Source organism: Prionailurus bengalensis, chromosome E1 (genome assembly GCF_016509475.1).
Source record: "Prionailurus bengalensis isolate Pbe53 chromosome E1, Fcat_Pben_1.1_paternal_pri, whole genome shotgun sequence".
Classification (NCBI taxonomy): domain Eukaryota; kingdom Metazoa; phylum Chordata; class Mammalia; order Carnivora; family Felidae; genus Prionailurus; species Prionailurus bengalensis.
The window spans coordinates 10,498,347-10,640,596 of NC_057347.1; the positions used below are offsets into that span (position 1 = coordinate 10,498,347).

Here is a 142,250-nt window from a genome sequence, read left to right on the forward strand (position 1 = left end):
ATTTTTTTCTACACAGGCAGCCTCTCTTTTCCTGTGCCGGGCAGAGCTGCCTCTGGGAACCCTCACCCCTTTCTTTCCCACCCCGTAAACCAGATAATAAGGCCCTCTCTCTTCTAGCTCCAAACAAATAAAGAGACAAAAACCAGAGAGAAAACTTGAGTGGTCAGATGGAGGTTTCTTGCCCACTTTTGGGAAAATCATCCCGGGGAAGGAAAAGAGGGTCTAATGTTTGCCTAGACCTGGACCATGCGCTCAGGCCTGTCTCCAAAGGGTTGGGCTCTGTGATTGGTAATAGTCTCTCCAGAATTACATGCAGGAAAGTGGAGAAGGAGGTGAGGGTCCCAATAGACAAAAACCCTAGGATATACGCTGACTCTCCAATCACGGTCGTTCTTTACTAGTATTCCGGAGTCTTGGCCAATATAACCAGACGTGGAACGGAAGTGTGATATATATGTGTGTGTATATAGATTTATATATATGCAGAGAGAGAGAGAGGCCAAAGCATTACAATTGTAGTTACAATTACACACGATCCAAATTAAGCAAATGGGAAAGAAAGCTAATAGACTTCATAAGGGGATTTAACACAGTTGCTACGGACAAGTTCTTCAACAGATAATTCCAGTCCTTTACATTGGTAATACCATATATGAATATACTGGAGGCAGAAATCGCTTTCACAACAGCAACAAAGCCTCCTTGTGATGGGAAGCATCATTTCTCACTCCCTAAGGGGGCTGTGCACAGTGACTTCCTTCCAAAGGGCACAGTCTGCAACAGTGGGGGCGCGGTGGGGGATTCGTCACTTTAAAGTGGAGAAAACTGGCAACGCTCCCTCAACCAGATGATCAAGGTCACTATCAAAATCATACGGATAGCATGCACCTGTCTGAGTTCCCTATGGCTGCTGTGACAAGTTACCACAACCTTGATGGCTTGAAACCACAGAAGGTCATTCTTTCATGGTTCTGGAGGCAGGATGTCTCCAATCAAGGACTTAGCAGGATTGGTTCCCTCTTGGAGGCTCAGAGGGGGAATCTGTTCCATGCTTCTCTCCTAGCTCCTGGTGGCTGCCTGCAGTCCGTGATATTCCTTCTTTTGTGGCCACATGATCCCAATCTCTGTCTCTGCCACCACTTGGCATTCTCCCTGGGCATCTACCTCCCTGGGCACCACTCAGTCTTTTTTTTTTTTTAACTGTTTAATTTTTATTTTTTTTATTGTTTATTTTTGAGAGAGACAGACAGACAGCGTGAGTGGGGGAGGGGCAGAGAGAGAGAGGGAGACACAGAATCCGAAGCAGGCTCCAGGCTCTGAGCTGTCAGCACAGAGCCCGACGCAGGGCTCGAACCCACGAACCGTGAGATCGTGACCAGAGCCGAAGTCAGATGCCTACCCAACTGAGCCACCCAGGCACCCCTATTTTATTTCTTTTTTAATGTTCATTTATTTTGTGTGTGAGAGAGGTGGGGGGAGGGGAAGAGAGAGGGAGAGAGAGAGAGAATCCCAAGTAGGCTCAGTACTGTCAGCCCAGAGCCCTGCGTGGGGCTCTGGCTCACAAACCGTGAGATAGTGACCTGAGCCAAAATCAAGAGTCAGATGCTTAACCGACTGAGCCAACCAGCTGCCCCCCCGAAACAAATACCTTTCTGAAAAAGGAAAGCAATGGGGAAGAAAAGTAGACCTTGTCAATTGATAATTAGTTTAAAACAAGACACAGTTACGTTAAGACTAGATAACTTGATCGAGGAAACGGTGGTCAGCCAAGACATGGACCTCATCCATAGGCATTCTCTTACACTAGAAAGTCCCATTTGGCCATTGGAGTCAATACATAAGCAAAGGATTACTTCAAGAATGGTTGTGGGAAAGCATGCTTGACTTGGACAGTGCTGGGATCTTGACTGACATGCCATGATATCCGCAGATTTATTCAGAAAGATTGTGTCTCGTTAAGATACTGGGACTTCCCGGTCAATCATATCCCTACTTCAATTCATGTCTGATTCCCCCTAGATGAGTAATGCATTGACTTTGCTGATGATGTGTGGAAAATTGTCATTACTATGTTCCTCTGTGGCTCCCGCTAAGAGATTTTTAGAAGGCACATATTGAAGTTACTTTTGTCTGCTTTTTTCCCCCCAGTGTTCACTGAAGTAATCACATTTTCTTTTCTTTGAGGATTTCTTAAACTTTTTTTTTTTTCAACGTTTATTTACTTTTGGGACAGAGAGAAACAGAGCATGAACGGGGGAGGGGCAGAGAGAGAGGGAGACACAGAATGGGAAACAGGCTCCAGGCTCTGAGCCATCAGCCCAGAGCCCGACGCGGGGCTCGAACTCCCGGACCGCGAGATCGTGACCTGGCTGAAGTCGGACGCTTAACCGACTGCGCCACCCAGGCGCCCCTCTTTGAGGATTTCAATGTGAAGTTCATCATAGCTTCCCTGATGTGTAACCATCACTGATTCCTGGAATCAATTCCCCTTGATTATGGTCAGTATCAGTGGTCTATGGTGGTGAATTTATTACTAGTGTTTCATTCAGGATTTTTATATCTGTGCACTCTTTTGTATATGTTTTCCCTGTCTTTGTCCAAGTTAGTTATCACACCATTTATAACCTCGTAGAATCAATTGTGAAGCTTTCTGTTTTTACGCTTTGTGATTATTAGAATAGCATCAGAATTACCTGTTCTTTGGGGGCGCCTGAGTGGCTCAGTCAGTTAAGCATCCGACTCTTGGTTTGGGCTCAGGTCATGATTTCACGGTTTTCGAGTTCAAGCCCCGCATCGGGCTCTGCGCTGACAGCATGGAGCCTGCTCGGCATTCTCTGCCTCCCTCTCTCTCTTCCCCTCTCCTCCGCCACACGTGTAAATAAACTTAAAAAAAGAAGAAAGAATTATCGGTTCTTTGAAGGTTTGACGGCATTCATCTAGAAGACTGGCTGATGCCCTTTTTTTTTTTTTTTTAGGAGCTATATTTAGTTTGAAAATAAGAAGAAAAAAAGGGGAAAGTTTCTGTTTCTTCCGAGGTTGCTGGTCTATTCAGATTTTCTACCTCTTCTTGAATCGATTTTGGCCAATGATAAACGTTTATAGGTTGTGGTTGTAACACATGACCACAGATTTACTTGGCTTGAAACAAGAAAATGTAGCCAGGGCCCAAGGGCGATGAGCACCTGACTCCAGGGGGGTCACAACCAGACCCCATTCGGCCACGCACCACTGACAAAATCCAAAGGCAGAGATGAGTGGAGGAGACACGAGAAAGGGATTTACTTCCCTGAAGCCAACACCAGGAAGACAGCAAAGTAGCTTCTCAAAGACGTCGCCAAAGTGCCAGAAAAAAACCTTCCAGGGTTACACAAGGAAAGTGTGGGGCAAAGGTTGGCAGGTACTGGTGGGTGGGCAGTTATGATCGGGTCCATCAGTGTCTTGGAGCCAGCCCCCACCCTCCCCCCAGGGTCTCACTGGCTCAGGGCTGTCACTTAGCACTCGCTCGAGGGGGGGTAGTTTCGGTTTTCATCACCGGATGCTTTGCCCGAAGGGTCTTTGGCCCGAGCTAAGAGATAAGCCGGAAGAGAAGAACTTAAATCAGTCAGAAAATTTGAGCTCAAAATGGAGGTAGTTGGAGTCTTTCAAAAACTTTAGTATTTTACCGAGGTCACAAGTCTGAAATGGGTTTTGTGGGGATAAGATCACGATGTGAGCAGGGCTGCGATCCTGCTGGGGGTTCTGGGGGGGGGGGAATCCATTTTCTCGCCTTTTCCAGCATCTAAAGGCTGCCTTGGCTCGTGGCTCTTTCCTCCATCTTCGACGTCCATGGCTCTAACCTCTGCTTCATCGTATCTCCTTGTTCTGACCTTGACCCGCTTGCTCTCCTCTTGTAGGGACCTTGGAGGTTATACTGGGCCTACTTGATAATATTTGCATGCACGATCCTTAAATGAATCACATCTGCAAAGTCCCTTTGCCACGCAAAAGGGAACGCTCAGAGGTTCCGGGGGTTAGAGTATAGACGTCGTTGGGGGGCCATTATTCTGCATACCACACTCGCTGGGTTCTCAGCATGTGCCTGGCTTTCCGGTATTCTTTATTCTGAAGAACTCTTCATTATAGAGTGGGTGATTTCTCAAGTAGCCGCTTTTTAGAAAAGCTATGCAATATATATTTTATGGAGCCTTGCATGCCACCTTATTTGTCTTCTGTTCACACATTAGAGATACCCCATTGCTTCTAGCAATAGTGTGTTACAGGCGAAAGTCCGAAGCCACTCTGATTCTTCTTATTATGGGGAACACTGCGGTGGTCGTTGTGGCTAATTTTCCAACATTCTTTTCACTCCAAATGACTCATCTTAGCCAGTCCTGCTAATCTCATTTCCCTTGTCAGGGCTCTGTGTCGGAATGGAGACACATACCCCAGTTCTACCCGTGCCCCGTGACAGAATCTGATGGAATTTCCGGGAAAGACCTCCTTGTCTCTAAGAAAGAGTCATAGAAGGAAGAGGCCCTTGTTTTCCCCTTCAAGTCTTGCTATATCTACGCGTGATGCCTAGAAGTCCAGCCACCGGCCCAGGGATGAAGCCAATGCTGGGAAAGAGTACAGCCAAAAGAGTCGCAGATGTGAAAGACTCCGAGAGAGAGAGAGAGAGAGAGAGAGAGAGAGAGAGAGAATGAGCTACAGAGAGATTATAAATAAACCACTGTGAAAGGTAAGTTACCATCATTCACAAGACAGGGAAAAGCTTTCTTAAAATTGCAATGTTGTGGGGCGCCTGGGTGGCTCAGTCGGTTAAGCATCCGACTTCAGCTCAGGTTGTGATCTTGCGGTCCGTGAGTTCGAGCCCCGCTTCGGGCTCTGTGCTGACAGCTCGGAGCCTGCTTCCGATTCTGAGTCTCCCTCTCTCTCTGCCCTCCCCCACTCATGCTCTGTCTCTCTCTGTCTCAAAAATAAATAAACGTTAAAAAAATTTTTTTTAATTGCGATGTTGTGCTTTATAATAAGAAATATATACTGTTTTGGTGTTCATCCCGTTTCTGGCCCAGAGCCCCTAAAACCATTGGAATTCCCTAAGTGATAGGAGAAATCGAGAAGTCTTTTTTTGGTGACTTTTGGACCTCACCTAAGGGTGAGAGCTGTTTGCCACTTGAGCCAACTATGTGGTTAGAGGCTTTTGGTTTTACCCCCAACCTACAAGGAGGGGAGAGGGGGTTGGAGGTCGAGTTCGACTGCCAATGGCTAATGATTTAATCAATTGTGCCTATTTAATGAAGCCTCCATCAAGACCCCAAAGGGGATGGGGTTCAGAGAGCTGCTGGGTCGGTGACCAGGTGGCTATTCAGAGACAGTGGCCCTTGGAGAACATGGAGGCTCCCCGCTCTTTCCCACACCCCTTGCCCTGTGTGTCTCCTCCATCTGGCTGTTCCTGAGTTATATCCCTTCATCCTAATAAACCGGTAATCTAAGTAAGTAAACTGTTTCTCTGAGTTCTGTGAGCTGCTCTAGCAAATTAATTTTTTAGGGTAGGGGTCACGGGAATTGGATGGTATTGGAATTGGAATTGGAATTGGCATTGGAATTTACTTGAACTGGAGGATGAGGGACACCCTGCCAGTGTCCGAGAATTGTTTGGTGGGTGGGGAACCACCCCCAACCAACACACACACACACACACACACACATTGGAATTGGGTGCAGAATGCTTCTTATAAACGTACACACAGAGAAAGAGAACAAACCACCTGTTTTAGTCACCCACAGGTCAACAAATAAAACACAGAACCTCAACACTAACCAGCTGGTTGAGCTGCAGCTGCTATAGGGCTCCTCTCCGTTCCAGGGAGGGAAAATAACCACTTTTCCTCTTAAGTGATTTGAGCTCGTGCTGGTGTGTGCCCACAAAAACATAACGGGGCTTCCCGGGAGGTATCGGAATCCGCAAGATAAATGAAGAAATAACCTAAAGATCCGAATTCCTGTAGGCTCCCATCTGACGAGGCTCTGCAAATGGTCCGACCGTGTATCTCCCCCACTCCCTGCCATGGAGGCGTAAGTAGCTGTATGCAGGTCAGAACCAGACCCAAACCAGACTTGGCCAAGAATCAGACATAACCCGGGACAGAAACAGAGCCAGAAGACACATAGAAGACACGGGGTCAGGGACGCCTGGGTAGCTCAGTCGGTTAAGCTTCTGACTTCAGCTCAGGTCATGATCTCGCGGTTCGTGAGTTCAAGCCCCGTGTCGGGCTCTGTGCTGACAGCTCAGAGCCTGGAGCCTGCTTCGGATTCTGTGTCTCCCTCTCTCTCTGCCCCTCCCCCACTCGCCCTCTGTCTCAAAAATAAATAAACATTAAAAATTTTTTTAAAATAAATAAGACACAGGGTCAGTGAGAGCCAAGCTTTATTGCTTCGTGAGACTCTTGCTGGGCTGGGCTGGGCTGGCACCAGCCATTCTTCGTGTAGAAGCAACAGGCTAGAGCAACGGAACCTTGAACAAGGCAGAAGGGCCCGTAAGGACCCCCGAGCTGAACGCAAACAGGCTCATTAAGTGACCCACTTCGAAAGAGCCACAGGCCCTCACTGACCAATCACAACCGGGCAGTGGGTAAGATTAACCGAAAAGGGAAAATTCGATGTTCCCATGCTCCCTCACCCCACCCTGTAACTATAGCCCCTCACTACCACGTTGTGGCAGGTGGTCTCTCCTTTGCTGTCCTGCCACTGCTCGCTTGCAGTGTATTCAGTAAACTCCCATCTCTCTTGTTCTGCCTTGGGTGAATTCTTCCACTGCGGGCACCACAGGCCCCCACCCAATCGGGACACTCCACGCTCCAAAGGGCAGTTTTCTTGGGTCTGGTGGTAAGCACTCCCAGTGTTTCAGTGGTGACCAGAAGACCCAGAAACACACGCATTTTCAAGTTTATCTATTTATTTACCGAGAGAGAAAAAAACACAAGCAGGGGAGGGGCAGAGAGAGAGAGAGAGAGAGAATCCCAAGCCCGATGCGGGGCTCAAACTCACAAACTGCGATACCGTGTCCCGAGGCGAAAGTCTGACGCTTAACCGGCCGAGCCACCCAGGTGGCCCGGAAACCGATGCATTTCAGACAAGAGAAGGAGGTTAAACTGCAGAACTGCTCCCACGTCAGACTTCAGAGATGGATTGTCAAATAAGGAAACACTACAGGTATTCAAAGAGGAAACAAATAAAGTCAAGATCTCCAAGGTTACCAAGTCTGTCCGTGACGCTAAGTCAATGAATAAATACATTTCACATGAAAATCATATCCATAAAGTTGGTGACACGTCTTCAGACGTCGGCATTACAAAAGTCGAGGGGCAGGATTTTAGGTCAGGACGTATACAACTTAGAGGACTCAGGTCTCACTGATCTGGGGAATCCAAGTGTTTGGTTTCTGATTTGCTCCTGCCTACAAGATGTCCCGGATGCACTTGCCATGTTAGCAAAGTACCAGCCTTGCTTCCCTCAGGAACGTGAATCTGGGAGTCCTGATGGATATGCCTGAGCCCTCCCTCCCTCGGGCTCCTCCCTAGCCATCCCTGGTCCAGTTTGGATGACGCTGCCTCTCACACTGAGGAAAACAGTCTAACGGATCTGATGCAGACAGCTTTCTTCTTCTTCTTGCTTATATGGCCGATCTTGCCTTCGTCCTTGGAAGTCAGATGTTTCAGGAGAATCTGTCTGAGAGCAGATCTTCCTTCAAGTTCTCCTGACCCTGCTGGGCCCTTTATTCACATGCGTCCTCAGCTCAGCAAAACTGGCTTCACTTGATGAGGAAGCCACCACCCACAGAGTCACTGGCCCCCAGTTCTCACAAACTCTGATGCCCCTGACTCCAAGGTTCCTTGTGTTTTTCACCATATCCCCTTACTGTCTTCTCGTGGGGTTTGTGAAGGTGAACAGGCTCTTTAGCTAACTGGGGTGCTGTTTTTGGAACGTAGGTACACAGTGTTTTAAGCATCTATGATGCTTCGAGAGGCTTTGAGTGTATTTTACGCCATGGTGGTGGCCCTGTGTCTCAGCACTTACAGAAGAAGGGAAAGTGGATTTTGATCTTAAATCAAGAGTCGGACTCTCAACCAGCTGAGCCATCCAGGCACCCCCACCCTATCATCTTAAAAGTAAAATTTAAATGGAACCTCATCTCACCTACAGTGGGAAAGCCAGCATCCTTCCCGATACTATCTTCAAAAAGGCCTTCATGGTAGGTTGGAGAACCTGGTTGGAGAACCAACCAGGGTTGATGATTGATTCAGGCTAACCGGGGGCCACCCCTTGAAACAGGATGGAGTACAGGCTGTGGCGGAGAAAGAGGTGTGGGCAACAATCCATTAAAAAGCACTGTGGTTGAGCCAGCTCTCCGAGGGCCACCAGCACCAAGATCTCCCCTGTGACGATGTCTTCCATTAAGATTAAGTGCATTTTGGGGGCACCTGGGTGGCTCAGTCGGTGGAGCGTCCGACTTCGGCTCAGGTCATGATCTCACAGTTTGTGGGTTCGAGCCCCGCCTCAGGCTCTGTGCTGACCGCTTGCTGGGAGCCTGGAACCTGCTTCAGATTCTGTGTCTCCTTCTGTCTCTGCCCCTCCCCCTGCTCACGCTTCATCTCACTCTGTTTCTCAAAAATAAATAAATGTAAAAAAAAATTAAAAAAAAAAAAGATTAAGTGTGTTTTGCCCGGGTACGGCCAGTACGACCAATCTCCAGGGTGGGAGGAGGCGTCCAACGCTCTGGTCTTTGTAGAGATTTCTGCAAAAGAGTTTTGCCGGTGGGACTCGCTCAGCAAGCAAGCACAGCAAGTGATCGTGGATGTCCTGTCAGCTCTGTGGCCCTTCGCCAGTCGGGGGGCTATATGGCCACAGTCGGAACAAAGTTCTGTGCTTTGAACTGGGAAGATCAGTCAGCAGTTGTCCTGATCACAGTAAAGACAAGAACAGCAAGGTGGATCCTGATGGGAGAGATTTAGCTGGCACCGTGGCTGAGGAAACAACCCCAGAAGTTCTGGATGGCACCAGGGGCCCCTGTAGCCCCTCCTTCCTGACCGTGGGAAAGTCCTTGGGCCACGTGGACATCTCCAACGGATTGGATGGATCCCTGGACCATACAATCTTCTATCACATTGGCAGCCTGTCCTCCGTGGATGCCTTTGACTGTGACCTGCAGACAGGAAAGATCTCCAACCGCAGAAGCGTTTACAAGCTGGAAGAAGAACAAAGTCCAGATGGGATGTGTATGGATGCTGAGAGGGACCTCTGGGTGGCCTGTTAACATTGGAGGAAGAGTGATCCGCATAGATCCTGAGACAGGGGAAAGACTCCAAATCCTGAAGTTGGCCTGTTGATAAAACAACTTGCTGCTCCGGAAGGAGGGACTAGTCTGAAATGTAGGCGACCTGTGCCGGGATGGAATGGACCCCGAGGGTCTATTGCAGCAGCCGGAAGCTGGTGGAATTTTCAAGATAACTGGCCTGGGGGGTCAGAGGAACTCCTCCCTATCCCTAGGCAGGCTTTCTTTCTTACTGGAGGAAATTTCTCTCTCTTTTTTTTTTTCTTTTTAATGTTTCTTTTTGAGAGAGCAGGGGAGGGGCAGAGAGAAAAGGGAGACAGAAGATCTGAAGCAGGCTCTGTGCTAACAGCAGCGAGCCGGGTACGGGGCTCGAACCCACAAACCATGCGAGCGTGACCTGAAACAAAGTCGGAGGCTTAACCCACTGAGCCACGCAGGCACCCTGAACTAGAGGAACTTTTGAAGATATGTAGAAAAGTCTACAGCCGAGGGCGCCTGGGTGGCTCAGTCCGTTGAGGGTCTGACTTCGGCTCGGGTCTGACCTCACCATTTGTCAAACCTTTGACACGTGTGCTCAGCGGAAGCCCGTGTTCCTGTCCAAGAGAGCAGGGGACTACTTGTTGCCACCTTGGGCTGGGAGCACTGCCCCCTCAGGTGCAGCCACACATACCTCGACGGGTAATTCCTCCCTGCCCCGCTCACCGTGGCCTGACGCAGCACCCTGAGATTTTAGGCCCAGTTGGCCGTCGCACAAACGTGTGGCCACAATCCCTTATGACCGCGACCAGCAAACTCCAGGCAAGGCCAGAGGCTGACACCTGGGCCGGCTGCTGCCACGACATGAGCTCAGGGCGTTGGTCACTCATAGAGCCGCGCCTTGCTCAGCCACAAAGGAGCTCAAGCCCCCCAACCTGGCCAGGAGCTCCGACTCCGGGCTCCCCGGGGGTGCAGGGCACAGCTGGTCTGGGGCTGGATTTGGAGGCTAAAAGGAGACACCCTAGGTTCCGGTTTGGGACAGCCTAAGCCAAGCTGACTCAGTTCCCCGCGAAAGGAGACCTTTGGCCTCTGAAAGAGGCAACATCGCCGAGGGGAAGGGGCCCCCAGTCTGTAAATCGGAAGACCTGGGTTCTAGCCTTGCCATTGCCATTTCCTGGCTGCGTGACCACAGACCAGCCACCTCACCTTGAATTTTAATGTTCTTGCACTCAACGATGAGAATTAATCCTGAGCGGGTCTATTTCCATAAACGTATCGAGAGGGTCAAAGGGAAAAATGTGTGTAAAAGCACAGCGTGAACTCTATCGAAGGAGGCCACCGTGAGCCATTTGCCTCCTTAGAGATGATCTAGAATGCTCTGTGCACCCTTTATGACTATCAGGGTAAACGGTCCTCTCTTTTCTTTCTTGAACATCTTCAGTGGTGGGGACCTCATGATTTGTATCGGTTTCCCGGGCTGCTGTAACCAGTTGCCACATCTTAGCGGTTTAAACAACACAAATGTTCAGGTGCTTGAGTGGCTCAGTCGGTTAAGCATCAGACTTTGGCTCAGCTCATGATCTCCCCAGTCCATGGGTTTGAGCCCTGCATCTGGCTCTTTTGCTGATAGCCCAGAGCCTGAGTCTGCTTTGGATTCTGTGTCTCCCTCTCTGTCTGATCTTCTGCTCATGCTCGCTCTCTCTCTCTCTCTCTCTCTCAAAAATAAATAAACGTTAAAAAATTATAAACAACACAAATGTACTGGGGCGCCTGGGTGGCTCAGTCGGTTGAGCATCTGGGCTCAGGTCATGATCTCGCGGTTTGTGGGTTCGAGCCCCACAGTTGGGCTCTGTGCTGACAGCTCAGAGCCTGCAGCCTGCTTCGGATTCTGTATCTCCCTCTCTCTCTGCCCCTGCACTGCTCACACACTGATTTTCTCTCTCTCAAAAATAAAAGTCGACATTAAAAAAAGAAGAAGTGGGGCGCCTGGGTGGCGCAGTCGGTTAAGCATCCGGCTTCAGCCAGGTCACGATCTCGCAGTCCGGGAGTTCAAGCCCCGCGTCGGGCTCTGGGCTGATGATGGCTCAGAGCCTGGAGCCTGTTTCTGATTCTGTGTCTCCCTCTCTCTCTGCCCCTCCCCTGTTCATGCTCTGTCTCTGTCCCAAAAATAAATAAACATTGAAAAAAAAAATAAAATAAATAAAAAAAATTAAAAAAAAAAAAAAGAAGAAGAAGAAGAGAGAGGTTCTTCACTATACTGAGACATGATATAAAATCACACACCACAGTCCTAATTCTGCTGACTTCTCTGTTTGCCACGTGATAGCTCTGGAATAATCTGAGGTAAGCACATCTTTTCTGTCCCCACCAAAATTCACAGGTTGAAGCTCTGTGACTGTATTTGGAGGTAGGGCCCTTAGGAAGTCATTAAAGTGGGGTGCCTCAGTGGCTCAGTCGTTCAAGCGTCCAAGTCTGGATTTCGGCTCAGGTCAGGTTCGTGAGATTGAGCCCTGTGTTGGCTCATGGAGCCTGCTTGAGATTCTCTCTCTTCCTCTCTCTCTTCCCCTCCCCCACTCTCTCTCTCTCTCTCTCTCTCTCTCAAATAAATAAATTTTTCTTTAAAGAAAAGGAAGTAGTTAAAGTTAAATGAGTTCATAAAGGTGGGGTCCTTTATTTTATTTTATTATTTTTTTTTTAATCTTTTGATTTATTTTTGAGACAGAGAGAGACAGAGCATGAGCGGGGAAGGTGAGATCGTGACCTGAGCTGAAGTCGGACGCTTAACCAACTGAGCCACCCAGGTGCCCCTAAAGGTGGGGTCCTAATCTGACTGGGGCCCTTATAAGAAGGTCACATGCATCAGAGGAAAGGCCGTGTGAGGACACAGCAAGATGGCCACCATCTAAAAGCCACAAAGAGGGGGGCACCTGGGTGGCGCAGTCGGTTAAGCGTCCGACTTCAGCCAGGTCACGATCTCTTGGTCCGTGAGTTCGAGCCCCGCGTCAGGCTCTGGGCTGATGGCTCAGAGCCTGGAGCCTGTTTCCGATTCTGTGTCTCCCTCTCTCTCTGCCCCTCCCCCATTCATGCTCTGTCTCTCTCTGTCCCAAAAAATAAATAAACATTAAAAAAAATTTTAAAGGGGCGCCTGGGTGGCGCAGTCGGTTAAGCGTCCGACTTCAGCTCAGGTCACGATCTCACGGTTCGTGAGTTCGAGCCCCGTGTCAGGCTCTGGGCTGATGGCTCAGAGCCTGGAGCCTGCTTCCGATTCTGTGTCTCCCTCTCTCTCTGCCCCTCACCCATTCATGCTCTGTCTCTCTCTGTCCCAAAAAATAAATAAACATTAAAAAAAATTTTAAAGGGGCGCCTGTGTGGCGCAGTCGGTTAAGCGTCCGACTTCAGCCAGGTCACGATCTCGCGGTCCGGGAGTTCGAGCCCCGCGTCGGGCTCTGGGCTGATGGCTCAGAGCCTGGAGCCTGTTTCCGATTCTGTGTCTCCCTCTCTCTCTGCCCCTCCCCCGTTCATGCTCTGTCTCTCTCTGTCCCAAAAATAAATAAACGTTGAAAAAAAAATTAAAAAAAATATAAAAGCCACGAAGAGGGTCCTCACCAGGAAATGAGTCAGCCGACACCAGATCTGGGGCTTCCAGCATCCAGGACTGAGAGAAAATAAATTTCTGGTTTTAAGACTCCCAGTCTATGGTGTTTTGTTATGGCAGCCCGAGCTGACTAATACAACCACCGTAAAAATGTCACATCATTACCCATAAGTTGATAGGATGGCATTTTCTGTTTTGTAATAGCATTAGCCACTGCCGTATTCCGGAGCACGGCTAAGTGCTTTCATCCATAGCCTCGTCATCCTCACAGCAATCCTAGAGGGGTTATGAGTTTCCTTAGACGGGGTAATCTAGGTTCGATGGCTAAGTAACTTGTCCAAGGGTAAGCGGCCACTAAGGGGGCAGAAAGGGACTGCAAACGATTTCTGCCTGACTCCAGGGACAGCGGGGAAAATAAAAGGTCATAATTTAATACCAGATCATTAAGAGACAGGAGTACCCAGCAAACGCATTGTTTGACCCCAGGAACAAAACACGATAAACGCACAAGTTCCGTACCTTTCAGATGTGGGGGCTCAGAAAGGGCGGCTATCATCTCCAAGTTGTCAGGAGCACCCTCGATCCAAGAGTTTGTGAAATTTCTACATTTATAGTGATTCCGGTACTTTCGTTTTCTAAGATGCCTCAAATCTATTTAATCTAGGATGCTAGGGCTGACGGGCCTGCCAGTCACCTGGAGATCGAAATGCAGACCGGGGCGGGTCTGAGGCCGCATTTGGACTTGTCGAAAAGACTGGGCTGCAGAGGACCACGAGGGGGTAACAAGGTCGGAGAGACCTAAGTGCCGAGAGTGTTAATGCCGGGTGGGTTGTGATGAGTAGCCACTGAAATCCTTGCGTTCAACAGCCCGGATAACTAGGTCTCAGAGGGTGACGAACTAGCCCAAGATCCTAGGGAATTTAGAGCGAGAGCTGGAAAGTCAGGATCCTTAGACTAATCGGAATATAAAAAGAGCATTGTCCAATATCACCCAAACCAGACCAAACCAAAAAAACAAAAACAAAACAACAAAAAAACACAAACAGAAACAAAAAAACCCACAAAGAACCCCCGCCAAAAAACCCAACCACACAAAAACGCAATATGGACCTTATTATTCCTTATTATCATTCACAGGTAAGAAAACTGAGGCCAATGTAAAAGCAATTGGCCAAACTAGGATTTGAGTATAATACGTCTAACTTCAAAGCTTATTTCTTCCACTAAGACACACACATTTTGTCTATTTCAAAGCATCTGAGACCAGACATCATGCATGATCTTCCAAACGCAAAGGACTCAAGCCTCAATCAACCAAACACTATCCCTGTTTTTCAAAATTAAAAAAACAACTAGGTGTGTTTCAAATATTTGCATTTTTCTCACCTTCAAATTCTATTTATAGAACTTGCTAAACATGGAATTTGAAGAGGTACAAAGTATCTCAGTGAGAAAAGGGAGACAATTAAATAGAATATGGAGGCATGTGATGCTTATAATATGTAATATAAACAACTAAAAATAATACAAAGCATATAAAACAGAAATACTACCTGCTCTCTGTGCTGCTATCCTAGCTGTGTAGTAATGAAGTCATTTGGGAAAATTTCTTTTCATCCATTTGCATAGATGCCATCTGTGAGTTGGTCTGGAGGCTTCCGTTGGGTTGGCTTGGATCAGTGATTTCTGGCCCAGCTCTCCCAGGGAGGGGAGAGAGAGAGAGGGAGACACAGAACCCGAAGCAGGCTCCAGGCTCTGAGCCATCAGCGCAGAGGCCGACGTGGGACTTGAACCCACAAACCGTGAGATCATGACCTGAGCTGAAGTCAGCAGCTTAACCGACTGAGCCAACCAGTTGGGTGTAACAGCTTCTGAAGTGCCAAATAAAGAAGCAATCTGACCATTGCAAGCTCTGTTATCAGAACTTGTAATGCAGGGGTGCCTGTGGACTCCTGATTTCAGCTCACAGTTTGTGGGATCGAGCCCCACATCTGGCTCTGCGCCGACAGTGTGGAACCTGCTTGGGATCCTCTCTCCCTCTCTCTTTCTTTAAAAAAAAAAATTTTTTTTTAAACATTTGTTTACTTCTTTGAGAGAGGTGAGACAGAGTGCAAGCGGAGGAAGGGCAGAGAGAGAGGGAGACACAGAATCCGAATCTGAAGCAGGCTCCAGGCTCTGAGCTGTCAGCACAGAGCCCGATGTGGGGCTCGAACGTGTGAACTGTGAGATCATGACCTGAGCCCAAGTCTTAACCCACGGAGCCACGCAGGCGCCCTCTCCTCTCCCCCCGCCCCACCTCGCATGGGCACAAGCACGCCTGGGTGTCCTCTATCTCAAAATAAATAAACATTAAAACACACACACAACTTGTAATACATCTGTGTTGTTTGCATCAGCGCCGCGCATTAATATGAATCATAGTGATAAATTAATCCCCAAGAAAAATTAACCAGACCCCTAAGGTCTCAGGAATTAAGCCGTTTTCATTTTCAACGTACATTTGCGTTTTCGTGGGGAGCAGTATGACAGGGTCGTAAATAAAAGACTTTCAGCACGAGAGTATATCACATTATCCTACATCTGCAGGGAGAACAATGGAAATGCAAAGAGAAAAAGGGAAACGTGCAAAATTTCTAACTGGTGAGCAAGAACCCGTTCTTGCATTTTTAAAATGCACCATAGTACCGAATCAGAGCGGTGTTTACGCTTCACGGGCTATATTTAAAAATGATGTACCTGCTTAATTTAACACGGTACTATTTATAACATGCCCGCTCTGGCAACGACTTTACATGATAATAAAAGCGTTAGATGCCCAGCTGAAAATGTGCAAGGGGTACCTCGCTTCCCAGAAAAAAAAAATGTAAGGGTGTTCAAACAAAAAAAGCTTAGTACTCCCCACGTTAGAGGGAAAAAAGGAGTTCCAAGTTCACCGCCCAGTTTTTCCTTGGGCTTGCCACTTGCGCCCTCTGCTGGTGAGCTATGTCCCTAAGAAGGCGGCCGGTCTCTGTGGTCTCTGCGTTCCCAGCGATGGTGAAAATCTCCCGCCCTGGGGGCCCTGACAAGAGCCAGGCTGCCTGCGGTTGCCACCGCGGCCCAAGGGGTGAGGATTTGCACGATCTGTTCACAGCACACAGAACACGAAATCACAGGGTCCGATAGGCAGCAGAATGTTCTCGCGTCCAAGTGCTGAACTTATGGGACCTTTCCTTTTACTAATCGATCTAATGAGGAATATCTGGCCTTGGGTATAGTAATAACGTTGTGATAATAATATTCATATAAATAAATACCCAACACCACTGTCTATAGTGTTTACTATGTGCCAGTCGCCGTTTGAAGCACTCTCCATAAATTCACTCACTGAACCTTCTCGTTTCCCCTACGAGGTAGGAACCGTTATGGGTCCCGTTTTCCAGATGAGGGTGTTGGGCAGTGAGCGGGGAAACAGACCGTTCAAGTCACACAACTGATCAGAGACGGAGCCAGGATTTAGACCCAAGCTTCCCCCCCCCCGCCCCCACCCCCAGCCCCATTTGGTACACTTGCCACGGTGCATTGTGGGAAAATGAGAAACACAGGCACAAAGACAAAACAGAAACCTGTCATCTTGCCGCCCAGAGACGATCACTGCGAATGTTTCAGCACGTTCCTTTCCAGTCCTGTGCGTGAGTGTGCGTGGGTCTGCCACTCTGTTTGGTACAGGTGAGACCTTCTAGTTCTGCGATGTGCTTAGGACACTCAAAAATATAGCCGGGTTCGTCGCCGTCACTTTTGTCCCTGTTCTTCGCCACTGTCAGTTTTGTGTATCCCCTGCAGATGAAGTAAGCACACGTCGCTCTGTTGCTTTCCGACATTCAGCTTCTAGAGTTCTCCCCACTAAGGGCAGCTCAGGGGAATGAGGGTGTAGGGACCTCTTCACACCTTGCAGCGTGTCCCTGGGCTGAGGTCACCTAGTGAGGAAGCATCAAGTTCAGATGCTTGGGGAGGAAACAGAATGCAGTCTCCCTGCTGAATTCACAAAGCTTTGGCCACTCGTGCTCTGTTTCCCGAAGGAGCAGACTCTGTTGCCCCAGGAATATTCCATCTCTCTGGAGCCAAGGACGATGGGATGCAGTCATGAGTCCTCTGGAGAGTCCTGCCAGGGTGTCTGAGCCTGGGGCCTGCAGACCTGGGGGTGGGGGGGGGCAATGCTTACCAGCATTTGGGACAGAGAGGGTCACCTGGTGGGGGCTGTGAACTTCCACTGAGGCCACAGGTGGGAGTGGCCCTGCAGGGAGGCAGCTGGGGGATAAACGGCCTTTGAGAGACTGAATATACAAATGGACCAAGGCCAGGCCATATATAAAAGTAGAACTCTAGGGGCACCTGGCTGGCTCAGTTGGTAGAGCATGCAACTCTTGACCTCCGGGTCCTGAGTTCGAGCCCCATGTGGGGCACAGGGATTACTTAAGAAAACAAAAACAAAAGCGAAAACAAAAAACAAAAAACCCCAGTAGAACTGTAACTCCCAATCTGCAGCAGCCCGCCCAGGAAACCAACCCCTCGTGACGGTAACCAGCCCGGGAAGACAGCCTGCTGTAAGTGGGACTTGTAGAAAGTCAGGCTGCTATCTCCGGTAACGATCCAGTAAGTCAAACAATAACCTCTATGGCAAATAGCCCCAAATGCCCAGGACTTGATTAACAACTGACAGCCTCCCTGATTTGTGTCCTTGCCTCCAACTTAGGACCAGCCAGGGAAAAGCAAATGTTCACCCCTGACCAATCACACGGGATGCCCCAGTTCTAGGTAGCTTCCCCAGCCAAAGCTCTCCCGGCCACCACCCGCCCGCCTCTGGGTCTCGGCCAGAGGGTCCTATGCCGGGTCAGACTCACAGGTGGGCTATAAATGGGCACATAATAAATGGGACACCCATGGGAGAAGTCATGTTAGGACAAGGTCCGGGACAGTGGGTCATACACACGACATACAGAAGTGCACATGCACTTGGAATGTGCACATGCACATGCACGCATGGAATCACATGGGGGGCCTCCAGGGGACCCCTGTGTCTCCAACCATCCCCATACAAGCCACCGCCAGGGGCATCCCATCCCAGAGGTCTTGGATATTGATGTCAGAGATTTTGTTCTAGAAACCTGTTCTTTGCTTGACCCGGGTCCTTCAGTCTGTGAGGCTATTTATTGAGTCCTGCCTGCCCAACACCAGGCCCTTATCAACTTTCTGTCCACACGCTTTCTGTATCCTCAAGGAGTACACCATTCATCGATACTAAGAACTTTTTTTTGGCCAGATAATATACTCATATGGTGGCCAAAAAAATCTAAACAACATAAAAGTGAATGTGAAATGTTTTGGTTCCTATGTCTACCTTTTGCACCTTATTCCTTCTAACTGGTCGTTGGTTGATTTTGTTGGTTTCCGTACATTAATTTTGCACCTCACTATCTTACTGACTTCTCGTTTTGTCTTTCGTAGTTTCCCAGCTGAGGCCTTTAGGTTTTCTGTCACGCAATCATATCATCTGCAAACAGTGGCCATTTTATCTCCTTCTTTGCAGTGTCCGTAACTCCAATTTTTTTTCCGATTGCCTAAGTGTCTGGTTTTTGTCTTTGCTCTATGATGTAATTTACAAGTGGTTTTCTTTTAAGTTTATTTAAATTTTTTTTTTTAATTTATTTTTGGGACAGAGAGAGACAGAGCATGAACGGGGGAGGGGCAGAGAGAGAGGGAGACACAGAATTGGAAACAGGCTCCAGGCTCCGAGCCATCAGCCCAGAGCCCGACGCGGGGCTCGAACTCCCAGACCGCAAGATCGTGACCTGGCTGAAGTCGGACGCTTAACCGACTGCGCCACCCAGGCGCCCCATCTTTTAAGTTTATTTATATTGAGAGAGAGACAGAGCTCAAGCAGGGAAGGGGAAGAGAGACAGGGAGACACAGAATCAGAAGCAGGCTCCAGGCTCCGAGCTGTCAGCACAGAGCCCGACGCGGGGCTCGAACTCACAGACCGCGAGATCGTGACCTGAGCCAAAATCAAGAGTCAGGTGTTAACTGATTGATCCACCCAGACACCCCACAAGTATTTTTAAATATCCTAATTTTAGTGTGCTTTTCCTTGTTGGTTTCTAAATTCATCGTAATTCGGTCAGAGAAAGTGACTTGAATGATACGTATGCTTTGGAGTTTGTGGAGATTGACTTCATGGTCGAGAAAGCGATCCCATTTATATGAAATGTTTCATGTGAACTCAAGAACATTGTTCTCCATTTGTTGTATGCAGAGTTCTCTCTCTATCCCTTTGACCAAACTTGCTTATTATTCAGATCTCGATATCTTTAGCTGATTTTTTTGGACTGCATAATCAATCAATTACCTCTACTCTCTTAGTGATTACCCTACACTTTAATATAACGTGGTTTCCGATTAATAAGTATCCTTCCTTTCGAAAAATAGAAACTTTAACGGCTTTACTCCCAGACTAAATTTACTCTGGCTTGCATGTCATTCTTGCCCAGTATTGTGCTTCTATTCTGCAAGTCCACACATTTTTTATTTAAAAAAAAATATATTTATTTTTAGGAGAGTGCAAGCAAAGGAGGGGCAGAGAGAGGGACAGAGGATCTGAAGCAGGCTGTGCACTGATAGGCTGACAGCAGTGAGCCCGAGGTGGGGCTCGAACTCACAACCAGCGAGATCATGACCTGAACTGAAACCAGCTGCTTGACCAACGGAGCCACCCAGGCACTCTATTCCTTGTGCTATTTTTAGTGTTTCCACACGGTCACGGTTTGCTGGCTATACCCATGTGTTTACCATTTCCTTTGCTCACTGGGTCCTCGTTGCATCTCAGACCTTGTGTCTGGGATTGCTTTCCTTCTCCCTGAAGTACCCCCTTCAGAGAGTCCTTTGGGGAGGGATGCTGGTGCTTTCATTTGCTTGAAAATGTCTCTATTCTTTTTTTTTTTTTTGTAAGATTTTATTTTTAATTTTTTTAACGTTTATTTATTTTTGGGACAGAGAGAGACAGAGCATGAACGGGGGAGGGGCAGAGAGAGAGGGAGACACAGAATCGGAAACAGGCTCCAGGCTCCGAGCCATCAGCCCAGAGCCCGACGCGGGGCTCGAACTCCCGGACCGCGAGATCGTGACCTGGCTGAAGTCGGACGCTTAACCGACTGCGCCACCCAGGCGCCCCATGGCTCCAGGCTCTGAGCTGTCAGCGCAGAGCCCGACGCGGGGCTCAGACTCACGGACTGCGAGATCATGACCTGAGCTGATGATGCTTAACCGACTGAGCCACCCAGGCGCCCCTAAGTAATCTCTCTACCCCACGTGGGGCTTGAGGTTACAACCCCAAGATCAAGAGTTGGCTTCACCAACAGGGCCAGCCAGGTGCCCGAAAATGTCTCTATTCTTGAAAGATAACTTCCCAATCATGTAATTCTAGGCTGGCAACTGTTTTTATTTTAGTGCTTTGGAATTAATAGTGCACTTCTTCTGGCTTTCATGGTCGCTGCTAAGAATTCAGCTTCAGTCCAGCTCTTACTTTTTTCTTGTAGGTAATTGGGTTTTTTTAATCCCCTGGTTGTTTTTACAAAAATCTTTCCTCTCGATATTGGGCAGTTTCCTTATTTTGTCTGCAGGCATGGATTTTTTTCCTTATCATGCTTAGGAGGCATAGTGCTTCTTGAGAGTGAGGACTCATGTCTCGTATCAATTCTGAAAAGTTAGTAGCTACCATTTCTCCAAATACTACCGCTCCCCTACCGTCTCTTTATGTCCCTCAGGGAACTCCATTTAGGCTGAGATTAGACATTTTCATTCTATCCTCAATATCGCTTTATTCCCCCCCCCCATCTTTTGTATCTTTTTCTGTTTGCCTTCGGTGTAATTTGTTTAATTCTGCCTTTGTAGTCGTTATCCATTGCTATACGGGAAATTAACCCCAAGACTTGGCATCTTAACATTTATTATCTCACATAGGTTTTTTATTTTTTTATTTTTTTAAACGTTTTCATTTATTTCTGAGACAGAGAGAGACAGAGCATGAGCAGGGGAGGGGCAGAGAGAGAGGGAGACACAGAATTCTCAGCAGGCTCCAGGCTCTGAGCCATCAGCACAGAGCCTGACGCGGGGCCGAACCCACAAGCTGTGAGATCATGACCTGAGCTGAAGTCGGGCCCTCAATCGACTGAGCCACCCAGGCGCCCCTATCTCACATAGTTTTTGAGGGTCAGAAATTCGAGTGTGGCTTAGCTGCTTGGTTCTGATTCAGGGTCTCGCGTAAAAGTAGACTTGAAATGCTGGCTGGGCGCACTCATCGAGAACTTGACTGGGGATTACTCATGAGGCTATTGGCTGGAGACTTCAACTCTTCATCAAGTGAGCCTCTCTGTAGCACATCATGAGGGTTCTTGCAACCTGGCAACTGGCCAACTGGCTTTCCCAGAGCAAGGGATCCAGAGAGAGGCAAGAAACCACAGTTCTTTTATGACCAAGTGCCCAAACTCACACACCGTAACGTCTACTTTTTTCCTACTTGTTAGATGAAGGGCATTAAGTTCAGCCCATACTCAAGGGGAAGAGAATTAGGCATCACCTTTTGAAGGGAATGTCAAGATTTACAAACGTATTTTGAACCGCCAAAATATTTTATGTCATTCTTATTTTTTAGCTCTGTCTAATCTGCTAGATAACACACCCATGTATTTCTAAAATCGAATATTCATTCACTCTTTCATTTCTGGAATTTTCTTTTTGGTATTTGAAACATATCAAGTCGTTTTTATTGTCTCTTGTTAATTTCTTAGGCCACTCTTTTGCTTTACTTGTTTGTTTGTTTATATGTTAGAGAGAGAGCATATTAGTGCGGGAGAGGGGCAGAGCGAGAGAGACTGAACCTCAAGCAGGCTCCACACTCAGCACAGAGCCCAACACGGGTCTCGATCCCTCGACCCTGGGATCATAACCTGAACTGAAATCAAGAGTTGGACACTCAACCAACCGAGCCACCCAGGCGCCCTAGTCCTTTCGTTTTCAAAAGATTAAACCCACCCATCGTGCATTCTGTATCTGAGAATCCCCATATCCGAAGTCTGTGGATCTGATTTTGCTGGTTCTTACGCAGAAGGACTTCTCTTTTGATTTATTTAAAACAAAATGCGAGTGTATTTGCACTGGCACTTTACGTGTGCGAAAAGTTGAAGGCCTGGTTAGAGAATGCATTTCTTTCAGAGAGAATATACCTCTGCCAGCTTGCTGTGGGTCCTAATAACCCAGGAAATTATAAACTAATGTTTTGACTTGCACGTTTGGGTCTCTGCAGGCAGAGTGAATTCCGACCGGAACCCAGGTTTCCTATTAGACTCCATGTACTCTCTAACCAGATTTAATTAATGTTAACGTTTGGGTATGCTTGTTAAAAAAGAAAAAAGAAGAAAGAAAAGTAAGACTCTGTCCTCCATCCCTTCTACCTCCTCATTCCCCAGAAGTAACCACTCTCCTCCAGTCGGTGTGAATAATTCCCATCCACATTCTAATAAGGATCCATAGTATCATTAACATATACAGTATGTGTTGAAATATTTAGGCAACTGCTTTTTTTTTTTTCCTCTATGCATCCCTTTACTGGTGGACAGGTAGCACTCTTTTGTTTTTGTTTTGTTTGTAACTATTGACAAACGTATCGAGGTGAATACCCAGGCCTTACGGCTATAGCCAAATACACCGAGCTTCTGAGCGTGGGGAACATTTGCGGCGGAAAGAGCCGGTCAGGGCACGCAAGGAGACACCTGCAGAAGGCACCAGACCTTGGGACAAGGGCCCCCTTTCTGGACGAGAGGCCCCTGCAGGTGTGAATTCAATCTTCCGGCAGGTGGCGTTCCCAGGGGGCCCAAGTGCGTTGGGGAGGGGGAGGGGGAGGAGACGCGGCTTTGCAGAGGCGAGGGTGGGGGTGGGTGGAGGATGGGGGTTGGTAACCCCGGGGGCCCGCGATCAACGCAGGCGGGGGTGGCAGGGCGGCCGCCAGGGCGCAGGGGGGTCACTCGGAGCTTGTCGCCGCGCCTCCTGTCGGCCGCCGCAAGGAACCTCTGCCTCTCGCAGTCGCATTTATAAACCCCGTATTCGCGATGCGAGGAAAAAGAGCGGGGTTTTCCGCCCGTTGGCAGTGTGACAGCGCTCGCCGGAGGCCGGATTTCTCCCCTAACGGCCTTTGCGGCGCTTCCTGCGGCCCTCCGTGGTTGGCGAGGGAAAAAAGGCGACCGTGACCCCGACGTGACTTGAACACGCAACCTTCTGATCTGGAGTCAGACGCGCTACCATTGCGCCACGAGGTCACAGCGAGCAGACGACTCTGCGTCGCTAAAGACCTCGCCGCGCCGGCACGGTCCCGCGGCTGGGAATACCTAGGCTCCGAGACGCGGTCCCCCCCGCGCGCGTCCGAGGGGAGGAGCTCGAGCGGCCCGCTCCTCGGCTTCCGGGAAACCGGCGCTCGGCGGCTTCCGAGCCCGGGCCGGGCGCCGCGGCCGCGGGGCCCGGGCGGGTGGCGACGGGGCGGTGGGGGGTGTGGAGGGGGAGATCGGAGGCGGCCGGGGTGGGGGCGGGAGCGGCTCCCGAATTCCGCGGGGCGGACTCGCCAGGCCCTCCGGCCGCCACGCGGAAAATGGCGGCGGCCGCCGCGGCGCGGGTTCGAGGACGCTGCTCCCGGTGGCCGCGACCCGGCGGGGCCGGGGCGGGGGAAGGAAGACGGGGCGCCCCCCCGCCCCCAGCCGGGACTGTGCTGTGAACTGTAAAAGGAAACATCTTCTTTGAGGAGGGTCAGCACAGTATCTGGAAGAGAGCATCAGAGCCGCTGAAAACGCCGCCATCCAGAGACCGCCACTGCTGACGCTCGTGTGCATTTCTTTTTGCAGAGTTTTACCGGCTGTGTGTGATCCCCAGTATGTTTTTGACCTTTGACTCGATGAATGGAACGCGGAGCGAAAAGTAGCCGCACGTTTGCACGCAGTGTAAATCCTTGCATGTCTGGCTCCCGGATCGGGACAGGGAACATCAGCGTCCCCCTTCCGGTCACTTCAGATTCATTTTTGAGATGGGATTTTATGGCACATTACAGTTTGTCAGTTTCCTCGCTTGTCGTCATCTTGTCCGCGTATTTTAGTTAATGTTTTCTCCTAGCATGATTTTAAGGGGCTCATGGTCCACCTCTTGGGAGTCTTAAGTCCCTGCTTTTGGACAGTACTTTTTATTAAGTACTTTATTAAGTACCTTTATTAAGAAAAATAAGACTATGAAGTGAGTAAGCTCTTGAAATTAAAAAAAAAAAAAGCCATTAGTAATATACACCGCTATCCTTGTCTAGGAACATGAAACATCAATCAATTCTAAATACAACCCCCACAGGGCCTGGTGTTTTTCAGAGAAGGAACGACCTGGAATGGGCCTCACTATAGGAGGGAAAGAGGAACGGTGTCTGGGGCTCTCAGTGAAGCCAGTGGGGGTGAAGGGCATCTCACCATCCTGGTTATTCTGGGAGCTAAGACCTCCCCCCCGCCCCCAGAGGTTCTCCATGTCAAACGGGATAGGAGTCTTGGCATGTGCTTGTGGCCAGGTGTGAGCATAGCGGGCATTTTAACAGTGAGTCCTGAGGCGGCCTGCCAAGGGTGTCAGAGAAGCAGAGACCAGAAGGTTCTATCGATGTCCCCAGGGCCAGGCACGAGTCAGCTAGCCCCAGGTTACTGATTACATCTACAGATATCCAGACGGGAGTCACTTCCTTATTGCTTTTGATGGCCTGGGGGTGAATTGTAACTGGGAAGGAATGTCAGCTAGGGAGTGGTGGAAACAGCTTGGCCTTGGCCACAAGGCAAAGTCACTGAGAGGAGAAGCCAGTGCCTTTTCCACCAAGGCCAAGAGTCCAGAATCTACTGGAAGAAATGCTTCACACCCAAGGCAAGACCGGAGACACTCTGGAATCCCCCTGCTCAGATTTTTGGATACACCTGTCATGTCCCCGCCCTCCTGGGGACCAGGATGTGGAACCAACGGCCAGTTTTTCTAAACTACAGTGTGGTAATGCAATCAGACGAAGGGACTAAAGAGATTTGGGCAGATATAATTAAAGGGTCCTTTTAAAAGTTAGACGCCTGCTTGCCAGGGCCAACTAAAGTGACGGGAGTGAGGCAGTTATGCTGATGTGCAGGGCTGAAGCCTCTTGTGTACAATTTTGATACTTTGTGTATCTTGTGTTTTTTGCATTGATATATATATATATATTTTTTAATATATATTGCATTATTCTTAAATTTATCTTGACTACTGAGTTTTTTTGGAGCCACCCACACTTGTATTTTGCATGGGCAGGGTTGGGGGGGGTGGGGAATGCCTCACTTGCCTCACCATCATCCCAGCCTGCGGCTCACTGAAATTCTGTGACTGCCCAGAAATCACACAGAACTGTTTTGGTTTTTTTTTTTTACCTTAGAACCAAACCCTATTAAAAACACACACACACACACACACACACACAACTTCTGTTTAAAAATACAGAAAATTTCAAAATTACGCAACAGTCATTGTCCAGTTAAACACAAAAAGAAGGTAATCGCCAACGTTAGCAAGATGTGGGGAAAACGGTGAATATTTAGAATTCACGAAATACTGGAACAGAATGTAAACTGATACTAGCTATTTGGGTTGTAATGTAGCAAATGCTTCTGTCCAGGCATTTCCTCTTCTAGAGAATATGCACTAAAAGAAACAGTAGTCAGTAAAGTGTCTGACTTTTGATTTTGGCTCAGGTCATGGTCTCTTGGTTCCTGACATCGAGCCTCACATCCGGCTCTGTGCTGACAGTGCAGAGCCTGCTTAGGATTCTCTGTCCCTCTCTCTCTGCCCCTCCCCTGCTCTCTCTCAAAAAATAAATGAACATTAAAAAAAAAAAATAATAAAGTTAAGGGTGAATGCAATGATGGACCTTCAAGATTGTTCTCATCAGAACTGTGTTTGTAATAATGAAGCACCAGGAGCCATCTTGACTGTTCTCTTGTTCAAGTTCAGCCTGGATTTACAAAGGAGCCAGGGAAGCTGGCCCTGGAGTGAGTGAATACACAGGGACACTTGACTAAAAGGATGTGGCAGCGAGAACTCCAGAAATACCTGCTATGGAGAAGGAAGGCTGCAGAAATTATAGCAAGGGCTGCCTCACCCCTGAGAAAAACATGTTAACTTTGGCTTCTCCGTCTCTGCTTCGTGTGGCATCATCTCAGACCCAGGCAATTGCTCTCTTAGAAAAACTTTTTACTTGGCTTCTATTTTCCAAGGGGCTGAAAACGTTCCAACTCTCCAAAGCCCGTCAAAGGCGTCCTAGATCTTTCTGATCTACACATTTCTTTTCCAGCAAATGCCAACCGGGACCTGAACACTGAGAGAAGGGTAATACTCTGTGGAGTGGGTGTCCTCTCTGTAACGCAGCTCTGGGGAACAGCCTCATCGCAGGCTGGGTTCTTGGGGGTGACACCTGTGAAAGGAAACGGGAGGAAGCCGACCCGGAGGAGGGTGGGGGGAGCTGTCAGGTGGCGATATAGACCTGCCAACCTGTGGGGTGGCTCAGGACAAAGACTGCCTGGCGGAGGAACCCCGGGTCACGGGTCAGGGCCACTCCGGGAGGAGTGCAAACTGTAGCGGCCAAAAGCTAACAGCTGGAGGCTGTCTGCTTGCTTCTCCACTCTTCCGAAGGAAAAACACCCTGGAAACTGGTAGAACATTTACATTTTCATTGGGAGCCAGGGTGGCATAATCCAGGACCTTAGCCTCCTGATTAACTGACAGTAAAGGCCACTCCTAAATCAGTGACGGGAGATGGAACTTGAGTCCGATGGCTGCAGAGAGGCAAAAACACTGCAGATTTGGGGCAGGGGGATGGAGAGGGGAACTTTAGGCTTTTTTTTTTTTTTTTACTTTAGGCATTTTTTTAAGGCATTTCGATTTTCGTGGTAATTTTCTTTTATGCCAGATTTTCATTCTCTCTCTTTTTTTTTTCTTTTGAGAGAGAGAAAACGAGCGGGGGAGGAGCAGAGAGGGAGACAGAATCCCAAGCAGGGTCCACAGTATGAGCCCAGAGCTGGACGAAGAGCTCAAACTCGTGAACCCGTGAGATCACGACCTGAGTCAAAATCGAGTCGGACGAGGAGGTGGTTCAGGTGACACCAGGGAAATTTGGCTCACTTGTCAGGTCTTGATTTTTTTTTTTTTTAATTTTTAAATAAGCTCTGTGCCCTTCATGGGACTTGAACTCACGACCTGAGATCAAGGTTGCATGCTGTGCTGTCCGAGCCAGCCAGGCGCCCCTGGGATTGAATATTTTTCAATGGTTTCATTAAAAGTTTGCCACATTTTTTCATGGCCAGAGGGGACTGGGGCAGCATGGATACCCTTTACATGGGAGAAATGGAATTCTGGAAGCTGGAAGGTTTATGTCTGTTGGCATATCAGCTGTGGGTGCTGTCTAGCTAGTCCCTGTGTGACAATAAATGTGACTTTCTCAGTTTGTCTTTGCCCTGTGTGACCACGTGGGCTGCACTTGTCTCTGGAGATGTTTTCCAGCCTCATTTTACTAAACCCAAAGGCTCTGCTTACTGATGCTCACCAGGCGCACCTGAGTGGCTCAGTCGGTTGCGTGTCTGACTTTGGTTCAGGCCATGATCTCACAGTTTGTAAGTTCAAGCCCCACACCTGGCTCGCTATTGTCTATGCAGAGCCCGCTCCAGATCCCGTCCCCCCCTCTCTGCCCCTCTCCCGCGTGTGCTCTCTCAAAAATAAATAAAATGTTAACAAAAAAAAAATGCTGACCAAATGCATCTGATGGAAACTGAGGCTTAGTGAGTAGGGGCTACACGCACAGATCGGCCTCACTGGCAGGCACGGCCCTGTCATTCCGTCAACGGCAAGATGAAGACACTGTCTTTTTCGGACTACGACAGAGCTCTTCTAATATGGGGTATAGTTTGTGACTGTAAAAAGGAGAGACTTGTTCCTATTATCAGAATTTAATGGTGGAGTTGAAATGTCTTCAGCGACACAGACAAAGACCAGGGTCACTGTGAGGAGATCCACTCGACCAAGGAGTGAGCAAGTATACGAAGGTGGCTGGGGGTCAGGACAGAGGTTCCAGTCCTGCTGTCCTTGCCACCTGCCAACTGTGTGACGTCGGACAGGTCACCCAACTTTGCTTTGCCATAGAGACCTCAGTTCTAAACTGGGAGCAGTAGAACTCATCTCAAAGGGGTTGTTGTTAAGGATTCAGCAAAGCAATGCTCTACCAAGAGATTCCAGACAGAAGTGTTTGGTTCTTAATATTAAGCGTGACTACTAGGCTTCCACAGACGTGTCAGAATGGAGAACTTGGGTTGCATACAGAGCTGACCAGCATGGAAGGAGATGTAATTTAACTTAGCTCTGGCTTCTCTGTAAGCATGAGTAGGAACTGAGCTTGCTGTTAATACTTACTGTGGCATCATCTAAGCCAGAAGACAGCTATGGTCCTGGCCCCTTTTCCCACTTTACATTCTCAGATTGGTTTTCTCTAATACATATTGTTCTCGTTCTCTGAGTAGGCTCTAACGGACTCCGGTCAAGTCACTTCAATTGCAGGCTCCGAATATCCACAGTGTAAACTTCCTGTGTTATTGGATGGATAGGTCACCACATATTGGGGAATCGTCACCACAAAATGTTTCATAAATCTACTCTGAGTGTTCTGGAAACTCACCTCGTATGTTATCAATTACTTTTCCTGAGGGCCTACTATGTCTCTGGTGCCATAGTAGCTATTTGATATTTTACTTGGCTTCACCTTTACAGCGAATCTGCTCTTGAATTCTTCTATTGTACAACTTTACCTTCTTTGGTGGTCTTTATTCATTTTTTCTTGTTTTGTCGTATATGCAACAACTTCCTTTAAAGAGCCTTCTGCTGGTCCCCTTCTGTTCCCCCCTAAGAGGTTTTCTGCTTTGGGCTTCCATTCATATTTTGACAGTATTATAAAGCCTCTTGCATTTAAAAAAAAGTTTTTTTAACGTTTATTTTTGAGACAGAGACAGAGCACGAACGGGGGAGGGTCAGAGAGAGGGAGACACAGAATCTGAAACAGGCTCCAGGCTCTGAGCAGTCAGCACAGAGCCTAACGCGGGGCTCGAACCCACATACCGCGAGACCGTGACCTGAGCCGAAGTCGGACGCTTAACCGACTGAGCCACCCAGGTGCCCCAAGCCGCTTGCATTTTTATGGAGATGGTTTTGAACATTTAATCCGTTGTCCGGTCCATTGAGATCTTCTCTTTCTGAAGGGACATTTTCCCGAGAATAATATAGTAATAGAGACTCCCAAAACATTTCAAGAAATTCTGGCCCAGGACTTAGGTTCCCCATCTCCCCCAGGATAACAATTAGCCAAGCAATCCACGGGTTCCTTAAGAGACGGACCTGTACTCTCCACACCTTTCTAAGCACTGCTTTGAGGTTCTGATGTTTCTTAGCCAGCACGGGCTCAAAAAGGCAACCTGTCTGCTCTATGAACACTTGTAGCCACTCTCAAGACCTAGTTCCTTGTTCCCTATTTTGATTTTCCTCTATAGGGCATGACCCTTATTTTCGTTCTTATACCCTCAACTCAGTTTCTTCGATAGATGTTTCCAAAGATTAAATGGGTTTCAGACCAAATTTGTTCTAGAGGCTCTAGAGTTGTCCAGCTGGCCAGTGGCCTGCACCGAGGACTTCTGTGACTTCGCCCGAAGACATCGTGTGGCACGGGGGCATGGCCACGAGGGAGGGAAGCAACAGGTGCTGCACCAGCGAGGCTGGGGGCTTGGAGCGGAGGCAGTGGTGGGCCCGGGAGTCGAGTCCGGATGGGCGACGGCCGAGGATGGGGCAAAGAAATCCGAGGTCTGAGGTTGGGCGCGAGTCCCGGAAGCGCGACAGACCAACGCTGCCAGCTCAACAGAGCGGGTGCGGAGGGCCTAGAGAGCTGGGTCCTACCGTCGGAAGCCGAGACACCGACCGCCTCTCTGCCCGCCCCCTTAAGCCCAGGGTTGGACCTGCGCCTGGGCTTTTAGCCCCATCCCGCGCCCGCCGAGCCAATAGGCGGCTGAGGTTCCACGCGCGTCACAATGGGCGTCTGTGACGTCGAGGGGTCACCTCGCCACGTGACCCCACCCCCGGAAGTCCTTCACGAAATTCCCCCTCCTGACTGCCGGTACTTTTCAGCTGCCGCCTTCCTCTCATCCCATCCCACACGTCCTCCATCCGTTCAGAATCCGATGTCGGTCCCCGGCCCGTCTTTACGCCACCGCGGGAAGAGGAAAACTCCTCGAACCCGCTATACCAGCGCCAAGCTGCCTGTCCCGGGGCTGCTTCCCCGACGCCCAGGGCGCGGGACGCCGGCTAGAATTCCCGACTCCGAAGGAGCCTCCGCCTCTGCCTCGCTGGGCTCTGACCACGCCCCTTCCTAAGCCCCGCCCAGGGCTTGCGGGGAGGTTTCCGTGGCGACAGTAAACAACACTCAAGAGCTGCGGGAGCCACCGCAGCCCTGCTCCCCCAACCCACGCTCCTGCAAATAAGGTGATCGAGAATGACAGCGAAGTTGTTATGAACTGAAACCGGGACACATGGGGGCCCAGGTGGGGGCCAGGCCTGGGAGGGCCCGCCTGGGGGTCCAGGACATGTGGGCTGTGGTGCCAGGGTCTGCAACCCCCGGAAGAGGCAGCAGCAACTGGAGAACCAGGGATTGAGATCTAAGGGAGCAGACGTGCAGGTGGAGCCGGATGTTGCGTGGGCCCAGGCAGCAGAGGTGGGATAAGACACCGGGAGCAAGAGGGACTCGTTCAAGCAAGACCTTGTGGTGTTTTCCTAGGAAGGAGCAGGCAACCTGCCCGGCCGGGGGCTCTCCCAGGCTAGGAGTATGAGCGGCGGACAAGTAAGCATTGCGTGCTGGAGGGGGCAGGGGTGGGGAAGGGGATAGATTTGTTTTTACATCCACAGAGTTTAAATTAAAGGCTAAATAGTTCTAGAATCCTGTATTAAAACAGCACCCCAGACCCCCCAGTCCATTTCTTTCTCTCGCGGGAAGCCATTTTCAGAGTTTTGTGCTTCTTTCTTTGTTTCTGTGCACCCCACGTTTATTTCACCTTCTGTTGTCTTGCCTTCTGCCTGAGCTGTGGGATCTGTGCGTGTGCCTCCTATTTACAAAGGGGATGGCTCCGTTAAGTTAAATATTTTGATGACAAGTTTTGATCATAGTTTTCATTCCCTCTGACACCTTGTTTTCGTGAGCTAGACAAACTTTGCTTTTACTCATAGTTTCTTTGTGTAGATCTTGTGCTGGTTACTTTCTTTAACTTTTGTTTTTTTAAGTTTATTTTGAGAGAGAGAGTGTATGTGAGCGGGGGAGGGGCAGAGAGAGAGAGAGAGAGAGAGAGAGAACCCCAGAAAGCAGTGCTGAGCTCCTTGGAAGCGAGGGGGCGGGGGTCGATCCCATCAACCAGGAGATCATTACCTGAGAGGAAATTCAGAGTCCGTGGCTTGACCACTGAGTCACCAAGGCGCCCCTGGTTTCTTTTAAATAATATTTTTGTATTAGGTAAATTCTCCTGAAAGGGCTTCTTTGCCAGGGATTGTTTTCCTTCTCATGAAAAAAAAGAGACACGATATATTACAGCTATGTGTCTTATATGGTAGTCTCTGGCTACTATATTGTGGTATTTAAATATAAATGTATTCACACCTCGACGATATTGTTTTTCAATTCATGAACATGAGTTATCTTTCCATTCTTGTACGTCTGCTTTCATTTCTTTCAGCAATGTTCTGTAGTTTTCAGTGTACAAATCTTTTTGCCTTCTTGGTTAAGTTTATACCTAAATATTGTATTCTTTTTGATGCTGTTGTAAATGGAATTGTCTTCTTAATTTCCTTTGGGGATTGTGCATTGTTAGTATATAGAAATGCAATAGATTTTTGTGTGTTGATTTTGTATCTTATTACTTTGCTGAATTCGTGTATTCTAAGTTTGTATGTGTATTCTTAAGGATTTTCAACATATAAGATCATGTCATCTGTGGTTTTACTTCTTCCTTTCCCATTTGAGTGCTCTTATTTCTTTTTCATGCCCAATTTCTCTGGCTAGTATTACGTTGAATAGAAGTGGAGAGAGTGGGCATCCTTGCCTTGTTCCTGATGTTGGAGGAAAAGCTTTCAGTCTTTCGCCATTGAGTATGTTCACTGTGGGTTTTTATATATGACTCTTATTGTGTTGAAAGGGGATTGAATTGGTCAGATGTTTACTCTGCATCCATTGAGATGATCATGTGTTTTTAGTCCTTTATTCTGGTAATGTGCCATATTACACAGAGTGATTTTCGAATGTTGAACCATTCTTGCATTCCAGGAATAAACTCCATTTGGGCATGCTGTATAATACTTTAAATATACTGCTGAATTCAGTTTGCTAGTATTTTGTTGAGGATTTTTACATCAATGTTTATTAGAGATATTTTGGTCTGTAGTTTTTTTTTTTTTCCTTACAGTATCTTTGTCTGGCTTTGGTATTAGGACAACGCTGGCCTCGTAGAATGAGTTAGGATGTGTTCCCTCCTCTTCAGTTCTTTAAGAGTTTGAGCAGGATGGTGCAAGTTTTTCTTTAAAGCTTTTTAAAAAAATTATTATTTTCAGTAGGGTCTATGCCCAACAGGAGACTTGAACTCACAACCCTGAGATCAAGAGTTGCATGCTCTACAGACTGAGCCGGCCAGGTACCCCGGTATAAGTTGTCCTTTAAATGTTTGGTGGAATTCACCAGTGAGACCATCAGGTTCTTTGTTGGGAGGTTTTTTTGTTTTTGTTTTTGTTTTTTGATTGATTTAATCTTCTTACTAGTTATCATCTATGGATTTTCTAATTTTTTCTATTTTTAGTGTTATTAGCAATCGGTCCATCTCATCTAGCCTATCCAATTTGTGGGCATACAGATGTTCACAGTACTCTTATACGTAGTCACGTCCCCACTTTCATTCTGAATGTTATTTATTTTAAGTAATTCCAGCTAATGGTTTGTCAACTTTGTTGGTCTTTTCAAAGAACGAGCTTTTGATTTCATTAATTTCTCTATGGTCTATTCTGTCTGTTCGAATCTTCACCATTTCCCTCCTGACAGGTTTATGTTTGCTTTACTCTTTTTCTGGTTCCTTAAGCTATAAATTTAAGGTTGTCACTTCAAGATTTGTCTTTATTGAGGAAAAGACTTTTGTATTTAAAAAAAAATTTTAATGCTTGTTTTTGAGGGAGAGGCACAGCGTGAATGGGGGAGGGGCAGAGAGACAGGGAGACGCAGAATCCGAAGCAGCTCCAGGCTCTGCGAGCTGTCAGCACAGGGCACGACGCGGGGCCCGAACTCACCAACTGCGAGATCATGACCTGAGCCGAAGCCGGATGCTTACCTGACTGAGCCAGCCAGGTGCCCCTCTACACCACTCATCTTAAGACATGGAACAGAATCAGGATCTTTGATGCTTTCTATGTGCCCCCCCTATTGCATCTCCTTCCTTTACCTCCTCGCATAATCACTAACAGGCAATTGATAATTACAAAATTAAGGACACTCATCCTTCAGAGGTAGTGATTGAAGGAACTCCCCAAACTGCTGGGTCATAGGGCATGGCCACATGCAGATACCAAGTCACGTCTAAATGCATTCCAACATGCAACAACACATGCCTTCACCTCTGTGTAAGAGAACCCCGCCTTAATTCCTTGCAGACTTCCTGTTTAAATGTTTCTTTTTAGGCTTTGCTTCTCACCCAGACAATAGTAAAGAACAATCACTCCTTTCATCTGAATTATAGTTCCCTGCATATGTGTCTTCTATCTCCGGATTGACAGTGTGAGTCACGTTTGTCCCTGCTTCCCTTTGTTCCCTGCTCAGGTGCAGAGTCCAGAGGGAGTCCTGCCCCAGCCTGTGCAACTTGTTGCCTTTCTTTTAAGGGAGGAGTTTGGGTCGTGCTTTCAGGATGCCACTCTCCTCTTGGAAATACGCACTCAGATGCTTCCCTTTGCATCTTCTCTCCCACTTTACCCACACATATGTTCAGTCTTTACTGTTCATTTTGTAGATCTGAATTTGTAGCTGTTTCCCCTGCATTTTTGGAGAAAAGAAGTGGAATAGGACCATCTTAAACCCAAAACAGCCTGGGAAGCATTTAAAAGAAAAGAAAAAAAAAAAAAAGATAACTCAGTCCAATCCCAGGCTTAACAAGGCAGCATTTCCGAATGGAGCTCCCAAGCCTCTGTATATTTTTTTTAATGCTTATTTATTTTGAGAGAGAGAGTGCGTGTGTGTGAGCAGGGGAGGGGCAGAGAGAGGGGGAGAGAGAATCCCAAGCAGGCTCTGTGCTGCCAGCACCATGCCCGACTTGGGGCTCGAACTCACGAAACCACAAGATCACAACCTGAGCCTAAATCAATCGGATACATAAGAAGCATCTGTATTTTTAAACAAGCATAAAGCCAAGTTTAACAACCACTCAACTAAAATGCCTGTGTTCGATTTGAGTCATTTTCTCTTTTATTCTTTCACGGGCAAACATTTCCTTTCATCCTTCGAGAAAAGACTATTATTCCTAAATACTTCCTGTGTACATTAGTTTTTCTTGTTGCTATTATCACATATTAACACAAATTTATCATCATCCTTCTCTGGAGGTCTGAAGTCCAAAATCAAGGCGTTACCAGGGCTGCATTCCTCTTGGAGCTTCCAGGAGAGAATCGGTGTCCCTGTCTTTTCCAGATGCAAGAGGCCTCTGCATTGCATGGTTTGGGGCCCCTTCCTCACGTCACTGCAGTCTCCTTGCTTGGGTGATGGTATCTCCTACCGGTGATGTGTCTCCATCCAGATACTCCAGCATAATCTCCCCTTCTCAAGATTCTTAATCGTACCTACAAAGTCCCTTTTGCCATGTAGGGTGACGTATTCATGTTCTAATGTCCTGACGATTAGATGTGGATGTATTTGTGTTTTTTAAAATTTTAATAATATATTTTATTCAACCCAATATTCTAAAATACTACCATTTTGATATGTCATCAATAGAAAACATTATCAATGACATCTTTCTAGTATTTTTCCCCTACTAAGTCTTTGAAATATGATACATATTTTACACTTAGAGCACATCTCAATTTGGACTAGCCAAATTTCAAACTACATGTGGCTGGCGAATAGTATATTAGTGTGATTCAATACCATGCCAATCTTACTCAGTAACCAACACTTTGATTAAAGTAGATTCTTTTAAGATTTTTTTGGTTTTCATTTTTGTTTTTTGTTTGTTTCTTTATTTATTTACATCCAAGTTAGTTAGCATATAGTGCAATAGTGATTTCAGGAGTAGATTCCTTAGTGCCCCTTATCCATTGAGCCCATCCCCCCTCCCACCACCCCTCCCGTAACCCTCAGTTTGTTCTCCATATTTATGAGTCTCTTCTGTTTTGTCCCCCTCTGTTTTTATGTTATTTTTGTTTCCCTTCCCTTATGTTCATCTGTTCTGTGTCTTAAAGTCCTCATATGAGTGAAGTCCTATGATTTTTGTCTTTTTCTAATTTCACTTAGCTTAATACCCTCCAGTTCCATCCACGTAGTTGTAAATGGCAAGATTGCATTCTTTTTGATTGCCGAGTAATCCTCCATTGTATATATATACCACATCTTCTTTATCCATTCATCCGTCGATGGACATGTGGGCTCTTTCCATACTTTGGCTACTGTCAATAGTGCTGCTATAAACTTTGGGGTGCATGTGCCCCTATGAATCAGCACTCCCCTAAACTCTTAGTCGTGCAATTGCTGGGTCATAAGGTAGTTCTATTTTTAATTTTTTGAGGAACCTCCATACTGTCTTCCAGAGTAGCTGCACCAGTTTGCATTCCCAAGATGTGGATATATTTGGATGGCCATTGTTCACCTTACCACATGAGTTAGAAAATTTATTTATATTCTCAAGGTCTACTCCAAGCATTTTTTTTTTTTGTCTGTGAATCTTGCTACTCCTTTCTTCAGAGGTTGTATTTCTGTATTCAAACTCAGATAATTGTGCTCAGATTTTAAACTATCCTATTATAGATTCAGTATATTTTCTTGAGTAATATTATGATCAGTGATGATAGGAATTCATCTTACTTGTTTCTTTTTTCAGTGAGGGTGATGGGGAGTGGGGCGGGGTGGGGGGAGAGGCTAGGAAAACATTTCTCTTCCCTATTCTAGTGCATTTTTCACTATTTTTTAAAGATTTTTAAAAAATGTTTATTCATTTTTGAGAGAGAAAGAGACAGAGCATGAGCAGGGCAGGGAGAGGCAGGGGGAGAGAGACAGAATCCCAAACAGGCTCCAGGCTCCGAGCTGTCAGCACAGAGCCCGACGCGGGGCTCAAACCCACAAACCGTGCAATCATGACCTGAGCTGAAGTTGGAAGCTTAACAAACTGAGGCACCCAGGCACCCCCATCTGTCACCAATTTTGATACAGTTCTGGTTTTCTAGCAATGAATTCTGTGGTCGAAGGATGCTGCTGACCTGGCGAAATGTGGGCATTTGCAAGTTGTGCATTTATATTTGTTGAATTCTTACCACATGTTGGATACAGTATTAGGTGCCTAACTTAAAGCATCTCATTTAATGTATTTAATTTATCCTTTACAAAAGCCCTATCAGATGATAGTTGAATATGTAGTGTATCAATTTTCTAGGGCTGCCATGACAAAGTGCCACAGACTAGGTGGCTTGAACAACAGAAATGCATTTCCTTGCCATTCCCGAAGGTAGAAGTCCAAGATCAAGGTGTCAGCATGGTTGGGCTCTTGTGGGGCCTCTCTCCTTGGCTTGTAGATGGCCACCTTCTCCTGTGTCTTTACATCCTCTGTATATGCTATTAAATATCCTCCTCTTATAAGAACACCAGTCATATTGGATTAGAACCCACCCATACGATTCATTTTAACTTAATTATTTCTTTAAAGGCCCCATCTCCAAATAGAGCTGGTTAGGACTCCAACAAATGAATTTTAAGAGGGTCACGATTCAGCCAATAACATAGAGTAAAATGTCTTTTAGCAACTGGATAGCAGGGGTGGGATTTAAACGCCAGTCCATCTGTCTATAACTCAAGAGCTGTGCTTAAGTCTTTTACTTCATTCTGCTTTGGATTATTCATCCTTTTTCGTTAAGTTCCTATTTCTTGTGCAAAGGGATCCCTATTATTTGGGCACTCTTCTGTAAGAGTTAACTTAAACAACGGACACCATGCCTAAAATGGATTATTTCTTAAGTTTGATGCTAGTGTGTGCGTGTTTTTTGTTTTAATGTAAATTTTTTTTTAATTAAAAAAAAAGGAAGGGGTACCTGGGTGACTCAGCTGGTCAAGCGTCCGACTTCGGCTCGGGTCATGATCTCACGGTTCGTGGGTTCGAGCCTGGTGTCAGGCTCTGTGCTGACTGCTTGGAGCCTGGAACCTGCTTTGGATTCTGTGTCTCCCTCTCTCTCTGCTCCTCCCCCACTCACACTCTGTCTCTCTCTGAAAAATAAACATTAAAAATTTTTGAATTAAAAATTGTTAATTTTAATGTCAATTTTAGATATTTTTAAAACTCTTTTTGGGGCGCCTGGGTGGCTCAGTCGGTTAAGCGTCTGACTTCAGCTCAGGTCATGATCTCGCGGTCTGTGAGTTCGAGCCCCGTGTCTGGCTCTGGGCTGACTGCTCAGAGCCTGGAGCCTGCTTCGGATTCTGTGTCTCCCTCTCTCTCTGTCCCTCCCCCATTCATGCTCTGCCTCTCTCTGTCTCAAAAATAAATAAACGTTAAAAAAAAATAAAAAAACCCTCTTTTTAAAAATATATGTATATATATTTTTTTATTTTAGGGGAGAGGAGCAGAGGGAGAGAGAGAATTCCATGCAGTCTCCACACTCAGCGTGGAGCCTGACACAGGGGTCAGTCCGATGACCCTGAGATCGTGACCTGAGCCGAAATCAAGAGTTGGACACTCAACTGACTGAGCTACCCACTGCCCTTTAAATTTTAGTTAACGTATACTGCAATATTGGTTTCAGGAGTAGAATTCAGTGATTGATCACTTACATACAACACCCACTGTTCATCACAGCAAGTGCCCTCCTTAATACCCATCGGCCATCTGGCCCCTCCCCCACCCCACTTCCCTCCATCAATCCTCAGTTTGTTCTGTCATTATGAGTCTCCTATGGTTTGTTTCCCTCTCTACTTTTCCCCCCTTCCCGTATGTTCATCTGTTTTGTTTCTGAAATTCCACAAATCAGTGAAATCATACGGTATTTGTCTTTCTCTGCTGACTTATTTTCCTTTGCAGAATACAGTCTAGCTCCATCCAGGTCATTGCAAATGGCAAGATTTCTTTCCTTTTTTTTGTTTTTTTTTTTGTATTAGAGAGCATTTTCTGAATTTATTAAGAACGGCCCCGTGCTTTCCTAAAAGGTTATCAGTTCACATCCAAATGATGAGCTCTCGTGCAGTTATGAAGGCGCACTTGTACAGAATTTTGCTGAGCTCAGACGGTATGAAAGGTTTTGCATCCTGACCTTTTCTTTCTGTGTTCCATCACAAGCACTTTCCCACGCAATTAAAATTCTTCACACATAGTTGGCAAACACATGGCAAGCATGAATACGCATATACATAGTCTGTTTGTAAATGCTTTTCAGTGTCTTTCGGTTATTTTTTTCAACAAGTGCTTTTTAAATGCTTTGCTGGCACTTACTAATTGAGGAGAAAAAGGGACCTCAGGAAAAAGATAAATAACAATGATAGGCTGATGGGGATCCAAGAATAGGCCAGGTCACGGAGATTTCAGTTGTTTAGAAGAGGCAGTAATGAAATGAAGAATAAGGATACTTGGCGGGAATTTCTGTAGGAGAGGAAATTGAAATTCATCACAAAGGGGTGGGACTCAGAGAAGATAATGAAAAGAAATTTTCATGCCGGGGAATGGAATAGGTTAAGATTTGAAGTTAGAGATCTGTCCATCCTGCTCAGGAAATGATAGGAGATGTGTAAGGAGAAAAGTCTGGATTCCCAGGTAGCGGTGAGATGGTCCATTTTGCTTTAATTTTCATTTTGTTTGCGTTTCATAAATATGAAAGATTTCAAACTTATGAAAAAGTGTAGAACATTACATAGCAGACATCCAGTGTTTGCTTGTTGGGCATTTTTTTTAAACTTGTTTTATTTTTTATTTTTTTAAATTTACATCCACATTAGCATATAGTGGAACAATGATTTCAGGACTGGATTCCTTAGCGCCCCTCCCCCATTGAGCCCATCCCCCCTCCCACCACCCCTCCCGTAACCCTCCGTTTGTTCTCCATATTTATGAGTCTCTTCTGTTTTGTCCCCCTTCCTGTTTTTGTATTATTTTTGCTTCCCTTCTCTTACGTTCATCTGTTTTGTCTCTTAAAGTCCTCATATGAGTGAAGTCGTATGATTTTTGTCTTTCTCTGACTGACTAATTTCACTTAGCATAATACCCTCCAGTTCCACCCACGTAGTTGCAAATGGCAAGATTTCATTCTTTTTGATTGCCGAGTAATACTCCATTGTATATATAGACCACATCTTCTTTATCCATTCATCCACCGATGGACATGTGGGCTCTTTCCATACTTTGCCTGTTGTCGATAGTGCTGCTAGAAACACGGGGGTGCATGTGTCCCTTCGAAACAGCACACCTGTATCCCGTGGAGAAATGCCTAGTAGTGCAGTTGCTGGGTCGTAGGGTAGTTCTAGTTTTAGCTTCTGGAGGAACCTCCATACTGTCTTCCAGAGCGGCACCAGCTTGCCTTCCCACCAACAAGATTTCATTCTTTTTGATGGCTGAGTAATTGGTTTCGGTATATACAGCAAATACTAAGAGTATCGTATTTTTCTTCCCTAATAGGTCAACTTTATTTCCGGTGATTTTCCCCGTTTCACATTGTTAATAGCCCCTCGTCTGCTTTAGCACCCTCGTTTCGTAGTCTCGATCCATCGTTTCTCAGGCTTCTTTGCCCCACGCCATACGCCGTCCAGTGATTGTTCCTCTTCTGGGGAAGTCATGCTGCTCTTTGCCCTGAGTTCATCTTTCTGCCCTCGCTCTGAGGGGTGACTTCCTCTGGCAGAGTATTGAGGGGAGATGGTGGCCAGACCCCGCTCTACGTCCGGCAACGGAGAGTTTGAGGAATAGGAGCTCTGGCGCTGAGAGCACATAGCATACCCCGTGGCCACTGACGTTGGGAGCCTTAGACTCCAAGAAACCCTTCAGGTCAGGGCTTCACCTTCAAGCATCCAAAAAGGGGCAGCATTGGGATTACACTGGAGTCCGCTGGGCCTGGAGGCCCGGAGAGAAAGAGGGAAGTCACGATTCCCTGGGAATGTTGGTTCCTATCCGCTGTCCCCATTTCCTCATCTCGTGTTACTTGGATGTCACCTCTGATAACACCCATCTCAGCAGACTTGACCTTTGCTACTGATTCCTGCTGTGAGGGTGCGGGACAAACGGTGACTGTCAACAGGCAATGGTTGAGGAAAGCCCAGAACAGAGCTGAAATCATTACTGTTTTCCTCTCATAGCTGGAGTCTCCCTGTGCCCCAGGCTGCAGACACACCCCACTTAGCCCCCAACTCCCTCCCCACACAGACATGCACACACCACAGGCCAACCTTCCCTCCTTCCAGAGGTTTCTCATAATGTGGATCTGCTGGTTCCTGGCTCCGTGTTTTCCGCCACAGGTCTTGTCAGGGGCAGATTTTTATGGACAGAGCCAGCAGCCTCGGCTATTGCCTCATTGTGGCAGGAACCAAACCTCCTGTTTGTGTTTTCAGTTCTATTTAAAATGCACATAGGGGCGCCTGGGTGGCTCAGTCGGTTGAGCACCCGACTTCGGCTCAGGTCGTGATCTCACGGTTCAGGAGTTAGAGCCTCATATCAGGCTTGCTGCGATCAGCACAGAGCCCACTTCAGATCCTCTTTCTCTGCCCTTCCCCTGCTTGTGCTCTCTCTCTCTCTAACAAAAATAAATAAACATTAAAAAAGTAAAATGCACATATTTTCTACAACTCTGATGAGTGCTGGGAACTCTGTGGCCTTTTCTTTCTTTCTTTCTTTTTTAATGTTTTTATTTATTTTTGAAAGAGAGAGAGACAGAGCATGAGCAGGGGAGGGGCAGAGAGAGAGGGAGACACAGAATGCGAAGCAGGCTCCAGGCTCTGAGCTGTCAGCACAGAGCCTGATGTGGGGCTCGAACCCACGAACTGTGAGATCATGACCTGAGCCGAAGTCGGACGCTTAACTGACTCAGCCACCCAGGTGCCCCCTCTGTGGCCTTTTCTTTACTCCAAACCTCAGCCTTCAGTCCTCCTGATGACCAGTGACTGGGACTGCCCCCAGAAGCCACATTCTCCACCCACCTCTGATGGCACTCCTCCCAGGTTCAAGCAGCTTCCAAGGCCCCATTGATTCCCGCCCAATGCTCAAAATCCTTTGAAAGCCTTGATTTCTCTGCTTGGTTTTCGTGGTCACTGCCTGGTCTCTCCTTCCCAACCCAGCTTTACCTCCACTGCTCCCCAATATTTGCGTGTGCCCTTGCCATGCTGGTCTCCATGCACCTCGTCTAAAACTCCCTCACCTGGCCCTCTAGCCTCAACTGAAGTCCTGCCGTCCTCCAGCTTTTGACTTTCAATCTGTCCTTCACCCAAACCCATATTAGGGGAGTTTTCCTTGACTAACTCCATACCATTAAAATAATTTTATGATTTTATGGGGATGGAGCCAGGCTTTTAGCAAATAATTTCTGAAATGATTCCAATATGCAGTCAGTGTTGTGAACTATAATAGTAGAAAGTCTCTAAAATCCTTCAAAATTTTACAGTCTTCATATCAATACCCTTGTTGGAGGAGGCCAGCTGATCAGAAGGCGTGTGTTTATTTTCAGACAGACTACACTTTTGCCCATTGCTAACTCCTCGTAGCGAGCTGGGTTAGCCCCACACAATGCCAAAACTCCTGCAGCATTTCCAACAAAAGAAACAAATAATAGTGATTGCATTAATTTTTGAAGGCTACTATAACAAAGTACCATAGAGTGGGTGGCTTATTTTTTTTTTTAATTTTTTTTTCAACATTTATTTATTTTTGGGATGGAGAGAGACAGAGCATGAGCGGGGGAGGGGCAGAGAGAGAGGGAGACACAGAATCGGAAACAGGCTCCAGGCTCCGAGCCATCAGCCCAGAGCCCGACGCGGGGCTCGAACTCACGGACCGCGAGATCGTGACCTGGCTGAAGTCGGACGCTTAACCGACTGCGCCACCCAGGCGCCCCAAGTGGGTGGCTTATTAACAGAAACTTATTTTCTCACAATTCTGGAGCCCAGAAGTCCAAGATTAAGGGGTCATCAGATTCTGTTTCACCTGAGGCCTCTCTCCATGACTTGTAGATGGCTGCCTTCTCCCTATGCTTTCACATGGTCTTTCCTCTGTGTGTCCCTGTCCTAATTTCCTCTTCTGATGGAGACACCCATCATATTAAATTAAGCCCCACCCCAGTGACCTCACTTTAACATAATTACCTCTTTAAAGACCCTATCTCCAAATGTGGTCACATTCTGAGTTACTGGGGATTAGGACTTCAACATCTGAAGCCGGGGCTGGGGGGTGGGGGGCAGGGAGAGTTACAATAACAGTATTCTTCTTTATATTCTTTGTTTCTTTTCTCTTTTTTTCCCGCTTCTTTGGTTCCAGGTGCTTAATTAAGATATAGTTAAAAATGCTAGCTGACCAGTACGCTAACGGCCGCATGACGGTGAATTAGTTTTTTTAGGGCGTCTGGGTGGCTCAGTCGGTTGAGCATCCAACTTTGGCTCAGGTCACGATCTCCCAATTCATGGATTCAGGCCCCGTGTTGGGCTCTGTGCTGACAGATCAGAGCCTGAAGCCTGCTTCAGATTCTGTGTCTTCCTCTGTCTCTGCCTCTCCCCCGCTTTTGCTCTCTCTCTCTCTCAAAAATAAATTAAAAAAAATTTCTTTAAGATGCAAAATTAGTTTTTTTTAAAAAGTCACTAACAAGCAAATAACAACAGCTCACAACAAGCAGCAGCAACAGGCCCCAGGGAGGTGGGAGAATTGTTTTCCAGTGTTGCCACATTATAATATTCAAAAGGTTTAATTTTCAACAAAAAACTATGAGACATGTGAAGAAACAAGAAATGAAGGACAATTCACTGGAAATGGGGAATGAATAGAAACTGTCTCTGAGGAAACCCAGGTATTCACTTATTAAACAAAGACTTTATATCAACTTCCAAAGAGTGAGAGGAAACCATGGACACAAGACAAAAGGATACCAGAGAAACAACGTCTCACCAAATAGTGTCAGTAAAAGGAAATTATAAAACAAACTCTGGAGATGAAAAGTACAACCACTGAAATTAAAAATTCATGAGAGCCCAACAGACCTGAGGAAGCAGAAGAATCAGTGAACTTGAAGATAAGAAAATTGATATTATTCCATCTGAGGAGTAGAAAAAGAATAGAGAAAAATTAACAGGACCTAAGACGTCATGCATACCACCAGAAACTCCAGAGGGAGAGGAGAAAAAGAAATGAGCACAAAGATAGATAGTACCCAAGAATTTCCAAAATTTGATGGAAGACATGAATCTACACTTTCAACAAGGTCAAATAGGCTCCAAACAGGATAAACTCAAATAGAGTCATACCAAGACATATTAAAGTCAAATCATCAAAAACAAAAGATAAAGAATCTGGAAAGTAGCAAGAGAGAAGAAACCTCTCACATACAAGTGATCTTCAATAATATTAATAGCTAATTTCTCTTCAGAAACCACGGAAGCCAGAAAGCAGATGACATATTTCAATGCTGAGACTTTAAAACATCAACCAAGAATTCTATATCCACCAAAACTAGCCTTCAAAAGAGAAAGAAATTAAGACTTTGCAGGTAAAAGCTGAGATAATTGACCACTAGTAGACCTGCTCCACAAGAAAGGCTAAAGAGAGTCAGGAACAAGGCGGGGATGTCCACTCTCACCACTTTTATTCAAAACAGTACTGGAAGTCTTAACCACAGCCATTAGACAATAAAAAGAAATAAAAGGCGTCCAAATTGGTAGGGAAGAAGTAAAAATGTCACTATTTGCAGATAACATGATTCTGTATCTAGCAAACACTAAAGACTCCACCAAAAAACTATTACAACTAATAAATGAGTTCAGTAAAGTTGCAGGATACAAAATTAATATAAAAAAAATCTGTTGCATTTCTATACAGTAGTAACAAAATAGCAGAAAAATGAATCGCGAAAACAATCCCACTTACAGCTGTACCAAAAAGAATGAAATACCTAGGAATATATTTAACCAAAGAGGTGAAGGACCTGTACTCTGAAAACTATAAGATATGGATGGGGAAAAAAAAATGACACAAATGGAAAGATATACTATGCTCATGGATTGGAAGAATCAATATTATTAAATTTTTCATACTACCCAATGCAATCTACACATTCAATGCAATCCTTATTATAATCCCAATAGTATTTTTCACAGAACTAAAACAAATCATCCTAAAATATGTGTGGAACCACAAAAGACCCTGAATAGCAAAAGCAATCTTGAGAAAGAACAAAGCTGGAGGTATCACAATCCCAGGTTTCGAGACACACTGATTATTATTCTATAATAATCAAAACAGTATGGCACTGATACAAAGACAGACATATAGATCAATGGAACAAAATAGAGAGCCCAGAAATAAACTCATAATTACATGGTCAATTAATCTATGGCAGAGGAGGCAAGAATATACAATGGGGAAAAGACAGTCCCTTCAATAAATGGTGTAGGATAAACAAGACAACTACATGCAAAAGAATGAAACTGGGCCACTTTTTCATACCATATAAACTCAAAATGGACAAAAGACCTAAGGGTAAGACCTGAAATCATAAAACTCATAAAAGAAAGCATAGGCAGTAATCTCTTGGACATTGACCGTAGCAACTTTCTCTGGATTTGTCCTCCTTGGGCAAGGGAAAGAAAAGCAAAAATAAACCATTGGGACTACTACAAACTAAAAAAGCTTTGCACAGCGTACAAAACCATCAACAAAATCAAAAAGCAACCTACTGAATGGGAGGAGATATTTAGAAATGATATATCTGATAAGGGGTTAATGTCTAAACTATGTAAATAACTCATACAACTCAACACCAAAAAATCCAAATAATCTGATTGAACATGGGCAGAAGATCTGACCAGAAATTTTTCCAAAGAAGACACAGATGGTCAACAGACACATGAAAAGATGCTCAACATCACTGATCACCATGGAAATACAAATCAAAACCACAATGAGATATCTTTTCACACCAGTCAGAATGGCTAGTATCAAAAAGGCAAGAAATAACAAGTGTTGGCAAGGAGGTGGAGAAAAGGAAACCCTCGTGCACTGTTGGAGGGAGTGTAAATTTGTGCAGCCACTGTGGAAAACAGTATGGAGATCCCTCAAAAAATTAAAAATAGAAATATCATACATACAACCCAGTAATGCCACTCCTGAGTATTCACCCAAAGAAAATGAAAACAGTCATTTGAAAAGATGCGTGGGTCCATATATTTATCTCAGTGCTATTTACAGTAGCCAAAATACGGAAGCCACCTACGTGTCCATCAACAGATGACAGATAAGGAAATTGTAGAGTATAAATACACATAACATAATTCAGCCATAAAAGAGAACGACACTTGCCACTCATGGCAACACGGATGCACCTAGAGGATATACACTAAGTGAAATAAGTCAGAAAAAGACAAATATCGTAGGATTTCACTTATATGTGGAATCTAAAAAGCAAAACAAAGGAACACACACACAAACCAGAAACAGTCTCCTAAATACAAAGAACAAACTGGTAGTTGCTCAAGGGGAGGGGAGGTGGGGGTGGGCAAAGTAAGTGAAAGGGGTTAAGAGGTACAATCTTCCAGCTATAAAATAAGTAAGTCACAGGGATTCAAAGGACAGCGGAGGGAATATGGCCAACAATATGATAATAACTCTGTATGGTGACAAGATGGTAACCACGCTTACGGTGGGGACCACGGTGCAATGTACAAGATTGCTGAATCACTATGTTGTACAGCTGAAAACAATAGAACATTGTATGTCAACTACACTTCAGTTAAAAAAAAAAAAGTGAAAAGGCAACCCATGTAAAGAGAGTACATATATTTGCAAATGGTGTATCTGACAAGGAACTTGTATCTAGAATATATAAGGAATTCTTTCAATTCAATAGTAAAAAGACAACCCAATGAAAAAATCTGAATAGGCATTTCCCTCCTAAAAAAGATATACCAGTGGCCTAAGGCGTGTGAAAGGACACTCGACATTGTCATCAGGGAAAAGAAAATCCAAACCACACCGAGGTGCCCCCTCATGCCCACTAGGATGAGTATAATTAAAAAGACAGATTAAAAAAAAAAGTGTTGGCAAGAAATGGAGAAATATTGAAATATTTTTTAGTTCTCTGTATTTAAGCATCTCTTATGATTTGTCCCCCTCCCTGTTTTTATATTATTTTTACTTCCCTTCCTTTATGTTCATCTGTTTTGTATTTTAAAGTCCTCATATGAGTGAAGTCATATATTTGTTGTTTTCCAACTGACTAATTTTGCTTTGCATAATACCCTCCAGTTCAATCCACGTAGTTGTAAATGGCAATATTTTATTCTTTTTGATCACCGAGTAATATTCCATTCTTTATCCATTCATCCCTCGATGGACATTTGAGCTCTTTCCATACGTTGGCTATTGCCGATAGTGCTGCTATAAACATTGGGGTGCATGTGCCTCTTTGAATCAGCATTTTTGTGCCCTTTGGATAAATACGTAGCAGTGCAATTGCTGGGTCGTAGGGTAGTTCTATTTTTAATTTTCTGAGCAACCTCCATACTGTTTTCCAGAGTGGCTGCACCAGTTTGCATTCCCACCAGCACTTGCAAAAGGGTTCCTCTCTCTCCGCATTCTTGCCAACATCTGTTGTTGCCTGAGTTGTTAATTTTAGTAGAATAAGTTTCTATAAACAAAGTTTAATTTGGTCCTTAAGTCCTAGATGAATTTTCTTTCTCAGGTCACAGGCTGAGCTATATTCCCCCACCCCCCAGCCGGATCCCTTCCAGCTGATGTCCCAGTAAAGTCTCGGCTTCCTGAGTCAGACTTCAGGGCTGGGCTCTGCAGGGTTGTAACCACCAGTCAGTGCTCAGTTCAGGGCTGGGATGTCAGGGGTGTCTTGGTGGGAAGAAGCTTCCAAGAGATGGATGTGCCAGGGAGGGAAGGAACCTTCTGGAGAGGCGGGCAGGACTAGCCACTGAGTCCTCCAGGAGGGACGAAATTCGAGGAATCCAAGGATTCAGGATGAAAACGTCCATCCTCAGGGAACATTTTACTGATGCATGTTTTCCCCACACGTACACTGACGGGGGAGGCGAGGTTGCCAAAGAGGAGCGTGCAAGACCGCCTTCCTGACAATGTCTTTCTTGTCTTGCATGAAGACATTAGAGGGAACTACGGTTGTTACCGAATTAGCCATCGGGGGGCACTCCAGGCACAGGAGAAAAATCCCATGCCTGATCCTGTAGACCCTGAACTGGGGACCTATATGGCAGTCCAAAGCCTCAGGCAGGGCAATGTGCAACTTGTGGCATTTCCCTTGGGTGAACACAGGCAAGGAAGCCACCAACTAAAGTTTCCTGAGGGTAAGAAAAGTTATATGCCGCTGGACTTGTACAGGATTTATAACAGGTAGCAGGCATCCAACTTACGACTATGCTTTTGTTTCTGGGGTTTTTTGTGTTTGTTTGTTTCTTTTTTTTTTTTTTTTTTTTTTTAGAGAGAGACAGAGCACATGAGTGGGGTAGGGGCAGAGAGAAAGAGGGAGACACAGAATCCGAAGCAGGCTCCAGGCTCCCAGCCTTCAGCACGGAACCCATCGCAGGGCTCGAACCCACGAATTGCGAGATCGTGACCTGAGCTGAAGTCGGACGCTTAACCGACTGAGCCACCCAGGCGCCCCCCCCCCCCCCATGCTTTTGTTTCTGTTCTCACATCCTGAGTTTGTAGTTTGATTTGGACAACTGTTCCTTGGCCCACAGGCTCTCTATCTGCAGAGTGGAAATTTTGGATGGGTGGCATATGAGGTCACATCTGGCTCGGACTTTCTGGAGTTCACATATTTGCCGAGATGGGAGGAACTTCCATCATACCGGTCTGAAAATTTTCCTGGGTTGTGGAGATGATTGAAATCAGATAAAAGGAATGAGCCCTGTCTCCATGTATTGCCAGACTCAATAACCACAACCATCCCACAGAGCCCTAGGCCAGCCCGGTGTTGGGTTAAGAAGTCTTCCCCACACTTGCCCTGGTGCCCACCCTGGCCAGTCCTGCTGGGGAGATCACACATGGCTTCAAGTGCCTCAGCCTTAGGGCACGTCAGGGATCACCTCACCTCAGTATGGAGGTGTTGGGTTTTGGGGGGGGGGGGTTGGTTTTAATTAATTGAGGCACTAAGAAACTTCTCTTCTGCTGGAGAAAAACATATGTGCCATTATCATTTCCCCCCCAGACCCTCCCACCCCTACCCTAACTCAGGCTCCAGTCGAATGACTGTTTTCTGGAAAGCTGCAGATGGTTCAAGACAGGCCTCTGCAGATTCCCTCTGAGATTCTTTGAACTATCTGATCATTGGAACTGAAGTCCCGGGGAGGCAGAGAGATGAGACGCATCTACCCGAGACCCTGCTAAGAAGGTGGTGGGCTTGTTGGCTCTGCTCCCCGATCTCTCTGACCCATTCCTGTGGCCCTAGTGAACACAAGAGAGATTGTTTCCTTTGGGGTCCCTGCAGCATGACCTGCCAGAAGCGGCAACTCTGTGTCTCCCTCCCCCTAAGAGCATCTCGGCGGCTTCCCATGGGGGTGAGGAACAGTGCGGGGGCAGCCAGGATGGAAGGGGCTCCTGGCCCGCGGGGCCCAATTAGAAATATTCGGGTGCTGTCTGACTGAACACACTGAATAACAATGGCCGTCACAAAGCTTAGACTATGTAGATACTTAATCGGTAACAGGAATTAGCTGAGAATGTGCACACAAAAAGCACACGCATACAGACACTCGTTCGTACACACACACGCACACAAACTGCTTTTTCTTCCTGAAGCCCAAAGGACCGCCCTAGCACCTCCTGGAGGGTGTTCCAGGAGCCATTTTTGTCCACCAGTTGGTGGGATGGAGCAGGACTCCAGAGGATTCTTCCCACAGCATCCTGCCCGTCCCTGACTATATTCATGTTTTAAGTTCTCCATATTTTACGATTTTTAAAAAAAGTTCATTTATTTATTTTGAGACAGAGCGTGTGCGTGAGCTGGGGAGGGGCAGAGAGAGAGGTAGAGAGAGAAGCCCGGGCAGGCTCTGTGCTGTCAGTGCAGAGCCCTACGCGGGGCTCGATCCCACAAACTGTGAGATCATGACCTGAGCCGAAACCAAGGGCCAGACAGTCAAGCGACTGAGTCACCCAGGCGTCCTATTTACGATGCTTTAACATCCTGGTGGCCTTGTGGACCTGGGAGGGACCGTCCCTGCCAGAGTTGGCTAATTCTTGGAGATGCCTTTGATGGGCAAGGCCATCCCCAGCACCTCTGTTTTCGGACTCTGGCAGTCTGGGACACTATCCCCCTGTCATAAATCACCCTAGGGCCATGTACCAGGCAACTCGGGACAGCCCCTACACCCCAGAGCCCCTGAAATTATTCAAAGTGGCCAATCCCAAGCCTGTTTCCCCTGTTTCACCCAAACCTTCCAGCAAAAACTAAAGGCTTTTGTCTTTTGCCTCCCGACTGACCTGGGTGCCTCCCCCAACGTGGCCCTGCATGTTGTGACATGCCCCCTCCTCTTAGGAACTATAACAGACTGTCTCTCAAGAGCAACCATTTTCTGATGGTGACCTCACCATACCTTTTTTTTTTAATGTTTATTTATTTTTGAGAGCGAGAGAGAGAGACACAGAGCATGAGCAGAGGAGGGACAGAGAGAGGGGGAGACACAGAATGTGAAGCAGGCTCCAGGCTCCGAGCTGTCAGTACAGAGTCCGACGCGGGGCTCGAACTCACGAGCCGTCAGGTCACGACCTGAGAGCCGAAGTTGGACGCTTAACTGACTGAGCCACCCAGGCGCCCCGGCCTCACCATACCTGAATAAAGCCAACATCTTGGGTACATTTTAAAAAGCACCGACTGTCACGGGAGTTGGGCACTGGGTGTATGAAAGATGACGTGAAATGGGGTCATAATGTCAAGGGGCTGTAAAGCGAAGCGGGAGGCCATTAAGGAGATGGGCTTTATGTATGTTTTCACCAGCAGAACCATGAACTTTTGAAGTGGGCCAAACCGAAAATATTCCGAGGACTCACCGTGAATACCAGCAACTTGGCTACAGCAAGAGACTTCGCTTACTGATATTATAGCAACCCATTATATTCAGTAAGGATGACCTTTCTGCCACCAACACCGATCAAAGGTTGTTTGTAAACAGCATATGCATGCATTCCCTTTTTGCTTTAAAAACTTGACTTTTGGGGCGCCCGGGTGGTTCAGTCGGTTAAGCGCCCGACTTCGGCTCAGGTCATGATCTCACGGTTCGTGGATTTGAGCCCCGCGTCGGGCTCTGTGCTGACAGCTCGGAGCCTGGAGCCTGCCCCAGATTCTGTGTCTGCCTCTCCCTCTGTCCCTCCCCTGCTCATGCTGTCTCTCTCTCTCTCAAACATAAATAAACATTAAAAAAAAGATTTTTTTTTAACTTGACTTTTGCGTTCTAGAGGGACACTGTTTGGGGAACTACCCATGTCTGTACCCCAAATAGCAATTCTTTAATCCCAAATGAGTGCTCTTGCCTAATTATTACCTCCTGACAATTTTAGGTTGACGAGGGAAGCAGTGTGCAGAGTCCCATGTGGAGCTTACACGGAGGGGTGACTCTGGGGCCGCAAGGGACTGGAGAGGGCAGATGGGGAAAGGACACCCCATCTCTAACCATCACTGAATAATTGTGGGTAGTTTTGGACTCACAGACTGTCAGGCCCATAGTGAGCCCCAGAACGAAGCTAATCTTCTCTATTGGCACATGGAGAAAATGAGGCTGGGAGGGGAAGGGACATTCACACAGTGAATCAGAAATTTGATCTCATTGCCTCTCCCTGACCTGCTCAGAGCCTGAGCCCGGACTGAAGGCGAAAGGGGAAAACCAGTCCCTTTTTGCCACCCCTAGAAGCTTGGGAGCTAATCTCAAGGTTGTAAAATGGATATGGGGAGCCTGAGTTAACGGAGTCCTAAAGTTCAACCACCATGACTCCGTCCAAACAACGCGGAGGACCGCTGATGTCAGAGACAGCTTTCCTGGATGTGCCCAGCCTTGTCATGGCTGACCCTGGGCAAGGTCTTCCACTGGTCCTTATATCCCCACAAATGATGAAATGTATTCGGTCTCCAGATGCTACGATAACCCCACCAAAAGGTATGTACCAGGATACCCAAGGCAGCTTTATTCATAATATCCTTTAACTGGAAAATAGTCCGGGTTTCCAGCAACAGGAGAACGGAAAGTATGTGTGATCATCCGCACGATGGAGAACTGCCCAGCAATAAAAAGGACATGCTTCTGATACAAGCAACAGCGTTATGTCGAGAGAAGAAAACCCTACCCAACACAGCACACACTGTATGCTTCCACGGATATGAAATTCTAGAATAGGCAGAACGGACACTGGTGGTCTTTGTGGGCTCAGAGGCCTTACCTGATCAGAGGGGAGCCGCAGAATACAAGGAGGATGGGTATGGCCGTCCGGAGGCCGTACTGCTCCCTAAGTACGCCTGGTTGGGTAACGATTCATCTCGCAGGAGGGGAAAGGCTTTGTGCTGGCTGCTGTCTCATGAATAAGCCATGATTGTGGACTCAGGTTCATTCATCACTTGGGTGGAGAAAACACCATCTGGGAAGTGAGAGCCCAGCACGACTTTTGCTCTCTTCCGCAGTTCCTCTGATGAAGTGCTCATTAGGATTCTGAGTTTTCTTCCAAGGTTTTACATTTTAAAACCCTAGGGTTTCCCATGACTTTGGTGAAGCTCACTGAGCTCGCGATATTGATCATTTTGGCGATGGGCTTCCCTTTGTTACTGATCCACAAGATTCCAGATTTGGGGGCTCAGCTTGGTGTCTTTCTGCTTTTCTGTTTCTCTTTAGTTGCCTCAGGATAGAAAAGGTAGATGTGGGAAGTGGGAGACCTGAATCTATACCGGAAGCCTGGGAGACTGGGAAAGGGGCCCTGAGTGGGTGCTGAGGCGGTGGGGAGGATGAGACCAGCAGAAAACGAGGTACAGGACACCCCTCCCCACGGACTCTCAGTGCAAGGTCTGCTCTGAGCCCGGCTTTTTATCCCACCCTGTGCCCACCCGGCCAATCCCAGCTAAGACTCCACGCACGTCACAATGGGACGTCTGTGATGCCCTGCACCCCTCCCTCCCCACGTGACTCCATCCGTGGAAGTCTACTCAGCCTGTCCAGAGTTCTCCCTTACAGCAGGTCAGGGGACATCCCTTAGTTATTGTTACATCCACCGCCGAATTCTTCATGGTCTGTTGCTCATGCGGGCACAGGGGAGCTCGCAAGGAAAATCTAAGAACGCAGGAAATGAGAAGGTAGATTTCTAAGGTTGACTCTTAACTTGCTGAGGGGTGTGGAGTCTTGCGAGAGTTTGTTCTTGAACTACTGCATTGGCTGCTCTGGTGACAGTGAACACTATCCCAACAGAGTAAATAATTAAAGAATTAATAAGAGTTACAACATATGTCCCCCAAGGGGTTTCCCTGAGGGAATCTCTGTGAAGTGGGTCAGACAGGAAAGTGGTAACAAATGTGTACAGCTTTCTCGAAAGTGTGGCTCACTATAGCTGACCTGCAGCTCCTTCCCCCTACAATCAATCTGAGGTTTCCAGGAAGCACAATGAGATGGTGTACATAACGCCCGCATCTCGAGAATAATCAAGATGCTTTGGAGCTGGGCTATCTGAATCTGAGTTCTGACCCGTCACTAACCCTCATGTGGGTCTCGAGTGTGTCTTGTTTAAACTCCCTCACTCTCGGGGCGCCTGGGTGGCTCAGTCGGTTGAGCTTCCGGCTCCTGCTCAGGTCATGATCTCTCGGTTCGTGAGTTCGAGCCCCGCGTCGGGCTCTGTGCTGACAGCTCGGAGCCTGGAGCCCGCTTCGGATTCTGTGTCTCCCTCTCTCTCTGCCCCTCGCCTGCTCAACCTCTGTCTCTATCTCTCAAAAATAAATAAACATTAAAAAAAATTTTTTTTAAAACTCCCTCGCTCTCACCATCTGGAAAGAGGAGGACAGCAAGGGCCTGACCCGGGGCTGTGTATGGTTGATGTGGGTGCCATTTGTGGAGTTTGTTCATGTTTGTCCATCTTTGTGGCGACAAAGCAGATGGAATCACGTGACCAGAAGACGGCCATGGGTGTGTGGAATAAGACTGAAGATTTCCCATGGGAAGCAGGTGGAGGAGTGAGAACAGGGGTGAGAACTCGAAGACGAATGACAAAAACTTTCACCTAGAGCAGAGTGCTGCAGGAAGAGTGTGCTGGGCCCACAGCCCAGGGTGGATGAGTCAAAAACCATCCCCTGCCAGGCCTCCCTCAGTCCTTGTGGCTCCTCACCTGCATTTGGACTACAGACCCTAAGACACCAACGTTATCTGTTTATCATCCCCCTTTGGGCCACTGTGGAGGAAGACATAATGTAAAGGGTTTTCCATCCATATTTGTGATTTTCAAACAGTTTCCATTGAAAGACATTTCATGGGTTGGGAAAAACTAGGGACTGGGTTTACCTTATGCTGGCACTATTTTCTCAGGTACTTTGTAGTTTTTAAATCTGCAGGCTAGGGGTGGAGTAGTCGAACAAAGCCCTTTAGACGACAGAAACTTGAGGCAATATCACAAGCTCTAACTTTACAGGAAGAAGCTTCCAGGTTCAGGATTTCTGCATTTTTTTTAATTAATTTTTTTTTTTTTTATTTTGAGAGAGTGGGCATGAGTGGGGAGGGGGGGGAGAGGGGGAGAGGGAGGGAGAATCTTAAGCAGGTTCCACACTGATGGAGCCCAACGCAGGGCTCAATTCCATGACCCTGGGATCATGATCTTAGCTGAAATCAAGAGTTGGATGCTCAACTGATTGACCTAGGCACCCCTGGAATTTCTGCATTTGAATGAAGGGATTGGCTCACGCGATTATGGAGACTGAGAAGTACCAAGGCCTGTAGTCGGAGGCCTGGGAACCAGGAGAGCCGATGGTGTCACTGCAGTCCAAGTCTGACTACAGGAGAAAACCAAAGTTTCAGCTCAGAGACAGGCAACTAGACAGAGCACATTTTCCTTTATTCCATCATTTTGTTCTATTCAGGCCTTCAACAGGTTGGATGAGGCCCACCCACGTTGGGGAGGACAATCTGCTTAATCTACCAACTCAAATTTCATCTCATCCAGAAACACCTGCACAGAGAGGTCCAGAATAATGTTTAACCAAATATCTGGGCACATTGTGGCCCAGCCACCTGACACATAAAATTGCCTGGGTGGCTCCGTTGGTTAAGTGTCTGACTCTTGGTTTTGGCTCAGGTCATGATCTCACAGTTTGTGGGTTCAAGCCCCACATCAGGCTCTGTGCTGACAGTGTGGAGCTTGCTCAGGATTCTCGCTCTTTCCCTGCCCCTGCCCTGCTTGAGCTCTCACTGTCTCTCTCAAAATAAATAAATAAACTTTAAAAAATTAAAAAAAAAATTAAACATGTACTAACAAAGACAGTTTTCAGGGAAATCTGACTATGTGAACTGAAAAAAAAAATGTGTCGCTAGAACAAATAACTTTATCATATATTTAGATTACCTCTTTTTGAAAAAAAAATACAGATCCACAAAGAGGTATGCAAAGATTATTCATGCTTATTGATTTATAGCTGCAAACGCAGAAGAAATGCTCTCTATACCCACCAACTTAAAATATTTAAATGAATTACTGCCATTCATTGTATTATGTGACTTTATATTATGTGGAAATTAAAAATAATGGCATAGATATATATTCCGTTACCTGGAAATATCTCTAAAGCTTAATATGCTTTAAAAAAACAAGTTGAAAGGGTGCCTGGGTGGCTCAGTCAGTTAAGCGTCAGACTCTTGATTTCATCTCAGGTCATGATCTCGCTGTCATGAGATTAAGCCCCAAATCGGGCTCCAAGCTTGGCATGGATCCTGCTTGGGATTTTCTCTGTCCCTCTGTCTCTCCCCTGCTCACACTTATGTGCTCGTGCTCTCTCAATAAACAAGTTGAAGAATTGTGAATATAATATAATCGCCTAAATGATATGTTTGTGCATGTTTTTTTTAAGTACGTGTTTTCACTCATATGTGGAATTTGAGAAACTTAACAGAAGACCAAGGGGAAGGGAAGGGAAAAAAAAATAGTTACAAACAGAGAGGGAGACAAACCACAGGAGACTCTTAAATACAGAGAACAAACTGAGGGTTGATGGGGGCAGGGTGGGGCGGGGAAAAGGGGTGATGGCCAATAAGGAGGGCACTTGTTGGGGTGAGCACTGGGTATTGTATGTAAGTGATGAATCACAGGAATCTACTCCTGAAGCCAAGAACATACTGCATATACTATATGTTAGCTAACTTGACAATAAATTCTATATTTTTAAAAAGCATATCAAATGAATGGGACAACATCAAAATCATATAAACAAAAATTCTAACAAGGACCTCTAGAGAAGAGTATATAACTCTGGGAAGGAGATGTTCACTTTTTCTATACATTTCTATTTACTTATCTATGTCTTTACAAGTTTGCTACCCAATCATCATGGTATGAGAGTGCCTGGGACCCTTACTCCTTTCTCATGGCCTTTGGTGGGATTAAATACAGAGACCAAACTTTTAAACCATGAATGGATGTTATACTTACACAAGTGCTTTTTCTGCATCTGTTGAAATGATCATATTGGTCTCTTGCTGATGTGATATATCATGTTGATTCATTTACGAATATTGAACAACCTTGCATCCCAGGAATAAATTCCACCTAATTGTTGTGAATAATTTTTTTAAATGTATTGTTACATTTGATTTGCTCATATTTTGTTGAGGATTTTTGCATCCATGTTCACCAGAGATATTGGCTTCTCTCTCTCTCTCTCTCTCTTTGATAGTGTCTTTACTTGGTTTTGGTATCAGAGTAATTCCAGTTTCATAGAATGAAATTGGAAGCTTTCCTCCCTCTTTTTTGGAATAGTTTGAGAAGAATAGGCATTCACTCTTCTTTAAATGTTTTGTAGAATTCACCTGTGAAGCCATTTGGTCCTGGACTTTTCTTTGTTGGGAATTTTTTTTTTAATTTTTTTTTTAACATTTATTTATTTTTGAGACAGAGAGAGACAGAGCATGAACGGGGGAGGGTCAGAGAGAGGGAGACACAGAATCCGAAACAGGTTCCAGGCTCCGAGCTGTCAGCACAGAACCCGACGCGGGGCTCGAACTCATGGACTGCGAGATCGTGACCTGAGCCGAAGTCAGGCCGCCCAACCGACTGAGCCACCCAGGCGCCCCTGTTGGGAATTTTTTGATTACTGGTTCAATTTTTCTGCAACATAGCTGGAATTCTTAGCTAGAGAAATTAGGCAATAAAAAGAAATAAAAGACATACAAATTGGAAAAAGAGAAGTAAAACATCATCTGTTTGCAGATGACATAATCATATGTATAGAAGATCCTAAAGACTGAGGCAAAAAACCTTAGACCTAATAAGCAAATTCAGCAAAGTTGCAGGATGCAAAATCAATACTCAAAAATCAGCTATGTTTCTATACACTAATAATGAACAGATCAAAAAGGAAATTAAGAAAACTATTCTTTCTATTGACAATAGCATCAAAAAGAACAAAATACCATGGAGGCAAAAAAAAAAAAAAAAAAAAACCCTTACATACAGAAAGTTATAAAACATTTGCCAAAGAAATCAACACACGCACACAAATGGAAAAACATTTCCTGTTCATGATTGAAGGAGTTAATATTGGGAGCACCTGGGTGGCTTATTTGGTTGTCTGACTCTTGATTTCGGCTCAGGTCATGATCTCACAGCCCACCCCCCACCCCCCCATGTCATGCTCTGCACAGAGCCTGCTTGGGATTCTCTCTCCCTCTCTGCCTGCCCCCCAAATAAATAAATAAACATTTATAATAACAATAAAAAGAAAGAATTATTGTTGTTTAAATAATGTCAATACTTACCCAAAGTAATCTATAGATTCAATTCAATTCAATCCTTATTAGAATCCCAATGGCATCCCCCCCCCCCATATAGACAAAAACATCCTAAAATTCACATAGAATTTCAAAGGACCCTGAATAGCCAAAACAATGTTGAGAAAGACCAAAGCTAGAGACCTCACACGTCATAATTACAAAATACATTACAAAGTTACAGTAATCAAACCAGTATCATACTGACATAAAGACAGACATATAGGTCAATAGAATAGAAGAAGAGTCCAGAAATAAACTTTCATGTATATGGTCAAATGTCTTCAAAAAGGGTATTAAGACTACACAAAGGGGAAAGGATAGTCTCTTCAACAGATGGTTCTGGGAAAACTGATTATCCCCATGCTGGAGAATGAAATTGGTCTCTTATCTCGCACCATATACAAACATTGGCCAAAGTGGATTAAAGACCTAAAATCAGACCTGAAACCATAAAACTACTAAAATAAAACATAGGGAAAAAGCTTCTTGACATGGGTCTTTGCAGTGATGTTTTTGGATATGATGCTAAAAATACAGGCAACAACAGCAAAACTAGACAAGTGGAATTGCATCAAACTAAACAAACAAACAAACAAACAAACAAACAAAAACCAAACTTCTGCACCACAAAGGAAACCACAGAGTGAAACAGCAGGGAATGGAGAAAATATTTGCAAACCCTACGTTGATAAGGGGTTCATATCCAAAACATATAAGGGATTCACACAACCCCGCAGCAAAAACAGAACAAAAAACAAATAATCCAATTAAATGAGCAAAGGACTGGAATAGATATTTCTGAAAATAAGACATACAAAAAGCAGCAGATCCACGGGGAGGTGTGCTCAGCCTCACTCGTCATCGGGAAAACGCAAATCAAAACCTCAGTGAGCTCACCTCACACCTGTCAGAAGAGCTATTATCAAAACGACAGCGGACACTCACAAGTGTTGGTGAGGATGCGGAATAAAGGGAACCTTTCGACAATGCTGACGGGAATGTGAGTTGGCACAACCATTGCGGGAAGTAGTGTGGAGGTTCCTAAAAAAATAAAAAAATAAAAAAAAAAGCACCACCCGGTGATCCAGCAATTCCATTTCTGGGTAGATAGCCAAAGGAATTGAAGTCATCATCTCAAACCATATTTCCAGTTGGGGCAGGCCTTCTTTCTTCTGTAAGTAAAACTTGAATCTGAAGACAATCGTGTGATCTGACTACCGAAATTGTTTTAATGTCTATTTATTTTTGAGAGAGAGCGCAGGAGAGGGGCAGAGAGAAAGGGAGAGAAGATCCAAAGCGGGCCCTGCACAGACAGCAGAGAGCCCTGTGTGGGGCTCAAACTCACCCACTGTGAGATCATGATCTGAGCTGAGATCAGACTCTCAACCGACTGAGCCATCCAGATGCCCCTGACTATAGGATTTTTTTTTTTTTAAACAAACAGGCATTTAAGGCTAAGATAGCAAGGAATTTCTCTGAATTTCTAACTTGGAAGTAATGATCACAGGGAAATCTGCTTTATTTTAGTATTCTGGGGTCAGTTTTTCCGCAACTGGTCCAGTTGGAGGAAGACAGAGGTAAAGAGATAAAGAAATAATTGTATAATGACAAAATAGATGAACATCCTGAAGACAGAGTTTTATTCAAGAGGACAGGCGGGGAGAATGGAAAGGAATGGGACTCAATGTTGAGTTCAGAGAAGGGATTTCCAAGGAATTAACATTGAAACTAAGGCTGAAAGCAAATGGGAATGGGATGAGAATATGTCTGTGGGACTTGAGTGGAAATGAAGGATGTCAACAGGGCTCAGTGTAGAGACAACACCAACGCTCAATTGTATTTGCATAGTTCTCAGAAGGGTTGCAAAGACTGATCCCTGGGTGCCTATCTAGGGACATTATTAACTACGATCAGTAACTAAAGGAAGAAGATGTTTTACTTGTTTGGGGAGAAGGTAATGGCTTCACTATATGACAGATTTCATTTTAGGTTTCTATAGCACAAACACGTAGGGATTGAAACTCAGAAATGAAATCCATACAAAAGTTATGGACGTTGTTATAGAGAGATAGTGATGGAATCAGTAGAAGAATATTCTGGATACTAAGCCCTTATTAAATAAATGATTTGAAAATATTTTCTCACCTTCTTTGGGTTGTCTTTCCACTCTCTTGATAGTGTCCTTTGATGCACAAAACCCTTTAATTTTGGTGAAGTCCTATTTATCTCATTTATCTTTTGTGGCTTGTGCTTTTAGTGTCGTATCTAAGACTCCATTGCCAAATTGAAGGCCATGAAGGTTTACCTCTATTTTTTTTCCAAGACCTTTACACTTTTTAGCCCTTATATTTAGCGACTGATTCCATTTTTAGTTGATTGGTATGAGGTAAGGGCTGAACTGCATTCTTTGTATATGAATAGGAAGTTGTCCCATCCTCTTTTTTTTTTTTTTAATTTTTTTTTTCAACGTTTATTTAATTTTGGGACAGAGAGAGACAGAGCATGAACGGGGGAGGGGCAGAGAGAGAGGGAGACACAGAATCGGAAACAGGCTCCAGGCTCTGAGCCATCAGCCCAGAGCCCAACGCGGGGCTCGAACTCACGGACCGCAAGATCGTGACCTGGCTGAAGTCGGACGCTTAACCGACTGCGCCACCCAGGCGCCCCATGTCCCATCCTCTTTTGATGAAAAGTCTATTCTTTCTGCACTGAAGAGACTTGACATCTTGTCAAAAATCACTGACTAAAGATAAATGAGTTTATTTCTGCCCTGTAAATTCTATTCCATTGATTGATATATCTATCCTTATGCCAATACCACACTGTTTTGATTACTATAGCTTGGTAGTAAGTTTTGAAATTAAGTGTAAATCCTCTACCTTTGCTGTTCTTTTCCAAGATTTTTTTGGCTGTTTGGGGGCCCTTGAAATTCCATATGAAAAATGTTTTAAAGCTTTATTGAGGTTTAATTCACATACTACACAAGTTACCAATTTAAAGTGTATAATTCAGTAGATATTAGTGTATTCACAAACATGTGCAACCATCACAATTTTAGAGCATTTTATCACCTGAAAAAAACCCCTATACTCTTTAGATATTACTCTCATATAATTGTGCACACCTGCACACACGCACATGCGCATGCACACACGTGCGCGTGCGCACACACACACACACACACACACACACACATCTGGCCCAGGAAACAATTATGTATTATGTTTCAACCTATTTGTATCTTCAAATCTAAAGTCTATCTCCTAGGGGTGCCTGGGTGGCTCAGTCCGTTAAGTGTCTGACTCTTGATTTCAGCTCAGGTAATGATCCCCAGGTTGTGGGATCAAGCCCTGTGTAAGGCTGACCATGGAGCTTGCTTAAGATTCTCTCCCTCTGCCCCTCTCCCCTGCTCATGCTCTCTAAAATACAATGAAATAAATACGATGTGGAGCACCCGGGTGGCTCAGTCAGTTAAGTGTCCGACTTTGGCCACTTTGGCCACTTTGTCCACATTTTCTTTATCCATTCATCAGTTGATGGACACTGTTTCCATATTTTGTCTACTGTTGATAATGCTGCTATAGCCATTAGTATGTATGTGTCCCTTCGAATTAGTATTTTTGTATCCTTTGGGTAAATACCTAGTAGTGCAATTGCTAGATCATGTAGTTCAATTTTTAACTTTTGTTATTGAGTTGTAATAACCCTATATATTCAAGATACAAGTCCCTTGTCAGATATATGATTTGCAGATATATGATTTGCAACTAATGTCTCCCAATCTATGGGAGATATTCAAGGCTAATGCCCTTTGAAGCACACAAATGTCTAATTTTTTTTGAAGTCTAGTTTATCTAGTTTTCTTTTGGTGCTTGTGCTTTTGCTGTCATCTATAAGAATTCATTGAAAAATTCAACTTCATGAAAATTTACCACTTTTTTCTTCTATTTTCCAATTTTTTCTTTCTTTCTTCTACCAATTCTTTCTCCATTTATAGTCTTGGCTCTTACATTTAGGTCTTTGATCCATTTTGACTTAATTTTGTATATGGTGTGAGGTAGGGATCCAAATACATTCTTTGGCATGTCAATATCCAGTACCATATGTCAAATAAATATATATATACACATATATATATATACATATATGCATATGTATATATATGTATATTACATATACATATCCTGATCCCAGCTGACGTCCTTGCAGAAATTGAGACGCTTAGTAAAAAATTCATAGGAATTGCATGGGGCGCCTGGGTGGCGCAGTCGGTTAAGTGTCCGACTTCAGCCAGGTCACGATCTCGCGGTCCGTGAGTTCGAGCCCCGCGTCAGGCTCTGGGCTGATGGCTCAGAGCCTGGAGCCTGTTTCCGATTCTGTGTCTCCCTCTCTCTCTGCCCCTCCCCCGTTCATGCTCTGTCTCTCTCTGTCCCAAAAATAAATAAACATTGAAAAAAAATTTTTTAAAAATTCATAGGAATTGCAAGGGGCAACCAATAGACAAAGACATGGTAACTGAGTATATATACAATACTGTATATATACAATATACACTGAATATTACAATATATAATGGTGTGTATATATATACATACACACACATATATATAATGGAATATTACTCAGCCCTAAAAAAGGATGAAATCTTGCCATTTGCAATGACATGGATGGAGCTAGAGAGTATTATGCTAAGTGAAATAAGTCGGTCAGAGAAAGACAAATACCAAATACTATTTCACTCATATGTGGAATTTAAGAAAAAAAAAAAGATCATAGAGGAAAAATGATCATAGAGGATCCTCTCTCTGAGATCAGAGAGGAAAACCAGGAAACAGACTCCTAACTACAGAGAACAAATTGATGCTCACCAGAGGAGAGGTGGGGAGATGGGTAAATGGGTAATGGGGATTAAGGAGGGCACTTGTCATGAGCACCCAGTGTCGTATGTGAGTGTTGAATCACTAAATTGTACACCTGAAACTAATATTACACTGTATGTTAACTAACTGCAATTTAAACAAAAACTTGAAAAAAAAGAGAAAGAAGGGGACCTGGGTGGCTCTGTTGTTTGAGCATCTAACTTTTGATTTTTGGCTCAGGTCATGATCCCAGGGTCATGGGATTGAGCCCCGTGTTGAGCTCCACGTTGGGCATGAAGCCTGCTTAAGATCCTCTCTCTCCCTCTACCCCTCTCCCCTGTTTTTGCAGTCTCTCTCTCTCTCTCAAATTTAAAAAAGAGAGAAAGAAAGAAAAGGCATCCAAATCAGTAAGGAAGAAGTAAAGACTTTCACTGTTTGTATACGACATGATATTACATAGAGCAAAACCAAAAGACTCCACCAAAAAATTGCTAGAAATAATAAATGAACTCAGTAAAATTACAGGATACAGAAATCAATGTCCAGAAACCCTCTGCAGTTCTATACGCCAATAATGAAACAGCAGAAAGGCAAATTGAGAAAATAATCCCATTTACAACTGCATCAAAAGTAATAAGATACCAAAGAGGCGAAAGATCCATACTCTGCAACTATAAAACACTGATGAGAAAAATTGAAGATGATACAAAGAAATGGAAAGACATTCCATGCTTATGGACTGGAAGAACAAATATTGTTAAAATGTCTTTACTACCCAAAGTAATCTATACATTTAATGCAATCCCTATCAAAATATCAACAGCGTTTTTCACAGAACTAGAACAAACCTAACATTTGCATGGAACCACAAAAGACCCGGAATAGCCAAAGCATTCCTGAAAAAGAAAAACAAAGCTGGAGGCATCACAATTCCGGACTTCAAGTGATAGCTGTAGAAATCAAAACAGTATGGTACTGGCACAAATACAGACACATAGATCAATAGAACAGAATAGAAAACCTAGAAATAAATCCACAGCTATATGGTCAATTAATCTTCAACAAAGCAGGAAAGAACATTCAGTGGGGAAAGGACAGTCTCTTCAAAATGGTGTCAGGACAACTGAACAGAGACGTGGAGAAGAATGAAAATGGACCACTTCCTTACAGCATACACAAAAATAAATCCAAAACAGATGAAAGATCTAACTGTGAGACCTGAAGCCATAAAAATCCTAGAGGAGAACACAGGCGGTAACCTCTTTGACATCAGCCGTCGCAACTTTTTTCTAGATATGTCTCCCAAGGCGAGGGAAACAAAAGCAAAAATAAACTCCTGGGACTACATCAGAATAAAAAGCTTCTACACAGTGAAGGAACAATCAACAAAACAAAAAGGCAACTATGGACTAGGAGAAGACAGTTGCAAATGACATATCTGATATAAAGGGTTAATACCCAAAATTTATAAAGAACTTATAAAACTCAACACCCCCCAAAAACAAATAATCTGATGAAACTCAGTGTCTTTTAAAGAAGCTTAGAGAAGAAAGGAGAACAAGTATATATTTATCACTTTAGTCATAATAACCTTCTATTTATCTTTTCTGCTTATCTTTATTTGTTCTTGTAAATTCAAGTTACCATCTGGACTCATTTCCTTTTGCCATTCACCTCTGTTAAAATAAAAAACAAATGGACACCAGCCTTGAAAATTCCCTGAGCAGACAAAACCCGTTTAGTCATACAAACAAAGCTTAATTTAGCTTATTATGCAATGCTAACTTGACCAGGGTCACTTTTGCTTATGCCTCTGGAAATCATAAGCAAAACTTCAACTCTTTCCCAAGACTGATATAAGGTAACCACTGACCAATTCCCCATCATTTAAGGAAATTCTAATATTATAACCAATCACTGTGAAAAATAAACAGTCACTGCTTTCTCTCTATATATAGGCTGCTTTATCACAATACACCTCTGAGCCTCATTTACATGTTTTCGTTTGTGTGCTCCTGGCTTGCAAACTATCTTTTTGGTGTGTGCACAATAAACTTTTACTGATTACTGCTTCAGCGATTCATGGTTTTGCTTCTGTTATTTCTGAACTTTTGGCACCTTTAGCCAATAACGTATCACATTTTTTGTTGTTGTTGTTACAGGCCCAAGAGTACATTATGTATGTATTGCTTTATACAGTGTCTCTCCAAATAAGAGATTACAGGAGAAAAATGTGCATCTATATTATTCTAATTACATAGTTGCCTTTACTTTTGCTCTTTGCTTTTTCATGTGGATCTGAATTACCATCTGGGATCACTTGCTTTCAATTTATTAAAGTTTTTTTAAACGTTTATTCATTTTTGAGAGACAAAGCGCGAGTGGGGGAAGGGCAGAGACAGAGGGAGACACAGAATCGGAAGCAGGCTCCAGGCTCCGAGCTGTTGGCACACATGGGGAGGGCTTGAACCCATGAACTGTGAGATCACGACCTGAGCTGAAGTCAGATGCTTAACCAACTGAGCCACCCAGGTGCCCCATCCCTTGCTTTCAAGTTAAAGAATTTCCTTTAGAATTTCATGTAAGTGTAGTCTGCTAGTAACAAATTCTCAATTTTTGTTTAGGTGGAAATGTCTTATTTCACTTTCATTTTTGAAAAAATAGCTTTTACGGGGTTCATGGTTGACTGTAGTTTTCTTTAAGCACTCGGAATGTTATCCCACTTCTTTCTAGTATCGTTTCCTGGGAAGAAGTTAACTGCTAATCTTTTTTTTTTTTTTTTTTTAATTTTTTTTTTCAACGTTTATTTATTTTTGGGACAGAGAGAGACAGAGCATGAACGGGGGAGGGGCAGAGAGAGAGGGAGACACAGAATCGGAAACAGGCTCCAGGCTCTGAGCCATCAGCCCAGAGCCCGACGCGGGGCTCGAACTCACGGACCGCGAGATCGTGACCTGGCTGAAGTCGGACGCTTAACCGACTGTGCCACCCAGGCGCCCCGTTAACTGCTAATCTTACCGGGGTTCTCTTGTAAGGGATGTGTCTTTTCTTCTCTTGCTGCTTTTTCAAGATTCTCTCTGTGGCTTGCTTTCAGCATTTTTGCGACGATGTGTCTGTTTACGGATCTCTTTCCATTTATCCTACTTTGAGTTTGCTGAGTCCACGGAACATTCTTCCCCCCACCCCAAGGAATTTGGGAAGTTTTAGCTATCATTTCTCAGATGATTTTTTTTTTTTTTTTTTTTTTTTTGCCTTTCTCTTTCTGCTCTCTCCTGGTATTCCCATTATGTGTATGCTGATGTACTTAATAGTGTCCCACAGGTTTTGGAAGGTCTGTTTTTCTTCTTCTTTTTTTTTTTTTCCTCTCTGTTCTTTGGACTGCACCATCTCTATGGACCTACCTTCAAGTTCACAAATCTTTTCTTCTGCCAGTTCAAACCTACTGTTGTGCAGCCCTAGTGATTTTTAAATTTCAGGTAGTGTCCTTTAAATGCCAGGATATCCTGGGGCGTCTGGATGGCTCAGTCGGTTGAGCGTCCGACTTGGGCTCAGGTCACAATCTCACAGGTTGTGGGTTCGAGCCCCGCGTCGGGCTCTGGGCTGATGGCCCAGAGCCTGGAGCCTGTTTCCGATTCTGTGTCTCCCTCTCTCTCTGCCCCTCCCCCGTTCATGCTCTGTCTCTCTCTGTCTCAAAAATAAATAAAACGTTAAAAAAAATAAAAAATAAATAAAAAAATAATAAATGCCAGGATATCCATTTGATCCCTTTTTCAAACAATTTCCATCTCTTTGTTTATATTCTCTATTTGACCCAGTACCTTTATCACACCTTCCTTTAGTCCTTGAACCTACTTAGAATGGCTACTTGAAGGCTTTATCTGTTAAAACCAACATCTGTTCTTATTCACCGGCGGTTTCTGTCCTTGCTTTTTTTATTTTCCTGGTATATGGATCAAACTTTCCAGTTTTTTGGCATGTCTCTCTCTTTGTTTTTTTTTTTTTTTGTTTGTTTTGTTTTTGTTTTTGTTTTTTTTTTGGACCCTGGACATTTTGGACAATACATTGCACTCACTCTGGGTACTGGTCCTCCTCCCGGGCATGTTATTGTTATTTGCTTATTGTTTCATTTAGTGACTGGCTGGGTTATTTTTGTGGCGTCTATTTCCATCCCTGCAGTGGTAAGCCTGGGATGTTGCTTCTCAGTGGGCACAGCCTTGGCCGTATCTACTCACAGTTGCCTTGGAATGACACTGGTCTGGGCAGGGCTCTCTTTTCTCTTTTCCTAACTACATCCAGCTGTTAATTTGTGCCTATCCCTCTATTGTTTCGACAATAACCTGAGGGCAGAAATTCCTCCACAGACCAAACTCATCACATTCCCACTCCTTTAATGCATATTTGTAGAGGTCAGTATTAGGGATCTGTTCTGACCCCCAGGTGGACTCCTCCCAGCTCTTGGGTCTCTTGGGCAAACTGGCCAGCCTACAGTTCAGCTTATATTACCAGTTGCCTTTCACCACATCCTCTGCTGCTGAGAGCCCCCTCGGGCTTACACTTCTCCACACCCTACTGCAGTGAAGTCAATTCCTCTGGGAAAAGATTAGGATTTATCTGCTTCTGTGACCTGTTTCCCTACCCACCTCCCCACCCCACCCCGCCCCCGTTGGGGGAAAAAAGGAAGCCCCCACCTCTTGGCCACAGTTGCACAGAATATAGTTCCACAGCAAGTAGCTGGGAACAAAATCAGCAAGGCTGAGTCCTGCCTTCTGGGAAATCAGCCCTCTGGTTGGGAGCTGGGGTGAGAGGGAGCTCTGTGTTTTTGGCTGCCCCAGTCTAGAATGGGTTTTCCATCTCGCCGAGCTGGGAGGGAGTAGGAAGTGAGTGAGCCCTGATTCAAACACCACCACTGTTTGGCATTCTTACTCAACTGTAGTAGATCTTCTTGAGTGAATGTGTCCCCCGACCATTTCTAGAGACTTTAAATGGCTGTACTTTTCTAATTTTCACTAGTTTCGCTGGAAAGTGGGTCCACGGAGTTCCTCACACTGTCATGTCTATTACGTCTTTCTTCATATACATTTTCCCCTTTTTAAGTTTTTAAGCTGCTTTCATTTGGGAGCAAACCACCACACGCCCCTTGCTCTCATAACCCTTCATAAGTATGGCTCACCAGTTATCTGTGACTGTCACCCATACACTGGCCAATGAGTCCTGGCCCTGCGTAGGGACAGCCTGTGCCCCGTGATCCTGAAAAATACACAGGGATCCCTATGAATTTTACAGTCTGCCTTTCCATTTTTGCAAAAAAGGACCAAGGCACCGAGTCAATGTCTCACTGGGGGTCGCGACATCTTAACGTTAAGGGTTCCCCTCCATGAACAGAGGGTGTCCTTCCACTTATTTACGTCTTCTTTGATTTTTTTCAGCGCCGTTCCGTACTTTTTGGTTGTACGAGTCTTACACCTCCTTGGTTAAATTTATTCCTATGTATTTCATTCTTTTAAATATTATTGCAAGTGCAATTGTTTTCTTCCTTTCTTTTGAGGATTATTCATTATAATCGTATAGAAACACAACCGATTTCTCTCTATTGATCTTGTAGTTGTACATCTTTGTTACATTGATTAGATTTAGTAGTCTTTCTGTGGATTCACTAAGATTTTCTATATATAAGTTCATGTTCTCTGCAAGCGGCAATAATTTTACCTCTTACTTTCCAATATGGATGGTTTTAATTTACTGATCTTGCCGAACTGCTCTGACTGGAGCTGCCCAGGAGAACATTGAGAGGAGTGGCAAAAAATGGGCATCCTTGTCTTGTTCCTGATCTCAGAGGAAAAACTTTCTCTCTTTCGGCTTGATTATGTTAGCTTGGGGTTTTTCATATATGTCTGTATCAGGTTGAGGATATTCCTTTCTATTTAGAGTTTATAGCATGATTTTATCATGAAAGAGTTGGAGTTTGTCAATGTCTTTTTGCATCAATTGAGATGATCATATATTTAAAACCTTCATTCTATTGATATGGTGTATTACATTGATGAATTTTCATATGCGAACCATCCTTGCATTTCTGGGATAAATATCACTGGTCATGGTATACAGTCCTATTAATGTGATGCTGGATTTGGTTGACTAGTATTTTGGTGAATATTTTTTGCATCTATATTCATAGGGGACATTTGCCTGCGGTTTATTTTCTTGTGATGTCTTTGTCCGGCTTTTGTATCAGGTTATCATAGTATGAGGATGTGTTTCCTAATCTTCATGTTATTCAGAGAGTTTGAGAAAGATTGGTGTCAGTTCCCCTTTTCTCTTCAATCATCCAGGAAAAAAAAGAGGAGTTACAAACCAAAATATAATCATAGTTTTTAATATTACTTTTTCTCCCCCCTCCTTCACCAGTGTTACTGTTTTCTTCATATTGTAAGGGTTAAATTGTAGTGTAGGGCTAACCTGTAGCCTTGGGAAATAACAGCTTTGTTTTGACACTGTAGGTTAAGAGATAACAGCCTTGTCCTATCAATCAAGGGGACAAAAGTTCAAGGGAAATCAACTGGATTAGTGTTTGATTGGATTGGGGTAAGGGCATGTTGACAACTTTGAAAAAGTGGCGCTGGAGGCAGGGTCAAGGAGGTCAACTGGTTGCGGCTTAACCGCAGAAGGTCTGAACTGCTTCCACCCCCATCTGGGAACTATTTCTTTGTTCTGTTCCCAGGTGATGATAAGACGATGTGGTCGGCTATAAAAACTCTGTACCCCGGCTGTTCGAGGCCGCACTCTGATCAAGCGCGTTGGTCCCGATCGGTCGGCCTTGCCTCTCGTTGCAATAAACTTTGCTGTGACTGTCACTGGTGCCCTTAGCATTCTGTTTCAGGAGTCGTGTGGATGCAACAATATGACTTTGAATTGCTGTCTAATTTCCTTTCTTTTCAGCCTGAAGGACCCTCATAGGTTTTCTTGTAGGGTATGTTTGCTAGTGACCAACTCCTTCACTTTCTGTTCTTCCAGGAATGTCTTAATTTCTCCTTTTTAAAGTTTATTTTTATTTATTTTGTGAGAGAGAGAGCAAGTGGGGGAAGGTCAGAGAAAGAGGGAGACAGAATCCCAAGCAGGCTCCACACTGTCAGCACCGAGCCCAATGGGGGCTTCAACTCATGAACCGTGAGATCATGCCCTGAGCCAAAGTCGGATGTGTAACTGACCAAGTCACCCAGGCACCCCTTAATTTCTCCTTTTTAAAGGATGGTTTTACCATGTGTGGAATTCTTGGTTGGTATGTTTAACTTTCAGCACTTTGACTGTCTTTCCACTGCCTTGTGATCTCTGTGGACTCTGAGAAATTAAATGTTAATATTATCAAGGATCTTGGGGCGCCTGGGTGGCTCAGTCGGTTAAGCGTCCTACTTCAGCTCAGGTCATGAACCCGCGGTTCATGAGTTCAAGCCCCGCGTCGGGCTCTGTGCTGACAGCTCAGAGCCTGGAGCCTGCTTCCGATCCTGTGTCTCCTTCTCTCTCTCTGCCCCTAACCCAGTCACGCTCTGTCTCTCTCTCAAAAATAAATAAACATGAAAAAAAAATTTTAAAAATATATTATTGAGGATCTCTTGTATATGATGAGTCATCACTTTCTCTTGCTGATGCCAAGATTTGCTTTTTGTCTTTGGCATTTGACAGTTTGATTATAATGTACCTCCGTGTGGATCTCTTTGAGTTTATCCTTCTTGGAAGTTTGTTGAGCTTCTAGAATGTGTAGATTCATGTGTGTTATCAAATTTGTGAAGTTAGGCCACTCTCCTTCATGTAGTTTCTCTGTTCCTTTCTGCCCATCTTCCTCTGGGAATCCCATTGTTTGTATGTTGGAGCTCACAGATCTCTTAGGCTCTGCTCATTTTTCTTCATTCTTTTTCTTTCTGCACCTCAACCTGGATAATTTCAATTGAGCTATCAAGTTTTGTGATTCTTTCTTCTGCCCGCTTAAACCTGGTGTTGAAATACCATACTGAATTTTTAAATTTCAGTTATTGTATTTCCAGATCCAAAATCCCTATTCCTTTTAAAAATTTTCCACCCATTTAATGATACTCTCTATTGTCTCCTTTGCTTTTTTGTCCTTGATTCCATGTAGCCCTTTGAACATATTTAAGACAAATAATCTAAAATCTTTGTCTAGTAAGTCCAATGTCTGCGTTTCCTCAGGGACAGTTTCTATTAATTTTTTTTTTAACCTGTGCACGGACCTAAGAATCGTCCATAATTTCTGCTTTCTTTACAGGCTTTGTCATTTTTTTAATTAAAAATTTTTTTTTTTTTTTTTTTTTTTTTTTGCTGAAAATGGAACTTTTTGGATATTATGATGTGGTAACTCCAGAAATCAGATCCCCGTGTCTCCCTATTGCTTGGAGTTGTTTGGTTTTTTTTTAAGTAATCTTTCTAAACCATTTCTGTAAAGGATGTAATTTCTTGTTATATATAGTCTCTGAGAGGACTGTGCCTTTAGTGACTCCAGTTAGTTGGTTGACAGAGATTTCCTTCAGCATCGGGAGAGAAAAGAGGAAAAAGAAAACACTGTCTCTGTATTTAGCAGGTTGGCTCTGTGTTGGGGGCACTCCTTCAGAGCTTAGCTTAGCTGTCTACAGCTCTGCCTCAGTCTTTACTTCTTGCTAATGGGAAGCCTACAGATCAGCCGGAAGTGAAAATGGTGGTCTTCTCAGATCTTTCCCCAGTCACTCAGAGCCATTATTACCGGAAGTCCCTGACTGCCCATTTTTCCTCCCAGGTGTTTGGCCTTGAGTGTTATCTTGTGCCACAGGCAGCCGCAACTTGTTCCCTTGTCTTTCAGTGTTTTTGAGGAATGCCTTTCTATGTAATCATTTCTATACCCTAAGAGAGTTCTGAGTTAGGGAAATAAAAGCAAGGCTCTTAGAGCAGTATGTCAGGGGAATTCCAGACATGTGAACACAGACAAGCACAAATCATTTAGAAGACTGTTGTGGGCTGACTTCTATGTCCCTAAAAATCATACATTAAATTCCTAGCCTCTGGTACCTGAGAATACGACGGTATTTGGAGATAAGCTCTTTAAAGAATAATTAAGATGAAATGAGGTGGGGGGGGGGCAACTAACCCCATATCACTGGTATCCCTATAGAGCAAGAAGAGATTAGAAATGCCCCCAAACTCTCTTCGTGTGCTTCAGTCAACCTGTCCTCCGTAAGCCATCACAACCAAGGTTGTTGTGCTAGGCCTTTGGCCATTTTCCAGAGTCTGACAAAGTTGATTCTGACTGCTCTTGCCCATTTTTGGTTTGTTGGTGGGTTGGCATGGTGTCTCTTTGGAAGGATCGGTCCCTGGGGCCTCTTAACACTGTCATCTACTCCCCTGGTTCTGTTCGGTTTTCCTCATTATTTTTCCTTTCTGCTCTTCAGAGTGGATCATTTCAGGGGGCCTATCTTCAAGTTTGCCGGTTCTTCTGTACTCAAGCTGGAGTTGAAGCACTCTGGGGAATTTTTTGTTTCAGTTATCGCACTATTCAGCTCCAAAGTTTCTATGTGAATCTTTTTTTTTTTTTAAGTTTTTAAATTCCAGTTAGTTAACATAGAGTGTAATATAGTTTCAGGTGTCTAATCTAGTGATTCGGTGATTCTGTACAACATCCAGGGCTCATCACATGTGCACCCTTAATCCCCATCACCTGTTTCACCCATTCCCCTGCCCCAACCGCCCCTCTGGTAACCATGAGTTTGTTATCTATAGTTAAGAGTCTGTTTCTTGGTTTCTCTCTGTCTCTCCCTTTGCTCATTTGTTTTGTTTCTTAAATTCCACATATAAATGAGATCATATGGTATTTTTCTTTTGCTGACTGACTTATTTTGCTTAGCACAATACTCTCTAGCACCATGCATGTTGCAAATGGCAAGACTTTCTTTTTTAAGGCTGAGTAATATGCCAGTGTGTGTGTGTGTGTGTGTGTGTGTGTGTGTGTGTTTGTGTGTGTACCTCATCATCTTTACCCATTCATCAGTTGACGGACACTTGGGGTGTTTCCATAATGTGGCTGTTGTTGATGCTGCTGCTATAAACATCGGGTTGCATGTATCCCTTTGAACGAATACTTTTTTATTCTTTGGGTAAATACCTAGTAGTGCAGTTGCTGGGTTGTAGGGTGGTCAATGAATCTTTGACAAAGCAGGAAAGAATATCCAATGGTAAAACAAAAGTCTCTTCAAATAGTGTTGGGAATACCGGACAGCTACAAGCAAAAGAAAAATTGGATGGCTTTCTTACACCATATACAAAAATAAATACAAAATGCATTAAAGACCTATATATGTGACTCAAAACCATAATAATCCTACAGAAAAACACAGGCAGTAACTTTTTTGACATTGGCCATTGAAACCTCTTTCTATATATATCTCCAGAGGTGAGGGAAACAAAAGCAAAAATAAACTATTGGGACATCAAAATACAAAGCTTCTGCACAGTGACAGAAACAATCAACAAAACCTACAACCTACAGAATGTGAGAAGATATTTGCAAATGATATATCTAATGAGGTTAACACGCAAAATACATAAAGAACTTCCAAAACTCAACACCCCAAAAATGAATAATCCGATTTAAAAATGGGCAAAAGACATGAACAGACATTTCCCCAAAGAAGACATCCAGATGGCCAACAGACACATGAATAGATGCTCAACATCACTCATCATCAGGGAAATGCAAATCAAAACTACAGTGAGATATCACCTCACACCTGTCAGAATGGCTAAAATCAACAAAACGAGGAAGAACCGGTGTTAGGGAGACTCCAGAGAAAGGGGAATCCTCTTGCACTGTTGGGAATGCAAAGTGGTGCAACCACTCTGGAAAACAGTACAGAGGTTCTTCAAAAAATTAACAATAGAACTACCCTACAATCCAGCAATTGCATTACGAAGTATCTACCCCCAAAATGCAAAAATACTAATTCCATGTGGATCCTTTTAATAATTTCTACCTCTTTATGATATTTTCTGCTTGTTGAGACATTATTCTCCTGGTTTCCTTTAGTGCTTTTCTAGTGGTTTCTTTTAGCCCTTTGAGCATATTTAAGACAGTTTATTTAAAGGCTTTGTAGGTATTGAGGAGGGCACCTTTTGGGATGAGCACTGGGTGTTGTATGGAAACCAGTTGGTCAATAAATTTCATATATATATAAAAAAATAATAAAATAAAGGCTTTGTAGGGGCGCCTGGGTGGCTTAGTCAGTTAAGCATCCCACTTCAGCTCAGGTCATGATCTCACAGTTCATGAGTTTGAGCTCTGTGTCAGGCTCTGTGCTGACAGCTCAGCCTGGAGCCTGGTTCGGATTCTGTATCTCCCTCTCTCTCTGCCCCTTCTCCACTCGTGCTCTCTCTCTCTCTCTCTCTCTCTCTCTCTCAAAAATAAATAAACATTAAAAAAATGTTAAAGGCTTTGTATAATAAGCCCAATGTCTGTGTTTCTTCAACAACAGTTTCTTTTTTTTTTTTTCCTATATATAAGTCTTACTTTGTTTCTTTGTCATTTTTGCTGATAACTAGACATTTGACTCTTACAGTAGGTAACTCTGGAAATCAGATTCCCCACCCTCAGGGTCTGTTTTTGCTGCTTGCTACAGGTTATAGTTGATTGACTGTTTAATGACTTTGCTAAGTTATTTTTGCAAAGACTGAATTTTTTGGTCACATGTGGTCAAAGAAGTCTCTTGCCACTAGCTCAGTTGTCAGCTAGTGATTTGACAGATGTGTCCTTGAACGCCTGTATCCAACAAAAATCCTAACCCTAATAGCGTGTTTGTTGTCACCGTGTGATGTATGCACTCCTTTCCTTGTGACACGTGTTGCGACCCTATAAACAAGGAGGTGAAGGGAAGTCACCTGTGGGAAGTCACTGTGAAACACTGCTCAGCACCCTGTGGTGTAGGACGCCATTGTTGGTGACATATGTTGAAATCACAGAATTAGGGGCATGACTGATTCAGTAGTGATGTCTCCGAAAACTTTTCTTTGGCGGGGTATGGTGTCTGAACTTCCTTTTTAGTGATGTCGAAACTGTGCATTAAATAGGAAGCAAGTGATTTTGTTTTCAGTGAAGTGACATCTCTTTGAATCACTTTGTTTAGCACTGTGTCATGCATGTATTCTACATTTAGTGACATATTTTGAAACTTTGGGTTTTATAAGACTAATTTCCTGATTCATCCAGTAATGTAATGTCTCTGAAAACAAAAACAAAAACAAAAACATGCTTGGCAATGTGTGACACAGGCACATCCATTCCTTTCTTTTGAGACGTATTTTTGAATTCTGGTTTTATTTCTTTTTATTTTATTTTATTTTATTTTATTTTATTTTATTTTAGAGAGAGAGAGAGAGAGAGAGAACATGTGAGTGGGGGAGAGGGGCAGAGGGAGAGAGAAAGAGAGAGAGAATCTTAAGCAGGATCCGTGCTCAGCACAAAGCCCAACACAGGGCTCGATCTCATGGCCCTGGGATCATGACCTGAGCTGAAATCAAGAGTCAAATGCTCAACCAACTGAGCCACCCAGGCACCCCTGAACTCTGTTTTAAAAGCTCTGTGTGCATGATCGATGATGTCTCTGTGACGCACCATGGTTAGCAATCAATGGTGTGCGTATCTTTCCCTTTAGTGACATATGTTGAAACTTGGGGTTTATCAGATGTAGGTGCACGAGAGATTCTGTTAAGTGATGCCTTTCTTTCACACAGAATTTCAACATATGTTACTAGAGAAAAGAGTGCTTGCACATTTCAGTACTATACACAGTCTTTCAAAGAGACATCATTCTACTGAATCAGCCATGCCCCTGGCGGAGCTAAGTGTGTAGTTTAAACATATGTCACTAAAATCAGAGCATGTGGACCACAGAGTGCTAAACAGTATTACAAACACACATTTCTGTACTGACTCAATCAACCACCAACTTCTTTTAAATGCACCTTCAACATATGTCATTAAAAAGTAGCACATATAGGGGCACCCGTGTGACTCAGTTGGTTGAGCAACCGACTTCAGCTTAGGTCATGATCTCGCAGTCTGTGAGTTTGAACCTCGTGCCGGGCTTTGTGCCGCCAGCTCGGAGCCTGGAGCCTGCTTTGGATTCTGTGTCTCCCTCTCTCTCTCTCTCTCTGACCCTCCTCTACTCGCACTCTGTCTCTCTGTCTCTCTCTCAAAAATAAAATAAACATATATATATATATATATATTTTTTTTTTTTTTTTTTTTTTACAATGGTAGCACATGCATCACATAGGCCCAGACACAGATCCCTCATGGAGATCTGTTGAACATGAGTTTCAATGTATGTAACTATAGAAAGGACTATAGAAAGGACTCTTTGCAACCACTCAGTACTAACCACTGTGTGTCCCAGAGCACCATACTGAATCGATCGTGCATCAAGACAGATGAAGCGCAGTGTTTTAACTTATGTCACTCGAGATGAAATTATATGCACCACATAGCGTCAGCACCATATGGACTCAATATGCTGGTTCCATGTTGATTCTATATCCGTACCCGTGCACACATACGCACTGAGCTCTTTTAATAGAGTTTCATTATGTCACCCTAAAGAAAGAAGCCCACACACCACAAAAGCCTAAACTCAGAGACATCACTATGCTAAGTAAATAACAACACAGAGCTATGTTACTACAATATACAACAGCTATTCCTCAAGAAAGGACTCCAGGCACCACACAATCTTAAGCATAAAGCTTTTCACAGAGACACCACTCTACTGAGGACGACACGCACGTGACTAGTGTAAAAAACAGTTTCATCAGATGTTATCAAAGAAAGGGCCACATGCACTGTATAATGCTAAACATAGGGTTTCACGGGGACATCACCATGCTGAATCAGTCACATACCTAGCTCTGGTAACACAGAGCTTCAACGTTTTTCAGTAAAGAATGAGCATATTTCCGCACAGCAAAGGAAATCATCAAGAAATGAAAAAGCAACTTCCCAAATGGGGAGAAAATAGTTGCAAACCATCTATCTGATAAGGGGTTAATATACAAAATATATAAATAATTCATACAACTCAATAGCAAGAAGAAGAAGAAGAAAGAAAGAAAGAAAGAAAGAAAGAAAGAAAGAAAAAGAAAAAAGAAAAAAAATCAAACCAAGTTTTAAAAAATGGCCAGAGGATCAGAATAGACATTTTTCCAAAGAAGACCTGCCAGTGGCCAATAGGTACATGAAAAGCTGTTCAACATCACTGATCGTCAATGAAATGCAAATAAACCCCCCAGTGACATAGACCACCATACCTGTTAGAATGGCTAGAGTCAAAAAGACCAGAGATAAGTGTTGGTGAAGATGTAGAGAAAAGAGAATCCTTGCACACCGTTGGTGGGAATGCCGATTGGTGCCACTACTATTGAAGGCAATATGGAGGCTCCTCAAAAAATTAAAAATGGAAAATACCATGTGATCCAACAATTCCACTTCTGGGTGTTTGAGGGAAACAAAACACTAACTCAAAAAGATATCTGGGGGGCACCTCGGTGGCCCAGTTGGTTGAACATCTGACTTTGGCTCAGTTCATGATCTTGCGGTTCATGGGTTCAAGCCCCACATCAGGTTCTGTGCTGATAGCTCAGAGCCTGGAGCCTGCTTCCGATTCTGTGTCTCCATCTCTCTCTGACCCTCCCCATTTGTGCTTTGTCTCTCTCTCTCTCTCAAAAATAAATAAACATTTTAAAAAACTTAAAAGAAAAAGATATCTGTACATCCATATTCATTGCAGCATTATTTACAATAGCCAAGATATGGAAACAACCTAAGTGTCCATCGATGGATAAATGAATAAAGAAAATGTGATATACACACACATGTTCATACAATGAAATATTATTCAGCCATCAAAAAAGGAAATCCTGCCACTTGCAACAACATGGATGGACCTTGAGGGCATTATGCTAAGTGATATAAGTCAGACAGAGAAAGCCACATACTGTATGATCTCACCTATATGTGGAATCCTGAAACACACACACACACAGGGGGAGACACCAAGATGGAAGAACAGCATCGGAGTTTTTGTTTGTTTGTTTGTTTGTTTGTTTGTTTTGCATCTCGCATCCATGAGACATAGCCAGATCAACACTAAGCCATCCTGCACACCTAGAAAACTGATCTGAGGATTAACACAACAATCTGCACAACCTGAACCACAGAATTCAGCAGGTATGTGACATGGGGAGGTGAACTGGGAGAGAGAGAAGCCACAGAGGGCAGGGAGCTGTTTTTGTTGTGGAGAGAGGATGGAGACGGGGGAAGAGTACAAGAAAAGCACCCCCCACCAAAAGCAGCTGGAGAGAAAGTGGGAAAGTGGAAACAGCCGTAGAGACTGAACTAAAACAGGAGAAACGAAGGAGAGGGTTTAAATTCCATGAAGACTCTATAAACAGGGGGGCACAGAGTCTGAAACTCCGCAGCTCGATACCTGGTGGTGCTCTGGTGGGAAGGGCGAATCCCCAAGAGTGGAGAGTGAGGTCTAGGGGTCCTTGGGCCAGCAGACCCCGGAGAACAACCACATTCACTGGTGCTGGACAAGGTCATTAAGGGTGAAGCCTGGCACCAGATGTGTGTTGTGATTCTCCATAATCCCGGAACCGCTGCTGCTACACAATCGCGTGAACTTTTTCTGGGGTGGGCTGGCACCTGGCTGCAGTCTCTGGGCCTTGGCAGCAGCACGGTCCCTCGAAAGGTCCTGGATGCAGCAGGCACCTGACTATTGCTCAGTGAGACCCTCCCACAGAGGGTCTGAGTGGGTTAAAACCACAGTCCCTCAGAAGTGAGGGGTCGGGAAACACAGCCACATCTGAGATAAAACTCAGGAGGGCGGGGCCACCTGGCAACCTGACGGCTTGGTCAAGGACTGTGTAAAAGTGGGGAGTGGATGGAAGCCAAAGACAAAAGACGAGTGCCTGATTGCTGGTCAGGGAGAGCACAGAGTTCCGATACTAGAGACTGGGTAGCTGGGTGATGCCATTTTCACCTCTCCAGTGCATGCACATAAGCACCTACGATGCACCACAACAATCCACCCCAGTAAGCTGAGCAGCGCCATCTAGTGGAGAATGGAGCCATTACACTAAGTCCCGGCCAACTGGGCTAACCTCATTCTTCAGGAACACAAGTCTCTCCACCTGCTTAGTTTACGGACTATAAAGTGCTTCATAGTTTGACTTCTAAGGGAAAACGAAGTAATTTCAATCGTATTTCAGTCTGTTTGCTGATCCATCTATACAATTTTCTTTTTTCTCTTTTTCATTTCTTTTCTTTTTCTTGAATACAGAAAGAGAAAAAAAATTTTTATTTTCAATTTTTATTAATATTTTTATTTTTTATATAATATTTTTTTGGTAAATTTTTCAAATTCTATTTTACTTCCAACATCTCATTTTATTCTATTTTATTGTATTCATTTTTTCAAGTTTTCAAACGTTTTATTCCCCCCCCCACCTTTTTTCTCTAATCTATTAAACTTCTTTTGACACCCAAACCAAAACACACCTAGCATCTAGCATCATTTATTTGATTTTTTGTGTGTGTTGTTTTTAATTTTTCATTTTTTTTTACCTTATTCCTTTTCTTCCTTCAAAATGATGAATACAAAGGAATTCACTCCAAAAGAAAGAGCAGGAAGAAAAGACAGCCAGGGACTTAATCAACACAGATACAAGCAAGATGTTTGAACCAGAATTTAGAATCACGATAATAAGAATACTGACTGGGGTAAAAAATAGACTACAATCCCTTTCTGCAGAGATAAAGCAAGTAAAAGTTATGCAGGATGGAATAAAAAATGCTATAACTGAGCTGCAATCTCGAATGGATGCCACAGCGGCAAAGATGGATGGGGCAGAGCAGTGAATCAATGATATAGAGGACAAACTTATGGAGAATAATGAAGCAGAAAAAAAAAAGAGGGAAACTAAAGCAAAATAGCATGATTTAAGAATTAGAGAAATCAGTGGCCCACTAAAAAAGAACAACATCAGAATCAGAGGGGTCCCAGAAGATGAAGACAGAAAAAGGGGTAGAAGGGTTATGTGAGGAAATCATAGTGGAAAACTTTCCTAACCTGGGGAAAGACACAGACATCAAAATCCAGGAAGCACAGAGGACTCCCATTAGATTAAACAAAAACCTACCATCAACAAGGCATATCATAATCAAATTCACAAAATACTCAAGCAAGGACAGAATTATGAAAGCAGCAAGGGAAAAAAAGTCCTTAACCTATAAGGGAAGACAGATTAGGTTTGCAGCAAACCTACCCACAGAAACTTGGCAGGCCAGAAAAGAGTGGCAGGATATATTCAATGTGCTGAATCAGAAAAATTTGCAGCCAAGAATTCTTTATCCAACAAGGCTGTCATTCAAAATAGAAGGAGAGATTAAAAGTTTCCCAGACAAACAAAAATTAAAAGAGTTCGTGACCACTAAACCAGCCCTGCAAGAAATGTTAAGGGGGATTCTCTGAGGGAAGAAAAGATGAAAAAAGAAAAAAGAAAAGAAAAGACCAAAAGCAACAAAGACTAGAAAGGACCAGAGAACACCACCAGAAACTCCAACTCTACAAGAAACATAATGGCAATAAATTAATATCTTTCAGTACTCACTCTAAACGTCAATGGACTAAATGCTCCAATCAAAAGACATAGGGTAATAGAATGGATAAGAAAACAAGATCCATCTATATGCTCTTTACAAGAGACCCACTTTAGACCTAAAGACACCTTGAGATTGAAAGTAAGGGGGTGGAGAACCATCTATCATGCTAGTGATTGACAAACGAAAGCTGGAGTAGCCATACTTATATCAGACAGTCTGGACTTTAAAATAAAGACTGTAACAAGAGATGAAGAAGGGCATTATATCATAATTAAGGGGTCTATCCACCAAGAAGATCTAACAGTTGTAAACATTTCTGCTCCAAATGTGGAGGCACCCAAATATATAAATCAATTAATCATAAACATAAAGAAACTCATTGATAATAATACCATAATAGTAGGGGACTTCACCACCCCACTTACAACAATTGACAGATCATCTAAACAGAAAATCAACAAGGAAACAATGGCTTTGAATGACACACTGGACCAGATGGACTTAACAGATATATTCAGAACATTTTATCCTAGAGCAATGGAATATATATTCTTCTCCAGTGTACATGGAACATTCTCTCAGAATAGACTGAGGCACAAATCAGCCTCAACATGTATGAAAAGATAAAAGTCATACCATGCATATTTTCAGACCACAATGCTGTGAAACTTGAAATCAACCCCAAGAAAAAATTTGGAAAGGTAACAAATACTTGGAGAATAAAGAACATCCTACTAAAGAATGAATGGGTTAACCAAGAAGTTAAAGAGGAAATTAAAAAGTACATGGAAGCCAATGAAAATGATAACACCACAACCCAAAACCTCTGGGACGCAGCAAAGGCAGTCATAAGAGGAAAGTATATAGCAATCCAGGCCTTCCTAAAGAAGAAAGAAAGGTCTAGGTACACAACCTAGCCTTACACCTTAAAGAGCTGGAAAAAGAACAGCAAATAAAACCCAAAACCAGAAGAATACAGGAAATAATAAATATATTAGAGCAGAAATCAATACTATTGAAACCAAAAAAATAGTAGAACAGATCAATGAAACCAGAAGCTGGTTCTTTGAAAGAATTAACAAAGTTGATAAACCACTATCTAGTTGGATCAACAAGAAAAAGGAAAGGACCCAAATAAATAAAATCAAGAATGAAAGAGAAGAGATCACAACCAACACAGCAGAAATAAAAACAATAATAAGAGAATATTATGAGCAATTATATGCCAATAAAATGGGCAATCTGGAAGAAAGGACAAATTCCTAGAAACATATAAACTACCAAAACTGAAATAGGAAGAAACAGAGAATTTGAACAGACCCATAACCTGTAAAGAAATCGAATTAGTAATCAAAAATCTCCCCAAAAATAAGAGTCCAGGGCCAGATGGCTTTCCAGGGGAATTCTACCAAACATTTAAGGAAGAGTTAACACCTATTCTCTTGAAGCTGTTCCAAAAAATAGAAATGGAAGGGAAACTTCCAAATTCTTTCTATGAGGCCAGCATTACCTTGATTCCAAAATCAGACAAAGACCCCACTAAAAAGGAGAACTATAGACCATTTTCCCTGATGACCATGGATGCAAAAATCCTCAAGAAGATACTAGCCAACTGGATCCAAGGATACATTAAAAGAATTATTCACCACGACCAAGTGGGATTTATACCTGGGATGCAGGGCTGGTTCAATATCTGCAAAACAATCAATGTGATTCGTCACATCAATAAAAGAAAGGACAAGACCCACAAGATCCTCTCAATAGATGCAGAACAAGCATTTGACAAAATACAACATCCTTTCTTGATAAAAACCCTCAAGAAAGTAGGGATAGAAGGATCATACCTTGAGATCATAAGATCATAAGATCATAAAAGCCATATAATGCTAATATCCTCAATGGAGAAAAACTGAGAGCTTTCCCCCTAAGGTCAGGAACAAGACAGGTCAGACAACACAAAGAAATAAATGGCATCTAAATTGGCCAGGAGGAGGTCAAACTTTCACTCTTTGCAGATGACATGATACTGTATGTGGAAAACCCAAAAGATTCCACCAAAAAACTGCTATAACTGATCCATGAATTCAGCCAAGTTACAGGATATAAAATCAATGCACAGAAATCGGTTGCATTCCTATACACCAACAATGAAGCAACAGAAAGAAAAATCAAGGAATTGATCCCATTTACAATTGCACCCAAACCCATAAAATACCTAGGAATAAATCTAACCAAAGAGGTGAAAAATCTCTACACTGAAAACTATAGAAAGCTTATGAAAGAAATCGAAGAAGACACAAAAAAAATGGAAAATGATTCCATGCTCCTGGATAGGAAGAACAAATATTGTTAAAGAACAAATATTATTAAAATGTCAATACTACCCAAAGCAATCTACATATTCAATGCAATGCCTATCAAAATAACACTAGCATTCTTCATAGAACTAGAACAAACAATCGTAAATTTGTATGGAACCATAAAAGACCCTGAATAGCCAACGCAATCTTTTTTTTTTTTATTTAAAAAAAAATTTTTTTTTTCAACGTTTATTTATTTTTGGGACAGAGAGAGACAGAGCATGAACGGGGGAGGGGCAGAGAGAGAGGGAGACACAGAATGGGAAGCAGGCTCCAGGCTCTGAGCCATCAGCCCAGAGCCCGACGCGGGGCTCGAACTCACGGACCGCGAGATCGTGACCTGGCTGAAGTCGGACGCTTAACCAACTGTGCCACCCAGGCGCCCCCCAACGCAATCTTGAAAAAGAAAACCAAAGCAGGAAGCATCACAATCCAGGACTTAGAGCTGTATTACAAAGCTGTAATCATCAAGACAGTATGGTAGTGGCACAAGAACAGACACTCAGATCAATGGAACAGAATACAGAACCCAGAAATGGACCCACAAACGTATGGCCAACAGATCGTTGACAAAGCAGGAAAGAATATCCAATGGAACAAAGACAGTCTCTTTGGCAAGTGGTGCTGGGAAAACTGGACAGTGACATGCAGGAGAATGAACCTGGACCACTTTCTTACATCATACACAAAAATAAACTCAAAATGCATGAAAGACCTCAATGTAAGACAGGAAGCCGTCAAAATGCTCGAGGAGAAAGCAGGCAACAACCTCTTTGACCTTGGCCGCAGCAACTTCTTACTCAACACATCTCCGGAGGCAAGGGAAACAAAAGCAAAAATGAACTATTGGGACCTCATCAAAATAAAAAACTTCTGCACAGAGAAGGAAACAATCAGCAAAACTAAAAGGCAACTGATGGAATGGGAGAAGATATTCACAAATGACATATCAGATAAAGGGTTAGTATCCAAAATCTATAAAGAACTTCTCAAACTCAACACCCAAAAAACAAATAATCCAGTGGAGAAATGGGCAAAAGACATGAATAGACACTTCTCCAAAGAAGACATCCAGATGGCCAACTGACACATGAAGAAATGGTCAACATCACTCCTCATTAGGGAAATGTAAGTCAAAACAGCAATGATATACTTCGCACCTGTCAGAATGGCTAACATCAACAACTTAGGCAACAGAAGATGTTGGTGAGGATGTGGAGAAAAAGGAACCCTCTTGCTCTGCTGGTGGGAATGCAAACTGGTGCAGCCACTCTGGAAAACAGTATGGAGGTTCCTCAAAAAATTAAAAATAGAACGACCCTACGACCCAGCAATTGCACTACTGGGTATTTATCCAAGGGATACAGGTATGCTGTTTTGAAGGGACACATGCACCCCAATGTTTATAGCAGCACTATCAACAATAGCCAAAGTATGGAAAGAGCTCAAATGCCCATCGATGGATGAATGGATAAAGAAGATGTGGTATACATATATAATGGAGTATTATTCGAGAATCAAAAAGAATGAAATCTTGCCGTTTGCAACTATGTGGATGAAACTAGAGGGTATTATGCTAAGCAAAATTAGTCAATCAGAGAAAGATAAATATCATTTGACTCCATTGGTATGAAGAATTTAAGATACAAAACAGATGAACATAAGGGAAGGGAAGCAAAAATAATATGAAAACAGAGAGGGGGACAAAACATAAGAAACTTAAATATGGATGGGGCGCCTGTGTGGCTCAGTCAGTTGAGCGTCCAACTTTGGCTCAGGTCATGATCTCGTGGTTGACGAGTTCGAGCCCCTCATCGGGCTCTATGCTGATGGCTCGGAGCCTGGAGCCTGCTTCAGATTCTGTGTCTCCCTCTCTCTCTGCCCCTCCCCAACTCATGCTCTGTCTCTCTCTGTCTCAAAAATAAATAAACATTAAAAAAATTATTAAAAAAAGAAAATTAAATATGGAGAGCAAACAAAGGGTTACTGGAAGGTTTTGGGAGGGGGTGTGGGCTAAATGGGTAAGGGCATGAAGGAATCTACTCCTGAAATCATTGTTGCACTATATGCTAACTAAACTTGGATGTAAATTTTAAAAATTAAAAAAAGAACATGATAAAAATAAAAAATAAAAAATAATAAAATAAAAACACACACATAACAAAAAACCAAAAACTGAGTCCATAGATTCAGAGAACAGATTGGTGATTGCCAGAGGTGAGTGGTAGGAAATGTTAAAAATGGGGGAAGATGGTCAAAAGATTGTACAACTCCCGGTTAAAAATAAATAAGCCTTAGAGATGTAATATGCAACATAATGACTATAGTTAACATACTGTATTATATATGTGAAAGCTGCTAAGAGGGTATATCTTTTTTTAATGTTGATTTTTGAGAGAGAGAGAGAGAGAGAGAGCGTGAGCAGGGGAAGCAGAGAGACAGGGGAACAGAGGATCCAAAACAGGCTCTGCACCGACAGCAGAGAGCCCAATGGGGGGGCTCGAACTCACAAACTGTGAGATCATGATCTGAGCTGAAGTCGGACGCTTAACCACCTGAGCCACCCAGGCACCCCTATATCGCAATTTTTATTTTATTTTATTTTTTTTATTAAATTTTTTTTAATGTCTATTTATTATTGAGAGACAGAGACACAGAGTGTGAGCAGGGGAGGGGTAGAGAGAGGGGGAGACACAGAATCTGAAGCAGGCTCCAGGCTCTGAGCTGTCAGCCCAGAGCCCGATGCGGGGCTTGAACTCACAGAGTGTGAGATCATGACCCGAGCTGAAGTCGGTTGCCTAACCAACTGAGCCACCCAGGCGCCCCTATATCTCAATTTTTAAATAGAACCAGGGAACAAGAGAAGAAACCCAGGCAGCTCACGCTGCTAAACACAGCGCTTCCCTGACATGGTACTGATTCAATCACTTCCGAGCTCAGATGCAGAGTTTTGTTACTTAGATAGTAACACACTACATACTAAGTAAAGAATATTTTAGTTACATGTTACTTAAAACAGAACAACCCCCACCCTCTCCAAAACACAGTGTTTCACAGATCTATCACCCCTGCATCAATCTGCAAAGAGCTCAGTTAGACACTGTTTCAACATAGGCAACTAGAAAAAGTTGGACACCTAGGACACCGCGGCTAAACGGTACAACAAGCTTTAGAAGAGAGGTCGTTAGGCTGACTTTATTCCAGAGGGGGCTTGTGAGACACAGGTTTCAATCCATGGCACTAAGCCAAAGAGCCCATATGCTAAACATTTCTCCACGACATCGCTGTTCTGAGTCAACTATGCACCCAGCTCCAGTGGGTTGGTTTCCACGCATACCAATAAGAGAGGAAAGAGCACCTGCTGACCAGAAATTCACAGAGATGTCACTGCACTGACTCAACCTCTCCCAGAGCTCTTTCAAACGTGGAGTCTCAGGGCGCCTGGGTGGCTCAGTTGGTTAAGCATCCAACTTTGGCTTGGGTCATGATCTCACAGCTCATGGGTTCAAGCCCCGCGTCCGGCTCTGTGCTGACTGCTCGGAGCCCGAAGCCTGCTTCGGATTCTGTGTCTCCCTCTCTCTCTGCCCCTCCCCCGCTGCACTCCGTCTCTGTCTCTGTCTCTGTCTCTCAAAAATAAATAAAAAACATTTAAAAATTTTTAGAAAAACACTGAGTTTCGACACATGTCGCAAACGACAAAATACACGAGTCACACAACGTTAAACACGGTGGATATCACTATATTTAATCATTCATGCACCTAGTCCTTCAAACACAGAGTGCCAACACTGATCACTAAAAACGGAGTGCACACACAACCATGTGCTAACGTCACTAAAGAGGAGTAAATGATGCATAAATTCTTTTTTTATATGTTGAAAAATTTATATTTAGATTTAGCCAGCTGGGCTTAGCTCAGATGATCCCAATTTTGCTGGCAACGTCCAAAGCATCATAGTCAGGAGTCAGCCGAACATATGCCTTCTTCTCTCCATCGGGCCTGATCAGCGTGTTGACCTTGGCCACGTCAGCGTCCTAGAACTTCTTCGTAGCCTGTTTGATCTGGTGCTTGTTGCCCTGGACGTCCACAATGAACACAAGTGTGCTGTGTTCTCTATGTTCTCCATGCCTGACGCGGAAGTCAGGGGGAACTTGGTGATGGCATAGCGGTCAAGCTTGTTTCTCCTGGGGGTGCTCTTTGGAGGCTATCTGGGCTGCCTTCGGAATGTAGATGCGGATCTTCTTTTCCGTATGGGACTTTGGACACCTTTCAGCACAGCTTTCTCGGCTTTCAAAGCCTTTGCGGGCTTTGGCTTTGGGAAGGGCAAGGGCTTCCTCCTCCTCTTTCAGTTCCATCCTCATGAAAGGGCCATGATGGACCAATTCTTAATCATAATGGTTCCCAGAGACTTCACCACGACAAAGAAAACATGCACCTAGTTCTGACAGGACAGAGTTTCAACAGATGTCAGCAAGGGACATGTGTGACAGAGAACTGAACACAGCGATTCAGTCATCTCTGTACTAAATCGGTCACGCCCAGAGCTCTGATGAACAGAGTCTCAATATATGGCGATAAAGAAATGAGTACACACGCACACCGTGTCACAGGCATCCTTTCACACGGACATCTATGTACCAGGTCAGTCACCACCTGTCGTACTTGTGTGAGTTTCAACATATGGCACGAGGTCCGGAGCAAATGTACCACACAGGGCTCCACAGAATGCATCAGGCAGACGTCGTATACTAAATATTCAGGCCCCCAGCTCTGTTCTGCAAAGTTTCCACTTCTGGAAAGGAGTATGTGCATAAACACGCTCTTTTACAGGGATGTCCCGCCAAGGAATAAATCACACACGCTGGCCTATTATTCCAATGTCAACATGCATCAGTTGGTGACATGCACCATGCATTTCTAAGCAGTTTTTCACAGAGACTTCACTTTCTGGAATCAATCATGTACCCAAGCTTTATATATACATATATATATATATATATATATATACACACACACACACACATATATACATATATGTATATATATGTGTATATATATGTATATATACACACACACACACATATATATATATATAATATCATGTACCCAATATATATATTGGGTATATATTGGGTATATATACCCATATATAATAATCATGTACCCCAGCTTTATATATATATATGCATATATATATACACATATTTATTTATTTATTTATTTATTTATTTATTTATTTATTTAAATAATGGTTTCTAGATCATAGAATAGTTTTTCCTTTTAATTTTTTCAATGTTTACTTATTTTAGAGACAGAGTGTGAGCGGGGGGGGGGGGGGGGGGGGGGGGGGGCAGGGCAGAGCAGAGGGAGACACAGAACCCGAAGCAGGCTCCGGGCTCCGAGCTGTCGGCCCAGAGCCCGATGTGCAGCCCGAACCCACGAGACACAAGATCATGACCTGCGCCAAAGTCGGACGCTTTACCTACCGAGCCACCCAGGCGCTCCCCTATGCTATTTTTAAAACACTTCAAGCATGCGCCACCAAGAAAGGTATACATCCGTCGCAAGTTGCTAAACACAGTAGGTGTGTCTGTGATTCGGAACAGTGCTGTCTCCGATACACTGTGGTTAGTGCCGTGTGGCACATGCACCTTTTCTTCAGTGACACGTGCTGAAACTTGGCTCTTAAGAGCGAGGCGTGTGATTGATTCAGTATATGATTCCTCTGTGAAGCAGTGTTTTTAGCACTGGGTGGTGCACGAATGAATTGCTTTGTTGAGATATGTGGGAACGCTGCGTTTAACAGGGCATGGTGTGTAATAGGTTTGTGAAACACTGTATTTAGTTGTACTGTTTCACGGATGTACTTGCTTAACAGTATATGTTAAAACTTGGCGTTTAACAGAGTCCAGTGTATTTAGATTCTGTGTAGCATGTCTCTGTGTTTAACACTAGTATCGTGGGATTTATGTAGACCTTTCCTTAATGACGTATGTGAAAATTCTGTGTTCAGGGCCCTTGGGTGGCTTAGTCTGTTAAGCATCCAGACTGTCGACTTCAGCTCAGGTTGAACTCACGGGTTTGTGAGTTTAAGCCCCGCATCGGGCTCCATGCTGACAGTGCAAAGCCTGCTTGGGATTCTCTCTCTCTCTCTCTCTCTCTCTCTCTCTCTTTCTCTGCTTCTCCCCCTCTTGCACACGCCTGCTCTCTCTCACTCAAAATAGATAAATAAACATTAAAAAAAAAAGAAATTATATGCAAGAATCAAATGGTGGGGGGGTTGCCTGCATGGCTCAGTCAGTTGAGCATCCGACTTTGGCTCAGGTCATGGTCTCAGAGTCTAAGATTTCAAGCCCCTCATTGGGCTCTGTGCTGACGGCTCAGAGCCTGGAGCCTGCTTTGGATTCTCTGACTCCCTCTGTGTCTGCCCCTCCCCTGCTTGTGCGCACTCTCTCTTTCTCTATCAAAAATAAATAAGCATTAAAAAAAAAAGACATACTGAAGAATATTCTTCAGGCTGAAAGCAACTAAACTCATATGGAAATTCATACACACACACACACACACACACACACACACACACAAACACAGAACTGATAAAGGTATCTCTAATCATAAAAAATTATATAAATGCATATTTCATCTACTCTTTTCCCTTAACTGATTTACAAATTAAGTTTTAAATCGATGATCAACATATAAGAGCTGAATCCATGAAACTTTTAGGAGAAAACATAGGGGTGAATCTTCATGACTTTGGATTTAGCAGTTGATTCCTATATAACACCAAAAGCACAAGTAACAAAAGAAACACAGATAAATTGGACTCCATAAAAATTAAAAATGTCTGTGCATCAAAGGACACCGTTAAGAAAGGGCAAGGACAACTTATAGTATGAGAAAAAACATTTGCAAATCATATTTGATAAAGGTCTAGTATCTAGAATATATAAAGAACTCTTCTCCAAAGAAGATGTACGAATGGCCAATAAGCCTATGAAAAGATGCCCAGCATCATTAATCATTAGGGGGATGCAAAATGAAGATCACAATGAAATATCATTACAACCTATGAGAATGGCTATTAGTAAACAAAACAAAACAAAACAAAAACACAGGGCTGCCAAGGGTTTGGAATAGTTGAATCCCTTGTGCACTGCTGGTGGGAATGGAGAACACTGCCAACTACAGACAAAATGGTGGTTCCTGAGAACATTAAATACAAAATTAATATGCGATATTTGTAGCAGCATTACCAACAACAGGTAGAAATGTCAAATATCCCCCCACAAATGAATGGAGAAACAAATACGTATATACACATGATGGAATATTATTTTTTTTTAATTTTTTAAACATTTATTTATTATTGAGAGACAGAGAGAGACAGAGCATGAGCAAGGGAGGGGCAGAGAGAGAGAGGGAGACACAGAATCTGAAGCAGGCTCCGGGCTCCGAGCCGTCAGCACAGAGCCCGACGCGGGGCTTGAACTCACGGACCGCGAGATCATGACCTGAGCCCAAGTCGGACACTTAACCGACTGAGCCACCCAGGCGCCCCGACAATGGAATATTATTAGGCCATAAGCAGGAACTTTATGCTAAGTGAAATAAGCTAGACACAAAACAATGAATACTGTCTGATTCCACTTATATGAGTACTTAGAATAATCAGATTCATAGAGACAGAAGGGAGGGTGGTGGTCACCAGGGGCTGGGGGGGAGGGAGGGATGGGAAGATATGATTTAATGGGTCTGAAGTTTCCGTGTGAGATCATGAGAAAAGTCCTGGAGATGGATGGCGGTGATGTCTGCACGAGGACGTGAATGTACTCAATGCCACAGAATTGTACGCTGAGAGTTAAAATGGTCAAGCTTATGTTATGTGGATCTTACCACCATAAAAATAAATAGATTTTTTAACTGAAAAAGAAATGTTAAAGGGCGCTGCGTGAATTGCAACTCGCAATCCATTGCTGCGTCGTGGGGAAAGGATACAAGGCTGGGCTGGGAGGAGATGTCTGCTGCAATCCCCTCTCTTCTGCTGAGGGAGGGTGGGTTACAGACAGGGCTCAGCCCTCAGTAGAAGGTGAGGTCTGACCACCTCTTTCTTTAAAAAAGCCACACCCTTGGGGCGCCTGGGTGGCTCAGTCGGTTGAGCGTCCGACTTGGGCTCAGGTCACAATCTCACGGTTCGTGAGTTCGAGCCCCGCATCAGGCTCTGTGCTGACGGCTCAGGGCCCAGAGCCTGCTTCGGATTCTGTGTCTCCCTCTCTCTCTGCCCCTCCCCTGCTCGTGCTCTGTCTCTCTCTCAAAAATAAATAAAGATTAAAAATAAATAAATAATAAAAAAGCCACACCCTTGTGGAATTAGAGGATAATCTCTAGATTCCGGAAGGAGTTGGCTATATAGACATTAAAGCTAACGGCAATGCTTCCATCCATGGTAGGTGTGAGGGGAGCGGGGGAGGCTGGCTGAGTTCTACAGGAGATGGAGGGGAAATAGGTCTGTGAGCCTTTCTGCTTCACCCGGAGAATGAGCCTGCCCTGAGCCAGCCTGGCCCACTTGGATGGCTTAAGGAGCCGCAGTAGTGGCTGTGACACTTGGGGCCCTGCCTGGCGAGGTGCTGTGCCTAAACCCTTGAAGACTGTGGCCAACACAGCCTGCCCTACCCCCACCGCCTGGACCCAGCTCCCATCTGACCCACTCCGCCCAGCTCATGCCAGGGAAGAAGTGGTAAGGACCAGAGGGGCAGTGGGCAGGGCTGAGTGCAGACAGGCATGCTCCTGGCCGGCTGCGGTCCTCTTACAGGGCCCAAATTAGTTTGGCCTCCTGGGAAGATCTGCATCTCTGGAGCCCAGATCTTGAGCTGTGGTTGGGGTGATTTACGATAGTAACAATTAAGAATGGTAAACAGTCCCTGTTTGTGGCCAGCTCCCTTTGAAAGAGAATGCTCCTAGGTTTTTTTTTTTGCGTCTGGGGAAACTGAGACAGGGAGAGCAACAGTGTATGGGACACGGGCACACAGCGGGTAAGTGGCCCAGCTAGAACCCTGGCCACGCCCGCTCCACAGCCCCTGTGCTAGGCAAAAAAAAACCAACCTGTTACAGGATTTGGGCGTTGGGTGGGTCATTTGGTGAAGGGTTCAAGGAAGCCATGGATTTGGTCCAGATGGAGTGCTATTAGAAAGCCGGTGACAGCTTTATCCTTGGGCACTTCGTGGGATGGACGGTGGCCTTATTTGCATCTGTTCTTAGATGAAATTATGAAGCAGCTTTGTTTTGTTTCATTTTTACCCCTGGTCTCAGAGTAACCTCTGAGGCTGGTAAGTCTATGAAGGTCCTTACATCCAACAGAACAAAATGGCCTGGCTGTGAGCCTCAGACGGGCTCATGATCATGCTGAGATCTAGCTACAACTGTTAGATCAGTTCCAGATGTCAGGGGCTGCTTTTCCCCTCTCAGTTTCTCTTTTGGCCAAGGACAGATGACGTCAGGCTCCAGGACATGAATTCATGATGTCTAGATTTTCACTCTTGTCAAGATGTTGTTGATTAAGATCAAAAACCCGTGCATCAAACATACTCCATAGTTGACCCAAGGTCAATCTCTGTTTTTCTCTCTGTCGTAGGACCTGATGTGACAGTGACCGCGCAGTAGCATTTAAAACTCTGGACGGGACAGGGGCGCCTGGGTGGCTCAGTCGCTTAAGCGTCCAACTTCAGCTCAGGTCAGGATCTCACAGCTCATGGGTTCGAGCCCCGTGTCGGGCTCTGTGCTGACAGCTCAGAGCCTGGAGCCTGCTTCAGATTCTGCGTCTCCCTCTCTCTCTGCCCCTCCCCGACTCATGCTCTGTCTCTCTCTCTCTCTCAAAAATAAATAAACATTAAAAAACTTTTTTTAATAAAAAAACCCACAACTCTGGACAGGACATATAAATTGACAGTAAAATAGGCAATTAACACAAACAAAATGACTATTAATGCCTGTAATAGGTCTCAAAGCCAATAGGTCCCACAATCTAGTGGGTCTGTTTTAGAGAGTCAGGTCTTTTCCTTTAGCCAATCACGGGCCTTTCTACTTGCCCCATAGCACTTACATAGGTAACAAGATGTACTTTAGCGTTAGCTCCCCGTGACTAGCTAAGAGCAAATCAAAGCTTATAGGATTGCCATGCTATGCATTGCCATGCTAATGCATTTAGATTGGTTTGTTGGGCCTTCAGAACAGAAGTGTCATCTTTTATGACTTTTGTGAAGGTTAGAGAAAAGTGTGAACACCTTTTCTAGTTGTTTTGCTCCCTTTGTGGGCGTTGTATTTTGGGGAGTGTGCAGGAAATGAGAACCGATGATCCCTTCTGGAAGTTTTTAAGAATAATTTGTGTTTCTTTTGTTTTAGGAATTTCTGGATGTCCCTTTTAGGACACATGATTGACTACAGGGGTGGTGGTTTTAAATATCTGGATACCTCTAACAATTACTCAGGTTACACAGAATAAATTAGAATGTGGTAGACAAGTATAAGCCTGATGTCCATATGAGAAGTAATATCCTAGTGAAGTTTATATTATATTAGGAGGATAAATATCATTTCTTATAATAGGAATGAGCCAATTAGGACTGCGTTTCTAGATTTATGGTGTCTTGAGTCTTCGTGGATACCAATACAATATTTAAAATTGGCCTTCGGGGGCACCTGAGTGGTTCAGTAGGTTAAGTGTCCGACTTTGGGGTCACGTCACAATCTCATGGGTCATGAGTTGGAGCCCCGCTTCAGGCTCTGTGCTGACAGCTCAGGGCCTGGATCCAGCTTCAGATTCTGTCTCCCTCTCTCTTTGCCCCTCCCCCACTTGTGCTCTGTCTGTCTCAAATATAAATAAACATTAAAAAAATTTTTTTTAATTGGCCTTTTGCTTAGTGCCCCTAAGGAAGCTTTTTTCTTTTTTTTTTTTTTCCCCAGAAATCTGATTTGGAACTTGTAGACTGAATAGTCATTGGCACTCACGCAGGGCTGGGAAAAAATCCAGCATGGAAAGAGGCCTTGTAGTACATGAGACTAGATATTGTCTTTCTCGAAAGACTGCTGTACTTTGTTCTGGAAAACAGCTAAGCTACTAGAGATCCATTTGATCCTTTCAAGCTGTTCGTTAGAAGAAAATCCCACACTCTTTAAAGGAATTCAACAACATTTGGGACCTGACAATGGGACCTCACAAGGTCTAGCATTTAATTAAAAATCAGTAGGCCTTGGGGCACCTGGGTGGCTCAGTTGGTTCAGCACCAACTTCAGCTCAGGTCATGATCTCACAGCTCATGGGTTCAAGCCCCGTGTCAGGCTCTGTGCTGACAGCTCAGAGCCTGGAGCCTGCTTCAGATTCTGTATCTCTCTCTCTCTCTCTCTCTCTCTCTCTCTCTCTCTGTCCCTCCTCTGCTCACACTCTCTCAAAAATAAATAAACGTTAAAAAATTTTTTTTAAAAATCAGTAGGCGTGGGGAGCCTCAGTGGCTCAGTCAGTTAAGTGGCGAGCTCTTGATTTCAGCTTAAGTCATGATCTCGGGGTTGTGGGATCAAGCCCTGCGTAGGGCTCTGCACTGAGTGTGGACTCTGCTTGAGATTCTTTCTCTACTCCCCCCACCCCCTGCTTCACTTGTGTACTCTCTTTCTCTCTCTCTCTCTCAAATATAAATAAATAAGTAAATATCAGTAGGCCTGACTCAAAAAGGGGAAAAATCCTGTCACAGGCTACGATGTGGATGCACCTTAAAGACGTTCTGCTAAATGAAATAAGCAAATCACAAGAGGACAAATATTGCATGATTCCAATCATATGAGGTCCCCAGAGTACTCAGACTCATAGAGACAGAAAGTAGAGTGGTGGCTGCCAGGGCTGGGTGGGGGGGTGGGGGGAGGGACATTATTTTTTAAGGGAGACAGGGTTTCAGCTTTGCAAGTTTGGAGTTTGACAGTGATGGTCACACAGTAATGTGAATGTAGTTAACACATTGACTAGCACACTGAACGGCACACTTAGAAAACAGTTACGATGGTAAATTTTGTGTTATATATATTTTACCAGTATTTAATTTTTTTTTTCCAGGAAAAAATCCATAGGCATGGAAAGAAGCGGGAAGATATTACCCATAATCAAGGGGATAATCTCTCAGGAGAAGCAGATCGCTAAGTGGCAGAGATGAGGCAATTAATAGACAAAGACACAGAAACAGTTATAAATATCCTCTGTGTACTCAAGAATGCAGAGGATCGGGAGTGAAAAAGAAGATACTTTAAAAAGAAAGACTAGATGGGATTTACAGCAGAGTGGATATTAGAGAGTAAAGATCAGAGAAGGCAAATACACAGACGGGAGAAAAGAACATCAAGGACTTGTCGGACAATAGCAAATGGTCCAGCGTTCATGTCACTGAAGTCCCAGAATGAGAAGAGGCAGGAAAAACTTCAAAGAATAATGTCCTGAAATATTCTGAATTTGACAGAAACCAACAGATCGAGGTTCAGTGAACCTGAAGCCACAAGGAAACATAAAGAAAACCACATCAAGGCACGTCCGATTAATAATTACTTTAAATGTAAATGGCCTAAAGACTGCAAACAAAAGGCAGGTATTATCAGACTGGGTAAAAAAGCAAGACCCAAAATATGCCCTCTATAAGAACCACGCTTTAAATATAAAGACACGGCTGGTGAAAAGTGCGAGAATGAAAGAGATATACCAGCCAAGCACTCCATAATACACACATGAAGTAGCTGTATCAGTATCAGACAGAGAAGACCGCAAAAGGACTATTAGCAGGGTGATAGGGAAACATTTCATAATATGCTGCATTCAGGGGAGGACAGGACATTCCTGAATATGCACGCACGTAAATAACAGGACTTCGAAATGCGTGAGGCAGAAACTGATAGAATTGCCAGGGGAAGTAGACCACCATTTATGCGCATCCTATTTAGAATATATTTATAAATAATCCACCATTATAGTTAGAAATGTTCACATCCCTCTCTCAGTAGTTGATAACTGTAGATAAAATCGGTAGGGACACAGAAGGTTTAGCAATGCTGTAAACAATGTTGACCTAATTACCATTTTTTTTAAAAGACTCCACCCAAAAGCAAGAGTTCTCAACGGTTCCTCTTTCTCTGTGGTTCCCTCCCTGGCTGAGGAACAGCATTCTTACTCTCTCCTGATTCCCGAGTAAATCCGCAGGGGACATGCTTGCTGTGCACGTGAGAACCTACCGTATTCTGTGCTCCAATGGAGTGTTTGTGGACCTCCCTGGACAAAAGGCTGACCCGGCGACCCTGTGCCTCCTGAAAGAAAGGGGGAATCGCAGAGTGGCAGTCTCAGACCATGCTGGAAAAGCACCCAGCTGAGACAGATCCATGCACCACTCTGGGGCTTTGGGATTTAGTATCCTGGTTTAACTGGGGATATAGAACTGATAAAAATACCTTACCGAAAAGGTAAGCCAGGGCCATGTGGAAAACCAGATCCTTCGTCAAGGGCTCAGCTGGAGAAAATCAAACACGTTATTGAAAAAAATCAGAAAACAAGCCATCATTTTTTCAAAGGGACACTCACTCTGTCATATTCCCATACCTCCAGCAAGGAGGGAAGGTGACCTTGAGATAGAGGGTTGGCCCCTGTAGGGCTTTGTACCAGATCTGAGAGAGGTGAATGAGTTTGTCGTTTCATTAAGCTCCATGGTCCCCCTGCAACTTTTCTGACTTTGATTCTGTCGCCTACAGTTTTTCTCTACATTCTGCTGTGTTTTTTTCTTTCTTCTGTTCCTCTAGCTAATGAGTTCCAATTCCCATTTGCTTTTACCTTTGAAGGAGTCCAGTGTTCAGAGCAAAATGTTCCTCAGGATTTGGGGGACTTCTACTGTTTTGTCTAGCCCGTTTAGGGAAATCTGTCTCGCCGAGCGATCTATAATTATTCGGTATGGGGATGATTTGCTGGTAGCTTCAGAAACTGAAGTGTAACGCAGAAGTGATACTTGGGCTTCTCGCCATTCCTCACCTGGCAGGGACATACGGCCTCACTAGACAAACTGCAATATTGCCAAGCTGGGGTCACATATTTAGGGAATTTGTCGTGGAAGTCCACAAAGTGTTAGAATGCCGGAGTTAGCCAATTTCTCAGATGAAATAGCCAACAGCAACAACAACAACAACAACAAAGCAACAATTTGGGGGACAAGTGACATATTCTCCACGGTGGATTCCAGCTTTTTCAAGAGCGGGCAAATCCTCTGATAGACCAACCGACTGATAATACTCTAGACCCTTGTGTCGGATCCCTAGAATCCGCAGGAAGCTTTTGAACCATTGAAATTGGTCACGGTCTCTCCCCACGCTGTGAGGATTCCAAATTTTGAAAAAGCTTTCCACGTGATTTACCATGGAAACAAAGACACTGACTGCTGGCAGAATTGAGCTCTGAAGCTGGCATTTGACTCTAGACCGATAGCATTATTTCTCAGTTCTTCTGGATGCCTCCACGCCGTGGTGGTAGCAGCCACACTTATGCAAAGAGCTCAAGCCTTTCTTTGGATCATTTGACTTCTGTGTCTGTCCTGGACCGTCTTTTAAGTGCAGAAGCACTGCGGGTGCACAATCAGACCAGTAATGTGTCATCAACAAAATCATCTGAGTCAAACATCTGAGAGGAATTTTAAAGGCACTAGACTCTTACCAATGACGACCAAACAGGTGACCTTATCCGAAATGTATCAGAGACGTGCTGTCTGTCGGCAGAATTCTTTTCGGGCCACTGCCAAGGCGAGCACAGGAGACACTTGGTGGCAGTTCAATTCCATAGAATTGACACCTGTGGAAAGTAAGAGATCTTTGTCTCGTTATGTCTGCGGGATTTGCAGGTGACCTGACGTCCGCTGTCATTCAGGAGGCGTGCAAATCATGCTGGGATCTGCCCTGTCCCCTCAGCCCTGAAGGCAAGTGGAGTGGATGAATCCAACACTGCAAACTTCATTTAGAAGTCTATAGGTGAGGGGATGCCTGGGTGGCTCAGTCGGTCGAGCGTTTGACTCTTGCTTTTGGCTCAGGTCATGATCTCACGGTTCGTGGGATTGAGCCCCGCATCAGGCTCTGCTCTCTTTCTGCCCTCCCCTGTTCGTGCTCTCCCACTCTCTGTCTCTCTCTCAGAATAAATATTAAAAAAAAAAAAAAAGATGTCTATAGGTGAAAATGGCCTATAGCACCCCCTCAGAAAGTACGGTGTCTCTCCCTTTGAACTTATGAACTTCAGTTTGATAGGCTGATGAATTTGGGTCTGTGCCCAATTTGGTGGATCCTCTCATAATCATGTTCAATACTTAAAAGGGCTGTGAGACCTAAAATCATAAGGACCTGGAAGGGCCCATTGGAGGACATCGGAGGAGGCCTGCCATCCTCTGCTGGGGGGATTTCATGTACATAAAGGTGTTCCAGAGGAGGGGTGCCTAGGTGGCTTGGTCAGTTGGGTGGCCAACTCTTGATTTTGGCTCAGGAGATGATCCCAGGGGTGTGGGATCGAGCCCTACATCGGGCTCTATGTGGAGCATGGGGCCTGCTTAAGATTCTCTCTCTCCCCTCTGCCCCTCTCCCCACTCACATGCACACTCTCTCTATAATATCAATAAATAAGCAAGTAAGTAAATAAATAAATAAATAAACGGGATTCTAGAGGAAAGATGCCTGTCACCACACTGGGAGGGACCCTTTTACATGTTTTGATATGGTTATCAAACTGAAAGAAAAATCCAGTTGGATTCAGGCTTCTGATGTGCAGTCAGCATCTCAGGAGGAAGGGACTGGGGTTCCCACAAGGACTTGAAACAAGTTTTCTAGAATCACTGACATTGATATTGAGCTCAATAGAAAAGAGCTTGCTTTTTTTTTTTTTTTAAGAAAAGAGCTTTTCTAGTGAAATTATTATTATTATCATAATATTTGTTTAATGATTCAATCGAGTAGCATCTAATCCAGCAGATGGGAAGGAGCTCCACAGAGCTGTATGAAACAGAAGACTTTTATAAGCAGAAGGGAGCAGGAACAAGAAAGTTCTACCAGGCAGAAAAGCAAGTTGCTTATTACAAGGTCACTTTCCTCTAGGAGATTGCCAAGGGTCTATCAGTAAGGTCTGATTTCTAGAAGAGCCAAAACTCTAAGTTAAGTCTCAGTTTGTTGACATGGGCTTAGCATAAGCAATTCCATTTAGGGCCTGTTGTTTTTAACAAGTAAAACGAAAAGATATTTTTTCCTCCCTTACGTAATCAAATATTTGCTTTAAGTAAATTAAGCATATCGTTGGTACACACATTTAAAGACTCTTCTTCCTCAAGTCCATATTGTACTGAATTTTCTAATTTGTCCCAACGTGATTCTGATAATTACTTTGCTTCACATTTCCCCACACAATCGCTGAATATTTCAGTGGCTGCAAAATGCCAAGAGAAACAGAAATGGAGATCATTAGAAATTATGCTATTACAATAAAATAGTAACTAAAGGGTAAATAAAAATAAGGTTGAATTTCCTTTCCAAAAGGAATGAGATCTTTTCTCCTCCTTTTTCTTAGAACATTTCAGAGAGAAAACTTGTATTTGTAAAGAATTCCTGTGGTGCCTGGCTGACTCCGTTGGAAGAGTGTGTGAGTCTTGATCTCAGGGTTGTGGGTTCGAGCCCCGTGTTGGGTGTAGAGATCACTTAAATAAATAAGACTTTTTAAAAAATAATAAAATAAAGATAGAAAGAATTCCTCTGTCCTTTTCATACGCATGCAAATCTTATCAGAGGTTAAATAAGCCTCTTATCAGAATTAAAACCCAGGAATATTTTTCAGCAGGGCCTGGGAGCCATCTCTTTTCAATGTCAACATCAAGGAAGACAATGCCCCATCGCCCTGTCACTGTGGGAATCTAGCTGAGGCATCTCAACTACCTGCTCGTTGTAGAGGTACAAGAATTTTCTTTTCTTTCTTTCTTTTTTTTTCCCAGATAGAGGCCATTAACTCACACAGATGGCCACCCCAATGACCAGGGGAATGCAGAGTGAACTCAAAGCACGTACGTAGAGTGAGCAGGACTGTTGAGTCTCCTCACCCGACAAGTGCTCATACCTGGGAACATGCAAACAGGGGTTGTATCTGCTTGGCTTTAGGGAAGCAGAATGGGGAGGGTGCCTGGCTGGCTCAGTCGGTAGAGCATATGACCCTCGATTTGTAAGTTCAAGCCCCACATCGTGGTTGTTTGTTAATTAAAAATATAAAATCTTTTTTTAAAAAAATGGTGGGATTTCTTTTCTGTCTTAATAATTTTATTTTTTATGGTATTTTTTTTTCAACGTTTTTTTATTTATTTTTGGGACAGAGAGAGACAGAGCATGAACGGGGGAGGGGCAGAGAGAGAGGGAGACACAGAATCAGAAGCAGGCTCCAGGCTCTGAGCCATCAGCCCAGAGCCGGATGCGGGGCTCGAACCCACGGACCGCGAGATCGTGACCTGGCTGAAGTCGGACGCTTAACCGACTGCGCCACCCAGGCGCCCCAATAATTTTATTTTTTAAATAGCAGGTCACCTGGGACACAGGCCAGGCTGAGCTCATGCTTACTCAAAACCAGAACTATTCCTTTTCGACATTTGTAGGGAGGGTTTTCTGGGTTGGCAGGTTTTATTTTTAGAAATGAAAATACAACAGTGCAAGGGTCTGTCTTCAGTGTTACTGTAGAGGATAGTTTTACCCAATATTTCATGAGGCCATAAAACGGATGCAGCACTGTGTTTCCTTACTGCCCACCACCCAGCCAGGATTATTTCAGGTCCTCACCCCATTTCCGGGAGCAAATTTCCATGTTAGTGAGGGTAGGACAGGCTGTGGTGCAGTAATAAGTAAACCCATACATCTCACTCACTTCGTGCAAGTAGCGTTTCTTCCTTGCTCAGAGCATGGCTTATCGCAGATCTGGGCAGTTAGAGGGATCCCTGGGCCACGCGACCGAGGGGCTGCTCTAACAACCGCAGAATGGGAAGCATACAAACAACAAATATCTCTTTCCCACGGTCCCGGAGGTAGGGAAAGTCAGCATCAGGATGCCAGCAGATCTGGTGTGGTGGCTGGTGAGAGCCCACTTCCTGGTTCCTAGACGGCTGTGTCCTCACATGGGGGGTCGAGACTAGAGATCTCTCTGGGACTCTTTTATAAGGGTACTAATCCCATTTGTGAGGGCTCCACCTTCATGATCCAATCACCTCCCAAATGTCCCACCTCCTAATACCAACGCATGGTGGATTAGGATGGGTGGGGGGTGGGGTTCAGTCCACAGTAAGAGTTAAGAATGCAGGTTCCTTCAGGTAGTGGTTCCACCATCTCCAACATGAGGACTGGCCTCAGAAACTGGAGCCACAAGCCAAATCACCAGATCTCCAACCCTGAGAATCACCTGAGAATCTTAGAGTCAGTGACCTTCAACAGGTCAGTTGACGAAACCAGCCAGACGTCAGCACCCTGCTGGGACCTTGACCACAGAGTCGTGTGGGCTCTTGTGAATTCCAGAACTGACCTTGAAAGTCCAGGAAGCCCCCTAATTGGGTTTGGGACCCAACAGCTTGGCCGAGGAGCCTGGAGAGACTTGTGCGGTGAGGGCTCACCTGAGCAAGGAACCTGGCATCAGAAAACATTGGGTTCAAGTCTTGGCTTACGTCTGACTAGTCATGTGTCCGGGCTTCTGTAGAAATGGATACTCCATTGGTGGATACACCACATGCTGCATGAGATGGTGTGAAGACTTAAGGAAGCTGATGTTTGGGCGGATGCTCTGAACTACAGGGCACAAGACAAATGCTGTACAACTTAATACGACTCATCTTGCTTATGCAGAGCATTTCCACTTGCTTCCATTCAAAGTAGATCACGGCAACTCCTTGCAGCGCTATTGGGTGGGATTCTCGCTAGACGAAACCTTCCCTCAGGGTCTCCTCGGAGGCTTCCCCCATCCAAGTTCTAAGCCTGCCAGCCCCAAAGTCTGGGAGGTTGTGTAGCTCACGGGTTCACCACACGATGATGGCAGGGCCCCACAGATGCTTCTAGGAAGCTTTTCTGGGCACACACCAAAGTCTGGACCCTATCCCCACCTCTGCCCCAGTCTCCAAAAGTTAGGATCACCCTCGGCCCTCCGTCTTCGCCCCTCCTCTCCCCAACTCTGGCTTTGGGATTTCTTGGCATCATTATTTTGCCCCCAGCTTGCTAACTGAAGCTTCTACTGTGAAGCCACTTGTCCCACACCAAGTCCCTCTGTCTCAGTCCCTGCAACACTGCTTCCCAGAGCTGAACCAGAGTGGGAGGAAATCACCTAAGAAGAGCACCTGGATTTCAGGACAGCTGACCTTAAAAACTCTGCGGCGCCTGGGTGGCTCAGTCGGTTCAGCGTTCGACTTCAGCTCAGGTCATGATCTCGCGGTTCGCGAGTTGGAGCCCCACATCGGGCTCTCTGTGGTGACAGCTGGAGCCTGGAGCCTGCTTTGGATTCTGTGTCTCCCTCTCTCTCTGCCCCTCCCATGCTCATGCTCTGTCTCTCAATAATAAATGAACATTAAGAAACAACAAAAAACTCTTCTGATGGATGTGGGGGAGCACCAGCTGGGGAATTAGGAGTTTGGAGCTGCCCTACTCTGCCACCAGCCAGCTGGGGGGCATTAACTGAGACGTCCCTTCTCTGGGTTTGCATCTGTAAAAGGCAGGGTTTGGACACGGTGACCTCTGCTGAAATTCTGAGGTGGGGAGCTGAGGCAGGGAGGAGACACAGCATGGGAATGCCTGGCTGGCTGACCACCCCCCCCCTCCGCCCCCGACCAGAGGTCGGCCTGGGGTCCTCCTCCCTCTAGTATTTATGAAGCAAAGACTCCTCACCCACACCTCCAACTCTCTCCTTCTGCCAGGACAGATGCCCGGTGACAATCTATTCCCAGGGCCATCTGAGGCAGGAGAGACCAGAAGAGCAGGACCCCAAGTCTTAGTGGAAGGTGGCTGTGCCCTTGGCCTTTGGCCTGAGCCCTCCTGCAACCCCCAAGTGGGGTGTTGGACACTCAGGTCCCAGATCTCCTGAATTTCAGTCTTGCTCTCCCTATCCACAGGTCCCCACCATGGAATGCCTTGGTTTACCTCCCCCGCCCCTGTGCCCCAAAGCCCTCTGGGGGCTGAATTCGAGTATTGTTTCAATAATTTACCGGGAAATTGACACTCAAGCACACACAGTTTATTTTTCATATAAGGCGCCCATGAATACTTTACAGCTTAATAGCCTAGAAGTCTTCCAGCAGGACTTTTCTGTCCCATGGAAGGACGCTGGGCCCTCTGGGTTCCTGGGGGGGGGGGTTGCACCCAGGTCTCCTGCAGACATGGGCTCCAGAAAAAGGGCGTGTTCGTGTTCGGGATGGAATGTGTTCTTCCCTTTGCTGTCCCTTGCAGGACTTTCATAGACTCACGAGGGCTGTCCGATTTAGCTCAGAATGCAATTACGGGCATTTTTCTTTGGCATCTAACCCATTGCTGGGACAGCATTCCAGAAAGAACTTGGGCACTCTGCTGTCTGAGCTTGCTCAACAAAGGACACACCCATGAGGGAAGATCTACAGGGACCCCCATTCAAAGTGCATATGTGGACTCCCTGGGGCTGCGGAGGGTCAGGGAGGCCACCATTATCCTCCTGGGGGCAGCTCTGGGAAAAGTCATCAGAGCAAAGTGTCTCCACTCTGGGGATTAGGTCACTGTCCACCACACTGGACTCTTTGGTTCTGCCCAGTGGCCGCTCCTTCTCTCTCTCCCCCAGCCCCTCATTAGTGCTCCCTGGTCCTGAGCACCAACGTCACCCGACCCCGCGGCTTCTCCCATCTGTGAAGGGACAGATCCTCTCCACCCAAGGGAGACTTCCAGAATGGTGCCTGCTCAGCCTTCCTACAATTCAGGGTCATCAGGGGAATAAGCCAGGAGAGGGAGGCCAGTGGAGCCTCACTCTGGGTGGGAAACCCTGGGGTCAAGTTGGTCTGGGAACCACAGGCAGGTTAGCAGTGGTCTGCAACCAGGAACGGGCCCTGTCCTCTATCCACTGCCCCCAGACACTGCCTCCTGGCCCCAGGCGGCCTCCCCAGGATCCTGGAGCCACCTGGATTGTCCAGCTCGGCCAGCCACCCGGACACTGGGCATTGGAGCAGAGCGGTGCAGCACGCCGTGCTCTCCACACCGCCCCCAAGCCCTCCCCTCCGGCACCTCCTGCCCTCCCACCCGGCACCTCTTCCTCCCTTGGGTCTCCTGGGCCCCGTTATTCTTCCTGCAGTAGGGGCTCTCGGTCCCCTTCCTGCACCCTCTCGTCCTCCTCCTTCTCCATGCAGCCCACGGTGGCAGCCAGCCCGGCGCCCACGCCACCCCCGACCACCGCAGCCCCCGTGGCCCCCACCGCCGCGCCGGCCGCCACCATCCCGGCCTCCGCGGCCAGCGCGGCCGCGGCCATGCCGGCGCCCACCACGCCGCCCGCCAGGCCCATGAGCCCGGCGCCCACGGCGCCCCCGACGGCGGCCAGGTGGCCACAGAAGCGCATGGTGTAAGAGTCCATGAAGACCTTGGCCTCGGCCTGCAGCTCGGCCTCCAGGGCCTCCAGGGTCTGCTCTCTGCCCTTGCACAGCAGGGCCGCCCCGTGGCGGGCCAGGATGGCATCTTTCTGGGTGGCGAGGAGGGTCCGCATGGTGTCGGGCAGTACCCGGAGCGCAGAGAATATGCGCTTGGTGGCCACGTCCTGTGGCGGGGAGGAAGGAAGGCGCGCTGACCTTCCGCCCCGGAGCCCTGTCCGGAGGGGGGGGGGGGGTGGCCCCCGCCGCCTGAGGCGCCGCCCCCCGCTCGAGGCTGGCTCACCTGCTGCCGCACGTACTCCTCAAACTCCTTCTTGGCAGCTTCCACCGTCCTCAGGTCGTGCAGCTGGGCGGCCATCTGTCCACGGCAAAGCCAGGCTGCCTCCGCTCCGTCTCGGGGCCCACAGCCCCGCCCCCGCCCGGCCCCCCAGACCCTTCCCCGGGGTTGGGGGTGTGGGGGGAGGGGCCCCTACCTCGTCCGGGGAGGTGAACCCGGGCCCCGTCCTCCCCATCCAGCCTGAGAGGTTCTGCAGAGACATCACGGGAGGGGTCAGGGAGGGCAAGGGGCGCGGGGGCGGGGGGCGGGGGGCGGTTTCTCCGGGGCCTGGGGCTGGGGGCTGGCCCACCTTGATTTCCTGAGCTAACTGCTGCCCGGTGAGCAGGCGTCTGTCTCCCCTGGCCGCGGGGCGGCCCTCGCTCCAGTACCCCTGGCAGCGGCTCTTGGCGTGCTGGGGGACCGCACTCAGCACATCGGCGACGTAGGCACAGAGGTGGCGGACATCGTCATCTGTGTCTGAAGAAGAGATTCCTCATGCTGAGGACCAGGGGCTGAGCAGGACCGGGCTTTGGGAGGAGAAAGGGTGTCAGAGGCAGGGAGAGGCTCGCTAGGGCAAGGGGGGGTCACCCAGAGGAGGGCAGGCGGGGGAGGCCTTGCTCCCGGGGACACTCACCGCCTGGGCTTCCGTGGTCTTTGCTGGCCCACCGCCTCTCGGGAGCAGGCAGGAGGTAGCAGCGGGCTCGCCTCCCTCGGAGCAGCTCCTGAACCTTGGGGTATTTGCTGGAGGCTTTCTGAGAGCGCAGAGGGGAGACCTGTGAGCTAGGGGCCACGCTCCTGTTCTTAGCTCCCTGCAGGCCCCCTCCCCAGCTCCCCTCACCTCCTGCCCAGTTCCCCCACCGCCACCTTCATCCCCGCCCTCTGCACCCCTCACCTGGATGACGTCACCCACGCGCCCCAGCCCTGCCTTGTTGGGGTGGGATGAGTCCCGGACTAAGAGATCCAGGTGCTGGAAGAGAAGGGGTCCTGACACCAGAAGCTGTGGGGTGTTAGAGTCTGGGGTGACGTGTCTGGACATGGGTGTCTTACCTGGATCGGCACCATCCCATAATGCCTGCCCATCACCTCGGCCACGTGCACAAACATCTGGGGGTGAGGCACCGAGGGTCATGGCTGGCCCACTGCAAGGACTGTGGCCCCCTCCCCTCTGGGCACACTGGGGAACCCGCGCCCCCCAGCTCCCGGCTCTGGGACTCCCCTGCCTCTCCCAACCAGGCATCCCACACGTCACCCTCTGCCCTTGACACCCGGCCCCCCCCCCCCCCCAGCCCAGCTCCGGGTCTTGCATGAACTCCTTGGCCAGAAATGGAAGGCACCTCTGATTGTGGCTGATCCAGTCCCCTGGCCTTACGGTCAGGACAGGGACAGGGTGGCACCCCTAGACCAAATGTCTCCTCACCTCCAGATATTCCAGGTCTGTATCCTTCAGCTCCGGGGAGGTGTTGAGGATCTGGAACCAAGGAGAACAAGATGGAAGAGGGTCTGCAAAGGCAAAGAGATACTGGGAAGACCCCCGGGAGGAAGGAGCTCGCAGGCCGACTGTGAGGCCGGGACCTGGGAGACACCTGCCTGGGAGCCTGCACAGCCTGCAGGGCCTGGACTGGCCTCGAGGGGGTGGAAGGTCCTGCTGACCTTCAGCTGCTCCCAGCGGCTGTTGACTTCCCTTTAGAACAAGCCATGTTCCTACCTTCACTGACCAGGGGCGACCCTCCCTTGCAGGGGCAACCCCAGAGTCTGTGGGGACCCTGGACACGGAAGTCTATGAGATCAGGGTAACCATCCCTAGCACTCCCAGGGCTGGACGGGGCTGAGATGTCCAGTCTGGAGAGATTCCTGAGCTGGAGCCGGGCAGATGGGGCGGATGACCAGGTCACAGCGCCCTCACCTGGTAGGAGCTCAGCATCGTGGTGAGGGCACAGAGCTTGGTCCTGGTTTCCCTGCTCAGCTCCGGGCTCATGGCGTCCCCTGTGTCCACCAGGAACACAGCCACCTGTATGGGGGGTGGGAGTGGGGGATGAACCACGGGGTCAAGCCCGCCTCGCTCTTCCATGTGCTCCCCCCAACCCTGCCTCTCCCTACCCCGTCTTCCCGTCCCTGTCCCCAAAGCTTTCTTTCTCCATTTCCCCTCCCCTTTGTCCCTGCTCTCCCCGACCAACCCCCCACCCTCCACGTTCCCCCTGATACCCACCCCCCCCATCCAATCTTCACCTCCTCTGCCCTTGGGCCCCTCACCTTCCTCCCCTCCTTCCCCAGCAGGAAGGGGTGACTCCACATCCATATGCCCCTGGTGAGGCTATTGGCACCCCACCTGAACCCCTGCAGGGACCCTCCTCCTCTCGGCCAGCCGCCCTCCCCTGACTCCTGTGGGGCAGAGAAGAGAGCATCAGGTGGACCCTCCAGCCCCCATGCCCCTCCCAAAGCCGGGCGGGGACCCCTAACCTGCCCTCACCAGGCCCGGCAGGCCCCGGAGCAGGTGGTTGAGGAGGAAGGTCTTCCCTGAGTGCTGCTCCCCCAGGACAGCGAGGAGGCAGACAGGGGTGTCCCTGGCCAGGGGGTGCTTCAGGCAGCGGTTGATGGCCCCCATCCTCAGGATGAGGCCTCCGGAGGCATTGATGCGCACCAGCAGCAGCGGCTCGGCCCTCACGGAGCAGGTCTCCTGGGCCGAGGGGGAGGGGGGAGAGGGTTCCCTGAGCACCCAGGCAGTGGGAGCTGGGCCCCAAGCGGGGAGCGTGTCCAACCCCAAACTCCGCTCCCCGCCCTGACATGCTAGAATGGAGACGGAGCCACCGTCAGACCCGGGGGCCTCCACGCCCCCTCCCCACGCCAAGGCCGGGACCCTGGACCTGCAGCACAGTGGGCAGAGGCCTCTGCGGCAGGAGTTTCATCTTCTCCCCCAGACTCCGGAGGCCCCTCTTCTGCTTGCAGATCTTCCGGCACTCTGGACAGCAAGGCGGCTCGCAGCCCGGGACGCGGTGTGTGCTGAAGCACCGCGTGCAGAAGTCATGGCCACAGTCCAGCGAGACGGGCTCCCGCAGCCTCTCCAGGCAGATGGAGCAGGCGGGGAGCTCCCGCGGCACTGCGGGCCGGGACCCCAGGCCCAGCTCCAACTTGGGGAACGGCGCGTGAGACCTGGGGGTGCAGAGCAGGCTGTTGGGAGCAGTGTGTGGGGCGCGGGGAGGGCGGGTCAGGAGTTTGGGGGGCGGGGGGGGCTCCCAGCGAGGCCACGCCCTGCTCGTTCCTCACTGACTTGCACCCCAGAGCCTGGGACCCCAGGGGGGGAGGCAGCAGAACAGCGGTGACAGTGCTCCCGGCAGGGAGAAGCCTGGATGGAGTCACCGTGTGTCCATGGGCAAGCTCCCGCACTGATCTGGGCCCCGGTTTCCTGACTGTCCGAGACGGGAGGTTAGCGGTCCCTGCCTCACGGGGCCACTGGGGTGATCACACGAGCTGGTGCATGTGCAGAGCCCTGCCCGGTGCCCGGCACGAATACTCACTGGAAACCGTCTCCCACAGCCTTCTACTGCAAGGGCTTCCTCAAGGAGTTACTGGCTTCGGCCGGACCCCCCAGGGGTGATACCTGCATATGCTACACTATGGGACCATAAGGAGTGGATGGGAGCCTCCCAGCGGTGGGGCAGATGGCTCCGATTCTTAGAAGATTCCTTCCGCTCTCCCATTCTGAGCTGGATTTGGTCTCCATGCAGCACCCACTGGATTTTCTCCGTCCCTCCCTCCATACCCTGGCAGATCCCGCTTCAGGCCCTCCCCTGGCACAGCCCTCTGGAGGGAGGCCGGGTGGCCCCAGGCCTCCGGTTCCCGGACCAGCCTAGCGAGCAGGATCTGGGGCAGTCCGGCCGGGTGGCCCTGCCACTCACCAACTGTTGCGGCTGTTTCCCATGAAGCTCCGTTTTCTCTCCTTGGAGACATAATTGGGGGTGGGGGTGGGGGTGGGATAAAACGTTATCTAGAAGAGAATCCAGATTTCTGTCTTCCTCCTAGGTCTCAGTGGACCCCATCCCCCCTCCAAAGACCCATCCCTCCCTGTCCCCAGGTGGCCCTTTCCACCCCCACCCCCCCACCCTGCACCCCAGATCTCAGGACCCAATGCTTGCCTGTTTGCCAAGCCGATGACAGAAGGAAATGATTGACAAGGCGGACCTCGGCATGGGGGGCTGGGAGCGGGGAGAGGTCTGGAAGCTGAGAGCCGAGGCCCCGAGACACTGTCAGCTGCAGTGAGGATGGCTCTCCTCCTAAGGGCTGGCCGTACAGTGGCAGGTGGACGGTGGGTGGGGGATGGTCTCCCCAGAGGAGCCGGCAGCGACTCGTCAGAGCTGGAAAATAGATGTGACAGTCGAGAAAGAGGAGGCTGCCTCTGGACTCACCCCAGGGGGAGGAGACAGGACTGCGGGAACCAGGGCTCCGGAGGAGGGAGGGACAGAGCCGGGCTCAGAATCCCTGGCAGAGGCTGGGATGCAGGCGAGCCGAGGTGGTGAGTCGCCATGGTGACGGAAGGGAAAGATAAGGACAGGGAGGGGGAGGAGGGATGGAGAGAGAGAAGCCATATGGGCGCGTGGCAGAGATGGAACTGTGGGCAGGCACTGCCCCTACTGGCCCAGCCAGGGTTCTTCCCAGGCCACTGAACAGGGTGTGCCAAAGGGGAGGTGTGGGAGATGAGATATCGCACCCCCGGAGAGTGACACGGAGCCTCCCTTCGGTCCCTGGAGGGACAGTTTCCTGAGCAGCCAGTTCTGTGTGGGGCCCCAGGATGCCAGCATATTGCATGTGGTCTGGTGCATTCCCTCCTGCCCCGGGCATCTCACTGGTGCCAACGGTGAAAAGCTGCAGCTTTCCTGGCCCCCTGACTTCTCTGACACTGGCTGTGTGTTCCCTGGCATCTCCCCTTCCATGAAGCTTTCACGTGTGACTTCTGCTTCAAACGTGTGACTCTCACCTCTAGCCCCTCGCATCTACTCCCCGGTGCACGGCCAGCAGAATCTGCCTGAACACAGCTGGGTCCCATGCTGCTCCAGCACCGGCCATGGCTCTCTACAACATCAGATCAAAATCCAAACCACCTGGCCTGCGTCTGCGGGCCTGAAACTTCCTCTCCAGCCTCCGCCCTCTGTCACCCTTCTCTGCCTCTGCACCTTTGCACCTTGCCTGCGGCGGGGCTTCCCCTCATCCCTCCTGAGAGACCCTCGCAGGTCCAGCTCAGATGCGATCCCCTCCTGGAGCTTCCCCGCCTCCCCCTTCCCGACTGGGCGTGAACTTGCCATCAGGTAGCTCATGGTCAGGCTCCTGATTGTGACAGTTTCCGAGGGGCCCAAGTCCCGGAATCAGACTTCCATTCTGACCCGTATGAGCCAGGGGCCCTGGGCGCTTTCCTTCACTCCTCTAAGCTCTGAGGTCACAAGTATGTACAGAAAGCCACTTGCCTAGAGGAAGTTATTCTTAAGCCCTGGGAGCTTGGTGCGGAGGGGAGGGGGCGGGGTTGGGGAGGGGTGATGGATTCACCAGAAGTCCACTGGGGACCACTCCCAGCAGGTGGGGCTAGATATGGCTCGCTCCTGTCTTTCCCACCAGGATGGAGAAGCTCACCTGGCGGACCCGAACCCACTGTGGGCCGGCAGCAAAGCCTCACTCTAGGGAGTAGCGGAGCAGAGCCCTAGACCGGCACTCATCTTTGTGGCAGAGAGTAGGCTTCCCCTATCCATGGACTTGGATGGCTGGCAGAGAGATGCAGGGGAGAGAGCCAGGGGGCTGGACGCACATGGAAGGTCTACACCTGCCCTGTCCTGGCAACACCTGGGTAAGCTGCGATCCTCTCTGAGCCTGAGGCACTCCAGTAGATTTCACTTTTAAAAACACAAACTCCAGGGGTGCCTGGGTGGCCCAGTGGGTTAAGCAACTGACTCTTGGTTTCAGCTCAGGTCATGATCTCGAGGTTTGTGAGTTTGAGCCCCACGTCAGCCCGCTTGGGATCCTCTCTCTCCCTGTCTCTCTCTGCCCCTCCCCTGCTCTCTCGCTCTCTCTCTTTCTCAAAATAAATAAATAAGCTTTGAAAAAAAACAAAACAAAACACATAACCTCAAAAAACCAAAACACAAACTCCAAGCTACACTAAGGAAGAGTTTCCAGATGGGGATGCCCAGCGCGGATGCCTAGACACAGGTCCCTTCTGAGGGCTGGCCCAGAGTGACTGCACCGGTCACACAAAAGAAGTCGACCCTGGTCACTCTGGCTTGCTGGGTGGACACCGTTTTACAAAGGGCTGGAGGTGGGCGGGGAGGCCGGCTAAAAGGGTAGGGCCCCCACCCAGGCCAGGCACCTGAGAGAGGCTCGCTGTGAGCCATAGTGGGAACCGGCCTGGCAGAGGGGCAGGCAGGAGAAGTACACTGCACCCTCAGGCTGAGAGCCCCGTGCTCCTGGAGAAAGGCCTGGACCCCGTTCCTCTGCTCCTAGAGGCCCCTGCTGCTATCTGGGGCTCTGAGGGGAACCTGCTGCCCAGGGAGCCTGGCTGTAGAGGTTAGGTGTGGATGGTCCCATTCTTTCCACTAGGCTCTGTAGGCCTGTGAATGTCTCTACAGTCTCTGGGAAGGATTGAAACCTGATGGGAATGGGATAATCTCCAAACTCCAAGAAGAAAACGTCAAATCAAACGTCATACCTGCTGAGTTGGGTGTCTGCTACCCTCCACGTGATGTCAGCTGGTAAACCCAGCTCGTGTCATCTGTGACGTCAGATGCAAATCTTCAGTGCCACGGAGTCAACGAATGTTTACCGAGCACCTGCTGAGTGTTGAACACTGAGCTAGATCCTGGGACATCAGGCGTGACCAACGTGGAGAACATAATAGCCGTTTCGTGTTCATACACAGTAACAAGTAATCTGTTCTTAACAAATTCAACATTGTAAAGATCATATAAATCCTCTTTAAAAGAATTCATGGCAAAATATTTCAATTCCGTGTGGGCTATGGGCAATCCTTGTTTTGGCATGTCTGCGCTGATGTGAAGGGAGATTTCCCCAAGGTCAAAGTTCCTGAGCCTGGCAGGTGAGCCCCACCCAAGAGGGGGCCCTAGCAGGGTAGCCCCGTGCACCTGCACAGGGCCCACAGTGGCTGGAAAGGAAAGGAAGAACGCCGGCTCTGTAGGGCGAGGATACCACGTAGGGCCTCCCACAGTGCCCCCAGCCTACCCCAGGGACTCACAGGGTCAGCAAAGGCCACACTGAGCTAGGCCTGCCCTACAAGGTAGACAGGCCTCTGGGGAGCTCGGAGAGCTGAGTGGTGCGTTCAGAGAGAGCAGAGCCCACATGAAGGGGGTTTGGCAAGAGAGTGGGCCTGGGTTTCAGGAGCTTGAGCTGTGGGGAGGGAGTTGAACTTCAGGCCCTGGAGACAGACTCGTTCATTATTCCATCCATTTGTCCATTCCTTCACCCAACAAACATCGTGGTTCCTCCCTCCCTGTGGGTCCAGCTCCTACTGGCCCAGCTCAGGCCGTTGGCCTCCTGACCTCTGGCTCCAGCTTCCGGCCTGGGAGGAGGTAAGGGTACGGAGACACTTTTGGAGAAACTAGGAGCCGAAAATACTCCTACTCATAGGCATAGTTCCAAGCACCCTACGGGCGTGAACTTACCCTCAATAACACAACCTATGACAGAGGTACTGGATTACTCCCATTTTACAAATGAAGAAACAGGCCAGAGAGTTTAAGTCACTTGTCCAAGGTCACACAGCCATTAATGGCAGAACTAAAATCCAAACCCAGGCAGACAGTCGGGCTCCTGCACCCAAGCTCTTAACCACTACATTCTATGGTTTTCCTGGGTGGCAGAAATCATCTCAATTACAATAAGCCTGGAAAGCAGTATGCGGTCTTGCTGTATCTCAGGATGTAGCCATTTACTTCAGAGAAGGAAAGAAAAATTGGCCCAGGCCTGGTCTAGGTAGAAATTGGAATTAGGAATCAGGCAACTCAGTGTTGGATGGTTCTGACCCAGCTCGCTGTGTGACCTTGGGCAAGTCACCGACCTTCTCTGGGCCTCAGTTTCCTGATATGCAAATGGAAAGGGGCTCAATGAGACCAGAAGTCCCTTCTGTTGGAGTGTCTTGCTCCTCTCCTGCCTCCCCGGCCTGGAGCTTCCAGAAGGCACGGGGCAGGCCGGCACTCATCAGGAAGCCTGGCACAGTGGGTGCTGGTGAGCACTGGATCCCTTCCCTCCCAGCCCTGCCGCCTGGACAGCTCTCCTTCCTCCGTGCTCCTGGGAACCACCTGGATGCCCCGAGCACTGCCAGCGGTGCAGGCCATGTGAGGGATCGGCACACCCCCCTCTACTGTTGCTGTGGTGCCTTTCTGTCTCTGGGGCGTGCGTTCTCTGGGAAGATCTAGCCACCTGCATCCCCTGGCTTCCGCCCAGCTGCCCCAGGGCACTTCCCACGGGTGACTGGCTGGGAGAAAGAAAAGGCAGACACACCCCCAGGCTGGGGCTGAGGTGACATCCCTCCACCTGTCTCCAGCCTGAACCCAGCTACACTGTTCTCTACTCCTCCCTGAGCTGCTCCCGGCCCCCTGCTCCCTCCCCCGCCCCAGCCTGAGCCTCAGCTTCCCTCACCAGCCCCGCATCCCTGTCCGGGGTCCCCCTCCCTAGATGCAAACAGCTCTCTCTGGCTGTGGCCCAGGCAAGAGTCTGTCACTCCTTGCCTTCTCCCACAGCTTCTTCCTCCTGCACCATCTCCGCAGTAGACTTCTGGGTTGCTCCTGCCCTGGGAAGCCTGTGAAGGTCTCTGCTGCAGCTGTTCCTGGGAGAGCCCAGAGACCCTGATCACTGAGCAGGATGTGCTGTGTACTGACTCCCCCCAACGTGTCCCCGAGGCCTGGCGGGTGAGTGAGGAGTCCACTCACCCACCCGTCCATCCACCCATCAATTCACTGTCCATTCCCCCAGCCATCCATTATACATGCACTGATTATCTACCCACTTATTATCCACCCACCCAGTCAGGCATCCACTCCTTCATTATCCTTTATTAATTCCCCCATGTATACACAACTCATGTCCTATATTCTTTCGTCCATCCATCCCCTGGATACTCATCCATGCGCCTTCGTGAGCATGCACACGTGTACGATTTCCTCCATCCACTTACCCACTCACCCATCCACTCATGCACCTACCTGCCCCCCATCCAGCCACCCCCACCCACCTGCCCCATCCATTCACTCCCCCACTCCCCTTCCCCCACCCACCCATCCACTCGTGCAACCACCTGCCCCCCCTCCTCCCCAGCCATCCATCCATCCTTTCAGCCATCACTCCACTTTATGTCTGTCCATCCAATCATCCATTCTCACACTTATCCATCCACATTGCAAACATGGGTTAAGCACTATATACCAGGCATCATGCCGGCCCCAGGCGTAGACTAGCGTACCTTCATGGTGCTTCCAGTCTAGTGGTGGGGAGGCAGAAAAATCACTAGACAAGTCCTGGGTGATCTGACGAGGGTGAGGCAGGGGTGAGGCAGGAGGACCAAACAAAGGCACCTCACGCAGATCTGGACATCTGGAAGGCATCCTCCACAAGGCAATGCCCAAGCTAAGCCTGAATGACAAACACAGGCTGGCCGGCAAAGCTGTGGGAGCGGGAAGACAACATTTCTGGCAGGGACACCAGTACTTACAAAGACCCCGAGGTGTGAGACAAAGAGCCTAGTTTGTGTAGCTTACGAAGCGACGAGAGGCAAGGGGAACAGGGGCCAAGGCCCACAGGGGCACATAAGCCCCCAACCCTTTGCCATCATCCCTCGTGTCCCACCCCACAGTGCTCTCTTGCGGGGCTCTCCTGAGCCCACTATCTTGTCAAGCCAACAGCCCCTGGGCTGTCAGGTGTGGTGAGCTGGGTGCGGCGGGTGCTGCAGAAGCCCCAGCTGCCCCGGTGCCCATGCCAGCACAGCTGCCTTCATGCCCTGGCCCTCGCCCTGGCCCCCGAGGTGCTCCCCACGCCCTGTGGGCCCGGTGGTCACCCTCACTCTCACCGTGGCCTTTACCAAGGTGCCTCCGTGCCGGGCCCCCTTGTGCAAGCCTCAGAGCCCCGGCCCACACAGCTGGGCCCAGGGGTCAGGCCTCCTTCAGCTGAAGGAGAGCAGTGGAATGAGAACCAGACCGGAGACAACGGAGCTGGAAGAAGGCGCCAGCTCCCGCAGCACCTGCCATATTGGCCGGCATCTTTGAGTTTTGAGTAAAGAGCAAGATAAGGCCGAGCATGTGTGGGATTCCTGCTTTTGTGGAGGGAGACAAAACAAAGTAGCCACTAAGAGGACGCCGCCCCTCCCGACAGTGTCCGTCAGTCCTCTTTCATCACAGGTGCCCCAGGCTTGCCCTGAGACACCCCCTTGGATTGAAAGGCCAATTCCAGGCTGCAGCCCAGATGCCTGAAACCCTGATGACACGGGGGAGGCTGAGGCCAGCTCAGTCGGGAGGCCACATGTTCCCACTCCACAGATGGCCGTGCTTATAAGTGGTGCCTAGTTTCAACATCTGTGTTCAGAGCTGGGGTCCCAGGGGGACAGTTAGCAAAGAGCGATATCAAGGCCAGTCCCAGAACTCTACGGATGGGCAGGAGACAGTTCAGATGCTAGAGGGGCCAGGCCCATGTGTGGCTGCTCGTGACCCTGACCCGTAAACCTGGCTGCACCTCCCTGCTGTGTGCCAGCGTATGGGACTTCCCGTCAGAAGCTGGAGGAAAGTCTGAGCTCCCCCCGCCTCCTTTTTGAAGCCCCCATCATCAGTTTGATCCCAGGCTTCCTGAAATAATTTTCATAAAAAAAAAAAAAACAAAACCCAACATTTACTTAGCAGTATAGGATTCGTATGTTGCCGCATGAACCGCCTCAGTGGATTCCCACAACACGGTGATTATTAGCCCCATTTTTTGGATGGGGAAACTGACGTTCAGAAAGCTGAAGAGACTTCCCGTGCCAGGCCTGGCAGGGGGAACCAGGCTCCCTGACTCCCAGGCCTGTGTCGCCCCTTCGACCGCCCACCCGGTCCTGTGGGCTTTACCGTGTCCAGAGGGTCTCTCGACATCTCACCTCCACGTTTTTGCCCCTGCCACTCCCCTGCCTGGGACACCCTCACCATTCTCAGCCAGGTCCAGGTTGGCTCCCACTTCCTGCAGGGAACTTTCCCCAGCCTTCTCTCTCCTGCCCTTTGCTTCTCAGTCAGAAGATGCCTCCTCTGCACCAAGCAAGCATGGAGCCCGATGCTGGAGCTACAAGTAACAAACAGGGTCCCTGCCCCGAGGCGCTCGAAGACTAGGCTCAAACAAGGAGACAGGCAGCTTGACCCTCAGCACGGTCAGTGCTGGTACAGAAGCCCAGGGACCTGTGGGCCCCCAGGAGAAGCCCCTGTCCCAGATTTGGGGGCCACTGAGGCTCAGCGCTGTAGGATGAGTGGGAGTTAACCCCACGAAAGATACTGGGAGGGGGGGATTCCAGGCCACGTGCAAAAAAGGCCAGTGCGGGTGTGGCACCGCAAAGGGGCTAGTCAGAGCAGAGGCAGGGTGGGGGGACCCAGAGCGCAGTCCACAGGGCACAGGTTGTAGGGGGCCATGTAGAGTCTCTCGCTGCGTGACAGTGGGAACCATAAATGATATTAAGCAGGTGGCATGTGATCAGATCCGTGTCCCTGAACCATTATTTCGCCTGAATGGACCGGAGGAGACCACTTGTGGTTCTGGACAGCTACCTCTCTTTAGGCACCTTTGAGCATATTTAACTAGTCTCCCACAAGTCCTCTAGTGACAGACATCAAGGGCATCACTAACGTTTTGCTGTAACACGCGGTGCTGTAGCGAACGTTCCTGCTCTGACACGCTTCCCACCTGGATGATGTGATCTAAGGACGTCCTGACCGACACAGCGCTTCATCACGCGCTTTGATCTTTGCCAGCTGCAGCCACGCAGGTTAAAAGACGCTTCTTGCGGTCTACTGGGCATTCCTAGTTTGCTCCAGAGTTTTGAGGTCATCTATCTGTCTTGTGGCCAAAAACAGGGTTGTTGTTGTTGTTTTTGTCCTTTTAAAGGGGAAGCTTTAAAGCATCCTAAATACCCAGCTATAAATAAGTAGTTGATGAAGTAACGAGACATAACTCAGAGACTTAGGCAAAGCTGTTGTTGATTGCTGAGTCCATTTCCGTTTAGAACCCAAGCTGTTGGGGCGTCTGGGGGGCTCAATCTGTTAGGCATTGGACTCTTGATTTCCCCTCAGGTCATGATCCCAAGCGGGCTCTGTGCCGATACAGGGCTCGACAGCCGAAATCAAGAGATGGGACCCTTAACCGACTGAGCCACCCAGGCGCCCCTTTTTGTTTGTTGTTTGGGGTTTTTGGGGCAGGGCTGGTTTCTTCTGAGGCCTCTCTGCTTGATCTATAGATGGCCGCCTTCTCCCTGGGTTCTCGCGTGGCTTTCCCTGTGTCTGTGTCCCAGTCTCCTCTTCTTATATGGGCACAAATTATTGGATTAGGGCTCACCCCGATGAATTTTACCTTAATTACCTATTTAAAGGCTCACCCCGGGGGCGCCTGGGTGGCTCAGTCAGTTGAGTGACCAACTTCAGCTCAGGGAATGATCTCATGGTTTGTGAGTTCGAGCCCCGCGTCAGGCTCTGTGCTGACAGCTCAGAGCCTGGAACCTGCTTCTGATTCTGTGTGTGTCTCTCTCTCTCTCTCTCTCTCTCTCTGCCCCTCCCCCACTCATGCTCTGTCTCTCTCTGTCTCAGAAATAAATAAACATTAAAAAAAATTTTTTAAAGGCTCACCCCAATTAATTTTACCTCAATTACCTATTTAAAGACTCTGTCTCCAAATAGAATCACATTCGGAGACACTGGGGGTTACGACTTCAACATGTGAATTTTGAGGGAACACCATTCGGCTCATAACAGGCCCCAAGTGGATAACTGTGAGAAGTAAGGGCGATGATTCATTTTCAGAACTGCCGAATAAAAGCTGTGCTGTCTAGTTAACGATAAGTTTACAACCTATTGGAAATATGTACATCCCCCCCCCCCCCCAACAACGGGGTCCCAAACCCTTAGACACTTCACTTCCTGGTTCTTCTTCCCTCTCCATTTCGCAGGCTTTGCAATGAGCATGCGCCAAAGAACTGAAGTCTCTGCGTCACCCCAGGAACGAACATTTGTTCCAATCAGACTACTTTTTGTCTTACATGGGCATAGGTGACTTCTAGGTAAGGCTGTAAGCTCTGTAGTGCTCAGCCAATGAGGAACCAGGGGAGGGACTCACCTCTGTAGTGCTCAGCCAATGAGGAGTCAGGGGAGGGCCTTGCAGGCTAGGAGATAAATTGCCTGCGGTAACTGCCCCAAGCATGCCTGTCCATGAGACACCTGCTCTTGCAAGAACGCTGAGTAAAGCCTTGCTTCACTGCGCTCCGAGTGTCGGTGTCCCTCCTCTGATTGGGTCGGTGGCCTTATTTCTCACAATAACTAGCATGTGAATGTGGACAGAGTGAGGAAAGAAGCTTGGAGGGGCTGGCAGGAGCCAGAAAGGTCCTGGCTATCAGGCTAAGAAAACTAGACTCTGTCCCCTAAAAATCAAACCGGGAACCAAAAGGGCAGTTTTCAGCAGAGCATCTGGGCCCTCGTCCTGGCAGCTGGTGTGGAAGATCAGAAGGGGAGAGAAGCTGGGGGCCAGTCTGGGGGGTCGGGAGGAGGGGCAAGAGGCACCTGGAGACGGGAGCCACCTCTTGTTAACCCTCATGACCCCTGACGTGAGAATGAACCCTTCCCCCATTTTACAGAAGAGGAAACTGAGGCTTGGAGGGGTTAAGTGACTTCCTCAACACTCACATCAGTTTCTTCACTGATGCTTCAGCAACTGAAACAGTCAGGCCTAAGGTGGCCTAACAGACATTTGCTGAGTGTAATGAAAAAGTGGAGAAGCCAAAATTCAAATATCAAGAGATAGGAAGGTCTGTGGCAAAGGCAGGGTCAAGCAGGATGTACAGGTTGGGGAGCATTAACTGACTTGGGGGACAGCAGGAGAGGAAGAAGGAGGTGATAGTGGTGACATCAGAAGATGCCACAAGCACCCTTCTGGAGGTTCACACTGGCTGGCAGGGGGCCTTGGCTTCGGGCAGCCAACCCACCCTCATGCATCATCTTCCCCCCCCCCCCATCAGATTGTAGACTTGGCTCCAGACCCCTCCGCTCTCCTGCTCCACCCCCTTTCCGACTCCCATGCCGCCTACCCAGGTCTGGAGCATCCAGGCGGTCAGCCAAGAAGCTGGGAGTCGCAGCCAGCTGGCCCCTGAGGAGCAAACTTCCCATCACAGATTCTGCCCAGTTGGACCCAGGTTCCCCCGTGCCTCGCAGCTGGACATAAGCAGACAGTCAGACTGAACAGAGCCAGGGTCCGGCTGCGGTCCAGACCTCTGCGTATAGACCTCCCCGGCCAGCTGGCCTACACCTTCCTTCAGCAGGACCAGACCAGCAAGGTTGTGGGGGGCACTGGATAGCACCCAGGCTTTGGCATCAAACAGGCCTCAGTTCAAATACTGGTTCCACCCAGCTCCCCAGGCCAAGTAACTCCTCTCACTCGAGCTCAGTTTCCCGGCAGTAAAACTGAAGGTAATAATTGCTCCTGTGCAGGGTTATTGCAGACAGCCTAACGTGCAGTTGGCGCCCGATAAATGCTAGCTCTTAAAGAGCCTTGGAGGCAAGCCTGGTGGCTCACCCCACTGTGCCCACGTGTCCCCAGCTCCATCCACCCCCTGCCTTCTGACAGTGAGTCTGGCGGCAAAAGGGCAGGAACCCCCCACCCTGATCGGATGACCCAGTGTGCAGCATCCTCACGATGTCCCAGTGCCAGAGCAGAGGGACCCGGTCAGCCGAGAGGCCTGAGCAGCCTTGGGAGCCAGACGCAGGCCCGAGGCCACAGGCCACTCCCGCCCCACCCACGGTGGCCCCTGGGAACGGATGACCGGCCTGAGAAGTCCATCCTCCACCCAGCCAGCCAGGGTTTTTTAAAGACTGTGAATCAACATGAGTCCTTCCCAGGACCAGGGAAGGGAGCCTGCCGGGTATGTTTCAACTGGGTGGTGGTGAGCGGGTGTACCTGTCTGTGAAGACGGGTCTGCCGCACTGCATGGACATTACACCTCGTTATAATTCGGTTTGAGGGACTCGCGCTTTGCAGAAGATGGAGAAGATACGCTTCTTCCTCTTCCTGTGCAAGACATGAGACGCTGTGGACATTAGAGACGGCTAAAGAGCAAAAATTCAACTAAGTAGTCTTAAATATCTAATTGGCTCTATTCACCATCCCCCTAACAAACAGAAGGGTACTCCAAGGAGTTGCACAAAATGGAAGGCTTTTATGGGCCAGTAATGGGTGGGGCAGGATGTTATTAGCAAAAGAAAAGACTGTTTCAGGCAAGGTCACCTTCCCTTAGGGGAAGGCAGGGGGATGGTATCATGCAGATTACCTCACTGGTGCTGACCAGAAAAATTCCAGATTGATTGGTTTAAAATTCTACTCATGGGAGAGGCTGAAACTGCAATTAGTTCGGTGTTAAGTCTTGATGGAGCTTAATATAGTGACTCCATTTTGGCTCTGTGGTGTTTTTTTGTTCGTTTTTTTTTAGAAAGAGAGACTCAGCGTGAAAGTGGGGGAGAGGGGCAGAGGGAGAGAGAGACAATCTCAAGCAGGCTCCACACTCAGCGCAGAGCCTGATGTGAGGCTCAGTCCCATGACTGCGAGAAGTGAGAGGATTCATCTTCTGAAATACCAAATAAAAGCTGCGCTGTCCAGTTAACAATAAGTTTACCACCTGTTGGAGATATGTACAACCACATCCCCACCCCCCCACACTTGGAGTCCCAAACTGTTAGACACTTCACTTCCTGGTTCTTCTTCCCCTCTCCATTTCACAGGCTTATTTTTGCGGGCTTTGCAATGAGCATGCACCAAAGAACTGAAGGCTGTAAGCTCTGTAGTGCTCAGCCAATGAGGAACCAGGGGAGGGACTCACCTCTGTAGTGCTCAGCCAATGAGGAGTCAGGGGAGGGCCTTGCAGGCTAGGAGATAAATTGCCTGCGGTAACTGCCCCAAGCGTGCCTGTCCATGAGACACCTGCTCTTGCAAGAACGCTGAGTAAAGCCTTGCTTCACTGCGCTCCGAGTGTCTGCGTCCCTCCTCTGATTGGGTCAGTGGCCTTTTTTCTCACAATGACCTGAGCTAAAATCAAGAGTCGGATGCTCAAATGACTGAGCCATCCAGGTGCCCCTGGTTCCTTTTTGGCAATATAAGAAAGAGACACGGAAAGAGAAAAGAAAGCAAACGGGTTGGGAACCTCAGAACCCAAGGAATGACACAGAGGTGCATGCCCTGGGTTTTCCTTTTGTCTCACTGTCACAGACTGGGGGCTGGCAGAGCAAGCATTCTGGAAATGCCAGTGGGCACAGACAAAAAACAAGAACAACGATGACAACAACAAAAGCCTGTTTCTCTAGCCAAAACCCCAGGAAAGGGACAGCCTGGCAAGTCAGGAAGCTTTCTTTTTTTCTTTCCTTTCCTTTTTCCTTTCCCCTTTCCTTTCCTTTCCTTTTTTCCTTTCTTCCTTTCCTTTTTTACAATTTAATTTTATTATTTTATTTTATTTTGAAGTCAGGAAACTTTTAGATAATAAGACTTCAGCCAGACAACACAGAAAAGATGCAGCCCCACCCCCACTCACACCAGTGGAGACTGGGTGGAAAGACCAGACATCCTGGCTGTTGTCAAGAGAAGGCCAAGTGGAGAGGTTTGACTTTCCTCCCAGCCGGAAACAAGTGCTCTCCCTGACCATGAAGTGTTAACAGAGGCCACATGGGGAGCCAAAACTCTGATCCGCCCAGCAGTCACAGGGAGCCCCTGCTGGCATTGTCAATGAGGCAGAACGAGAAACCTGGACTTCTCCCTCACCGGGCGTACCGAGGCAGTGCCCCTTTCTCCCTGCCAGAGGGGAGCCAGAGAAAGCCAGCTCAGATAGGCTTAAATAGGACGCAGTGTCTCACAACATAATTAGACATTTTCCAGGTTTTGTTTGAAAATCACTGATCACACTGACGCGTGGTCTGCAGACCCAGAGGGGGTCCCACCGGACCGGCCAAGAGGGTCATTGGCTTCGCACGGCACAGAAATCAACCATGGGCCAAGAGGAAATGAGAACACAGCCTGTTAAAGTTGTAGAGGGAGTGCAGATACAGACAGGGTGTCTGGGAGACTCAGAAAGAAGAGGGAGTCTTTTTACTGAAGACGGAGGTGCACGTGTCCTCTCAGCAATCCAGGAACAAAGGTCACTTGGTCACTCCTTCGACGTTATCTATTGTGCTGAGAGACTCCAGAGAAATCATGAACTCCCTGACCCTCACAAGGAGAACATACATTATCTGCTCTACAAGGCATATGTAAGGTGGGGGTGCAGGTCATGGCGAGAACAGGGGCAGGAAAAAGGGGAAAGAAAAAATTAGCTTTTCTTCATGGGGTCCCTCCAGTTTCTCTGTCTCAATACCAAGAATCAGGAAGATCTCACAATGAATGAAAAGACCAATCAATAGAGGCTGACAGAGATGTTAGAACTACCTGAAAAGATTAAAAAAAAATTTTTTTTTTAATGTTTATTTGTGAGAGAGAGAGACAGAGTGTGAGGGGGGGAGGAGCAGAGAGAGGGAGACACAGAATCCGAAGCAGGCTCCAGGCTCTGAGCTGTCAGCACAGAGCCCGACGCGGGGCTCAAACTCGCGAAACGCGAGATCATGACCTGAGCTGAGGTCGGACGCTTAACTGGCTGAGCCACCCAGGCACCCCTAAAAAATTTTTAATGTTTATTTTTGAGAGACAGAGAGAGCATGAGCAGGGGAGGGGCAGAGAGAGACAGAGACCCAGAATCAGAAGCAGGCTCCAGGCTCTGAGCTGTGAGCACAGAGCCCGACGCAGTGCTTGAACTCACAAGCCTTGAAATCACGATCTGAGCCGAAAGTCAGACGCCTAACCAAGTGAGCCACCCAGGCACCCCACTACCTGAAATGATTTTAAAGCAGCCATGATAAAATGCTTCAACAAGCAATTACAAACACACTTGAAACAAATGAAAACGTCACTTTTCTCACTTTGGTGAGAAAGCCTCACCAAAAAAAGATAAAAGCTGTAAAGAAGAATCAGATGGAAATCTTAGACTTGAAAAACACAATAACAGAAATATAAAGCTCAGTGGGCGGGCTCAGCAGCAGAATGGATGGGACAAAGGCAGACCAGTGACAACTCACAGAAAAAAAAAGATGGGAAAAAAAAATTTAAGAGTCAGGGACCCATGTAACTGTAACAAAAGTTCTAACGTTTATGTCATAGGAGTCCTAGGAGAGGAGGAGGGAGGGGCAGAAAAGGTAGTCAAAGAAATACTGGCTGAAAACCTCCCAAATTTGACAAGAGGCATCAACCTACAGATTAAAGAAGATGAGCAAATCCCAAACAGGAGAACCCCCCCAAATTCTAGGCAAGACAGTTCATAATTAAACTTCTGAAAACTGAAGAGAAGAAAAAAATATTTAAAGCAGCCAGAGAAAAACAACACAGATCTACAGGAGAAAACAATTCAAATGACAGTAAATTTCTCTGCAAAAGCCATGGAGGCAGAAGAAAGTGACAGAGTATGTTTTCAGGAAGGAAAAGATCTCCAGGAGCAAGGGGTTTCACTGGAGAATTCTACCAAACTTTTAAAGAATAAGTAAACATGAATTTTATACAATATCTCCCAGGAAAATGGAAGGAGGAGGAACCATTTCCCAATTCATTTATAAATTTTTTTAATGTTTATTTATTTTTGAGAGAGAGAGATGTGACGTGATCAGGGAAAGGGCAGAGAGAGAGGGAGACACAGGATCCGAAGCAGGCTCCAGGCTCCGAGCTGTCAGCACAGAGCCCGACGCGGGGCTTGAACTCAAGAACCATGAGAGCATGACCTGAGCCGAAGTCAGACACTTGACCAACTGAGCCACCCAGGCGCCCGATTCTATTGTTTTTACCAAAAGAGCTTCAGGAAGAAGCCTCTTGAATATGGAGGGCACTTCACAGTTTACAAAGCGACGTCACTTTTGCTCCAGGTTTACAGCCCTCCTGTGCTATGAGCTGACCCCCAACACCAGCTCTCCCTCTCTCACCCTTCCCTCCACCAGGCCCCTGGACTCCCCATCCCCTCCCGGAAACCCCTCCATGGCTCTGCTCCTTCCTTCTTGGGACCCCAGAACCCAGACTTCTTTTCTTTAGCAGGTGTTAGCATCTGGAGGGAAAGCTGCCCCTACCCCGCCCATCAGCACCTCAAGGTGGCTCTCCGGTGTTTGCCAGGTGCCAGGGGACAGGCTCAGGGCCAGCTCCCGTCCTTAGGGAGCTGACGGGCAGGCAGGTACGGGAAACAAAGCGACAGAAGCCAGGACCTGGCTGACCAGGCACTGTGGGGCAGGCACCACGGAGAGTGCTGTGTGTACCCGCAAGGGTCTGTGTCATGCCAGCCGCCTGGGGCCCTAAGAAGCCTTCCTCACCCTCCATGGGCTGGGAGTCTCCGTCTTCCTCCATACTTGGATCTCCCTCTCACCACGGCCTCACTGAATGTGGCCTGGCCTGCTCCCACACGTGTCCCGCGTACCTAATGTCCTCCTGTCCCATGGGATCACAAGTCTCTTGGGGCTCCCAGAAACATGGGAAAAGAACGGGCTTCAGGTTCGAGCCCCGGTGCCGCCACCTCTTTGAGCATCAGCTTCCTCATTGATAGAAGGCAGAACGTTGTGCCAACAGCAAGAAATGCTTTAAAACAAAACGAGATACGCAAATAGTCCGGGGGGTTAAATCTGGTGGATTTATCTCTCACATTCGTTTCCTCTTCCTTCCAAAATCCACCGAAAATACAGGAAGGAAGTGAAAAACGTTACAGCTTCTCAAGTAGCCCTGCTCGGTCCATTTCTGTAGTTTGTTTCTTTTTTGTGGAAAAACAGAAACAAAATACCTCCAGCTGGTTGTGCCACTATAGTGAGGTTTCCTATTCTACGGAGGATACACCTTTTGACCCGTCAGCCACAGCGAGGCCCAGCCCCACCTGGGTCCACAGAGCTTCCTAACAGGTTCCAGAGCCTTCTCCCAAACTTGAACAAATCAGCAGCAGGTATTTGAAGAAAGCCTCAAACACACGAGACAGTGACCAAGTCAAATAAGCAAAATGGAGGAGGGGCACCTGGGTGACTCAGTCGGTGGAACGTCTGAGTCTTGATTTTGGCGTGGGTCATGATCTCGCGGCCATGGGATTGAGCCCCACATCAGACTCTGCACTGAGCATGCAGCCTACTTAAGATTCTCTCTCCCTCTCTCTCTGCCCCTCTCTCCAGCTCACACACACACACTCGCTTTCAAAATAAGTGAAGGTTTAAAAAAATGGAGGAAGTAGAGGTAACGCAGGAAACGGAAGAAAACCTCACAGCTGTGATTGGCATCTCCAAAGAAGAGAAGATGCACATTCATAAAACACAACAAAACAAAGCAAAACCAAAAACACTGCATGCGTTAAAAAGGAGCAATTGACTCAACAGCACGAAAACAACCGGATTTAAAAATGGGCAAAAGATCTGAAGAGATGCCTCACCAAAGGACACATGCAGATGGGGTGCCTGGGTGACTCAGCTGGTTAAGCATCTGACCGGCTCAGGCCACGACCTCACGGTTCATGAGTTCAAGTTCCGGATCTGGTGAGTCTGGGACCCCGCTTTGGGTGAGCATGCTTCTCTGTCCCTCGTGAGATTCTCTCCCTCTCTCTCCTCCCTCAGTCACTTGCACCCGGTCGCTCTCGAAAAATAAAATACAATAAAAGTTTTTTAAAAGACATGCACGTGGCAAGTACGCATGTGGACAGGGGCCCCACATCACATGTCGTTAGGGAATTGCAAATTAAGACAACAAAACCACGAAAGCCAAAATACCAACAACACCAAATGCTGGCAAGGATGTGGCATGACAGGAACTCTCAATCGTTGCTGGTGGGAGTGCAAAGGGGTGCAGCCACTGGGGAAGACAGTTCCGCCGTTTCTTACGTTGCTAAACGTACTCTTTATCATATGACCCAGCGACCACACTCCTTGCTATTCACCCAAACATAGCAGCTTCGTTCACCACTGCCAACACCTGGAAGCAGCCAAGGTGTCCTTCTGTAGGTGAGTGGGTACACTGTGGTCCATCAGACAACGGAATATTATTCAGCACTACAAAGAAACGAGCTACCAAGCCACGAGAGGCAGCGAAGAACCTTAGATGTACGTCACTAAGTCAGAGAGGTTCCTCTGAGAAGGCTACGTACTGTATGATCCCAATTACGTGATACTATGAAAAAGCCAAAGCTAGGGAGACAGTAGAAATATCCGCGGTTGCCGGGGGGTACGGGGACGAATCAGTGGATCACGGAGGGTCCTTAGGGCAGTAAACTATTCTATATGATGCTTAGTGGTGGGATGTGGTTATACATCCATCCAAACCCATAGAATGTACGACACCGAGAGGGAGCCCTGTGTGAACTATGGACTTGCGGTGATGATGATGTGTCAGAGAAGGTTCACCCACTGTAACAAATGTCCCACTCTGCTAGGGGACGTTGATCGTGCATGTGTGGGGGCAGGGGCTACATAGGAAACCTCTGTACGTTCCTCTCAGTTTTGCCGTGAACGTAAAAGTCTTCAAAAAAATAAAGACTACTGGGGCACCTCGGTGGCTCAGTCATTAAGCATCTGACCTTTGGCTCAGGTCATGATCTCACGGTTCACAAGTTCGAGTCCAACATTGGGTAAGCACGAGCCCCACTCTGGGTAAAACACAAGCCCTGCTTTGGGTGAGCCCCACTCTCTCTCTCCCTCTCTCTCTCTCTCTGTCTGCCCCTCACGGGATTAGGTCTCCCTCTCTGTCTCTCTCTCTATGCCCCCTTGCTCACTTGCACCCCCCTCTCTTAAACAAAATAACTAAAATAAAATAAAGACTATATTTTTTAAAGGAGCGGGTAGATTTTATGATATGTAAATTATACCCCAAATAAAGCCTTAAAACAAGAGGGACCTGGAAAATAAAAATAACATGAAAAGCTAATATTGTAGTCAATAGGAACGTTGGACATGAAGGGTGGGCTCCAGAAATTAGAATTAAAAACACAGAGATGAAAAATGTCAGACAAAAGATAAGAACAAATACAGGATTGATTTGGGAGGTCCAGCATCTAACTAATAAAATTACAAGAAAGAGAACAGAGGGGTGCCTGGCTGACTCAGTCGGTGAAGCGTGAGACTCTTGATCCTGGGGTCATGAGTTTGAGCCCTACACTGGGTGCAGAGATTACTTAAGAATAATATTTTTAAAGCTAAAAAGAGAGAGAACAGAGAAAATGGAGAACAGGCAACAGAGCCGAACATTCTCAGAATGAGGACACAGCCTCCAGTGTGGAAGGGCCCCCAAGTGGCCACGCAATGAAACGGAAAAGACCCACCAGAAGGACTCAAACACCAGGGTGGGAATGCTGTTTTTCAAGGAAGGGCCTTTCAGCACAACTTTTTCCCAACTATGCCTATGCATTCCTATTTTATTTTATTTTGTTTTATTTTATTTTATTTTATTTTATTTTATTTTATTTTATTTTATTTAAAAAAAATTTTAACGTTTATTTATTATTGAGAGGGAGAGAGAGCGAGTGAGCAGGGGAGGGGCAGAGAGAGGAGGAGACACAGAATCTGAAGCAGGCTCCAGACTCTGAGCTGTCAGCACAGAGCCTCACGTGGGACTCGAACTCACGAACCATGAGATCACGACCTGAGTCGAAGTCGGACACTTAACCGACTGAGCCACCCAGGTGCCCCTCCTTTATTTTAAGAAAGGAAGACCAACCTATCACCTGTATGTTTTCCCTGGTAGGCAGCATGCACACCTCTCTCCCACCAAAATAAAATCAAGCCCCCAGGTTACATAAATCCCAGGGGGCAAACAGGAGACGCAAGATTATGCCTCAACACACCCCAGTTCCAAAGGCCTCAGGGCCCGCTTCGAGTGACTTAGCCTGGCATTCGATTCCCTCCGCATCTCCAACCTGCTTTACTCTTGGCCACCCTCTGAGCTCCGTCAACTGAACTCGCCCCAAACTACCAAGAAAAGCGGGGAGAGACACCAAACGCTTCCTCACTGCCCCCTTGACAAAGAGGGAAAATATGGGAAGGGAAGCGTCCCCCACCACAAAAGCGACGGCAGACCTGGGACCCCGAGTCAGCCGTCACCCCTTCTCACCATGGCCTTCCTTCCCATCCCTCCTCTGCTTTCTTTTTCACTGGGCTCATCATTTCACGTTGTCATTTTTTCCCCCTCTAGCTCCAGCAGGGCTGAAAGTCATGTCTGTCCGCAGCTGCCTACATAGGGATTAAAGGATGCCTGATGTGTCCTAGTAGGTGCTCAAGGGACACTACATCCTTGTCCTGCCAGTGAGCCTGAGGGCCCCAGCCCTCTTCCCAACAGCCCCTCCCCCTGCTGCAGTAGCGGCCCTTTGCAGCCGCTCAGCCAGGGCCTCTCCTACAGACAGCCTCACCCTTTTTGGAGCCCCCTCGCATGGCCCGAGTTGGGGGACACACCCTCTCCCCTCCTCGAGTGCCCTCTGCTCCTAGGACTTCCCTTCAAAAACTCCCCTCCTCAGCCCTCTCCCGGTTCGGGCTGAAGGCCGGGTGATGAGGCAGTTAGGAAAGTCCTATGGAGACACGATGCCCGGCACCCACAGACAGTGCGGGGGTCTTGTCTTTGGCTGTTGTCTAAGACAGTCCACAGGAGCTGGGCTTTTAGAACAAAACCAAAGAAAGCCCTGGTGTCCGTCAGGGTCCTGGCAAGAAACAAAGGCAGCCTCAGCTTCTGTTTGTAAGGGAATTTAATGGACTACTTGGGCGTGGGCATTAAGGAAGCCACCCTGGGACTAGCAGTGGTGGGGGCCTTAGCATCCCAGGCGGCAGGGGTAAGGGGAGGATATGGAGTTATCAGGGCCAGTGAAGGGGGTTACGGCAAGAGCTATAATTGGAGGTGGGGAGGCGGGCACAGCCATTGCTGAAACCACAGTCCTAGGCAGGGTGGGAGCCAGGGACAAATACCCCAACCTCCCTCTTCTTCCACCTCCTGTTGGTGCCTCCCACTGGCCGAAACCAGCCAGAAGCCAGGGGCCACGGGAACCCAGTGATGAGGAGGTGGAGGGGCAGATGCCAAGTGGGTAGGCAAGCGACCGAAGCAAGGCCAGTGGGACGGGTGCTCCCCACCTCCTGGCTCGCAGGCTGACCAAGACCCGGCCTGTCCAGGGAGCAGCACCACCCTGACAGACTGTCCCCACTACAAGACCGCCACTGACGACCTTGGAGCAGCCTGAGCAACCACTGGTCCCCAGTCTTGCTAGTCCTCCACAGTTCCAAGGCCCCGAAAGCCTTCCAACAAAGTTGGTCAGGGTTGGCGTCTGCTGCTGGCCGTGAAAAAGCCCTCATGTAAACATCTTCACTCATGAGAAGGGGGTCTTTTGCAAGCAGATCGTGGGCAGAGAAAACCAATTGCCAAGAGGCGCTGAGAACCAAGCTCAGGGCTTTGCAGCCCGAGCCAGAGCCTATGTGACTTGGCACCGTGCTTGCAAAGCCACCACCAACCAGCCAGAGGACCAGAAGTCAGATGCCTTGGGGGTCACTACCGCCCCAAGAGTGAATTCTTCAATCTCCTGCTTCTTAAACCAAGCTCTCCCTAAACAAAGCCCAGGGCAATGCTTTTGGTTGGCTGAACAGAGGTCAGGTGTCCTCAACAGAACCGCAAGGAAGGCTGGGAGAGCAAGCACAGGTATTCCAGGTGCTTGGGGATCCCCCCAAACACGGGAAGAAGGTTCCCACGGTGGGCAGCCCACGAATATACCCACTGACTAGTACACGCGCCTTGTCAAATGTCAGACTATTTCCTTCAGACGGCAGCTTCAGAGAGGTGCTCCTGACTCTTGGTATGTACCAAACCTCTTTCTCTGGAAGGTTCAACGAATTCCCGACCACATCCAGTGAACAGAGTGCCTGCTTTGCCACACCTACATACGTTCTTGTGAAGTTAAAAAAAAAAAAAAAAAAGGCAAAATATGACTGATACCTCCCTGCTTAAATTTTTCTGCCTACATTTTTTTTTATTAGTTGTATTCTACTACATATTTTATTGTTTGTTTTGATGACTGATTTTTCATGATTTTCCTATTTGTAGCCTGTGCTAAAATTAGCTGACATTTGCTGAAAGGAGAGATGTATTAGGATTAGATTCAGCTGTGTGTAACAGGAGAGAAACAACGGAGGCTTAAGCTAGATAAAAGTTTCTTTCTCTTGCACGTAAATGAGGCTTAGGGAAGGGCAGTCCAGAGCTTGGCCTTGGACCCACTCCACGAAGTCCTGAGGGACCCAGCTCCTCCCTGATCATGCTCCACCATTTCTCTCTTTCTTCTTCTTCTTTTTTTTTTCTTTTTTGAGTGCTCTCTACACCCAACGTGGAGCTCAAACTCACAACCCCGAGGTCAAGAGTTGGATGCTCTACTGAATGAGCCAGCCAGACACACCCACCTTCTGCCATCTCTTGACGGGGCCTCATCCTCACTGGCCAAAGAGGTGGCTGGAGCTCCAGCCATCGTGCCCGGCAACAGGGCAAACGGCAGGAAGATGGAGTAGCTCCCTGCCTTTACAAAGGACTGAGGGAACGATGGAGGATGCGGAGAGGCAGGCAACTATCTCTTCCACAGGCAAGGATAAAAATCACATGAAGGCACACCGTTCACCTGAGATCACAATCGTGACGTTAACGATGATAACTAAAATTTCTTACTTACCGATTGTAGGTAGAGTCACGCGTCGTGGGTATTGTGGCATATGGTATGTAGGCACTTGTTCTAGATTACTTCTTAGCACAGCCCTGAGAAGGAGATACTATTACTATTCTCATTTTACAAAGGGGGAAACTGAAGCAGAGAGCACTTGTCCAAGGTCTCCCAGCTAACAGGTGGCACAGCCGGGATCTGAAAGCTGGCAACCTGGCTCCAGAGCACGACACAACTAGGGGGAGAGACAACTCTTACCAGCAATTACAGAGCCGAGTCAAGGAGGCCACCTGGGCTCATCCAAGGGGCTTACTGACTTAGGAGAGGGGACCTGGGCCAGAGTCCTTTCTTACTCTGTGCCTCTGGATACCTCATTTGTTCATCCATTCCACAGAGGCTCCTGTATAACCACGTTAACATCTGCAATGAGCTAATGCCGGTGTTTGCCACTCCTTAAGGGCAGCAACTGTGTCCCCAACAGCCAGCACAAAGTGGGTGGTCAAAAGATATTTGACCTGTGACCGAACACACATGCCAGTCTGTGATGTGTGCAAAGCGTGCAGGAATGACACTGACCTGGCCCGTTTGCACCCAATGCCTGGTAGACGAGACTCTACCGGGTGGGCCCCTCAGGGAACAACTGAGTGGGCAAAGGCGGGGGAGGGGGGAGCTCCACGGCGAGAAATCTGGTGTGGCCAGATTGTACTTGAGGAGTCACAGGCAGTCAGGGGATGAGGTCCTTAAGGTAAGCCTAAGCCGGACTTAAAATTCCTCTCGAGTCCAAGGCGAGCAACAGTCTCAGCCCTGAGGCGATAGGGAACCACCAGAGGCTTTAAGCAGGTGATGACAAAGCAGCCCTCCAGAAAGATTGTGCTGGCAGCCTGCGCAGAGGATGGAAGGAAGGGGAGGGAACGGAAGCAGGGGCATCCATGAAGAGGCTGGGGGTGATGAGCACCTGGGAGGGCTCGAAGGAGGCCTGGAACCTAAATGGAGAAAGGAGCAGGCGGGCCCCAGGAATGCTTGGGAGGCGGACAGGAGGACACCCGGGCTCAATGGGGGTGAGGAGGCAAGAGGCAGGCTTTCAGGGCTGAGAAAATGAGACACTACTTAAGAGGGGTCTTAGTGGGGAGGCTGAGGTGGGATAGGGGCTGAGGTCAAAGGTTTGGGAGAAGGAAGGGAGGTGGGGTGAGGTGAAGAGAACAAGAGAGGCCCCTCGCTCAGTGCGCTCAGAGCAGGAGCCAGACAGATCCCCGGGGGAACACTGTGGGAGGGGAAAGGAGGGGGCCTGAGGGGCCAGAGCAAGGGGGGCTGGGAGGGGGCTGGAGAGGGGCCCTGGCTTGAGCTGGGGCAGACAGCAGTTGGACGCCTGCAGGCTGTGCTCATGGCTCAGAAATGTCCCAGCCCTGCCAGGAGACGGCCTGGCCCCCGCTGCCCCTATCCCCCTCCAGCCCCAGACAGGCTCCCACATCAGGAGCTCCTAAGCTGCCTCCCCAGCCCTCTGCTCCCCCATAATGGGCCTCCCCTCCCCAGAACCCAGGCATGCCCACACCCTCCCCACCACTCCTTAGCCTTCCCCCAAAGGCTGATGAAACACAGGCCGGGGAAGAAAATAAACAGACATCTGGGGGGTGGGGGGGGGGGGCATTGGGAAGCAGGGGATGGGCTGGGGGTACCAGGTCCAGGGGGTGGGTGGTAGAGGGGCTCCAGGGAGCGGGGTGACTCAGCAGGGAGTGAACTCCCCAGTAATCTACCCGACAGGCCTAATGAGACGCAGGTGGTCCCCTGGCCCGGGCCCCACATCCCCTGGCCCCCCTGACCATGAAAGCAGATGCTGGTTCAGAGCCGGGGAGGGGTGAGGGGGGCTCTGCAGCTACAGGGGGCGGGGCCAGGGCGGCTGGCCAGGGCCCAGCACATAACTCTGGGCGGGTGCAGTCTGCGGCGCAGTCTGGGGCAGCAGACACCCAGCCGCTCCGAGCTGAACTGGCAGCATGAAGGTACTGGGCCTGGGGCAGGGGACTCACAGCACCGGGGGCCTGAGCCCCCTTGGGGGAAGAGGGCCCTTACCAGAGAGGGGGCTATGAAGGCACAGGACATTCCTGTGATCCAGGGGAGACTCTTAAGCTGTGAGGCCCCGGGCCTGTCCCAGAGCGTGGTGTTCCTCTGGCCGGGAAAGAGGGGCCAGAGGGGGAAGGCAAGGGGCTCCCGGCAGGGGGTGGTCTGCTTGAGGGACCGGTGCAGAGAACCCAAGGAGCTTTGGGGCTGGTTGCGGGGGGGGGGAGAGGGGGGGCTGCGGTGAGGTGACCCTGTCGTCCTGTCCCAGGCCCTCCTGGCCCTGCCGCTGCTGCTGCTTCTCTCCATGCCCCCCTGCGCCCCCCAGGCCTCTGGGATCCGGGGAGACGGTAAGCAGCCCGGCCAGCAGGCTGGGCGAGGAGAGAGTACTCTGAGCCGTCATTTCTGGGAGCCGGGATGCCATCCCCTCCTCTACAGCACGGGGCAGGTGGAGGTGATCTTTGAGCATCCCCCCTGCCCCACCCCGGAAGAAATGCCGTGATTGCTTGTGCCCCTAGGAACGGGGGCAAGCTGCGGGGTGCCGGGTATGCCTTGGTCTCCTCTCCTCACCCTCCCCGCCCCTGCCCCCAGCTCTGGAGAAGTTTTGCCTTCAGCAGCCCCTGGACTGCGATGACATCTACGCCCAGGGCTACCAGGAGGACGGTGTGTACCTCATCTACCCCTCGGGCCCCAGCGTGCCCGTGCCTGTCTTCTGTGACATGACCACCGGGGGCGGCAAGTGGACGGTGAGTGGGAGGAAGGAACGGAGGCCAGGTTCTTGCCCCGGCTGTGTGACGGAGCTTCACCTCCGGGAGCTTCGGTTTTGTCATCTCTAATGGGGTCACGATATCCACGGTGTAGCTTGTGAGCCGCCGCCAACACTGAATTCCAGGTGCCTAAGGCAGGCTAGTGCCTGTATCCTCACAATAATCCTGGGAGAAAGGTACCTTCTATAGAGGAACTGGAGCCCAGAGAGGTGAAGTCATTTGCCCAAAGTCACACAGCCCACACCGGAACTCACTGCCAGCTGCCTGAACTCTAGAACGACTTACTCCCCCTCTTAACCCTTCCCTGGCACTCGGGAGATGCTCACCGAGGGGCCTGGTGCCAGTGTGTGCCTCGTGTTAGGCCCCAGTCTGGTCCTTTAACGAAGCCCCTCAGCACCACAGGGTCCGTGCCTGCGTGAGGCCCCCACCCCCTGGACTCTTGATCGTCCAGGCCTGTCCTCTGTGCTCCAGGTTTTCCAGAAGAGATTCAATGGCTCCGTGAGTTTTTTCCGGGGCTGGAATGACTACAAGCTGGGCTTTGGCCGTGCCGACGGGGAGTACTGGCTGGGTAAGGTGGGGGCAGGGGCGTCCGGTGGGCTGGGGGCCGCCCTGAGCCAGAGCTTTGCTGAGCAGCTGCCCCTCCCCCCCATCCCCCCCAGGGCTGCAGAACCTGCACCTCCTGACGCTGAAGCAGAAGTACGAGCTACGAGTGGACCTGGAAGACTTTGAGAACAACACGGCCTCGGCCAAGTACGCCGAATTCTCCATCTCGCCCAACGCGGTCAGTGCCGAGGAGGACGGCTACACCCTCTACGTGGCAGGCTTCGAGGACGGCGGGGCAGGTACCCCCTGCTGCCGCCCTAACAAGGGGCTGTGGGGGGTGGGGGCGGGGGGGCGGGGAGAAGGCAGGGCTGGCACTACCCAGCTGGCTCCCAGCCCCTTCTGGGCCCCTCCCTCCCCGCTTGGCCCGAAAGGGCCCTGCTGGCTCCCACCCAGCTTGGGCCTCGGCCCTGGGAGAAGCCGCGTCCCCTCACTCCAGGCAGCCCTGCAGGGAGCAGCTGTTTCCCTTCACTGCAGGAGCACAGCTACCCAACAGCGGACTCAGGGAGGGTGCCCCGTCCCGCCAGGCTGCCACGTGACGCCTCGCGTAGCGTCCCCCGTCCCCGCCATCCCCGTCCCTGCCAGCACGGGGCCCTGCACCCCGCCTCAGTGGCCCCATCCCTCCTCCCCTCCGCCAGGCGACTCCCTGTCCTACCACAGCGGCCAGAAATTCTCCACCTTCGACCGGGACCAGGACCTCTTTGTGCAGAACTGTGCAGCCCTCTCCTCGGGAGCCTTCTGGTTCCGCAGCTGCCACTTCGCCAACCTCAACGGCTTCTACCTGGGCGGCTCCCACCTCTCCTATGCTAATGGCATCAACTGGGCCCAGTGGAAGGGCTTCTACTACTCCCTCAAGCGCACCGAGATGAAAATCCGCCGGGCCTGAGGGGCTGGCCCCCGTCAGGCCCCGAGTTCCCCCTCCTAGCTGCTCCAGGTTTCCATGAGTGCTCCCTCCGCGCCCTGGCCTCACCCCTGCCTACTGCTCTCTTGGCACCTGCTTCTCACAGGGGATCTCGCGGCTCTCGCCCCAGCGGATCCCGTCACCCCCAGGGTGTCCATCTCCAGGCCAGGCCTCTGTTCCCTTCGTCACCGGCCACGCGGCCAGCAGCTGACCCAGGCCTCCTCCGAAAGGCGCAGCCGTCCTGGCCCAGACCTGACTGGGCTCCGCGAGACTCTTCCTTGCCTCTGCCCTACCCCAAAGGCCGAACCGCTCTCCTCGGCTGTGGGCTTCCGCATTCCACCTCAGCCAGCTTCCTCACCCCGGGCTCCTCGGTCTGGAGCCACCCTAGTGTGCTAGACTGAGCTGGCGTAGCCTAATACCCACGGCCTGCGCCAGGCTACCCACGTGCGGCCACTGCCGCCACAGCCCGGCGCTCCCCGCACCGTTCCGAGTATCTCCGTCCTCCGTTTCCCTCCCACCAACTCATCCCCCAACGGTGAGCACCATGGACCCCCAGCCCCATCTCACTGTCATACTCAGCTTCCCCTACCTGCCTGTCCCAGCCCCTAGAGCTCAATGCCAAAACTGTATTTCAGCAGTTACCGCATGCCGCTCGAAAACAGGTACAACCACGGTAGGCATAGACACAAGGTCCCCCACCCACCCCAGGGTTGAGGTTTGACCACATGAGGGGGCAGAGGACCACCTCCTGTGGGGCTGGAAGCAGGTGGGGAGCGAAGATCTCAATAAACCTCAGGATCTGAATGAACTGGTTTTGGCTGTTGTGCATGCAAGTGTTGTCTGCTCGCCCCCCAAACGTGGGGGGACCCGACTCCCCCTTGCTCCCCTACTTACGACACCCTGCTCTCAACTCCAAAAAGACACCTAGAGTTAGGCACTAAAGGGAACCTTATATTTCACAGGCCTCATTTTGATGGCAAAAAGACTGTGTAATAATATTAATATAATAATAATAATAATAATAATAATAATAATAATAAAAATACAATACTGAAAAGGATCGCTCAAGGAGTAGAGGTTTCCTGATCCTTCCATGGCTTGGTGGTGGCTCAGGTGGCTGCTTAAGGCTGCAGTGTGTCTGAGATGAACCTGCAGAATAATCTAGCCAAGCTTCTGCTGCTGGGCCCAAGGCTCCAGCCCTTGGAGACGTCTCTGTGAGTCTGGTAGCTGGGTCTGCCCCCCGCACCAAGGCACAGGCCGTGGGCCTCAGGGCTCCTGGAGGTCAGGCAGGTCAGCCAGCAGCATTGGGGAGTCCATCTGGATCTCACGCTGCAGGGACTCAATGTCGGCAGGGTTCATGCCATGGCCCTCCAGCCAGTCAGCAAGCAGGGAAGCCGAGAGTGAGGCCGAGTCTGCCTGGCTGCGGGGATAAGGGAAGCAGGGAGAGTGGAGGGGAAAGGCACTGTTAGCCTAGGCTGGCTCCCTGCCCATCCCACAGGCGAGCTCCTCCCCCAACAGGAAACCCTACCCACAGCCCCATTCCAGAAGCTCGGTCCTGCCATCTTACCCATCCTGTGGCCCGTCAGCCACGCCCATGTCGAAAGACTGGTTTAGGAATTCCTCCAGGTCAAAGCCAACACCATAGCCGGCCCCACTGCCCTTCGGAGTGCCCGAGAAGACCGGGGGCAAGGGGTCCTCCACCTGCAACGGATGATGGCAGGTTACGACACAGGCACCATCAAGAGCGGACAGACGTCTACAAGTCCGTCCTGATGCTGCCGGCGACTCTGCCTGGACACCTGTGGGAGATGACAGCACCACCCTTGACAATCCTTGACAACCATCGAGTGCTAATTAGGGACCAGCTTGGTCCAAGCCCTCTTCCCAGGAAGCATCTTATTTGTCTCCCGACAGCCTGCTTGTTGGCATTACGCTTCTTCTAAGAGCAAGAGAACAAGTTCAGAGGTGAGCCCCATCTGCCACTCAGTTTTCATGGAATAAAGATACACCAAAGACTCTCCTATCCCCCATCCCCACCAAACAGCAAGGACTCCCCAGACCCATCTTCTCTGGGCCCAGATCCAGGAGAGCCCACAGCCCGGGCCTCGCCTCTCACCTGTGACTTGGACAACTGCTGGGTCACCAGGTTGACATCGGGCGATTCTGAGGTGGAGGGTTGAGGGGCCCCTCCGGGGTCTGGAGGGGGCGGGCCAGATGGGAAGTAAGGCAGAACACCTACGGAGCTGGGGCCAGGCAGCCCAGCGGGTGGCACAAGCGACTGGGGAGCCAGGAGGCTAGAGGCGGCATTCTGGAGTGGAGCAGGGCCAGGGACGGGCCCCGGAGGGCTGGCAGGGTGGGGAGCAGGGCCAGGGGGTGGGCAAGCAGGCTGCGGTGGGGGGCCAGAGGTGGAGCCTACAGGCTGCGGTGGGGGGCCAGCCGGAGGACTGGTGGGCTGGGCTGGGGTGGGGGCCGGGACTGGGGCGTGGGCCGGGGCCGGGGCCGGTGTGGGGGCTGGGGGCCGGGCCATGCGAGTCCAGCGCTCCAACAGGCTGCGATCATTGTCACTGAGCACCAGCCCAGCCAGGGGATCAGTGGAGGGACCCCCAGAGGCCCCGGCCCCCCGCTCCTTGCGCTCCCGCTCCTGCCGCCGCTTCTCCCGCTCCTTGGCTCGCTCCTGCCGCCTCCGCCGCTTCTCCTCCCGCTCCCGCTGGCGCTCCTGGGCTGTCACCGGCTTCCGAGGCTCAGGAGCTTCCAGAGGAGCACTGGGGCCATCTGCAGAGAAGTTGGCAGGGGGAGGGTAAGAGTCTGTGGCCTGTCCAAGCTGGGAGTACCCCCTCTGCAGCCCCACTCCCTGGCCAGCCGCTGCCTCCACAAGGCACCTCGGAGTCGGCTCCGCAAGGACTTGAGCAGGGCAGCTTTGAGGGCCGCCTTGGTGTTGTCTGAGATGGCGCCCTCTTTCTTCGGAGGGGCTGGTTCACTGGCGGGCAGGGGTGGCTGCAGGGTCAGATCGATAGTGTCAGGTGCCGGGCCCGGACACGGCGGCGGGGCTGGCGGAGGGGACTCCATGGCACAGTCCCCGCTGGGAGCCCAGGGGCTGGGCATCTCAACGTCGGGACAGCCAGGCTCACTGGCCACAGGCTGCAGGGAAGGCTGGAAGCGGATCTGCTGGCGGATGCCCTCGCGTCGCGCGTGGAAGTCCTCAATCTCAGCCACGATGGCCTCTTTAATGCGCTCCCGGGTGAGGGCTTCACGGTCAAAGGCGAAATCAAAAGGCGGGGCACAGTCGGGCTCATCATCAGGATCGTGGTACTTGGCCAGGAAGGGGTGGCGAAGGGCAGCGGCTGCGGAGATGCGGGCGCTGGGCTCAAAACGCAGCATGCGCCCCAACAGTGAGAGGGCCTGGCGGTCAGCGCCTGGGTACACTGTCTCCCAGGGCACGGGCTGACGTGGCGGCAGGCTCTGGATATAGGCCCGCACCCTCTCAGCCCCGACGGCCTGAATCACGGCCGGCGATGGAGTACCCAGCACCATCATGATCAGCTGCAGTTGGTGCACATAATTTTTGCCTGGGAAGAGCTGGCGCCGGGCCAGCATCTCACCAAAGATGCAGCCCACAGACCACAGGTCGATGGCCTGCGTGTACTCATGCAGTGAGAGCATGAGCTCAGGAGCACGGTACCAGCGCGTGGCCACATACTCAGTCATAAAGTACTGGTGCTCAGCCGGCGAGGTGCACAGGCCGCGGGCCATGCCAAAGTCACCGATCTTGAGCTCACAATTCTCATTCACCAACAGGTTGGAGGGCTTGAGGTCGCGGTGGATGACCTGAGCCGAGTGCATGTACTTGAGGCCCCGAAGCAGCTGGTACAGGAAGTAGCGCACGTGCTCCAGAGTGAGTGGCTGGGAGGAATGGATGATCTGGTGCAGGTCGCTCTCCATCAGGTCCAGGACCACGTAGCTAGAGGGGGCAAGAAAGACAGGCATGGCTGCCTCGCCGGCGCGGCGGCCCCAGCCTCACTACTCCCTCCCAGCGTGACAGGTAATGGCCTCATCCTTGCACTCTGCAGGGGCCAATGGCATGGTATGAAGAGTTAGGATCTTCTCCAACTCTTCCATAACCTCAAGTGAAGTTAAATCATTTTTCCGTCTAGATCCAGTTTCCCCAGGGTTGGACTAAACCAGGGCTGGCCGATAGGTCTAGTTTGGGGGCCATCTCCACTGTTTGGTGTGGCTGCTTGAAAGACTATGTGAAAACTGCGCAGGCTTGCCCAGGTTTTGTTAAGAAAGTGCTCTGTGATCGACCAGTGATATCTGCTATGAGAACAAAAGGGTGACGTTATCTCACGAAGGTCCCGCGTCTGCCATCCCACATACCGAGATTTCATAAAACCGTAACGTCTGTACTCTTCACGAGTAATCACGGTTGTCCCGGGGAAAGCCCTAAGGGACACTGGTCCTGGAATCACGGGACATTTCCCAGCCTGCCTTCAGCTGCCCTTCGGAAACTTCAGCAACATGGCCCCGGCCTTCAGAAAAGGTCCCGCCTCTGCCTTTCTCTCCCATCCCTGCTCCTTACACAGATTTGAACTCCCCGTAGGGCACCGTGGGCCTCAAGATGTCCTTGATGGCGATGATGTTGTCGTGCTTGAAGTGTTTGAGGATCTTCAGCTCCCTGAGGGTCCGCTTGGCATTGGTAACCACGTCAAAAGCATTAGGGATCTTCTTAATGGCCACCTGCTGGCCTGGGGAGCAGGGAAAAGGAAGATACCATGACGTACCTTAGAATGGCTGCAGATTGGCAAAAGGCCACTCTCAGCATCTCCCTTCTATTTTTTTTTTTTTTTTTAGTGTTTTATTTATTTTTGAGAGAGAGTACGTGCAAAGGTGGGGGAGAGGCAGAGAGGGGGACGGAGGATCTGAAGCAGGCTCTGGCTTTTAGCACACAACCCTGTGCGGGGCTCCAGCTCACGAAACCGCGAGGTCATGATCTGAGCTGAACCCACTGAGCCACCCAGGCCCCCCCAACATCTCCCTTCTAGAATGCAGTTACCATATACTGAATAACAACTATCCTATAACAAGAGCCTACTACGTGCCAAGCCTTGTCCTAAGCACTCTGCATACATTATCAGATTTCCCCTTCACATCTGTCCTGAGACAGATACTAGTAGTTCAATGCTGGACATGATAACCCCCCATGGTAACCTAGTTACCTGCTAGTAACTAGCTAGTTGTGCAGCTAATCAGTAGCAGAGCCTTGACTCTAAATAACCTGTGCTCGTTCTCCCTACCTACACTCTCTCTCCCTCTCAGACCTCACCCATCCCACCACCAATGCCTTGCTCCAGTCTCTGGCTCCAGAACACTTTTCTCTTTTAGAAACCAAAGATGGGATCTCCATTCTGGTCTAATTGGTATTGTCATTTTTTTTTTTTTTTTCTAAAGAAATAGGCAAAACCACCAACGGCAGCTCCCGAGAACTGTGCCCAACACAGAGCCTGGCACCCCAGAAGACACTTCATCGGTATTTGTTGCCTTCAGCCAGAATGTAGATCCCAGCTTTCCTGGCTGTTTGAGATGGAGCAGGTTTCTCACTCTCTAGGGAACCGGCTTCCAGATCTGTAAGCGGTTCACGATAGGGAAGCTCACCGGTGAGACGTCGGCGCGCTGAGGACACCACCCCATAGGCCCCGTTGCCTATGGTCTCAATGATCTCGTACTCGTCCCCCACGTCAAAGGTCACATCGAAGGAGCGCGCTTTCAGCAGGGCCAGGTTCTTGGCCGCGACACAGGCAGCGGTGTTGGTGGGTTCCGCCTTCACCGGCCCGGGAGGCTCCCCAGAGCCGTCCTCGCCTTCTTCCTCCTTCAGGGGTTCGGCCATGGCTTCTGTGCGGAGACGCTGGTGAGGAGGGGCCCGCCGCCCTCCCAGGCCTCAGTTTCCCCTCTATGAGGCTGGGGAGCAGTACCAGGGAGTTACCAAGTTCCCCAAGCCGACGGGGGCCAGGTAGGGAGCGAAAGAGAGCGGCTGGCACGCAGTCGTCGTCCCACACCCGGACTTGGAACCCAGAGCTCAGGTCCGGGGTGGAACGCAGGGTGGGAGGTGGGGGAGGCGCCGCCAGGCGCGGTCCAGGAAGAAAGGGAGGGGCGGGGCACTTCGCTTTTCTCGGTCAACACTCACCGAATGGCGCCCCACTCCGACACCTCCTCGGGGCCTTCGGAGGTCGCCGGTGCCCCCTGCCTCCCCGATCTCCCGTCCCCCGTGGAGGGGTACTAAAAGAGTCGCTCGCTCACTTGTTTAAGGCCGCCGCCACCACCTCAGCGTCGTGCTCTGCCCAGCCGGTCCCCCCGCCCCGCCTCCCAAGACCACGCTCCCTCCAGCCTCTAGCCAATCGCTGGGCGGCCTCTGAGGAGGTTCCCACCCCTTCTACTGGCTGCGTCCAATCCGAACCCACCTGAAGAGGAAGCCACGCCTCCGCCCGCGCGCGCGCGCCGCTGTCCAGCTTGCCCGAGGGAGCCGCCCAAAGGGCTCTCGGCGCTTCGCAGGGGTGCACCCTCCGCCCCGCGCCGTCTTCTGACGCATGCGCAGTAGCAGCCCCGGGCGCCGCGTGAATGGAAGGCAACGTCCCCGTGCGTGCGCGCGCACTGCCATCCTGCGCTTTAACTACTCGTTAGTCACCTCTGGTCCCGGGAGCTGGAAGGGCTGAGGTGCGTGGATCTGTCACCTTCTCGGTCGGCTCATGAAATCTCCCTTCTTAGGCCCCTTTCCCTCTATCAGTCCCCATCGCCCGAAGAATTATGCACCACCCCCTCCTTTTCCCGATCGGCTGGGAGCTCGGCTCTTGGTAATGCGCCACCCAAACTATAGGGTTGGTCCGACGCGTCCAACCACAGAGACCCTGGGCCTCTGGGATTCTAGAGCGGCCGGCCTGAAGCCGCCACTGACTTCCGGTGGTTGGTCGTCCGCCCAGCTTCCGGAGTCCCCGGGCGTCCGCTCGGGTTTTCCCGGCCTCCTGCGTGTTCTCTCCGTCGGTGGTTCTGCGGTGGTCTCCGCTCTTTGGGCTGCGGCGGAGCTGAGGGGGAGAGCGAGCGGGGCGTCCAGCCTCTACCCCTTCGCGGAGCCCGCGGGTCAGCCGAGCCCAGAGAGGGAGGAAGCAGTACTGGGATCCAGGTGCCCCGCCCCACTCCGGAGCCGGTAGTTCGTTCGTCCGTATAGCAAATACTCATCGAGCACCATCCCTCAAAAGCTCAGTGCGGAGGAGGCAGCGGTGACACGGGGACAAGTATGAACATGGTGGGGAGGAAAGGTTTTCAGGAAGCTCGAGGTAGTGCTGTAAGGAAAAGGGCTTTGGAGCAGGGACTCCAAAGGTGGCTCTTTACGCCGAGTGAGAAGAGGGAAGGGCTCAGACAACGGTATGGAGGCGAGAAGTACAGGATCGCAGGCTCTGCCCTGAATAATGATCAATGACCGGTGGGTGGAACCCCATGGTTAGACTCCGAGTGCCGGGTAGAGAGGGTCTCTTCCTTACATCACTAACTAGCGGCTGAAAAGTGGATCCAGACCAGAAACGAAGTTTGGTAAGCCCTACACACTTCCTAAAAATGTTGTTTTGTTGGGGCGCCTGGCTGGCCCAGCTGGTAGAGCGTGCCAACTCTTGATCTCAGGGTTGTGAGTTCAAGCCCCACGTAGGGTGTAGAGGCTAAAAAAATAAAATCTTAAAACCTTTGT

At 48.0% G+C, this 142,250-nt stretch overlaps 3 protein-coding genes, 1 long non-coding RNA gene, 1 other non-coding gene and 1 pseudogene across 8 annotated transcripts; 3 read left to right on the plus strand and 3 right to left on the minus strand.

Annotated features, from left to right (window-relative positions):
- Nucleotides 1–8,697: 8,697 nt before the first annotated feature.
- On the plus strand, nt 8,698–23,874 carry LOC122486025 (annotated as a pseudogene).
- On the minus strand, nt 23,150–23,221 carry TRNAW-CCA. Its single transcript has one exon. It is a non-coding gene; the product is annotated as a tRNA-Trp (tRNA).
- Nucleotides 23,875–30,096: 6,222 nt separating the features above from the next.
- LOC122485023 lies at nt 30,097–99,577 on the plus strand. The gene is made up of 4 exons (XR_006297770.1): nt 30,097–30,855; nt 94,415–97,344; nt 99,185–99,294; nt 99,336–99,577. It is a non-coding gene; the product is annotated as an uncharacterized LOC122485023 (long non-coding RNA).
- A 2,990-nt stretch (nt 99,578–102,567) lies between these two features.
- Nucleotides 102,568–109,746, minus strand: RNF112 (ring finger protein 112). 3 transcript variants are annotated; one of them, XM_043583268.1, is made up of 14 exons: nt 108,402–109,728; nt 108,165–108,205; nt 107,133–107,418; nt 106,739–106,942; nt 106,522–106,650; nt 106,175–106,279; nt 105,689–105,739; nt 105,319–105,375; nt 105,164–105,238; nt 104,906–105,023; nt 104,582–104,748; nt 104,429–104,482; nt 104,239–104,313; nt 102,568–104,122 (listed from the first exon to the last, which is right to left on the minus strand). In XM_043583268.1, the coding sequence occupies exons 1-14, from the start codon at nt 108,453–108,455 to the stop codon at nt 103,652–103,654; spliced, it is 1,887 nt and encodes a 628-aa protein (XP_043439203.1). In that variant the 5' UTR covers nt 108,456–109,728; the 3' UTR covers nt 102,568–103,651. The 3 variants fall into 3 exon arrangements, with proteins under 3 accessions (XP_043439203.1, XP_043439201.1, XP_043439204.1); XM_043583266.1 differs by having other exon boundaries at nt 106,739–106,945; nt 108,402–109,725; XM_043583269.1 differs by lacking the exon at nt 106,522–106,650 and having other exon boundaries at nt 106,739–106,945; nt 108,402–109,746.
- Nucleotides 109,747–132,091: 22,345 nt separating this feature from the next.
- On the plus strand, nt 132,092–135,332 carry MFAP4 (microfibril associated protein 4). Its single transcript, XM_043583272.1, has 6 exons — nt 132,092–132,201; nt 132,528–132,606; nt 132,848–133,002; nt 133,495–133,591; nt 133,683–133,865; nt 134,262–135,332. The coding sequence occupies exons 1-6, from the start codon at nt 132,196–132,198 to the stop codon at nt 134,507–134,509; spliced, it is 768 nt and encodes a 255-aa protein (XP_043439207.1). The 5' UTR covers nt 132,092–132,195; the 3' UTR covers nt 134,510–135,332.
- A 122-nt stretch (nt 135,333–135,454) lies between these two features.
- On the minus strand, nt 135,455–140,884 carry MAPK7 (mitogen-activated protein kinase 7). 2 transcript variants are annotated; one of them, XM_043583270.1, is made up of 7 exons: nt 140,703–140,884; nt 140,174–140,410; nt 139,101–139,266; nt 137,404–138,482; nt 136,641–137,296; nt 136,092–136,225; nt 135,455–135,944 (listed from the first exon to the last, which is right to left on the minus strand). In XM_043583270.1, exons 2-7 carry the CDS (start codon nt 140,403–140,405, stop codon nt 135,791–135,793), a joined length of 2,421 nt encoding a protein of 806 aa, XP_043439205.1. In that variant the 5' UTR covers nt 140,406–140,410; nt 140,703–140,884; the 3' UTR covers nt 135,455–135,790. The 2 variants fall into 2 exon arrangements, with proteins under 2 accessions (XP_043439205.1, XP_043439206.1); XM_043583271.1 differs by having other exon boundaries at nt 140,816–140,879.
- Between the last annotated feature and the right edge of the window lie 1,366 nt (nt 140,885–142,250).

Bases quoted from the DNA above. Each gene is read 5' to 3' on its own strand.
- MFAP4 (XM_043583272.1), top strand. The intron at 133,003-133,494 runs GTGAGTGGGAGG...TCTGTGCTCCAG, and splicing joins CCGGGGGCGGCAAGTGGACG to GTTTTCCAGAAGAGATTCAA. The intron at 133,592-133,682 runs GTAAGGTGGGGG...CATCCCCCCCAG, and splicing joins CGACGGGGAGTACTGGCTGG to GGCTGCAGAACCTGCACCTC.
- MAPK7 (XM_043583270.1), bottom strand. From the start codon at position 140,405: ATGGCCGAACCCCTGAAGGAGGAAGAAGGCGAGGACGGCTCTGGGGAG. The intron at 136,226-136,640 runs GTGAGAGGCGAG...CATCCGTTGCAG, and splicing joins AGCAGTTGTCCAAGTCACAG to GTGGAGGACCCCTTGCCCCC. The intron at 135,945-136,091 runs GTAAGATGGCAG...TTATCCCCGCAG, and splicing joins GCTGACGGGCCACAGGATGG to CCAGGCAGACTCGGCCTCAC.
- RNF112 (XM_043583266.1), bottom strand. From the start codon at position 108,455: ATGCCGAGGTCCGCCTTGTCAATCATTTCCTTCTGTCATCGGCTTGGC. The intron at 108,206-108,401 runs GCAAGCATTGGG...TATGTCTCCAAG, and splicing joins GTCATCGGCTTGGCAAACAG to GAGAGAAAACGGAGCTTCAT. The intron at 106,280-106,521 runs GTGAGGGGCCCA...CCCCCCATACAG, and splicing joins TGGGGAAGGAGGGGAGGAAG to GTGGCTGTGTTCCTGGTGGA.